The 109,303-nt window shown below is 36.8% G+C and overlaps 4 protein-coding genes across 4 annotated transcripts in view; 2 read left to right on the top strand and 2 right to left on the bottom strand.

Moving 5' to 3' along the window:
• Positions 1 to 4,177: 4,177 nt before the first annotated feature.
• Positions 4,178 to 12,656, bottom strand: LOC129281647 (cytochrome c oxidase assembly protein COX18, mitochondrial-like). Its single transcript, XM_064113358.1, has 5 exons — positions 12,538 to 12,656; positions 10,642 to 11,348; positions 9,681 to 9,831; positions 8,498 to 8,730; positions 4,178 to 5,638 (listed from the first exon to the last, which is right to left on the bottom strand). The coding sequence occupies exons 2-5, from the start codon at positions 11,317 to 11,319 to the stop codon at positions 5,387 to 5,389; spliced, it is 1,314 nt and encodes a 437-aa protein (XP_063969428.1). The 5' UTR covers positions 11,320 to 11,348; positions 12,538 to 12,656; the 3' UTR covers positions 4,178 to 5,386.
• Positions 12,657 to 20,304: 7,648 nt separating this feature from the next.
• On the top strand, positions 20,305 to 24,342 carry LOC129281380 (UPF0728 protein C10orf53 homolog). Its single transcript, XM_054917322.2, has 3 exons — positions 20,305 to 20,537; positions 21,541 to 21,660; positions 22,552 to 24,342. Exons 1-3 carry the CDS (start codon positions 20,444 to 20,446, stop codon positions 22,614 to 22,616), a joined length of 279 nt encoding a protein of 92 aa, XP_054773297.2. The 5' UTR covers positions 20,305 to 20,443; the 3' UTR covers positions 22,617 to 24,342.
• A 2,880-nt stretch (positions 24,343 to 27,222) lies between these two features.
• On the top strand, positions 27,223 to 82,844 carry LOC129281646 (Golgi-specific brefeldin A-resistance guanine nucleotide exchange factor 1-like). Its single transcript, XM_064112888.1, has 37 exons — positions 27,223 to 27,322; positions 34,067 to 34,395; positions 35,038 to 35,104; positions 38,518 to 38,649; positions 39,278 to 39,396; positions 39,937 to 40,045; positions 42,785 to 42,888; positions 43,450 to 43,753; positions 44,646 to 44,821; positions 45,895 to 46,057; positions 46,796 to 46,880; positions 47,499 to 47,634; positions 49,793 to 49,984; positions 50,468 to 50,569; positions 51,537 to 51,731; positions 52,433 to 52,592; positions 53,160 to 53,278; positions 54,041 to 54,243; positions 55,036 to 55,159; positions 55,910 to 56,035; positions 56,729 to 56,811; positions 58,402 to 58,638; positions 59,495 to 59,594; positions 60,399 to 60,640; positions 61,249 to 61,366; positions 62,296 to 62,483; positions 63,412 to 63,565; positions 71,069 to 71,327; positions 71,821 to 71,960; positions 72,102 to 72,318; positions 72,884 to 73,080; positions 73,878 to 74,025; positions 76,159 to 76,385; positions 77,217 to 77,330; positions 77,874 to 78,048; positions 79,108 to 79,218; positions 79,792 to 82,844. The coding sequence occupies exons 2-37, from the start codon at positions 34,279 to 34,281 to the stop codon at positions 80,127 to 80,129; spliced, it is 5,781 nt and encodes a 1,926-aa protein (XP_063968958.1). The 5' UTR covers positions 27,223 to 27,322; positions 34,067 to 34,278; the 3' UTR covers positions 80,130 to 82,844.
• Positions 82,845 to 90,549: 7,705 nt separating this feature from the next.
• LOC129281307 (phosphoinositide 3-kinase adapter protein 1-like) overlaps positions 90,550 to 109,303 on the bottom strand; it is a 99,472-nt gene continuing 80,718 nt past the window's right edge. The window contains exons 23-29 of the mRNA XM_064112889.1: positions 109,202 to 109,245; positions 108,223 to 108,265; positions 106,080 to 106,144; positions 104,326 to 104,403; positions 103,625 to 103,932; positions 96,992 to 97,108; positions 90,550 to 93,224 (exon numbers count right to left, since the gene is read on the bottom strand). Of these exons, the coding sequence (XP_063968959.1) occupies positions 93,059 to 93,224; positions 96,992 to 97,108; positions 103,625 to 103,932; positions 104,326 to 104,403; positions 106,080 to 106,144; positions 108,223 to 108,265; positions 109,202 to 109,245 (821 nt within the window). The 3' untranslated portion in view covers positions 90,550 to 93,058. The remainder of the gene's footprint in view (positions 93,225 to 96,991; positions 97,109 to 103,624; positions 103,933 to 104,325; positions 104,404 to 106,079; positions 106,145 to 108,222; positions 108,266 to 109,201; positions 109,246 to 109,303) is intronic.

Genomic DNA, 109,303 nt, shown 5'->3' with positions numbered 1-109,303 from the left:
TTACATGTATATATATTGTTATGTATTTTTTATGACAGAAATAAAACAAACAAACAAACAAAACTCCATTAAACCATGCCAAAACTATATCTTTTCATAGATGCACTGAAAAGGGGGATTGTGGAGCTCTGACTTCCATTCCTGGGAGAGTAATATTCATCTTCCTTCCTCCCCGATTTCCTAATATAAAACCTAGCTATAGCTGTAATCGCTTCAGTTTGGCGTTTGATTGATTGATTGATTTTATTCGTCAAGAATATCACAGGTGATTTCAATGAAATTGAAGAATACCTTGACAGGATAGCCCATGAAAGCCGAAAGGTTTATTTCCAATGGGGTCCTAAGAAACTGATGACTTCCAGACGTGATAGTTTGCACGTCACAATAGCAACAAGACAATTTATTTATATGCAAAGGTTTCTAACTAATTTGTGAGTGCATAATGTAAACACAAAGCCACAGGCAAAGGACCATGGGAAGAGGGATAAGATAAAGAATTGGATATTAGATTGAAGATATAAGGGGAAAATACGACAATTATATACGATATATACCTACATGTAATATTCTTTATTTTTTCAGACTTGCAATAGACTTGCATTATAAACGATATCAAAACTATTATTTTGTCCATAGATGCCTTGAAAACGAGGATTCCGGAGCTCATCGGTGATGTTAAGGATTAGGGATAACAAACAATGATTTCCACCCGTCGGGGTGTAATATTCATTTTCCTTCCTCCTCGATTTCCCTTTTGACCCTCTAATCTTTTCCGTTTCACGTTTATAAGAAACTGATGACTTCCATGACGTGAAAGTTTGCACGTCACAATAGCAACAAGACAATATGAAATTATAATGCCAAGGTTTGTAAGTGTATAAGATAAACGCAGACAGGCAGGTAATTACGATTAAGGGGAGGCGGATAAGATAAAGAATTTGACATTAGATGGAAGACAATTAAAACGAGATTTACCTATTTTCCTTTACTTTTTTTCAGACCTGCAAAAAAACTTACATTATAAATCATGTAAATCTTTTTTTCTTCTTAGATGCCTTGAAAAAAAATTATGGAGCTCATCGGTGATGTTAAGGGTTAGGGCTAACAAACGATGATCTCCATTCCTCGGAGTGTAATATTCGTCTTCCTTCCTCCTTCCCTCGAATCTTTTCCGCTTGACGTTTGTAAGAAACTCGTGATGGCTTCTCGACGTGATAGTTTGCACGTCACAATAGCAACAAGAACATTTATTTAATATGCAGAGGTTTATAACTAATTTTTGAGTGTATAATGTAAACAAAAATATAAGCTACAGGTAAAGGACTGTGGGAAGGGGGGGGGGGATAACGAATTGGATATTAGATGGAAGATATAAGGGGAAGATATATACCTAATTTTCTTTATTTCTTTTCAGACTTGCAATAGACTTGCATTATAAACCATTATCAAAACTTTTTTTTCCATATAGATGCCTTGAAAAAAAATTCTGGAGCTCATCGTTGATATCGAGGGTTAGAGCTAACAAACAATGATTTCCATTCCTCGGGGTGTAATATTCCTCTTCCTTCCTCCTCGATATCCTACTATAAAACCTGTAATCTCTTCCGTTTGACATTTAGAAGAAACTGATGACTTCCAGACGTGATAGCTGCACGTCACAATAGCAACAACTAAGACAATATAAATACTCGATGCCAAGGTTTATAACTTCTTTGTATGAGCATCAATTAAACCATGGACATGATTAAACTAAACATAGACTGGTAAATGATTATGGGAAGAAGATAAGATAAAGTATTAGAACTTCTGAAGGTTTCCATGGCGAAGAAGAATAGTGTAGTAGGTTTCACGGTACACCATGTATCTTTCTTTGGCAAGCGTTGGCCCTGAAAAGGACCACCCAATCTCGACGTTTTGTGTGTTCTTGTCATCTTCAGGAGAATGAGCAAAGTTTGTAAAAGCAGGCCTTATAAATTTTTTTTCATACTCTGTCAAAGTGCCGTATGCACGGTATCTTGCAGGGTACATGTCTCTGCATACGGCACTTTGACAGAGGATATAAGGCTTTTACAAACTTTGCTCATTCTCCTGAAGACGACAAGAACACACTTGTCGAAACGTCGAGATTGGGTGGTCCTTTTCAGGACCAACACTTGCCCAAGAAAGATACATGGTGTACCGTGAAACCTACTACACTAAAGTATAAGACATTAGATGGAAGATATATGGGGATATTATGAAATCAAATATAATATCTACCGGTACCTAATTTTCTTTACTTTTTTCAAAGAAGTATTGTAATAGGTGCTCTTTTTTTCATTTCAAACCTGTGTATTTCTCTATCTCTCAATTCCACCTTCATTCTCAAATGCATTTCCTTCTCCTTCAACCTTCACACATTTGAATGTCTCTCATTTCATCCGATTTTCTCTCTTCTTTCACCCCCCTCGTCTCTCTCTCTCTCACACACACACACCCACACTCTCTGACCCGTATTCTGAAATCTGGATTAACTTAGACCATGGTCTCTGTGCTAAAATTATGGGAAGCTAACGAATATCAACCTTTTGCTTAGATTGTATGTATCTTATATTTATTATGTTGTTTCATCTTCCGTCCTCCAATTTTGCAGAAAATTATATTAGTTATTTTTCCCAAACAGTTCTGAACGACTTCAGTTTAAAATAGCCGATAAATTAAGCCTGGAATGATATTGATTAGTGTAACATCTGGCTCTCCATAGTTACATAACAACTTTAGACCTGGGCTATGTTTCATAAAACTTGTTCTAATAACAAATTTGCAATTACAGTTACAAGCTACTGAAATCCTTCAATCTGATTGGCTGAGAGGAATTTTGTCATAAAAATTGTGCATTTGTTATTATAACAAGTTTTTATGAAACAGGACCCAGAGTTTAAAGGACAAGTCCACCCTAATAAAAAGTTTGTGAATAAAAAGAGAAAAATCCAGCAAGCATAACAGTGAAAATTTCATGAAAATCGGATGTAAAATAAGAAAGTTATGATAATTTTAAGTTTTGCTTAATTTCACAAAACAGTTATATGCACATCCTGGTCGGTATGCAAATGAGGGGACTGATGACATCACCAACTCACCATTTCTTTTGTATTTTATTATATGAAATATTCTAATTTTCTCCTCATTGTCCTGTGAAACAAAGTTTTATTCCTCCCTGAACATGTGGAATTAACATTATCTTTTTGTTGTTCCGTCCAGTTGGTCAATATTTCATATCTGTAAAAATTGAAATATTTTATAATTCAAACAATAAAAAAAAGAAATAGTAGGTGAGGGGCATCATCAACTATCTCATTCGAATATGACTTGAGTTATGCATATAACTGTTTTGTGAAAAATAAGCGAAATTATAAAATGTCATAACTTTCTTATTTCACATCCGATTTTGATAAAATTTTCAGCATTATGTTTGTCTGATTTTTCTCTATTGATTCAAATCAACATTTTTCTGGGGTGGACTTGACCTTTAACGTTTTATTCCTCCCTGAACATGTGGAATTAACATTGTTTATCATTTTGTGATTCCGTCAAGTTGGTGAATATTTCATATCTGTAAAAATTGAAATATTTTATAATTCAAACATTAAAAAAAAAAGAGAAATAGTGAGTGAGGGGCATCATCAACTCATCTCATTCGCATATGACTTGTGTTATGTATATGACTGTTTTGTGAAAAATAAGCAAAATTATTAAATATCATAACTTTCTTATTTCACATCCGATTTTGATGAAATTTTCAGCATTATGCTTTTCTGATTTTTCTCTATTGAATAAAAAAACAATTTTTTTTCTGGGGTGGATTTGACCTTTAAATTACACGACAGTTAAAAAAAAAAGGGCCTCTGAGTTCGAGTCTCACACAGTCATTCTCTCTCATGCCCCCCCTTCCTCTCTCTCTCTAATCCTCCCTCCCTCTCCCTCTTACATTTCTGTCATTGAATGCACAGTCATACATGCTCCATCGACCTTTTTTTAACTTTTTAAATTACATTTATCCCTCTCTATCAAAATGTTTTGAAAAGTATGCAGTACCAATCAAAATTAAAAGGTCACGACAGTTTTCATACGGGTACCAATGTTAATCATTCAACCACATTCCATTTCCTTTACACAACAGAAAGTAATGGGAATAACGTTTACAATTGAATGTTTTTATTTTCTATCAGGGACATCAATTTATGATGGGGAACATTTAAATTTAAGAGTCATCTTTTGCTGATAGCTGTGTAAGGGAGTGTTATCCTGTAAATTTACCAATAATGCACATTTTATCTAGAATTTTCAAAGTCATTTTGAAGTCACAGTTTTAATGTGACCAGATGATTTATATTCCCTATTTATTGAAACTAATGTCTTGTCAATGCATCTATGTCTACTTAACAAAGATTGCACAAAAAGGACCTTGCACATTTTGGGGGCATAATTGCCCTGTTAGGCTACCCAGACCCCCCCCCCCCTCTTTCACCCTATTAAGCTGAAAGTCATTTTCACATGTTATTAATTGATTCGTTTTTCTCATCAGCAGAAGTCTAGTTTCAATTCCTACCACAGTCCTAGTTCAAACCCGACCTCAGCTAATATTAACCTTAGCCATTCATTTCTGACCAAAATACACTTTTACCTGTGATGTGTAAACTGATAATCATTATATCTATTAATAACTGATTGCTTTCAGTTTGAAAACATTTCTCGGTAAATATGAACAACAGATGCATATCTCTGACAAAAAATGCTTTAAAGAATCCCCCCAGTTTTCCTGAAAGCCAGCAACAGCATCCTGATATCAAATATGGCTTTTTAATTACATACTGGCCGGTAGAGGTGCACTTCTTTCATTTTCACAGTAAAACTTGGGGAAGGATTTAGTTGAAACCACAAGTACTTTACAAAGTACACCTGCATACCAAGAATATGAAAGTACATTGTAGTGATTTCCATTTTTATCTTTCATAAATATTGTCTCTGTACGTTGGCTTGAAAATGAGTAATTTCAAGATCACTTTGATGTGGTGTAGTGGTTCTGACTCTCGCCTTGAACACAGAGGGTCGTGTGATCGAATCCCACCGCGGTCCAGCGTCCTTTGGCAAGGCGTTAATCCACACTTTGCCACTCTCGACCCAGGTGCTAAATGGGTACCCGGTAGGATGCGAAAACCTATGTAGTATGCCTCGCAATTGAGTCTTGGAACTCTTGTTGGAATGCTTCCAAGGGAGTGGAGAAGGTCCCCTTTTTGAGGTCTTTGGTATGACTCGGTCAAAGATCAAACCCACGACTTCCCATTCATGAGACGGGCGCTCTACCACTGAGCCACCATACCTGGTCACGTTCACCATGACAACTTTGTCATAACTTTGTCTTCTTTGATTTCGCTTTCTCTCCGTCCTGTATTTCTTCCAACAGCTCATCCTTTTTGCCCTTCCCTCCTTCCTTTGATAGGTATCTCACCAGGAACTCATCTCTCAAGTCCTTGAAGGGAGTGTCGGTGTCACTCTGCGAAGAGCGCATCCCCAGAGCGCGCCTGGCCGATGGAATCTTCAGGAGGATGTTCTGGCCCAGGCCGTAGAATGCCGATATTGACCAATAGAGGGCCATTGCCTACAGATGAATAAGAAAATTAAACATTTTTGTGTCAAAAGAAGGACTGGCAAATGGTCTAAAGGCAGACTGACCCTAATTGGAATTTTTATTTGCATTGGGTCTGGAGCCTAGTCCAGCACAGTTTCAACTCTATGTCAATTCATCTAATTTTGGAAAAGCTAAAAGTACATAATCCCTATTTGTCTCTTTAAAGGTCAAGTCCACTTCAGAAAAATATTGATTTGAATAAATAGAGAAAAATCAGCTGGCATAATGCTGAAAATTTCATCAAAATCGGATTTAAAATAAGAAAGTTATGACATTTTAAATTTTCCCTTATTTTTTCACATAACAGTGATATGCACAATTCAATGACATGCAAATGAGGCAGTTGATGATGTCCTTCATTCACTCTTTCTTGTTTTTTATTGTTTGAATTATACAATATTTCATTTTTTTATATATTTGACAATAAGGACCAACTTGACTGAACCATATAGCATTAATAAATGCTTATTCCACATGTTCAGGGAGGAATTAATTGTTGTTTCACTTGACAATAAGGAGACAATTAGATTATTTCATATCTCATATAATAAAATATAAAAGAAATAGTGAGTGGACGACATCATCAGTCACCTCATTTGAATACCGACCATGACGTGCATATAACTGTTTTGTGAAATTAAGCAAAACTTTAAAATTTTATAACTTATTTTACATCCGATTTTGATGAAATTTTCAGTGTTATGCTTGTTGGATTTTTCTCTTTTTATTCAAATCAACTTTTTGTTGGGGTGGACTTGTCCTTTAAGTCTGAGAAAAATAACCATGTAGAAGACTATTGCAAGGAGTCCAAGAACAGTTACCGTACTTCAGCAAAAGGAAGCAAGTTACAAAAGTATCATTTGTTGTAAATGAGCAATATGTGTTCATCATTTACATAGGCGTCCATGCAATTTAACAGCATATGTTCTTCAATATCTTTCCATAGCAATAACAATCATTTTCCCCCAAAATTTTGCCTGCACATGCAACATACAAAGGGTGTTTCAGAAACAACAACTCAAATTTGACTGATGTGTCACTTGCTTCCTTTTTCCAAAGTGGGGCAGAGGGCATAAACATGATTTTGTCAGAAGACAGATAGGAACTATTGACTCAATTTTATTGCATTTTTGTTCACTTTCTATAGATACCGTACTGTATAATCAAAGGAAATGAAAATCTTTGAGGTTGATTAGATTTCGTCATAAAATTCATGAAAATAATGCACCTTGCATTTATAACTTGCCTTTTTTTTTTTAATACAGAATTTACCCATGCCTTCCAGGGTATTTAAAAGGCAAACATATATATAGTTTTAAGGTGATCTAGAACTATATGTCCAACCTAGTTCCATAACGGCCATTACAATGTGATTGCCCTCATTAGTTCTAGACGACTCTCTACTTATTTCCTTAAGGGAAGTTTCTGTGTTTCCTGAATGCATTTTAAATCTAATATAATCACTTTTCAAGACGGTTGAAGATTGCAATCAATTTACGTTTGACAGGTGAGCAAGTCAGGGCAATTTTATTCATATCTGCTTTATATTACTACCCTATAGGCATACTTGATTCATTCGTAAATAAAATTCTATCAAAATATAATCCCCCCCGACCACTTCCCATACATTGGTTTTATCAATGAATAAATGAGATCTAGTTTTTACTGTACATCCATATTTTTCCTGTATATAATTTATAATTTCTATTCATTAATATCAATTTTTTTTAATTTTAGTATACATTGCCAAGTAAGTCAATATTTTGCAGAATAATTTTATTTTCATGTACAATATGTAATAATAATAATAACAATGTGCCTTGGAATAGATTATTTCTAGAAAGATGGCGCTGTATAAATGCCTATTTTTTTAAATCATTAATATTAATGTTCCTCTTCATGATTATGCTTTGATACTTCAGAAAATATTTCGGAAGTCAAACTTTCTAAGATCAGACATTTCGGCTGGAAAAGACTGCCATCTAAACTGTCTGTTACTTAGGCCACACATCTTTTGACTGGTCTGCAATCTTGTTCGCATTTTTACTGCCTTATGATGCCTATACTGCTAAGAATATTACAACTAAAATTGTTATTAACTGAAATATTCACGGTTCAGCAAAGGCAAGACTGGTTTTAAATTGTACTGATAATAATGTCTACTATTGAAAGAATTGCCTCATTTCTGATATAATTGTTATTAAAGGTCAAGCGAATAATGCAAATCCCAGAAAAATTTTGATTCGATTCAATAGAGAAAAATCAAACAAGCATAATGATGTAAATTTCATCAAAATCGGATGTAAAATAAGAAAGTTATGACATTTTAAAGTTTCGCTTATTTTTTGCATAACACTTATATATTACAACTCAATGACATGCAAATGGGAAACTTGATGTCCCTCACTCACTATTACTTCTTTTTTTTTAATTGTTTGAATAATACAATATTTCATTTTTTACAGATTTGACAATAAGGACTTGATTGCAGCATAAATTGTTAAAACAATGGTAATTCTTCGTGTTCAGGGAAGAATACAATTTTGTTTCACATGACAATGGGGAGAAAATTAGAATATATCAGATTTCATATAATAAAATACCAAAGAAATAGTGAGTGGATGGCATCATCAGTCTCCTCATTTGCATACCGATCAGGATGTGCATATAACTGTTTTGTGGATTACCAGTAATTAAAATTTAAAAATGTCATAACTTTCTTAATTTACACCTGATTTTGATTAAATTTTCAGTGTTATGCTTGTTGGATTTTTCTAATTTATTCTAATCAACTATTTGATGAGGTAGACTTGTCCTTTAAAAACTCACAGAAGGCATGTAGGCAGCAATGGGGATCATCGCCACGGAAACAGTCCTGAGGGTGTTGTTCACATATCGCTGAACTCTCGTCACTCTGCCCCTATGCAGGGCATGCATCTCGATGTTACTAAGATTGAGTAAACCCACGAGGACTGGCAAGATAAAGGTCGGGTCTGGTGCGACGAGGCTAGGGAACCAAAGAACCCCTCCTGTTGCTAGGTCAGGCACTATGCTTGCTGGGTCTGAAAGACAGAATATAGAATGGCATTGTAATGATTAAGGCCGAGTCAAAGCTAAACAATGACACAGCCTTCTCACATTGGCTTCTGTACAAAACTGAAAATTTAAAGGAGGTAGGAATCGTCCAGCTTCCTTCCCACAGGATTTCACTAATCTTACACACTTAACATATCTCAGTGCTTTTACAGATTCACATCCCGGTAGGATGCGAAAGTTATTGTATGTTTGAATTTGCCAGCGCCATTACCAGGCTGCGATGAAGGCAAGGAATGCTCCCCAGGGAGTGGAAATTGTGCACTTTTCGTGCGGGATTGAAATGAATCCAATGACCGGGGTAATAATATGCTGTAAAGCGTTTTGTGCTGTTCTGGGAAAAGCGCGATATAAAAACTGACTATTATTATTATTATTTTTACTCCATTTATTGGATTCAATCAGTTATTCTTGCACACAATGTATGCACACCCTCCACTTCCTAGGGAGTATTCCAGTCAGCTGTCATGTGAGGCACTCATGATGCTGGGCAATCTACAATAACTTTCACATGCTCACAGGTACCCATTTAGCACCTGGTTGAAGAGTGACACAAAGTACATTGGAACCTTTAGCAGGGTGACAGTTTATTCCTGAAATAGAGTTCGTTGGAGTATCGTCTAACCTGTCAAAATTTACAATTAGAAAGAAAAGTTAGACCTCTAGGATGAATAAAAGCCATTATATCAATGGCTCTGAATAGAGTGATCCATCCATGTTTATATATTTAATCTTAATATTTTGTACAATGTATTTTGTTGTGATTTTTATACGGTAAATAAAACCAAACCAAACCCTTGCCAAAGGAGAAAAGTCCGTGGTGGGATTCAAACACATGACCCTCTTAATATTAGATGGCAAAAGTCAGAACCACTACACCACGGTGCTTCCACCAATACAAAACAACCAGAGGACTTACCAACATACATCCTTTCTGACAAGGCTCCTGTCATGTTGCGTATAGCCAGGGAGAGGAAGATCCACATGGGAAGCTGGACCAAGAACAGTATGGAACCTTTAGCAGGGTGACAGTTGTCCCTGACATAGAGCTCTTTGGAGTATCGTCTAACCTGTAGAAATTAACAATCAGACAAAATAGTCAATAGCAAAATACAATACAATGCTTGGAAACTTAAATGTTAAATATTACTTTCTCACTTTACATCTGATTTCGGATTGGAATTTCCAGCATTATGCTTGTTTGATTTTTCAAATCAAAACATGTCTGGAGACTTAACACTTACAGATTAAAATAGGGCAATAAGATTAACTTTTTCAGTGTCTCTCAGACACAAGATCTTTTCCTTTGAGACTGAGACGAGATGATGAGAAATAAAATAATTGCTTCGCGACGGAGGCATATCTAAAAACACCAAACAACCCATCCAGAAAAATTATTCAACAAACTGAAACATTACACTAATCATTGTCTGAAAATCCCTGTACGCCACATAGTCAAAACCATTATTATGGAATAACATGGTAAATAAAACAAAGACACCACTCTGAAATATGAATTTTAAATTGAAGCATACTGCAATGATAAATGTAGCGCAAAAAGACAAGGAATGCCTTCAAGTGAACATGTAAACGCAAAGACATCTGAAGTTATCTTTTTCAATAACTATTAATTAATGACATTTACCTCATTTCTGAATTCTGAATCACTCTAATTATTTATGTATTATGTCTTTAATTCAATTTTTAAGATTGAGTTTTTTAATGTATTTATTTTGTATTGTGTAATAATTGTGTAATAAATAAAACTGATCCATCAATCAATCAAGCTTAACAAATCTGTTTGATGAAATATACCCCTAGTGCATATTCAAAAAGCTAATTTTCATTCCTTCAAAACCGAAAAAGGATAAGAAACTCACTAGTCCTACAAAGGCACGTTGAGCCCTCTTCTCAGACCACTTCTCGTTCTTCGCCCTGGCTGAAAGTCTCTCCACAAAAGCCCTCTTTGCCAGAGCAATCACCTCTGGCTGCAGGTTCTCAACCCTTACGCGGATGTTCTGGGAGTAGATCGCGAGAGGAAGGGTCAAGGAAAAGCGCAGCGCGAACGTCGTGACGACGATAGTGGCCCACCAAGGTAAACCAGTTAATGAGTGGACGTACTGGAAGACACCCTCTGCAAAATGGACGGGTTGGGAGTTCAGCAGTGCCTCATAGGCAGTTGTGGGCTCTGTTGAAGCGTGACGAACATGCTGCCTTGTTGAAGCAACACCCGAAGGTCGCAGAAACGTTGCTGACGATCCCGGTGAAGATGAGTGGGAAGAAAAATGAACCGCTCGTAAATGATTTAGATGCTGATTGAACGGCTGATTTGTCTTTCTCCCGGGTGCTAGTTCATTGTTTCTTGATACATTTCTTTGAGAGTTCAGAGATGACAATGATGAATGAACATGGATGTGCAGAGATTGACTACTCGTATTACAATATGGTAACGATACATCAAGGTGATGGGAACAGCTGATCCTGGGCTTGAAGACAACCCTGTGGAACCTTCGTTGGAAGCGGGTCAGAGAAAATGGTCTAAATGCAGGATGATACATGTTTCTTCCATTCAAGATTTCAGTCTAGTCTGTATAGATTCGGGGGAAAATCAAGAGACTGATCATATTACATAATTATGGAGACAAACAGGAATAGACTAATGAACAACTAGAAACTTATTGTAATAATCCTTACACCTAATTATCTTACGTGCTGTTGTATTGAAATATTAGCAATTAGTTGTTTTTTTTTTTGGGGGGGGGGGGCGGCTGCGGTCAGAGTTAACTGGCCCACGCCGGTTAACTAAATCTTTGAACTGCCATCTTCCTTCTTTTTATGATGTAGATATTCTTTCTTATTTGACTATCTTCGCATACATTGCACTGTTTTCCAGTTTGATTCCCTCAATCAAAAAACTTATCATTTGCCCACTGCAATCACCCTGCCTGTGGGGAATCTACATGTAGATCTATATGGTATGCCAATGCAATACACAGCAAAAACTTGAATTTTGGGCATATGTTTGTTTACGCCCTCTATTGGTGGAATGTAAAATTGCAAGAAAATTTTCATTTTTCAATCTCTGTTTTTAATGTAGAAAAAATTATTAAAAGAATTCAATTTACGTAAGAGCCAAGTTATTACTTAGCTGTAAATGTAATGGAAACTGATATTAGTGTAAAAAAATCAAGCATTTGTCCCCAAGAACAAGAGAAAATAAGCCAAACATTGCATACTTTATTTCACCGCACAGGGAATAGTAACAGATAACAAGGTTATATAATGAGTGAAACTTATCATATCAGACTTGAAATTGAATCGAGTCAGTGCAATATCTTCTATTTTCCCCAAAAAATTAATTTATTTGTTCTCCAATTTTCCTATTCTGTCGTATTTTACTATCCTCTACATATCATTGGCTATGGCTATTAAATCAAAACATTTGAAATAAAATAACTTTTCCTTTCTTTAAAAAAGTAGAACAAAGTCTTTGCCTTGCCCTTTTTACACAGACTCACACAGTCGGTCTCACAGTCACAGCCTAACTCACACTACAGAGCGACAATGCATGATATACATTAATTACCGTACATAAAAAGTAATATGTGGGACTTATATTATTTTCCCATGAAGATTAAGATACTACTGCCGACGACTTCCTTGTTTATTTATTAGTTCCAATGTGCTTAATAATAACTAGTTTGTATGATTACAAGTTTATTAATATTTAATTGAAATATGCACGGAATATTGGCATAACTGTTACAAAATATTACCTGCCTATTTTTCTTGTCACGAGCAGCCGCTAGCTACAGTAAAGAAGAGTAGTCAAATTCTACAAGAAAATTACTATCATTTATATATTTTTTTCAATCTTGATCGTAAAATGTTCAGTGTGAGACTAAATATTTTAATTGGCTTAGATCAATATGAGAAGACGTGAGCCCTTTTATGTATGTCAATAAAACTTTACATTATTTTTAATCTTCTTTCCGGTCTCTAACTTCCTTCTATTTTCTGTCCAATTTGTTATATATTTCATGCTTCTATAAGGCATGTACTAGATGATTAGCACAAAATTTCAGGTTTTGAATTGAACAAAACGAAGTGTTGATATCGGACTGAAAATTACCAAAAAAGAATGGTAGACCAATACTATATTAAAACGCGAATTAGTGAATTAAGTTTGGAGGAGCTTGCCGTGAGATCTTGACTGACTTTTAAAAATTATAATTCAATTAGGGAAAATAAAGATGGATAGACGTGTCAAATCCATCGGGTGATTGATAAGAGCTTGATAAAGGAGAATTAAAGGCCAATCAGGGCCGCCCTGCAACTATATATATATATATATATATATATATATATATATCATATAACTGATCAAGTAATATATGCCATTTAAAGGGATGCACCGGGCTGAAGAAATTTATATCTAAATATACTAAAATTCTCAGAGCAAAATGTTGAAAATTTGATCAAAATCGGATGAAAGATATTACGAAGTTATTGAATTTCAAAGATTTACATTATTTTGTTTTAGGCAAGTTCGTACGTGAATATTGATGAGGTCACATCCACGCTTTCCTTGTACCTGAAATTATAATTGTTTCCTTTTTTCATAAATGTGTACATGATTTGTCTCCATTATGATGGAATAGGTTGCAGCAAGAAATAACTTATGCACTTATACTTGTTTAAGTTCTTTTTTTTTTGATAAACCTAATTTCATATTAAAACAAGCTAGTGGAACGCCTCTGGCAGTCTCGCCTGCATTACGCGATTTAATATAGCAGCAGTGCTAACTTTGAAAACTACTATAAAATAATCATTCACAAAAACACCATTCATATAATGACATAATACCACGTTCATTGACCATAAATGACATTTGAACGGTGACTTAAAACTTGTCAACTACACTCATGTCCACATTTCATTCACTCTATCTATAAACTTTCAAAGTTATGATGGCAATTCAACAATTACCCCAACATGGCCTAATTTTATTGACCTTAACTGACCTTTGACCTTGGTTTTGTGACCTGAAACTCACAGGGGATGTTCAGTGATACTTGATTACTCTTATATCCCAAGTTTTATGAACTAGATCCATAAACTTTCAGAGTTAGGATGGTAATTCAACAAATACCCCCAACACGGCCAAAGTTCATTGACCTTTAATGACCTTTGACCATGGGTGTCGATCACGGGGGGGATGGGGGGGGATATATCCCCCCCAATATTTCAAGTGGGGGGGATGGCCTGTATTCATGGGCGTCAATCCAAACTTGAGCATGAGGGGGACACAATAGCAACATGCAAGCATGTCACTTTTATAGGTATACTTTCCAGATCCATTACACTTTCGTCATACTCCACCGCTACATGTACCGTATGTCACAGGGGCGGATCCAGCCTTCGCCAATAGGGGGGGGGGGGGCCCGGATTTTTTTTCACCCACATTTTCCCCGATCGGCCGCTCGAAGTTAATTTTTGTTTGTTTCTTTGAAGGGGTAATATATTTATATATATAATATCATAAGCCTTATTTAAAAAGTGCGAGCTTTTTGTTTATTTTATGTATTTTGTTTTAAAATTCAAACATTTTGGGCAATGTTTATGATCCTAAACGAGATGTGTATCTAACTAAATAATTGCTGCGAGCGCGAAGCGCGAGCAGAAATTTTTAATATACGTTTTCATCTGATAAAAAAAGGATTTGTTACCGGCAGCTTGTTAGCCATGAAGACGTTACATATTTCAACTATCAAATTATGCGAAGCGCGAGCTGAAAATTTTGACATTTTTACCGGAAGAATGAAAAAGGTTAAGTATATAGCTAAATAATTAATGCGAGCGCGAAGCGCGAGCTGAAAAATTCGAGATTGAAACCTAAAAATTCGACACTCTTTTCATATTTTGTAAATCATGAAAATGATGAGTAATTGGAAATCGGCTTCCTACATAAATAATGCGAGCGCAGAGCGCGAGGACAAATTGTTTTATTTATTTTTGATATACGCTTTGATCTGATCTGTTAACGGCTGCGTGTTAGCCATGATGACGTTACATATTTTAACTACCAAATAATGCGAGCGCGAAGCGCGAGCTGGAAATTTTGATATTTCTACCTCAATTTTTTATATTGTGATCTGAAACTGGATAATGATTTAAATAGAGAACAAGCTGCGTATCTAAATAAACGCGTGTTTCAGATTTCGACCTAGAACATGTAAAATTAGGGTAATTTAAATACATTTCTTATCATGAAAAATCAATAAAGCGAGCGCAAAGCGCGAGCTAAAAATATATGATATTCCGCTCTGAAAAGGGTCAATTTAAGCTCTGTTTTTCAAGCACTTTGTGGGAAAATTGTGAGGTGGATATGGATCAAAGTTAAAAAGAGCTGATAAGTTTCATTATTACTTTGAGTTTTGACATAGCGGACCGGGACATTATGTCATCATATGAAAATGATGACTATCTTCCTATTTCTCTTCCTAAGCATGAGAGCGCGAAATCTCTTAATTTTATGGCCTGAAAACTGGACATTTAAAGGATTTTTGTAATTATGAATAAGATGCATGAGTTGATATATTTCAACAATCAATGCGAGCGGAAATCGCGAACCGAAATTTCTGATAAACTGCATGTGATCAAATGGGGATTTTAAGTAGTTTGTTTTAGAATTAATATTGAGATAAACATAACTCACCAATCAAAATGCGAGCATGCAGCGCTCGCTGATACGTTTTCACAATCTGACCTGAATAGGGATATTTTGATAACTTTATGGAATACAGAAAATAATAGGTACCTGACAAATCAAATTTTGCGAGCGCGCAGCGCAAGCAGAAAATGTTAATATTCAGACCATAAAACAAAAATTTTACAGAACACTTTTTAAAAATCAAATTTGCAAATCAAACAAAATAATGAAAGTTAAATTTTCGAGCTGAAATATGTTTTGTATATTGACTTCAAGATTTGATATTTAAGCTCCATATTGAGCAAGATATGTAAATCACCTAAAAGGCGATGCGAGCGCGAAGCGCGAGCAAAAATTTTATATCCCGGCATGAAAGATTTGTTATTATTACTTTCCAAGTCTTCCCCTTATCTTATTCACTCGTCTTCCTCCTTTTATGTTTCCCTTTCTTTTTTTCTCCTCTCTTTTCCCTTCTTCTCTTTTTTTCTTTATTTCCCTTTGTTTTTCTTTTTTTTTACTCCGCCAATAGGGGGGGGGGGCGGGCCCCCTGGATCCGCCTATGCTGTCATGCCGTGCATACCCACATGAAAAAAACCCACCACGCACGTGCGGGTCTCCATGTGGGTGCTCGCCTGTACCCCGGCGTCGTACGTACAGGAACGGCTCATAGACGGCTAGCTGCGCTGCTTTTGAATGCGAATTTACCCACCGTTAATTGCATCGAAAAGTTACATGACAGTTGTTTTTTTCTTTATATTTTTTAAGGGAATCAACTCTCATTTCCTTGAGAAGGTATGCACATATCCCCCCCCCCCAGATGGTCACACTTCTTTTGTGACAAAAACATGGGGGGGACATTTGATAATGTGTCCCCCCCTGAAAAAATCATGGGGGGGGGGGACACGTCCCCCCCGTCCCCCACCGATTGACGCCCATGCCTGTATTATCATCCCCCCCCCAATATTTTGGGTAGAAAAATTATAATAATGATGATGAAAAAATGAAAAGTTTGATCATGATGATTATAGTGATGATTATGCCATCAATCAGTTTGTTTCCTTCGCAATTTGTGTATATTGTTATTAAATAAAAACATTCTTTTTCAGGACTATTAAACAGATGGGTGGAGGTTCAAGATGAAAAAGAGTGAAATGTTTTTGTATATGATATTTTTAACACATGACATAAAAGGACCCCAACGAAAAACAACTTTTGTGGATAGGGTGTTCCATCCCACCAGTGGTGAATAAATTGATTTTAATACATCAATGATTAATTCAAAAGGGTGGACAATAAACGGGAGTAAAAGGGTGGCAAGATAAATCGTCTAAGGAATGACCATACAGCTATTACATACAGTAATAGCTCTATGGAATGACGGTAAGCCCGATGGCGCACGAGAAGCCACACAGTTTGTCATTTGTGCTAGTCTTAATAAAATTATTGGTCCGAATCTGCATGTTATCATCATGCATTAAGAAAAAAGATATTGCCAGTCGGGTTAGATTTAAGAGAGAACTTGTATACACAGAGGCGTCGATCCGGGGGGGGGGGGGGCGATCACCCCACCAATGAAAATATTTGGGGGGAACATATCGTTTTGCCCCCTCCCAATAATTCCGCATGTGCTACTAAAAAATAAGATTGTAATGCTACACTGAAACCAGCAGCAAGCGAGATTGAGATTCCAACTCGATTTTGATTTAAAATCGTACTCAAAATGTCTGCTTTTCAGATTGGAATATAAAAATTTTCAGCTCGCGCTTCGCGCTCGCATCATTTCTGTACCAAAACCCCATACTTTTCATGATTAAATAGGTGAATAGAGTGTCCCATTTTCAGTTCTATACCTCAAAAGAACCCCCGCTTCGATTTGTAATAATTTTTTGTTGGATATATAACTTGTTCTTTATTAAAAGCGTCCATTAAACTGTCTTTTTTTCCAGATCGAAATATCAAAATTTTCAGCTGGTGCTTTGCGCTCGCTTCTATTAAACCCATCTTAACCATTGGTACCAAAAATGCTTAGAATATCAAGCTTTCACGTCAGAATATAAAGAAATTTTAGCTCGCTCTCTAGTGAGATACATGTATTTATGCTCCTCATGAGTTACTACAAACAAACCTACACAGGTACATTTTTCCTGTTTTCATGTCATACTAAAAAATTTCAGCTCGCGCTCGCATTGTTGGTGAGGGTGGGGGGTGTAGGGGTGTGTGGGTGAGTTTGTTCGTTTTGTATGATCGAGCGCCTTTGGAACGTTGATTCATGATTTTGCCCCCCCCCCCCAATCTGAAAAATGGATCGACGCCCCTGTGTATACATCATGCTCAATAAACAGATCACTATGCACATGGTCCAGACAATTTTTGTCATTTTTTCTTTCGTATGAGTTTAGAATAGGCTTACTTGTAACACAAATTGGATTTTCAAAAAAAAATTATACAAGTACAGTACATTACAACAATGAAGGAATTTCCAAGAACACCATGCATATCAATTACTCCAAAATGTCCTAACTTGTGATTTTAGTGGGGGTAATGTTGAAAGATCCCCATCCACAAGAACTTTTGTGTCAATCATCCCCCCAACCAAGAATACCGATCGACACCCATGCCTTTGACCATGGTCATGTGACCTGAAACTCGCACATGATGTTTGCTAATACTTGATTAACCTTATGCTCACGTTTCATGAACTAGGTCTATATACTTTCTAAGTTATGATGTCATTTCAAAAACTTAACCTTCGGTTAAGATTTTGAAAATAATTCTCCCAACATGGTCAAAGTTCATTGACCCTAAATGACCTTTGACCTTGGTCATGTGACCTGAAACTCGGGTAGGATGTTCAGTAATACTTGATTAACCTTATGTCCAAGTTCATGAACTAGGTCCATATGCTTTCTAAGTTATGATGTCATTTCAAAAACTTAACCTAATTAGGTTAAGATTTGATGTTGACGCCGCCTCCTCCGCCGTCACCGTCGGAAAAGCGGCTCTGCTATACAGGCGAGACAAAAATGCAAAATAACAAGTGGGGATATGACATCATCAGCCCACCTAATGCATATTCATGAAGACATGCCTAGAATTGTTTCGCGGAAATCTTAAAAAAAAATAATAATTAACTTTGTTATTTGCTATCCGAGAATTTTGATCAAATTTTCAGCATTTTGCTTTGTAAATTTTACTCATTTTATTGAGATATAAATATCTTCAGCCTGGAGCATTTTTTAACAAGAAGTATATGGCTCGTATTTTCATAAAAGTTTGTTTAAGATAAATCTTCGGTCTTAGACCACGCTTTTTATGGATTGCTTGCCGTCAATACATTTCCCATGAATGTTAGTTTGATCGGTGATGAAAAAATATGTATTTCAATTTAATTTTGTATAATTGAGAATTAAATACATTAAACGTACTGAGCACTAGTAGGAAATAAATTACAATTTTTTTTGTGCAATAACTTCGACTTGAATAAGGAAATGAAATCTAAGTGCATGTGCTGCAATCCGTGTTTTTCTTCGAGGGTGTGTCAGGGGGATATCAATACTTAGATATTTTAATTACATTTAAAAGAGGTACTCCAGGCCATTGGAGCACTGGGGCCGATTATACGAAAGGGTCTTTCCAAGGACCGTCTTTCGTGTCGCCCATCGGGGTGTTTCTGAAATTTATGATAAACAAATACAATTCGTAAGCTTGCTTTTAAATCAAATTTTATACAATTTTGTGAGATATCACATCATTTTATAAACAAATATTTTGTTTATTTTAACGGACGAATAAAATATGTTTGCAGATAATTTATTTGAAATGCGTTTCTCATGGCGCATCATAAAAAATGGGCGACACGAAAGACGGTCCTTGCAAAGACCCTTTCGTGCAATCGGCCCCAGGGGTTGATCCGTGATAAAACAGATCACCCCCTTTGAACAATAGATTCACAACACAAATCGACACCCGTGCTCCAGGCTACAATAGTTGACAATAGTTATATACAAGTAAATAAGATTCACAGAGCAAAGTCATATATTGCGTAAAATTTCATCATGAATTCGAGAGCGAATAACAAAATTATTGAATTAAAGTTCAACAATATTTTGTGAAAATAGTTAAATGCTCGTCGTTCAGTTGGGCTGATGATGTCACATCCCAATTTTCATTTTTCCTATGTACTACATTAAATAATAATTATTTCATATTTTCATACAATGTGTCATGTGTGTATTATGTATGATAAAATAATCATTGCAGCAATGGATATCTAATGCATTGTCGATCCAATTTTGATATTAATTAAATACAAAAGAACAAGTTTGGATATGATACATCGGTATGCTCAATGAATATTCATAAATAAATGCATAGAACTGTTTCACCAAAATAATGCAAATCTTTAAAAAGGCCCATTATTCCTTGTCCGATATTGATTACATGTCAGTGTTTTGTTTGTCTGATTTTCTTTATCTGTTAAAATCGCATTATTTTCAGCCTTGCGTACCCCTTGAAGAGAGGGAAAACAAGATTTTGTCATGGGGGGGGGGGGAGCTGCCCCATATAACCTCCCCCATTATAATTATGTGGCGTATGTTTCATGCTTTTGGTTGAAATGATGACATATGATACGAACCACGTACGATTACAATTTCTTAATATTTTGCGTATTTGTGGGTCCATTTTATAAGAATCAAAATTTGAAGCTTATAAAAAGACAAGGAGTAACTAAATAAAATCATAAGCAACATAATTATTTCGCAAAGACCGTCGCAAAAACAATGAGACTTTATTTTGATCTCCACGGCGTATTTTGTTTTCCATTGGATACACTTACGCGCTGGCTATCACAAGATGGCGCTCTAACTTTAAAGCACTGGGTCGTCTCCGTTGACAACAACAACGCCGACATTCGACAAGTTGAGAAATTACTTCAATCAAAAAGGACAATTTTATTCGATGTTGCAAAGATGCCTGAAAATGCTATTGTGACCCTTAGGTATGGACCATATCGATCCTGTGGTGTTGTAGCTCACAGAACACAGCGATTGGAGGGTTTACGAGGTAATATTTTTAAGTTCAGTCCCGTATGTAAGAAATATTGTTAGTAGACTATTAGGATGGGGGTCGGGTGTCCGGACACTTTATATTTTTAAAGCCTTCTTTTTTGTCTTTGGATTACACTAAAAATACGAAATCAATAGTTGTAATCATCTTCTATTTGGTTCTTTATAATAACTCCTGACATTTTGTACTAAAAATTGATAAAACTTCCCTTGTAAATTGTTCCAAATGACTTTCTAAAATTGATCGTCCGGACACACAACCTGTCCGGACACACAACAACTGGGTATACTATTAGGCGTTGCCGTTGTTCATCATGATCAGAACTGAATCATGAGAGATGAGACTTGAGTTGAGACAGATTGACTCAAACACTGCATGTTTTGTGTTGGAACCATCTCTTGACTTAAGTCTTCTTATCTAGATTATATGATGGTGGTGCCGTGGTGGTGGACCCAAGCCCCCATTTGTAAATTGTAAATTTGAAAATTGAAGCACCATTTTTTGTATTCAATAAATTATTGAATAATATATTTTTTTAGAGAGAATTATAGTTATAATAAATAGCTTGCTTTACTTTCACAATATTCTCGTTTATTATCTTGGATTCAATAACTTGCATTTGTTGACTTTATGATTTCCAAGTTTTAGTAAAAACTTTTACATGAATATACCGTAGTCGTGATTTGATTTGTTGGGAAATACAGCTTTAAAATTATGTATACCCAGTGGTTGTGTGTCCGGACGGGTTGGGTGTCCGGACACATGACTTTTACTCTCAATTTTGAAAAGTTTACAAGCAATGTCTTTAATTCTTTTTAGCACAGAATATAAGAAAATATTATAAAGAACAAATATTGATGGTGAAAAAAAACTATTCAACCTATATTTTTGGTTTATTCCTGAGATAAAAACAAGGCTTCATTTCTGTTACGTGTCCGGACACCCAACCCCCTTTTTGTAATTGAGTTAATCCATGATCTTCCTTTTAATCCGTCTTTAGCCCTACTGGAGTCAGATGGACACGCTGTAGAGTTTGAAGAGATTGAGGACTGGGATTTCGTGGAGCTCATTGTTAATGGAGAAAAAATTTACCAGTGTAATATCAAGGATCTGGATTTTGGTAAGTGTCCAACATCCCCACTCCAAATTTCAAATGTCATTGAGGTATATTATTAGTTCTAAAATTTTGAGAAAAATCTAATATCATTTGATTTAATTCTTTAAAAAAATCCGTTTACAAAATATATTAGAAACTTGAACCCATGATAAACAAAGAGAAAGAAAGAGAAATCTATAAAGTGAAAACATAAAAAGGAAAAAGTGTTGCCAGGGCTAGTTAAATCAAAGCTTTGAAGCCCATCTAAAACTTTGGTAAGGGGTCAGTAATGAGAATTAGACTTTAGTGTCATCTAGCATCCCCCCTAAAAAAGTGTAGCAGTCATTGCATGTGTTTTCAGCATTTTTCATCCATTAGAGTTTGAATTGGGCAACAAGCACCCTTTCTCTGCAATGATTTTTTTGTAATTTAAAATAGTTCTTTAGCACTTTACAGATTGAATTGTTGGATATAAATAATAATAAATAAATGAATAAATAAAGGATTTGTATAGCGCACGTATCCACCTTGCTAGGTGCTCAAGGCGCTCCTATATTACCCCGGCGGCTAAGCTAGTGTACCGATTCTGGTGCGCACAGCTTTTTGAGGAATTATTTCCTGCCGGTACCCATTTACCTCACCTGGGTCGAGTGCAGCATAGTGTGGATAATTACTTGCTGAAGTAAAACATGCCATGGCTAGGATTCGAACCTGCGAACCTCTGTTTAAAAGGCGAGAGTCAGAAACAGACCACGATGATGTTTGATATTAGAAAGCTACTGACAAAGATTACATCCTGAAATATTCAACTTAGGCAAAGTTACCTGTTTGTATTGCTTTAGGACTGAAAAATGGAAAATATTTTTTAATATTGATTTATTTTTGTACCTTTTGCTGTATTCTTTCATGTTTCAGGAGGAGATGGAAGGTTGGATGATCTCTGCAAGAATGCCCTGACAGCAGTGAAGGAAGCTTTCTGAACATTTTAGGAAAATAATATAAAACTTGCAAATGGACCTCTTTCTGTTAAGAAAATTGATATGATCTCTATTTTGAGGAGATCACGAGCCTTACATATCTCTCACATATCTTCTTTGATAGACCATCACGGAATTTAAAGCAAATGCAAGTCAACAATGTCATCCAAAGAGCATCTAATGGAAATATATGTATAATATGAAACTTTATCTATGTAAATAAATTTGTGTACATATTTTGCTATAAAATTGCAATATCTTACTTTGTAAATGTCTGTAAAAAAAAAAAAGAAATCAACAGCGAGAATTGAAAACCAGCACTGTGCATGGCATTATGGGTAGAATTGTGCCTTTTCCTTTGTGTATGTAGATTTCAAAAGGGCAGTCTTTAAATTTCATACTCTTGTAAAGAAAAAAAAAAGTATAATTATGTTGATTGAAGTTGAAGCCCATCAAGTGGAGCGTTGTGGCCCAGTGGATTAGTCTCCGGACTTTGAAACAGAGGGTCGTGGGTTCGAATCCCAGCCATGGCGTAATTTCCTTCAGCAAGAAATTTATCCACATTGTGCTGCACTCGACCCAGGTGAGGTGAATGGGTACCCGGTAGGAAGAAATTCCTCGAATGCTCGAGCGCCCGATAGAGGTAGCCGTGCTAAAGCCGGGGTAATAATAGCAGGGCCCGCTGGGAGAACAGTTTTCGGAACTGAAGTGGCTACCCTGGGTAAATATGCCGCTATTATTATTATTATTATCAAAAGAATGTCATGTATTGCATTGTTTAGGGTTGTTTCCTATATTTCACAGTTGTGTGTGTATGTGGGTGTGTGTGTGTGGGAGGGGGTGTTCTTATGACAAGGAACAACCTAAAAAGGTCAACACTCCAAAAGGGTCACTTTTATTATTAAAAAAGAATTGGAAAGTGTAAAAATTTATGGGGAGGGGGTATTCATTTTGAAAAGGGTTTAATTATCAATTTAGCTGCTAAATTTATTATTTTTGTTAATGAATGAACCAAGAGGATGGATGTTCGGGTGTGCTTTTGTGTGTGATGATGACGATGTTTCTTGGTGGGTGTGTCTGTGTGTGAATGTGCATATTTCGATTTTCCCCCTCTTCATCACTGTATTTTTTGGAGGCTTCTTATTTTCAAGTGTAAACTTTTTGTTGCCCTCCTTTTCTTGTAATGATATTTCCATATATGAATGTACAATTTGATGATATTTTAATCATTATCAAGAATAAGTTAAAAAGGGCATTCTTAATGTACTTTTGGTTCAAGGGGGATGGGGTGAGGAGGGCCAGACATTGATTAACATTCGAGTGCAAAAAAAAGAAGGATATTTGCCACAATTGGAATCGTTATTTGAAATATATGTAGTTATTTGTTAACTATTTGGATCACAATTTGCTTCTTTATATATACCTGTGATCCAGTTGTTTATAATGATTATGTGTCAATTTTTTGATAAATTTATAAAAGTACCTACTTTAGGCCCCATTACATAAAAACTGACTAGTAATGGTTTCTATCCTATCAATTTGTCACATTGGTTGAGCATTGTTATTACAAGCATTTTTCACAGACAAATATTTGATTGATATTTATCTGTATATTGTTTTTTTTTGTACTTGTCTTTTTATGTAAGTAAAATTGGCTTGTAAGCAATTTTCTAAGTTACTAAGTTAGTACAATTTATTGAAAAAAAATACAAAGACTGAATTATGTAAATCTATTGTTATAATTCTCTTCTTTGTGTATTTATCAGAGGGAAATTCATCTTTTATAATAACATGATTTATAATAATAATAATGATAATATGCAACATTTATATAGCGCTTCATACAAATGTTTCTAAGCGCTGCATACTATTTTGTGAAAGGAGGTAAATGAGGAATATGATAAAAAATAGTGAGGGAAATTTCAGAACTTTTTCAATAAATAATAGGTTTTTATGGTGCTTTTAAATTAATATTGCTTCTTCCCTTTTCCCCTTTTCATTATTAGAATGGATGTATATGGAGGAATGAAAGTGATATATAACCCAACCTAACTTTGTTCATATATGTATGTAAAGCAAGTGTTTACAGAGAGGGTTAGGGGGAAGGAGAGAGAGAGAGAGGGGGTAAAGCGAGTGATTACAGAGAGTGGGGAAATGGGAAATTGTGAGTGAGAGGGGGAAGGAGAGAGAGGGAGAGGAGAAGAGGAGTGCATTTTGTAAGTGATGTCCTGCATTAAGCTAAAGAAAAGGAAAACCTTGTATTGGATTTTCGCCTATTGCCTTTATTAATTCAGGAAGGGACACGAGGATATGCCCGTATCATACATTTTGTTTTCCAAAGTTTTTTTCTGCATTTTTCCCCTGGAGTTGATTTCCTTTTCTTTGTTATGTAGGCTCTTATGGTAAATTACCAACTGTTTATTGCAAACTCGTCCACTCATCACATATTCTACCTTCATTTAGTCTAATCCATTCCGTCCATAGACATTTCATCTTTTGTCCAATTACCATTTGATACAATCATCACTTTGTCTTAATCAAAAGTTCGTCTATGACCATTTTGTCTCATAACCATTTGGTTTAATACCCATTTTCTTTTCATTTATATCGCCCAAATAACACAGAGTCCAATTAGACCAAATAATATGGACTAAATGGCTATTGGACCAATTGCTTATAATTAGACAAAGTGGCAGTTAGACCATGTGGATAGTTGAGGAACTGATGGTAGACCAAATATTAGTAGACGAGATGGTAATTGGACGAATTGGCATTTGACCCGGGGGGGGGGGGCACTTCCATTGACTAGTGGATACCATGCGCGACCATGGGGTCTCGAAAAGCTCCCTAAACAATTAGTGCTTTCCATATTCTAACAATGCACCCCTTAACAAGTATTGGAAACAAAATGATACCCTTGGCAAGTATTCCCTGAATTGAACCCCTAAACAAGTACAGTGAAATTTTCAAAGAACATGTTATGCCTGAAAGGGCATTATTTGGCCTCTCACCTTATATACAGTGCCCTCGGGAAGGCAAAAAAAAAGACCCCTCGTCATGATGTTTTTCTGTGATAACATTACCCTATATGTATGTTTATCCTCTCATTCAAGCGATAAACAGTGTTTTTCGTGAGGGAATTTTCCAACAAACAAATTAATTTCAAGGGAAAGAATTATCTTTACCTTTTTAATACACTACAAAGAAGCCCAACAAAGTAATAATTATAGCCGGAATATATAGATCACAATTCAAGTTTTAGGACTTATAAATGTCATTTTCCAAATATATAACCAAAAATTGCATGCATATAACTTGTAAATAATGATCTGGGGAGTGTTTCATGAAGGACTTGTCGGAAGTTTTATCCAACAAATCCTGTTTTATATCCCACAAATACCATAGAAACAGTGCTTCTCAGCCAATCAGATTCAAGGAAAGTTGTCTTAATTGTCAGATCTGACAACTTAATTGACAGTCGGACAAAAAAGTGATGAAACACTCCCCAGAAACTCCCTTCAAAAGAGTTTTGCTCAACTTATATAACCCGCGAAACACACAGCTTCTTCATGCAAAAACGTAATATGAAGTTTAAAAGTGCGGTTTGCACAATTCTCCTTTTGACATAAGTGTAATTTTTCGCGGCTTTGCTCGAACGAACCCGCCCCTGCCACGTGTAATAAGTTTCATGAAAGTTGAAAACTATAATATATTATGTTATTTAGAGTGCCAGCTACGCTATTTTTTCTTTTATCGTTTCAAGATGATGTCCTTTTTAAAAGAGGAACCCCACACTTTAACTTCGCTCCGCCGCTCCTGTAACTATAAAAGTTTTACTTATTTTCATAATGTTCTATGCACGGCATCCAGTGGTCGGTAGGCCTATGCAGAGAGCCAATTACACTATTTCTTTTCAAACATGAAATAATTAATATTCCAATTTTAGTAAATTTGACAGTTCCGGCGTGAGGCTGCTGAGGCAGTCATCATGTTCACAGAGGAATCAAACCACAAGATGAAATTTAAGAAATAGTGAGTGGGTGATGGCATCGACACCCCCCTTGCATGCATATATACAACCATATTTTTTTTAAAACCAAACTTTAACTAAATTTTTAAAATCTTACATCTAACACTGATTATTTCAAAGCATTTTAGTCTGATTTCATTAAAAAATTATTTATTCAAATCCATGGTTTGGGTACATTTTAACCCCCCCCCCCTCGTATGAGCAAGCAGGGCAATTAAGCCAGGTGTTCACCTTTTAATGACCCTGCCGCGCACCTTTTGATCGAGCTTTTGATGAAGTTCTTCATGAAAGAAATACTTTTATTAAAGTGTTGGTGCAATCAAGGGGATAATCCCCGGTATAATTTCCCGGATAATCTCCCGTTGGTATCATCGTGAGGATCAGGGGGGTCACAACGGGGTCCATAATCCCGTCCCTCTTACCCCTCATAGACACTCCTGATTCCATTCGCTCGATCACTTCAAAGATCATCCCTGTCAAAAAGAAATTAAACACGTTTTATTGATAGATGAAAACTCTTCTTCGTGGCAAGGAAGAGCTACGCAGCTATTGTATTGTGTTTTGGCACCAGTCTTATCTACGTCACATTGTTATACACATGCGCACCACGTCATTCTGCTGCAGTTTTTGCCGGCGACTATTTTTAATTTCACCATATTTTGCCGTTTTGTGAGAGCTGGTGAGTATATTTTTTAAAGATAAATTGCAGTTATGTTCCTTACACTGTGGTTAATGTAGAATAATTGAAATCTTTCCTTGAATTGGTTTATGCGATGGGTGAAATGACATTTTTTTTATCGGGTTGTGGGTGGGTACTGAATCAATGTTTATTTCATTTGGCTTCTATTTTGTAAGAGAGAGCTATGCATGCTGTATGCATGCACTGTGCGTGTAGTGTGTGTTGAGCTAGCTGTGCTGCTGAAATGTGGATGTGTCAACTCGATGACAATGTGTGTGACTGAGTTTCAATGCAAGTCTGCACACTACACATAGCTTTCATATCATAAATAATGTGTAATAATGTTCTTTCAATTTTCTGTCTTTCTTCGTATAATTAGTCATGGGGAGTTTTTGATTGTAATGCCAATGGGGCCAAATTCGTTACTTATGCCAAGGTGCAAGGTAGGTCACTAGTACTAGTAGACAGGAATGACCGTCGTTTCTGGGGATTTATTCAACAATTTCTGACATTTTACTGTAATCCCCATTTACCGACGGTAGGGTGTACGTGTGTTCTCATTCCCTCCCTTTTGTCAATTCACAGTCCAAAGTTACAATCTAAGGATGTATAACTATAGTATAAACAACAAACTTTTAAAACTTGATATTCCAATATTTAAATACTTTAAACGATATAGATGAAAAAGGCATGAAAAATATACTTTACCGATGTTTAATTAGGTTGAACACGATAAAAATGGTCAAAATGGCAGCCAAACTATAAAATATTTACAAACGAACGTCAACAATCACGAATGTGATATCGATATTGCTTTCGATATTATACGATCTGCTCCATATGCGAACGAAACCGAAGATAAACGATACTAGTTATACTAGTACTAGGACTAGTTATAGTTGCGATATATCGATTCGAGACATTAAGTTAATAACGATAATGACGTCATTCAAGATGGCAACTTGCAAGAAAAACCGTCAGGTCAGGTGAAAATGTCTTAGATGACAGATTTCTCAATCATCCAGAGGATTTTTTTCAATAACTCCGGCCCAAGGTATGCAATTACTTAAGTTATTTATATTTCCCTGATAATGGAAACCATGAAACTTTCAATTTTGCTTAAAAAACAGTTTTAAATCGCGATCTATAAAACGCTAGTTCACTATACGTTGGCTGTAGGTACGGGGCCCCATCCCCTTCAGTCTATGTATGGTGAGTGGAGCCAACGTAGTTCAGCGGAACAACCAAAATACAGAGACTGAAGCTTTTGGTCTAGGTCACTAGGTGGCTGCTAGACCAACATTCGGGGGGAATGGCGGCTGCACGATTGCAAGCCATCTATGTATGAGCAGAAATAAAAAAGATTTAAAAATGTTAAAAAACTCCTCGAAACAGACAGCTGCCAGCTGTCTAGGTGGCTGCCATAATTTCAACTAGATCATGTAGATCTAGACCGTCAAAAAAGGTCAGGACAGGGTTAAAGTTGAATTAAGAAGGGGGTGAGTTTCCATAAATATGGGTTCCACACACAATATATAGTATATATCAGTTGTTCAAACAGATAGCATGTCACAAAAATCCTCTGCCTTCTCAAAATTTTGCTTTGAAAGTCTATGAAATTAGCCACCTGTCAGAGCCCGAGAGACGAGTGTACAGAAAAATCACTCTGAGTGTGACGTCACCGGGGGGAATTTAGTATAAGAGGTGTCCGGATATAATACAGAAGTGCTATGCAGAGAGAGAAAGATGATTTTAGTTTTTGTCTCACCTGCATAGCAGAGTGAGACTATAGGCGCCGCTTTTCCGACGGCGGCGGCGACGGCGACGGCGGCGGCGGCGTCAACACCAAATCTTAACCTGAGGTTAAGTTTTTGAAATGACAGCATAACTTAGAAAGTATATGGACCTAGTTCATGAAACTTGGCCATAAGGTTAATCAAGTATTACTGAACATCCTGCCTGAGTTTCATGTCACATGACCAAGGTCAAAGGTCATTTAGGGTCAATGAACTTAGACCATGTTGGGGGAATCAACATCAAAATCTTAACCTAAGGTTAAGTTTTTGAAATGTCATCATAACTTAGAAAATATATGGACCAAGTTCATGAAACTTATACATAAGGTTAATCAAGTATCACTGAACATCCTGCATGAGTTTCACGTCACATGACCAAGGTCAAAGGTCATTTAGGGTCAATGAACTTTGGCCGAATTGGGGGTATCTGTTGAATTACCATCATAACTTTGAAAGTTTATGGATCTGATTCATGAAACTTGGTCATAATAGTAATCAAGTATTACTGAACATCCTGTGCAAGTTTCAGGTCACATGATCAAGGTCAAAGGTCATTTAGGGTCAATGAACTTTGGCCAAATTGGGGTATTTATTGAATTACAGCCATAAATTTGAAAGTGTGTTGGTCTAGTTCATAAAACTTGGACATAATAGTAATCAAGTATCACTGAACATCCTGTGCGAGTTTCAGGTCACATGATCAAGGTCAAAGGTCATGTAAGGTCAAAGAACTTTGGCCACGTTGGGGGTATTTGTTGAATTGCCATCATATCTCTATAAGTGTATTGGTCTAGTTCATAAAACGTGGAAATAAGAGTAACCAAGTATCACTGAACATCTTGTGCGAGTTATAGTACATGTAGTTTTCAAAATCAGCACTGCTGCTATATTGAATCGCGTGATGCAGGTGAGACGGCCAGAGGCATTCCACTTGTTTTCTCAAAGCAACTCAAATCAAACAAATAGGAATCGTATGTACAAATCTTTACTTTCCCTGTATAAAAAACAGTATGAATAACTATCATGAACTCTTAAATCATGATGTAAGATTGCAAATAGGGAGTTATTGAATGATATTTTCACTATTTCTCATTTATTTTATCACGATGTTCCATCAAGTGAGTAGCTGGAAAGTAATTCCGGCGGCTAGCTCAGCTCTGCGCGCGCTGCACGCCTATACAATACACACAACACCCAGGCATTGAGTGTACTGTACAGTAGTGGTCTGGTACCGGTATGTCGACCCGCAGTTCATGACCATGCAGCGATCCCCTGGCGTCTTTTTCTTCTTTCCTTTTGTCTTTGACTCCATTTTTATATCCTCTGGATCATTTCCACTCATTCCACAGAACAATCTTGAATCAAACGTACTATTCTTCTCGGCCTTCCGAGTTGTTTTCTATATTTAATTACGCTAGAGGTCATCGTCACACATACAAACGCAATTCGCAAGTGAGTTGAAGACAGCAAGAAAGGTATGCGGTATAGTTCGGTAGCTCGACAGCTAGCTGAGCCGGAGCGGGCGGCCGGTCGGCGGGCACAAAGCAATTCCGCAACCAACTGTGTTTTTTGCAAGAGCCGCGTCACACGCGGATAAATATGTCATAATAACACGTCTGCTACGTTATCGACTGGTGAGAAGATCTCGATCAAATTTCATATTATTCGCCTTGAAATTATTCCTTTAGGGTCTATGGTATCATTCTGAGGGAATTTACATATTAGGAATAATAGTATGGCCATAAATATACTTTTAATCATTTCCTCTTTGCAAGTTCTCCGGCTCGCAGATACAACTTCAACTGCAGTTTATTCCATTTATGACTTGTTTCGCCACGGACACAGTCCCGAACGAAAACAAGGCATTAAAATCGTCTAAAATCGCTACAAAGAAGAACAGTTTTAACAATGTAGGGATATATTATTGACTATATGTCTTTGAATAATTATTACTTCCTTTCAGTATCGTTCACATAAAATCAATAGCGATAAAATGAAGTTTTGACACAAAAGTAAATATGAAGGCGTACGTGCATAGTACACAAAACGGCACTGCCTTGTTTACTAACACCGGGGCCGAAAACCCCCCGGTGACGTCACAGTAAAAGAACACCCGTCTCGGTAGGCATTGCAGGAGCGAACTCAGGGAAAATGGGTAGGGATAAATCGTTCAAATTCACTATTTTGAAAAAAGAAAATGGGGGGTCGAATCACCTCTTAGTGTTTGGGGGGTTGTAAGGTTGCTATTAATGTAAATATCTCAATATTTGGAATCGTCTTCTTAATTCAACTTTAAGCTCCGCTGAGACTTCGTCTTGCTCCGCGGCATCCCCTCCGTCAATAGACCGATGACGGCTATTGGGCTCGTAGTGGTGGAGCTCACCGACGCCTTAACTAAAAATTAATGGAGAAAAGGATGCAATTTTGCACCTGCCTGAGCAATTACTCCTAAATTTTTTCTTTTTTCTTTTGACGGGGGGAAAAGGAAGAAACGATGAAGATAAATTTATATCAAATACAATTAGCTTACCACCTTTCAGAAATATATGCTGGAAAATGGCAAATTTTGATGAAAAACACATCAGGATCAGCCATGTTCTTCAATCGCTCAATTGCCGTCAGCTACAACTGCAGCTAAGCGTACAGACGCGCCAACGGATTAGCTGGCACGTTCGTACGCTTCAGACCTTCATTTTTGTGTAGCGCGATCGCGCCGGCGCTCCTACCGCGCTCCTAAAAAAATAAGGATAACAAAAAATCACGCTCCTAAAAAATATAATTAAAATTTTTTTTTTTTAATTGCTAAAATGTCACATTTTACATCATTAAATCCATGAAATGGCCATCTATTTACTCCATAATTCCTTGAAATTATTTTGATTTAGTTGAAAACTATCAGAAAAAGGAAGAATATTCACCTCTTTCCCGACTCTGATTTGAATTTAAACTCAGTAAATATTGTAGTCCCATATCCCATATATATGTAGATTTTCATGGCAACACCATGGAAGTCTACATGTGAGACTACAATATTTACTGAGTATTTTTTTTTTATCAGGAGCGCGATATTTTGTAAACGTATTGACCCAGGCCTAGTTTCACCACAGATTAATTAATAGCTACACAGCTATTGCATATATACATGTACGATGTTAAGAAAAATCTACAATTTATCAAACATGTATTGTATTGAATTGATTTGAGCTCCTCAAGGAGAGCGATTCTGAGGAGCTCAATTGAGCTCCTCAAAAAAATAAGGAGAGCGCTTTATTGAGCTCCACGAAATTATAAATGTGAAGGCCTGACGCTTAGCTGATGATTTAAACTTCCTAATTTATATTTTTAGATCTATTCTTAGATCTGTTGTTGGGTGTTTTTAGGACTGTTATTTTGACATTGAGTTTCATTTAAAGTTCAGTTATTTACTTTAATAATTCAGATCCAGCTCTGGTCATGCTGGTCTTCAGTTCAGCTTTGTTTATGTGATTGATTGAATCCATTTATTTCATTTCGATAAAAAGATATTTACAAAGTATAACATACATGATTATCACATAATATGCCAATATACAAATACATGAAAATATGAAATGAAATAAGAGAACTTAAAGAAAGGCCTTTAAGGCTTTGTGGGTAAATGTTCCCTCAAATACTTATACTACATTGCGTTACAGGCATATAAGAATCTTCAATCTGTTATACCCCACCCCCCTTTAAAAACATTGTTTTTGCAGCTTTGTTTATTTCCTTGAGTATGTTGTCATCATTTCGATAGATTCACAATATGGTGCGCCATCTAGGCTGCAGCGAACAGGCCAAATTTCTAACTTCGTGGTCGACATTGCACGCAGACAGCGCAGAGTGCTAGTGGACTGTAATGTTACTGTGATGCTTTAAGAAATGAGAAAGATTTGGCAAAAAGCGGAGGAAGAATTCACAGAAAACGATCTAAATATGCGACAAAATTTCTCTCCCATCTCCTTGACCCTAGTAAACAGCATATGCAAGCCGGTCGATCCGCGTCGGCCTGCGCTGCATAATCGCACGCATGCTCACACGCAACAGATGTCGACATCTTCCCAATAGATAGATGGAACCAATAGATGGTGCACTGTATTGTGAATCCACCGAAGCCTGAATCCACAAAATTTCTATTTTCGATACAGTCAGATGTCGTCCAAGTCAATTTCCATTTCCCACAACACTATGATTGACATCTAAACAAAATTATTTAAAAGGGTGATTTTTATGGAGTTGAATAAAATGCACATGTACATATATGTACTTTTATAATATCCAGGATGCTATACTAGACTTAAATTGTAGCCAGCCCAATTGCCCACTTTTGCAAATAATTTTTAACTCATTATTTGTCAGTTTATTTTTAGCCAAATAAGCTAACTAATTTTTAGTTCAAATTTTTTTACCGAGATTTACTCTCCAATATCTTATTAAGCAATCACCTGAATTTCATCTATGTTGGGCATCTTTCATATACATTCAACTGCATGCTAGCATAAATTTTCATTGCTTTATTTTAGTCTCATCAAATTACAGCAAAGACAAAATCTGATTGAGAATTTGAACAGTGATGTCGAGTTTTTAGATCAAAGTCAAAATAGAGCTTTTCCTGTGCCTGATATGAGTGAAACTTACGTGGATGACTTGTAGATAATTATAAGTCTGGGTGAAAATAGCTAAAATTGGTCTGCTGGAATGGGAAAAAATGGGCATTTGGGCTGGCTACTAAAGAGAATATAGTATAATGCTCAGACTATGACAAACTGTGTAAAAAAAATAGTAACTCCCATGATGCATTTACAGTTATGGTGTTGTAAATGTATTGTAACCTGATATTTTGAAAAGTCTACATGTATTTTGAATGAAGCTTCTTCAAATAATGACTTTCTAGTAAATTTTGTCCTTTTTTTTCTCTCTTTTGATGCAGATCAACATGATAGCTTCAAGGATGTAATAGGTCATTGCACTGTGTGGTGCTTTCTTTCTCTCTGTCTCTCCTTGCAAATAACCTATTTTGGTTATTTGGGTTACCCTGACTCTAATAATCTCTAAAGGATCAGAAACTTAGTTCCGTACTCTGGTTCCCGTTAGAGGCTTTTATTGCTATTGCTCCTGCTGAAGGGAGGCTTCTTCGTCAGAATGGCGGCATTTAAGATCATTCCACCAAAGAACGGCATCTATGTCGTCCAAGGAGAAATGCAACTGGTTGTCACGGCAATGAGACGGAGTTCCAGATGGACGACCCATCTCCCCCAGGTGAGTGAATGTTGTCAATTGGGCTGTAGAAATAAATTAGTCTTTGTTCTCTTTATTCTCTTTTTTTTTTCAGTAAACATGTATGTTTTGTAAGAAAGCTTTTTATTAATTCTATCTAGAGCAAATTTTTGAAAGTGACCAAATGAGTAGACTTTTTTTTTTTTTTTTTTTTTAATTGCTACATAAATTTATGTGACATTTTCTATATCACATCTAAATGTTCTACCTGTTTATTTAGACAAACTGGCAACGAACAAAAAAAGTAATTTGATGAAATGGATAGTAGGCAATTTGATTACGTACATGTATTTCATACTGAGACTAATATGACATTGCAAGTTCAAATTTTACAAATCAAGCTTAAGTCCCAATATTAAGTTCTAGTTCCTTGATGAAGGAAACAAATGTAGTTGATTTGCATTAGACTACAACACAACCAATTAGCCCTATTATGATTGAATTTGGTACACAGTTACACTTGATTTGCAATTGAATGCTAGTTTCTTGCAATGCTCTGTACATACATGTAACCACAAGACATACACATGTACATGTATGATGTGTTCATGAATATTACCAGAATTGGAAAGGAATTGTATTGTTATGTAATTTTTTTTTTTTTTTTTTTTTTTTACTTGACAGGAAGAAGAGCAAGATCCATTTTTAGTAAGCTTCTCAAGATTGAAAGCCATCCTCAACAGCATTGCAGGTATGTTGAAATGCTTTTGCTTGTACTCGTCCAATTAAAGCAATGTGATGTTAAGGGGATACTCCAGGCTGAAGATATTTATATCTCAATAAATAGAGTAAAATTCACAGAGCCAAATGCTGAAAATTTTATCAAAATTGGATAACAAATAACGAAGATATTGAATTTTAATGATGCATAGCAGAGTGAGACTAAAGGTGCTGCTTTTCTGACAGCCAGATATCTGGATTTTAATTGTAATGATAATAATATGGTATTTATATAGCGCATCATATTCATGTTAGATGCGCTTGTACATTCAACATTCCTTAAAGAAAATGAGGAATAGTATATTCCCTTATTTCTTGACTCTGGGAGATGATAAAATCTAAGGCAGTCTGTGTAGATACATGTATCATAGTCCTACGCCTTGCAAATCCATTAGAGAAGAATTATCGTCATTACCTGGAGGATCCTTAGTCTTGATTCCAGGCTTGTTTATCAATCTCCTATATCAGGGGGGTGTTTCACAAAGATTTAAGTATGACTTAGAGTCGCACTTAAATGCAGATGCGTGCATGATATGCCGCGTGCAGTCTTATTGATCTATATGCAATAGTGTGCGTCCTCCTGACGTGATTAATAATAATAATAATTAACATCATTTATATAGCGCTTATCACAAAGAATGTCTCTAAGCGCTTAAGGTAAATACATAGGAAGACAAGAAATTTCAGCTAAAATCAAATTATACATGTTAACAGTTGAAAGTAGACAGTTGAAGCCGCATATGCTAAGGACGATCTATTTAACGAAAAGATGAAAAGATTTGACCAATGTGGTTTTGCCTTTCATAGCGCACGCAACTAGGCATTTAGAATTAAGTGTGACTCTAAGCCATACATAAATCTCTGTGAAACACCCCCCAGCACTGTCTTTGAAAACAAATCTCTGTATAATCTTTTGCAATGTCTATGGAGCAAGCTAAATTTTGGAATGAAATATGAATATCAATAACAGCAATCATGAAATGAAAATTGTTGCCATGTACATATGATTTCATGGTTTCATCTTACCAGAGAAGAAAAGGAAATTATCCACAGCGAAAAAAAGACCCTTACTGTTTGTTTGATTTGTACCATGTGCCATGGTCCGAACCTAAATTTTACTGGTCCCCCAAAATAAAGAAAAACCTGATAAAAGACTGAGTTTATTTCGCTGCCTTTTAAATTGATTTTATTGCCCCCCCCCCCAATAAAAAAAAACCCATACAAACAAACAGTTCATGCACACAACATAAATTCATGAAAGCCATAAATTTCTCAATTTTGGAGAGCCATTTTTATAATTCAAAAAAGAGGAGAAATTATCATTTTTATCAGTTTGATATATTTTTTACTGTTGGACCAGTAAATCTGACTTTTTCTGAAAAGTTACTGGCTTGACAGCAATTCTTACTGGTCTGGTACTGTCGGACTGGTGCTAGTGTCACACGCTGCAGTATGTGAGAAAGCATTTTTTTTTAAAACATATTATTATTGGTGAAAGTTTAAGGAAAACCCAAAAAGTTATTACAAAGTTATTGAAATTTCAATGTCAAAATCAGGTTGCGCAGAAAAATTGGACGAGATTGGTCCATGATTCGACGACAGTGCTTATTAGCCTTTCTTAGAGTGGATCCAGATTCAAACGTTTCTGCGCAAATCATTTCTGGCATGCCTCAATATTTATTGTTTGTAATCTGCCATGCATGAAGGGTTTGCTAAGCTGTTGGTCTAAAATTAAAGAAGACATACCACCCTTACCATAAACGTCAAATTTATAGTAAAAATATATACAGTGTATGTAATAATTGTGAAATCCATCTCTGAAAAAAGGTTTCTTTTTTTGTGGGGGACACACTGTATTTGGGGTACATTTCATGAGAATAATATAAAAGTATTATTTACAGTAGTGTGCTAAAGTTTACCCTACATAGGAAAATTTCAATAAATGGCAGTATTCACTCATAGTACATGAAATTATGTACAAACTTATACTGTCAAACCTGTCATTTGGGTGTATCACATTTACATTCTAATACAAAATATCTAAGTCAAGATTCAATAAATGTACGTTTATATCCAGTTATATGCCCTGCAGGATCATTTTCATGATAAAAATGTGATTTCCGTATGGGGAGATATATTATTTAATGAATTAAATTTAAAAAAAGACTTGTGCACACCTTAGTGTGTGAAATGTACACAAAAAAGTTGTGTACATACATGTGCTTGATACATGAATCTGCAAATTTATTACTCAAATGAAAATTGAGTAGTGTGCTAGTAAATCAGGATTGAATAATGTGGAACAACTGGATGTATGTGAGTGGTACACGTATTTTGCACACATGCAATATTTGACTGGAGAAGGAATTCTTGTGGGAGATGTTTTTAATTTATATAATCTGCCTTTTTTTTAATACAGATTCATGTTTTTTAATTTTCAGAATTATATCAGTACAGGGGCCCATTTCAAAAAGACTTCTTATAATAACAAACACACAGTTTCTATAGCAAGTTTACTATCAACCAATCAAATTGAAAGATTTCAGTAGCTTGTAACATTTTATTACAAATTTGTTATTATAACAAGTTTTATGAAACAGGCCCCAGGTCTGCTACTACATGTATGCTTGATTGTTTTCTGAAAGCCAATGCAGTTTTGTATGGTGTTTGTATGGTGCGTGATGATCAAGTAATTTTGTATACAGATGCAATGTTAAACATGCTATACACTCCATTCTGTGAACTCAAGTTGGTTTTCTTGATATATTCAAATTTATGCATCCCTTTAAACTTGAAAGGTTTGGATTACACATTGGAAGTAAAGGAGCGGGAGAGAAGACTCAACGTTTCAGACAGGTTGACTGTCCGCAGGTTGACATATACATGTATTATTTGTTACTATGTCAGACAAGCCTCTGACAAGCTTTCAGGTTGTTAAAAACAACCGTTGCTTTAAATATATTCAAATTTTATGCATACCTTTAAAGCTTAGAGGTATGCATTAAAGGTATGCATAAAAATTTGAATGTATTATTAAAACTGAAAGAATTGGAGTCATAACCAGTTGGAAACAGCTTGTGTGATGTCATGGAACTGCCATAGCCAATCCAATATCAATACATTTGAATGTATGCAGAATGCAGTGTTTTGTATAATTTCCTTTTAAATCTGAGGGTGGCCCCAAACTTTTCACCTGTACTGTTTGTAGTCTTGAAAGACTGTTTGTTGAAACAATAAAGATAAACAAACAGTCCTTTTCAGGACTACATACATGTTCATGTACTGTACATGTACATGGTGTTTACCGCAAAACTTCCATAATTCTCTCCACCATGAAAACCTTTAAAGATCATCTTAATGTTTTTTTTCTTCCCCCTTTTGCAGATCTCGGTGCCATAGAGCCTAATGTGTTTCTAGGCCCATTCCTTGATGTGATACGTTCAGATGATACAACAGGACCTATTACCGGGCTGGCCCTTTCCTCCATCAACAAATTCCTCTCTTACGGTCTCTTGGGTAAGGCTCGCTTTGTTTAATGATAAGTGTATTAATAATAATAGAAATCCAGAGATCCAAACTGGTCTTTTTTGTTGTTGCTTATTTGTTCCTTTTCGTGGCTAAGAATAAGGCAATATGTTTTCTGTATCTTTTGTTTATGTTTTTTACATTTTTTTTAAATCATGGAGTACAGGTATGTGCCCTAGTTTTTGTATAATGCAGAATAAAAGTATGCAGAAAATGGACCAGAGTCTTTCAAACAAGTGAAAGGCGTACACATATTGTTTGAGACATGATGAAAATGATGAAAATGAAAATCCATATTTTATTGTTCGAAATAGATATGAAAATGAAATACTCCAAAAATTTTCTTTGCCCAATTGATCGTGGGCCCGGCAGCCGCTGTGCAGCGCCAGATCGACGAGGCTTTATCCCTTTAATCGTTGAACGCCAAAGAGGGTAGCAGCAACTCCCATCTTTTAACGTCTTTTGGTCTGACGCGGCCGGGGTTTGAACCCCCGACCTCCCGGTTGTGAGACGGACGCTCTACCAACTGAGCCAACACACTGGTTAAAAGACATTGCTTTTGCAGGAAATCGGCACATTTAACCTTCTGTATGTATTCTCCCAAACATTTACATTCCAGATGCAAACATAGATGGAGCAGCACAGGGAATCGAGAACATCGCCGATGCTGTCACACACACCCGATTCGTCGGCACCGATCCCAGCTCCGATGAAGTAGTCCTCATGAAGATCCTCCAGGTAAATTCATGGAAGCCAGGGGACCATTTCACGAAGCAGTGGTTTCACCGACGTGTGTTGCAAGCTACTAGAAATCCTTGCATCTGATTGGCCGAGAGCAGATTACTCGGTGAAAATCACTGATTAAAACTCTTCATGAAATGCCCCCCAGAAAGGGGGTGACTCAATCAAAGCCAGGTTCTTAATATCTTTTTGAGGCCCACCACACAGAATCTTAAAAGAGAACAAAAAGTAGATTCTGTGCTAATTATTTGAACCACAATATGTCGCTTTTGGCTACACGTCACTATCCCTAATTTGAACAGAAATTTTGTACTTTAGTATCTATACGTGATCATGTGGCGTTGCTTGTAATACCAAATTGTTAGTTAAATGCCAATTTGATATATGTATTGTGAGATGAAGTTGTGAATCCAAGATGTTCTGTCTTTGAGAACGTTACTGCTAACACTGGTTAGAATCCAAATGTGCGATGAAGCAGTCTGTAAAATCATGCTATTCATTCTCACATTATGCAATCATTTCTCTTACCTTTTCTAGGTTCTGAGAACATTACTCCTGACGCCGGTTGGAATGCTTCTGTCCAATGAAGCCGTCTGTGAGATCATGCCATCGTGTTTCCGCATCTGCTTCGAGCTCAGATTAAGCGGTATGTTCAAATACAGTCTCTCAGATCTTTCCTGCCAATAAAGATCAACTTCTGTAACGTCTAAAAGACCCCGGCCCGAATTCACAAAGGTGGTTTTTAAAACTATCGGTTGAACCCATGGTTTATGCAGATTTCCTGTATAAATTATGCTTATTTACCGCGTATATTAAAACATGTCCAATGCTGATGCGTGCTTTTGTCACAGTGCGCCAAATTGACGCCTGTTGCCGTGGTTATCCACGCTATTTTATTCATGAGTCCACTGTGTTGAATTAATGAGTCCACTCTTCAAACGTTGGACTCGCGAATAAAGTAGCGTATTTAACCATGGCAACAGGCGTCAATTTGGCGCACTGTGACAAAAACTCGCATCAGCATTGGACATCTTGTTAATAAACGCAGTAAATAAGCGTAATTTATACAGGAAATCTGCACAATCCATGAGTTCAACCGATGGTTTTCAAAACCACCTTTGTGAATTCGGGCCCACATGTTCTGTTTCTTCTCAATGTTATTTGTCATTATAAAATGGGGATATGGATTCTAAACAAATTGATGGCTGAAGTGTATCACATTACCTGTCATTACTTTAGCTAACAGAAAAATATTGCTGATGACTTGTACTAATGACTTGTTCTATCCACCAGCTAAACATGTAGTTCTTTGATGAGGATTGTTTACCAAATAAAAATCTATATCACTTATCAGGGTTGGGCTCAATTACTTTCTTCAATTACAATTACAAACTTTTACGTAATTGAAGAAATGTTCAATTACAATTACCAATTACTTTTCTCAATTACAATTTCAATTAGTTTCTAAAAAAAGTCATGAATGAAATCAATTTGTATTCTGTACAATACATAGTACCACCTATTTCAACATAATCCTAAGTTACAGAGATACTGACAAGATGAAGGTTTAGGTTAAAAAACACGGATTCTGCCTGTTACTCTCTTTGATGCTGAAGCATTTGACATGAAAAAGGTCATGAAATTAAATCATAAATTCAGTAAGTTTATTCTAAAGTAATTGAATGTAATTAAAAGTAATTGAAGTCAATTACATTTTTGTCTCGCCTGCATAGCAGAGCGAGACTATAGGCGCCGCTTTTCCGACGGTGACGGCGACGGCGGCGGTGGCGTCAACATCAAATCTTAACCTAAGGTTAAGTTTTTGAAATGACATCATAACTTAGAAAGTATATGGACCTAGTTCATGAAACTTGGACATAAGGTTAATCAAGTATTACTGAACATCCTGCCTGAGGTTCAGGTCACATGACCGAGGTCAAAGGTCATTTAGGGTCAATGAACTTAGACCATGTTGGGAAAATTATTTTCAAAATCTTAACCGAAGGTTAAGTTTTTGAAATGACATCATAACTTAGAAAGTATATAGACCTAGTTCATGAAACTTGGGCATAAGGTTAATCAGGTATTAGTGAACATCCTGCTCGAGTTTCAGGTCACGTGACCAAGGTCAAAGGTCATTTAGGGTCAATGAACTTTGGTCAAGTTGGGGGTATTTGTTGAATTACTATCATAACTTTGAAAAGTTATGGATCTAGTCCATGAAACTTGGACATAAGGTTAATCAAGTATTAGTGAACATCCTGTCTGAGTTTCAGGTCACATGACCAAGGTCAAAGGTCATTTAGGGTCAATGAACTTTGGCCGTATTGGGGGTATTTGTTAAATTACCATCCTAACTCTGAAAGTTTATGGATCTAGTTCATAAAACTTGGACATAAGAGTAATCAAGTATCACTGAACATCCTGTACGAGTTTCAGGTCACATGACCATGGTCAATGGTCATTTAAGGTCAATGAACTTTGGCCGTGTTGGGGGTATTTGTTAAATTACCATCCTAACTCTGAAAGTTTATGGATCTAGTTCATAAAACTTGGACATAAGAGTAATCAAGTATCACTGAACATCCTGTACGAGTTTCAGGTCACATGACCATGGTCAAAGGTCATTAAAGGTCAATGAACTTTGGCCGTGTTGGGGGTATTTGTTGAATTACCATCCTAACTCTGAAAGTTTATGGATCTAGTTCATAAAACTTGGGATATAAGAGTAATCAAGCATCACTGAACATCCCCTGTGAGTTTCAGGTCACAAAACCAAGTCAAAGGTCAGTTAAGGTCAATAAACTTAGGTCATGTTGGGGTAATTGTTGAAGTGCCATCATAACTTTGAAAGTTTATGGATAGAGTGAATGAAATGTCGACATGGGTGTAGTTGACAGTCTTAAGTCTCCGTTCAAATGTCATTTATGGTCAATGAATGTGGTATTATGTCATTATATGAATGATGTTTTTGTGAATGATTATTTTATAGTAGTTTTCAAAGTTAGCACTGCTGCTATTTTAAATTGCGTAATGCAGGCGAGACTGCCAGAGGCGTTCCACTTGTTTTCAATTACAATTACTTTCCCTTTCAGAAATTCAATTACAATCACTCAAAAACATTATTAGCTACGTAATTGATCAATTACCTTGTAATTGAGCCCAACCCTGTCACTATCTTGTAAAACATACAACACGTCATTTTGCTTGTGTAGCAGAATAACTACTAACAATTGTTTGATTGATATTTGTCAGTGATGTTTATTAAATTGAACTGAATTAAATTCAAATTCAATGGATGTGTAAATAAAAATATTATCAGGAGATATCCCCGTGAACACCAAAATACTTTATACAAGATCATTGTTTGTTTCTTTGTTGATAGAACTCTTGCGGAAGTCGGCTGAGCATACGCTGAACGATATGGTTCAATTGCTGTTTTCAAGACTACCTCAATTCAAGGAAGAAAAGCTGTCGGGAATCAGAAAGGTAAATAAGTTCTGACAGTACACCCACAACTATGTTTTCAGAATCATGCATTTGTCTGAATTTATGGACTCTAATTCCCAATGAAAGATGACATTTTGGGCCTCTATCACAAACCTTAGCGATCGACCATGCAAGTGGTTGGTATGACAATGACTGATTGCACATTATGATAATTTTAATCAATTGTAAAATTAGCCCTCTGATTAAGCACTAAGCTCAGTGTTACATGGCCGGAGTCTTCAATAATCGATGATGGAATGTGAATAGCCTTTACTTCCCCCCCCCCCTCAGGTTTATGAAATACATTGAAGAAAAATATGTAAATTTACATTTTACAGTAAGAGGAATTCCATTGAGGTCTATGACGAATATAAGAATTAGAGATATGAAGCCACGTGAAGGATTCCTGCATGAAAGGCTTAACCCAGACTTTTTGCAAGGTGCCTGAGACATGATCCCTCTCACGTTTGGGAAATATTTCTGATAAATGGATGTAAATATCTTGACATTTTATAAGCAAAAGTCTTATCTGAAATTCATCTGTGTTTCCTCCAATTCCAGCTGAAGATGCGAGCTGGTGGCATCGGAGACTCCTCCAGGAGGCGTCGGTCGCGCCAGTCCCCCAAAGTCAGGCAGGGAAAGAACCGCCTCTCTACCACCCCTATCGAGGAAACCGCCCCCTCGCCATCCCTTGCTGCACCCTCCAACGGCCCCGCCCCTACTACTGCTGCTACATCGGGTAATCCTCAGGCAAATGGACCACACTCGGGTCCTGCGTCCCAGGCTCAGGGAGCGGGGGGATCAGAGCAGTCCTTGCAGTCTGTAGGTGTTGCAGAGAGTATACCCGAGGAAGGTCCAGGAAGAGGTATGTTTGGTGCAGGACATTCAGTGTAACCTGTCTATAGTGACCACGCAAGGGGAACATACAATGTGGCCTTGATAGACAGGTGGATGCTATAGACAGGTTCTTTTTCACATAATTTGCCTCTGGGAAAATGGTGACCGCTAACTAGGGTTACTATAGGCAGGTGGGTGCTAACACAGATTTGACTTTGGATGCAAATGGATACTGACAATATCATTACGTTCTTGTATAGAGCTTATCATTACTAGGGTATTAAAGTTTAATGTAGTCGCAGCAAACAATGATTTACATTAGACATTGTCACCCTGTCATCCTAGAGCTAGACCTGGTACATTTACAAAAACCTAAATTTGTGAAATCATGAAATCATGACAGAGTGTCACACTGAAGATTGCCGACACTGATAGGCACATGTAGGACTGAGTAGTAATAATGGTTGGAAAAAGACCCTACACATGGCTGAAATATCAATCTTTTGAAAAATCATTTCTCAATTGACCTTGTGCATATGACGTCAGTGCCCTCGGAGGATAAAGGATTTTGCGTAAATGAGATGTCAGAGATTCTTTAGCTATGACCTCAATGCATAAGGTGTATGGGGAGCGTTGTGGCCCAGTGGATTGGTCTCCGGACTTTGAAACAGAGGGTCGTGGGTTCGAATCCCAGCCATGGCGTGTTTTCCTTCGGCAAGAAATTTACCCACAGGAGTAATTCCTTGCATGCACTGAGCGCCGTTGATGGTAGCTTGCGCTAAAGCCGGGGTAATAATAGCAGCGCTTTGTATCCTCAGGCAATAAGCGCTTTATAAATCCAGCTATTATTATCATTATTATAAAAAAGAGTACATATTTCTCTAATATACAGTATGCATATATCCATGTGTCTGTTACAGATAGTGCAGATGAGTCCCAGTCAGCTCAGGATCCAGACAGACCTTCATCGTTAGCAATACCGGAAACGGGAGATGGTGGAGTGGATGGAAAGGACGCCTCGGTATCGGAATGTGAGACACCTCAGATGGGCGGGGTCATATCGGTGTCTGGTGAACAGCGAATGGACGATGGCAAGGTAGGAACCTCAAATGAAATGATCATAAAAAATATACAGAGCTGCCAAGTAGTACAGATTTTATGTATTTAGCACTGAAAAATGAGAAGAATTCCGTTTGTTTCGTGCAAAATACAGATTTCTAAAGTTTCATTTTTTTGTGTTGTCCTGACGTGGCCGTACGCAGCAGGGGGGAGGCAGTTGCCCCCCAGAAATTTTGAAAACTTACAATTGTTTTATTGAAAATTTTCACAAAATTCACCAAAAGTGCCCCAATGACACTCCCTCGCTTTCGACTTTTTTTTAAAATAAATTTTATGCATGCTGCCCCCCCCCCCAGCGAAAAATGATTGCGTACGGCCATGTGTCCTAAGGTATTTCTTTGAAAATACTGATATCCTCATCAAAATACTGATTTTCAGCTTTAAGAATATTAAAATGTTCTTGATCAGGTTTGCAGCTCTGATCATGGCTACAAAAATTTTGGCATTGATATCTATCTGATACTGAGGTCAGACTTGCAGGTTGCTGCACTCTAAAGGTGCATGCTCACTGGTTCGCCGAACCACGTCCCAAAGTGGATCAAATCACTTGCAGAATGAGTGCATAATAACCGTTCAGATAATCCCTTTGCCTGCCAGACATTGTTAATGATTAGTGAGAAATGTCTCCTTTGAATAGTATAAAGAGACAATTTTATGTCAATTTTCCATGTGCGATACTACCGTACCTTTGCCGGAACTGGATTTGGAATGCAGTGCCAGTAGTGCTAAGAATGCAACCGAGCCCAGTAATGCATACCTGCCAATTGTCTGTATTAAATATGGGCAGTACAGGTTTGGTTAAAGAGAGAGCCATTTTAACCACTGTGCCCATTCTGTCTGAGAAATCTGTCTGTACTTGTGATTAGCAAATTTGCAATATCTCTTCAGGCTCTGTCTTTCTTTTCCACTTTCTTGGTTCCAGGGTTGACAGGTATGTACATATTTCATTGGATAAACATCACTTGAGTATGAGCCCAAGTAAAACCAAAATCTTTCGAAATGCATAATTTCCCCAAACCCATTCTCTACCACTTTTGTTGTTCTCGCTAGGTTGAAGATGGCAAACTTTCTTCTGGTGACCAAGAGAGGGCGGACTCTGGTTTGGAAGGCACGGAGGACACAGAATCCAACACGGACTCTGCATCTTTGCACGAATCGGAGTACGTCAATCCACAGGGGATTCGCTTCACCCCTCAGCAGAAACAAAAAGATGGTAAGGATGAGCATTTTTGTTACAGTGAGACCTGTCTATATTGTCCATTCAACTGAGACAAGAAACAGGATCAGTACTATCTTTAAATAAATTTCTATATATTTGGTTGGAAAATAAACTTAATTTGAAATAAGTCATTAATCCATTTATTGCTGTTTATTTTGTCAGAGCTGTAGCCCGCTGCAGAAAGAATTGCGTTTAAATGCAACTTAGGTAATCAAGCGCAAGTCCCTAATATGTGTGTTTCATTGGTTAAAATAAAGTTGTGTTTGATTATTGAGTAGTGTTTGATCGCAACTCTCTCTGTAAATTCTGTCACTGCAGAATGATGATATTTTGATTTTACCCTCTTTTCTGTTTTGCAAGAATTGATTGAATAATAATAATATAATATGCACAATATGTGTGATAATGCATGGGAAATCCACACGAGTCATATGTCTCTTCTCTAATAGAATATCAAAGATCAGTCTTTCATATTTATTGTAAAATCAAACTTTTGATTAAATATGATGCAACAGCATGAAATTGATTGTTCAACAAATTTTTCATTATCATTAGAGGTCTAACTTTTCTTGCAGGTTGACAACATTTTATTTCTGAGTTTCTTGTAGCATGAGCCAAGAGATGTATGTAAATAAAGAAATATTTAATTGAATGATGAATTTGGTTTGGGGGTATTGCTCGAATAAAGACATTAAAATTTCTAATTGATAAATTTTTTCTTCCATCCCGTAGGAGCAGGACCACCAATCCCGTATGGTCTACCTTGTGTAAGAGAACTTCTCAGGTTTCTTATCTCTCTCATCAACCCTTACGACAGGTGAGTATCCCCCAAGAATTATGTTATTCAAGGGTTTGAAGGCCAACAAGTAGAATCGGCCCAAAATCACTCTGTTGCAGTGTTCTGGGCCCCTTTTCAGGAAAGTTGTGGGCATCAACCTAATTGTCAGCTCTGAGAAATCCTTGGTATTCATTGGATAAAGGTGACTAGCTGACACCTTTCATCAAACTCCCCTGAGGGGAGCATTTCACGACACAAAAATTCAGTGATTTTCAACGACAACTCTGAAAAACTGTTAAAATCTTCACCACAAATAATGCATGATATGGCATCCTCTTCTACTGGAGACATCATAAGCATAGACTTTTTTGGACAAGAAAATTTGACATACCTAATCCTACCTCTGATTTCAAAATATAAAATTCTGTAATCAATGTTGTTCATCCATCCATCCATCTATCAAATTACTGGATGCTGGTCAGTAAAACACTCATAATCTGGCAAGAAATATATCTGACAACCATAGTTTATTAACTCATTTCTCTAATTGACACATTTTTTTCATGGACCCCACTGTGTAAGAGGTTTTAAATTAGAGACTAAGCAGTGAGGCTCTGATCAAAATTTTCTTGTCACTGAAATTGATTTTTTTTGTAGGCACAATACTGATCTGATGATGCATATGGGCCTTAGCCTTCTGACCATCGCCGTGGAAACGGGATGCGATCACATTCCATCCTTCTCCACCCTCATCGCTCTCGTCAGAGATGATCTGTGCAAAAACCTCTTTGCAGTGAGTATAATTATGATGATATCTTTGAAGGACAAGTCCACCCCAACAAAAAGTTGATTTGAATAAAAAGAGAAAAATTCAACAAGCATGACACTGAAAATTTCTTCCAAATCGGATGTAAAATAAGAAAGTTATGACATTTTAAAAGTTTCGCTTCATTTCACAAAACAGTTAAATGCACATCCTGGTCGGTATGCTAATGAGGAGACTGATGATGTCATCCACTTGCTATTTCTTTTGTATTTTATTATATGAAATATAATTTTCTCCTCATTGTCAAGTGAAACAGCGATCAATTTTTCCCTGAACCTGTGGAATTAGCATTGTTTAATATTATATGGCTCAGTCAAGTTGGTCCCTATTGGCAAATCTGTAAAAAATGAAATATTGTATAATATTTGTTTAATATTTGTATTGTATAATATAAAATTTGGAAGCGCATAGAGACATTATTCATAATTGTGATATGCGCTATACAAGAGCTGTTTATTATTATTATTATTATTCAAACAATAAAATACAAAATAAATAGTGAGTGAGGGACATCATCGACTGTCTCGTTTGCATATCACTGTTTTGTGAAAAATAAGTGAAACTTTAAAATGTCATAACTTATTTTACATCCTATTTTGATGAAATTTTCAGCGTTATGCTAGTTTCATTTTTCTCTAAGTGTGTAGGAGATTTTAAATGCATAAATCAGTTATGATTATTTATATCTGGGCTTACGTTAAAGTGATTGGTTAACATTGGTTTGACTTTTAAAAAATCTGAGCTAGAAGGTCACACTTGTCACCTGTGTCTGTGATATGTTACAAAAATGAAACCCAGAAAAAATTGCGTTCTAAAATAATTATTTAGTGCTTCAAAAATTGAAATATAAAGTGACCGGAAAGACCATCTTAATTTCATCCCATACACTTATGTGTACTATTTAGGCGTCTATAAGACGCCTATTTACAAAATCGGGGTTTGCCTTGTAGTTTTAGCTTTTCATTCTCAATAATGGTTGTTTTCAGGGTTTATTAGTTCTAATACATGCACTTGTACACATGTTTCATCTTGGTTTGAGAATTTTTTAAATATGCTGCTCACAAAGTTAAACAATACCTTTAAATGTCATCATCTGAAAGACGTGACCAGGGCTTGAACCTCAATGCTCTGCTTCAATTTGTAATTTCCTCATGTAGCTAGGAATAAAGGTACATGCCACAACACAAATTTGAAAAGAAAAACTTGGTATGGAAATGCCTGAGTTTAAATAGGGTCAAACATTAAATGCAAACGTACTATATTTAATATGTTGAATTGAGTTGAATTGAGTTGAGTTGAATTTATTAACAACATTAACATATTTACATGAATGAATATATGTGTAATACATATTTACAAGAATGTGTTATATAACATGAATCATATAAATGCAATTCATAACATAACATAATCATAGTCTAAATAAAAACACAATATAATACCGCATGTGATATCAGCATATAATACAAAAGAGTAACATCATGTGGTTTGTCTTGATGCAGTTTCACCTGACAAGAAGCAAATCACCATAAAAATTGATTGTATGCATGAACATAAATTATAAATGGTATGGGTGATTTTGTACCAAATGAAATGCTGTTAAAGGGAGAACCAAAAGTTAGCACAAGTGCTAGTCGAGAATGGTTTCCCAAAAGGATCAAAGTTCAATGTATCTACTTCTAAAACAACTTTGTTTTATTTTATTTTTTTCCAAACTCATATCAATCATCAAACTTCATTAATCAAGTAATTTTTCAGATTTTTACGAAATGAAAACCGTGTTCTTTTCTCTCGTATACTCTGGGGCAAACTATTCCAAAACTTTGCTCCAATAAAAGATATAGAAAAAGTGCCATGTATAGTGTTACATTTGGGGATATAATCTCATTGATGACATTTGGGGATATGTAATCTCATTGATGACGTTGTAGTTATATGCAATTCACACTGAACTCGTTTTGAATCCTCTCAAGAAGTCAAAGAAACAAGGAACAGAGTCACGTTTTCAGGATTGTAGCATTTTGCTGACCATAGTTTAACCATGGTTATCAATCTTTGCTTAGTCCATATCATTTTGTTTTTCTTGTATGTCTATCAATACAACATTGTATCCCTTTCACCCCAGCTTCTCCAGACGGAAAGGTTGTCCATCTTTGCGTCATCTCTCCGAGTTTGCTTCTTCCTCTTCGAGTCGATGCGAACCCATCTCAAGCTCCAGCTGGAGATGTTCATCCAGAAGCTGACGGAGATCATCGTCTCCGAGTCCCAGCGGTACCCTTATGAGCAGAAGGAAATGGCCCTGGATTCGCTCGTCCAGGTAGATTCTTGGCATTTGTAAAGGGTTTGTGCAGTTTAATCAGATACATCAAAGCCTTGCAACAGACACATTTTCTTTTTTATTACTGTGTACGTGTCAGTGGAATGTGGAAAGCCCCCCCAAAAAAATTCTGATGAAAAGGTATAGTGAAAACCACTTCGGTTTAGGTAGTGTTTTTTATGGCAATTTCTAATTGGGGACTTAAGACATAAGATTCCAATATCATATAGGTACATTTTCTCTTCATATCCAGACTGCTAGTAAAAGAATATCATTCAAAAGGGAAACATATATTGAAAAAAAGATATTATTTCAAGTCTGAAAAAAAGAAAGACAGTATGAGTTAAGGAAATGCATTGTGAAAAGCATTCAGTCGTCTCACGCATAATGCATGAGACTTGGTATGTCTGGTTAGACCTAATTTTTTTTGGCATGATATTTCTTGTTGTGCTGATAATTACTGAAAATGAATATTTCTTACAGTTGTGGAAGATTCCGTCCCTTGTGTCCGAACTCTACCTGAACTATGACTGCGATCTCTACTGCAGCAATCTCTTTGAGGACCTTACCAAACTGCTTTCAAAGGTAGGATGTCTCCTTATATTCATTCTCCATTAAAACTGTTTTGAATTATTCACATCGATCTACTTTTGCCACTCTCAACCCAGGTGTTGTATATGGGTACCCAGAAGGAAGAAATTCCTTGAATACTCAAATGCCTGATTAGGTAGCTGTGCTAAAGCCATGGTAATGGCATACAGTGCTTAATATAGAAACGTTGTAGCAAGTGCTTTATAAATGTTGGTTATTGTAATCATTATTAAGATTGGCTATCAAGAGTGGTTCCATGGCATTTGCTCCGCCGACAATTGCCCCTCTGTTACTTCCATACACTAATGGAAGGACCAACTTGAACCCTGGCTTTAACATTATGCCCTACCCTGAACCAAACATAACACCCTATTGCAACCCAAACCCTATACTATATCTTAGACGAAATAAAGCCCGGAGCAATTGTCGCCGGAACAAATGTTGTGTCACCATCTAGAGTAGCACGATACATGTATATATTTCATATCATTTGTAAAGAAGTATTGCGCTGGAAGTTGGAACGACAAATTTTGTTTTATACGTTAAATGCAAAACTTCAGTAACAATGATATAAAGAAACAGTTGTCAATTTCCATTTTCGTTAACCACACGTTTATAAATTTATTAAGCTTTGAAACCTGGCGGGAGTGTGGATAATTGAGTTGTTATTATATCTATTGATTTTCAAGTAACTCAACGTTAAGGCCCATTCAAAGCATGTTTAAGCCTTCTGATTGATTTGGAATGGCATCTGGGCTATTCCCCCAAATGATTATTTTTGTGTGCAGACACTATTTTTACTGTTCAATCGATGATCATGGGAGGGGATTACAAGTTTTCATATGAACTCAAATTTCAGGAAGGTCCCCTGTATAGGGGGTTGAAGGTACATGTACTTTATGGAATTGCTCATCTGTACTCTTTATTATCTTTCTTTCGTAATATATCTTATCCAACCCAGAATGCATTTCCAGTCTCGGGTTCATTGTACACCACCCATCTGCTCTCGCTCGATGCCCTACTGGCGGTCGTCGACAGCATCGAAGCAAGCTGCCAGCAGAGGATCCTGTCGACGATGTCCTCTTTGACGTCGGATGCCACGGAGAGGTATGCCACCACTGCCCCGGACTCTGGTGTTACCATACAGGTCCAGGAGGTAAGTCTAGTACTAGTATCTGATTTCCAAGAATCACCTGTTTATTAAATTGGGTATCCAATGCTGAAACAATGTTTATTCATATTTTAAACCACATTTATTTTAGCAGATGTTATAGCAGATGTTATCTGTCCCAAATAATCATGTTATCAAGCAATAAACAGACATCTCTAAGAGTTTTCTTAGACTTCAACACAATTTTCTTTCAAAAATATGAAGTAAAGAAAATATCAGGGCGGCATTACACAAGTGCAGTGGGATGACTTTGATTTTTTTGTAAAGTGTAAAAACAAAGGGATGAAAAATAGAAGAGAGGATGATATAAAGGAAAAAAGAGATGATTATCAAAAAGATAGGTCTGTTTCGTGTATATTACCCCTGTAATTCATTTGAGAAAACAAATAATGTCACCTTAATGGTATATTGCTCCCTATCAAAGTACCATGCCATTGCCCCTGGTATGGATTTAGTCAAAATTGTGATTTTTGGTGTATCCTTGTGCAAGAATTTAATGGAGCACATTCAAACATTTTGCATCTTATCCTTCCGAACAAAGATTGTGTTTTTGCTTCACTTTAGGGATGTATTTTCCCCTTTGCGTAGAAAGCTACAGAAATACATCCTCTTAGTGGGGAGTGGGTTGTTTATGTATTTTCTTGCTACGTTGACAATGCGTGTATTTTTCAATCCTCCCCGTTCAGCCCAACGAAGAGAACGGCTCTGAGAGCCCGTCGCATCATGAAACCTCGGACTCTGAGTCAACCCGTAGTGACCACTACGCCAACGTCGGACCTCCTACCACTGGCTATGCTATGGGACAGATCATGGCACATGCCCTCAAGGAGAAGGATGGCTCACCAGGTAAGTGGTCACTCTTATCTATTGATTTGTTCATTGATTTAAAAGTATTTGATGAAAAATGAAATGAAATTATGAAAATCCACATTTTATTGTTCGAAATAGACATGAAATGAAATACTCTGAAAATTTGCTTTGCCCAATTGATCGTGGGCCCGGCAGCCGCTGTGCAGGGCCAGATCGACGAGGCTCTATCCCTTCAATCGTTGAATGCCAAACAGGGTAGTAGCAACTCCCATCTTTTAACGTCTTTTGGTCTGACGAGGCCGGGGTTTGAACGCCCGACCACCCGGTTGTGGGATGAATGCTCAAATCCAATGATGCTTATGTATGATGATTATTGGATATCACAAATTATATATAATAAAAGTATAACATATAAAGCATTATGTTCTCATGAGGGAAAACATTCTGAATATATCTTTTTGGAAGAAATTATATTTTAGGAAAAATATGAATTTGATGAGGAAATGATAATATTTGAGATACAGAGTGTTTACTTGCCCTTGGAAAGGTTGGTACATCTGCTTATTCTTATATTTTCAATTTTTCCATTTCCCTTGAATAAAGGCAAAGAGCACGCATTGGACAAACCAAAGACGACACCAAGTAGAAAAAGGAGCAGGTTTTCATCCTCAACCAACTTACCGTCCCTAGAAGAACTAGCTCAGCTCAAACACAAAAAGAAGGTACCGTATATTTACTTGATTTGCTTGTTAACCATAAGTAAATGGGGGAGGGGGGTGATAAACCCTGCTAAAAGTTTTTGCGATAAATCTATACCTGAATAGCTTTTGCTGCAACGTTTAATAACTTTTCAAGTCTCTTGCATCATTTTGTGACCAAATTTGTGACATGTGCTTTTTCTGGTAACCACTCTCTAGTATCAATTATCACGTTGATTTAATTGAAAAGCTATTTTGCATTGTAGTTTACTTCAACCCAAGGAGGATTATAACTTCATGGTTGGACAAAATCAAATTTTACATCCAAACAAAGAATTCCTGTGATTATCCAAACGTTCACATGTACCATATTACAATGATATCAAATTATTTTGGAGAAGACACTTGTTCAAGCTCAGTATGTATATGATAATTATGTGTTCATGACATATTTTTTCTATGAATTAATGAGCTTGAGGTGTAAAGTTCTTTCTGACTCACTTGGTAGATGTTAGTTCTACTTTGTTATCGTTTCAACTTGACATACTGTACCTACTTCAAACATATTAGCTAGGAAGAATTCATGCAAACAAACTTTGTTAGAACAACCCCACATTTTTCATTTTTCAAAGTACTCCATCATCTTGATTCTTATTTATTTGACCAATTAGCTCTTGAATGCGGGCTAGGAAGAATTCATGCAAACAAACTTTGTGAGAACAACCCCACATTTTTCATTTTTCAAAGTACTCCATCATCTTGATTCTTATTTATTCGACCAATTAGCTCTTGAATGCCGGTACAGAACTCTTCAACCAGAAACCTTCAAAGGGAATAGCGTTCCTCCAGGAGAACGGCCTCCTGCCGAACCCATCGGATCCTCGGGCCATCGCAGCGTTCATCAAGGACAACCCCCATGTGGATAAGAAGCAAGTCGGTGACTACATCAGCAGCAAGAAGAATGCCAAAATCTTGGAGCCATACCTGGAGTAAGTATTGAAAAGGAGTGATGATGATGTTGGTGGTGGTGGTGTTGATGATGAATATGATGATGATGATGATTGTGATGGTGATGATGATGGTGCTGTTGATGATGATGATGGTGGTATGATGATGATGATGATGATTGTGATGGTAATGATAATAATGATGATGGTGATGATGAGGATGATGATGATTGTGATGGTAATGATAATAATGATGATGGTGATGATGAGGATGATGATGATGATGGAGATGATGATGATTATTGTAATGATTGGAAATAAGAAGATGATGATAATGATGATGAAGATGATTACAATGACTATGATGATGATAATGATGATGATGGTGGTGGAGGAAAGTTTTGTAGGAGTGATGGTAGTTTTTAGACTTTTCCTCTAATACCAGTTGTCCTAAATCATGAAGCATCCAACAACTCTGGTCAAGCTTATTTGACTATCAGTTAGCTTGAATTCATTAACTTATTATTTGTAATCCCACTTTAAATGAATGTCATAGCCATTACAGGATTTCTGGTTACATTGTGGTGTAGTGGTTGGTGCTGCTGCTTATGGTACTGGTACATGTAGTAGTGTTGTCCTGACATTGGAATGTTGGTACAGTCAATACAATTGTTGTTAATAAAAGGTAAGGAATGAAAAGAATATTCTATCATTATGTTGTTTAGTGTCTGTAAATTTAGATCGACATCACGTAGTGTTTTCCCTTGTTCAGCATTTCTTCTGTTACTACCACCTCCCATCACAACTCGTCTTTTATTTTCCCTTTTTTTTCAGCTTGTTTGGTTTTGCAAACACGAGGGTTGACGAAGCCCTGAGGATGTTGTTGGAAGCATTTAGGTTACCAGGGGAAGCACCGGTCATCCAACATCTTCTAGAATGCTTTGCAGAGAAGTGGCATGTAAGTGTTGTAGCACATTGAATCCTAGGCACCCAAGGGTTATGTTGATGGTGTGGGGTGGGGTGGAGGTGGGGGTTACCCAAGATGAGAATGCTCTTGTAAGCATTTACATTTAGGTTACCAGGGGAAGCACTGGTTATTGAACATCTTCTAGAATGCTTTGCAGAGAAGTGGCATGTGAGTCTTTATGCTCTCTCTAAGGCTGATTCAAAATATTAAACTGACGTTCAAATGACCACCAGAAGCATCACTTGTTTGCAATTTTGTCAAACAATTGACTTCATGGGGGGGGGGGGGGGCTTTTTCCTGTCAAGTTGATGAAATTTGCATTTCACATCTTCACATCCTGAAATGTTTCTGTATTGTCCATATTTCCTTTAAATTATTTTGATTTTGGGAAATTTCAGTTGATGTTAACTCAGTTTGTTAACATTGGAGTAATCAACTGGAGAATATTCTTGCAAAGCAAGAAAAAAAAGTTGTCATTCATGTACAGGCCAACATATATCCAAGAATAAGTCACAGACTCATTAATTCTCAACGCATGTATGCCTTTGGGTCCATTTCTAGACTTGAATAAGAGGAGATTGAATCGATTAAAAATTGAGTTGTAGGGCATTGTGGGAAAATTGAACGCTCATTTATCTGTCTCATGTCTCAATTTTGGATCTGATTTTATCCTTCTCATGCAAACTGTGCAGTGTGTTTCAAATTCCCATTCATATTTTACCTCTCAATGATATCTTTCAGACGTGCAATGGCCATCCGTTTGCCAACCATGATGCTGCGTTCACACTTGCCTATGCCATTATCATGCTCAACGTGGACCAGCACAACGACAACGCCAAGAAACAGAACATTCCCATGACAATGGCTGTAAGTACTCTACATCATATAGAGTAGACCAGTTCATAGTTATCCCACGACCAAAATGACTTGTAACACTGATTTAGCAACATGGAGGAGTATTTTTTTTTTTTGCATTTGGATCTGGCACTCACAAAGTAGGTGTCTCTTGAACAGTTTTGAATCCCCCTTTGTAAAGTGAACTACCTCCAGGGAACATGGAATGCACCATGATTTAACCATGAGTTACCGAGTCGACTGATTCTGTATGGCATTCCAATTTATAGATGCACCCGTCAACTTATAGCACAGAGAGATGAGCTATCATATTCACCCGCTTTTTATAGTCAATCCGTTTTGGTGTTTGGAATTCACAGAGTTCGGATGTCTGGCAATCCCCTTCAGGTTTCATATTAGTGGATATTAGATTTTGGTACAAATAACTTTTATGTGAATATGCTCAGATTGTATCTACAAACTGGCTTCTTACAGACACTTCTAGGTATATTTTATAAATGGTTTTGTTTTATTTAGATTTAATCTCAACTATTGTTAACTTTCTTACTGTTTATCTGAATTGATTTAAAACTTGACCTATCTGTTTCTTTGATTTTTCTCTTTCTTTCTCTTTAAACAATTCTCATTTGGTTTGGATTCCCCTTTAAGCTTTCAGCTTACATGAACAGATATCTAATCCCAGCTTTATTTTTGTTCCTTCACCAGCATTTTAAGAAGAATTTAGTCAAAGTGAACGGAGGCCAAGACTTTGATCAGGACATGCTGGGAGAAGTCTTCAATGCTATCAAGTAAGTGAGAAAATATCTGTCGCTCTTGTCTCGTACTTTGTTGAAAAAGCTTTTAGGCATTGTGTTTAGAAAAAAAATACTTCTGTAAGTTAGTTATTTATATTTCCAAATATAAAATAACAATACATACTTTCCTTTATCAATACATTCTTTCCTTTATCAATTACTACAGACCAAGTAAGTTTTTGCGCTCATCCACTTCTGGCTACCTTGTTATTCCAAAGGTTTCAAAAACTGGGGGGAAAGATCATTTGCTTATGCGTGCCCCACTTTGTGGAATAGCCTTCCTGAAGACATAAAAAATGCACCTCTGTTGAGACTTTTCAAAATCTTCTGAAAAATCTTAGCTCTTGATGCGCCTTGAGCACTCTACAGAGTGGATTTGGCGCTTTACAAGTCACATTATTATTAGTAGTAAAATGATATTTTTTATAGCATTTGTAATAATTATGATTATAACAATGTTACATTTATCTCATGCTTAATAATAATACAAGTGTTTCTTAGTGCTGCCTTTTATCACCATGGCTTTTGCTAAGCTGTGAATAAAGCCTAAAACTTTGTCAACTATTTGTTTGTTGAAAGTACAATGATTACCCTTGTGTAGGCAGACCACCCACAATTAATTTCCCCAAATCATGGGTATTCACAAAGCCTCTGTCTATGTTCGATTGTGTAAATAAACTTTTTATCAGTCCTTGGAATCTTGACAGTTTGGTAGCAGCATGAACACTTTCTTAACCTCATTTTCTTTCTTGTTAGAAAGGAAGGGATCGTCATGCCTGCTCTGCTGAAGAGAGCTGTCTTATCAGCTAGCTCTGGTAGTTTCTACTGTAGCATGTTCAGAAGCCTGGCAGTGAATTCCATCACATTTCGCTTTATAAATGACATTTCCTTTCTCTCTTAGAGATGAAGAGATCGTTATGCCTGTGGAACAGAGCTGTCTTATCAGCTAGCTCTGGAAGTTTCTACTGTAGCATGGTCAGAAGCCTGGCAGTGAAGTCCTTCACATTTCATTTTCTAAACCTCATGTTCTTTCTCTCTTAGAAGTGAAGAGATCGTTATGCCTGTGGAACAGAGCTGTCCTATCAGCCAGCTCCAGTAGTTTCTTCTGTAGCATGGTTAGAAGCCTGGAAGTGAAGTGGAGGAGCCGTGGTGTAGTGGTTCTGACTCTCGCCTTGTAAACAGAGGGTCGTGTGTTCGAATCCCACCGTGGTCTGCCGTCCTTTGCCAAGGCGTTAATTCACACTTTGCCACTCTCGACCCAGGTGCTAAATGGGTACCCGGTAGGATGTGAAAGTAATTGTAGCTTGTCCAGTACTGTGTGCACCTCACAGGCGACTGACTGGAATACTCCCCAGGGAGTGGAGGATGTGCATACGTTGTGTGCGGGAATGACTGATTGAATCCGATGACCGGGGTAATAATATATCTGTAAAGCGCTTAGACATGTCGTTCCGATGTATTAAGCGCTATATAAACACGGATTAATATTATTATTGAATATTTCCAATGCTCTTTGTCATGTTAGATTGTGTCAATAATTCTATCACATTTCACTTTATGAATGTCATTTCCTTTCTTTCTTAGAAATGAAGAGATCGTCATGCCTGCGGAACAGAGCGGTCTTGTCAAGGAGAACTACCTCTGGAAGGTGCTACTGAAGCGAGGCCAGAAGCCTGGCAGTGAATTCCTTCATACAGATGACGGTCAATTGGACAAGGACCTCTTCCTTTTAGCCTGGGGACCTACTGTTGCGGCTCTCTCCTTCGTCTTTGATAAGAGTCTGGATGATTCAATTACGCAGAAGGCTCTTGCTGGATTCAGGTAAGAATTCTTTTAACCCTTTGAACCTGAAAAACCGGACAGCCGGCTTCAAGTCATGTGATCCGAAAAGCAAGGGATTATCGTTAGTACAGGAAGCTAAATAACATCAGCCCGTTTAGGCCGGGTACCAGTGGAGTAAGGTGCTGCTGTCATGGCTGGGCTCGAATCATAAGAATAGGAGATCATTTATTTCAAATGTCATGTATTCCTTCATTTTACCGATAATCTCGATATCTGCAAATAATTCAAGGCGATGGTCACGATCGTCCCAATTAATTCAGGGTTCAAAGGGTTAAACGAAGTATTATGTTCTGTGTATTACATCCAATTCTGTGCGAACAGGAATTTCTAAAGCCTTGTTTCATTATTAATAAAGGCACTAATGAGACCAATGACCTAGCAAATAAAGGTATATTCAGGATTCTAATTTATAACCTCCCCCCCTCAAAAAAAAAAGTGACAAGAATATCCATTCCATTGTCCATGGCAGATTATTAATGCAAGTCAAATAAAAAAAAAAATCAGAAGTACTGATTTGTTTGTTCTTATTACATTGTGACTGTGCTGTGAACCAGTGATAGCCTGGTGATTGAGTTGCTGTTCAAATCCCGCTCGTTCTAAGATTTTTATGTTTGATTTTCAGTTCGAATGTGCAAACTTATTTCTGGCTGCAAGTCAGAAATTGTATCTTCAGTACGATTAGAGTGTCGCTGGCCTTTGATGGGTCTCCTTCGAATGAAATTATTGGCCTTCAATCTATCGATTGTTGTGAAAATGAAGCATGATGCAGGACTAAGCATATCGATTAGTCTTGATTGATCACTATTTGTATTTTGATTTATATTGCCCTCTGCAGAAAATGTGCAATGATTTCCGCCCACTATGGACTCACCGATGTCTTTGATAACCTGGTCATATCCCTCTGCAAGTTTACCACACTCCTGAATTCACTGGAGGTAAGAAACTATTCTCTCAGCTTGTATTTTGTATCGTTACCTTCAGTAAATTAGAGATAGATCTACACCTACTTCATATACTTTTCGTCTGGTCTCCTCTCACATATAACCAGTGTTTTTCTTCACCATTTATCATTTTGTCTAATTTCCAGTTGGGGTTATACCATTTGTCTAATAATCCACTTGGTCTAACACCTTATTCTGTATGGTTAGATGAACTGTTTATGAACAAAATTTCCCATTGCAACAAGTTGATTTTAATTCAAGACAACAGACAAGCTTAAAATGTTGTCAAAATCAGATACAAATGAGATAGTTATACCAATGACATTTCAAAGTTTCAGCTTGTTTTGCAAAATAGTTTTTTAAAGGGGGGTATAACAAATTTAAGATTTTGATATGCCTGTTACGCAATGTAGAATGTAGTACATGTATTTGAGGGAACTTTTACCCACAAAGCCTTAAAGGCCTTTCTTTAAGTTTCCTTATTTCATTTCATATTTTCATGTATTTGTATCTTTGCATATTATGTGATAATCGTGTATGTTATACTTTGTAAATATCTTTTTATCTAAATGAAATAAATGGATTCAATCAATCAAAATAGTTATGCTCAATATCTTAGCCACAGTATTAATTTCCTTCAGTAAGAAATTCATCAACATTGTGATACACTCCAGTGACTCCACCCAGGAGGAGCAAATGGATACTGGCAGGAATAAATTCCTCAAGAAGCTGTGATCACTAAAATGTTGGAATATAAACCCTATTTCATTATTATTTATTTTATTTGTTGCTTCATAGACGCCCGAGTCCACAGCCATAGCGTTCGGGGCCAACAGGAAAGCCCAGGTCGCAGCCAAGAACGTCTTCAGCCTGGCTCACCGGCATGGGGATATCCTGGCCGAAGGGTGGAAGAACCTCCTGGACTGCATGCTCCAGCTGTTCCGTGCCAAACTCCTGCCCAGCGAGATGGTGGAGGTGATGGACTTTGTCGATCCGTCCGGGAGGGTGTCGCTGATCAGAGAGGAGATGCCTACTGTCAAGTAAGTGAACCCATTGTCTACCTGCCTCTGTAAAGAGCCAATGGGAAACATAGAATTGAAGAGTTCAAGAGGTTGAGACAAGTGTTTACTTGGGGGGGGGGGGTATCTTGAACTATTTGGTAGTATTACTGGAACTGTTGAGCTCTTATACAAAGCCAATGGGAATGATAAAATTCAGTAGTCAACAACAGGTTATCATAAATTTTGTCTGTGTGTGAAGCACATGGGGATATCTTCATTTATCTGAGATGCCCATTGTCAAGTAAAATGATCTGTTGTATACTGTAACTGGTTGGTCTCTCTACAAAGCCAGTGGGAATTACAGAATTCAGTTGTCAAAAAGTTATGATGCATTTTTTCTGGTTAAGATCAAGTGAAAATATCTGGAAGTAGGGATTTGTTTGTTCTCTTCTCGATTCATTTGTCCTAAATGGTCAAACCACTGAAGAGCGAGAAGCATCTGTTTATCTTTGAAGTCATCATCATCATCATCACCACCACCACCACCATCTTTGTTGTCGTCATCATCATTGCCCTCATCATCATCAACATCACCATCGTCGTCGTCATCATCATTAATATGATGGTTGTTTCTTTTTCTTTTGCAGGTCCGATATGTCTCTCCTTGGTTCCTTCTACTCCTACTTCTCGACTGATTCATCCGTCCCTAAGGGTCCAACCCCTGAAGATCAAGAAGCAATACAAGAAGCCAGTAACTGTGTTGAGGTAAATACATTATCATTCTAGAACCAATCATTTCGTGAAGTGCCCAAGTGATCATTTGTGAGCATCGATATTTTCATAAGAGAAAACAGAGACAGAAAACTTCAGGAAAGTCCTACATATTGTTGGTCACACCTACATATTTTCTTACTTCATTTCCGGAACTGCCCAAGTCATCATTTGAGAGCAAAACAATTTTCAAAAGGACTAGAAAACAGACAAATGATTTGAGGAAGGGCCAGAAATATAGCGGGTTGGACTTACATGTTTTTTGGAATTGCCCCCTCTGATTATATTTGTTTGTATATTGTGTATCATATATGGTATTGTCATCCTAAGCACACGATAAATAAGAGTGACCAAGTTCCTTTGTCTGGAATCCCTCAAGAGCTTCTCAAGGCTTTGGTCTTTGCTTTTCAAGGTCCAGAGGCTGTCGATTGATCCTTAGTAGGATTGTCAGTCTGAACATGTGATGTCGGAGAGTTAGTTCCTTCACCTGGAATTCCTCCAGGAGCTTGTCAAAGCCTAAGTCTTTGCTTCCCTTGGTCCGGATGCAGTTGATCCTTGTATGATTTTTTAAAACCTCTGCGATTATATTCTGGATCCCTTGTAGGATTGTCACCCAGAACACCTGATAACAGGGAGCAAGTTCCTTGGTCTAGAATCTCCCCAGGAGCTTGTCAAAGCCTTGGTCTTCGTCTATCAAAGTCCAGAAGCAGTTGATCCTTGGTAGAGTTTTCTAAACCTCTTTAACTGTATTCTGTATCTTATGTAGGATTGTCATCCAGAACACCTGATAACAGCAAGTTCCTTCCTCTAGATCCCTCCAGGAGCTTGTCAAAGCCTTGGTCTTCGTCTATCAAAGTCCAGAAGCAGTTGATCCTTGGTAGAGTTTTCTAAACCTCTTTAACTGTATTCTGTATCTTATGTAGGATTGTCATCCAGAACACCTGATAACGGAGAGCAAGTTCCTTCGTCTCGAATCGCTCCAGGAGCTCGTCAAAGCCTTGGTCAATGCTTCCCAAGGCCCAGAGGCTGTTGATGCCCTAGGCCTGGTCTTTGACGAGGAGGCAGCCATCTTCAATCTGGAACTCCTTCTCAGGGTCATTTTGGAAAACAGGTGAATACCTTCAAACCTAGGCTTGTATTCTGAACTCTGGTCTTTATGTTGTGGTTTAACTATGGATAGCCAATTGGGACACTAACATTAGAAATTTTATTTTTCAGTACATTTGGTGCCCAATTCATTTTCTGGGAAAAGTAAATGAAATATTTTTCTTTAACATTTAAACATGAAGAAAAATACAATAAAAGTAAGGAATTCTATAGCTTCTATTGTTTTACCTTGGCAACTATGTACTTAACATGTACTCCATTTGCATGAACAGAGCTTAAGTAAACATAAACACGGTTGGTATTGGTAGTGATATGGACAAATGAATTTTGGTTGGATTTAAAAGATATCAGGTTTCCTTTATCATTAACCTGTAGTGAATAATTATTAAAGCCAAAGTTAATGAAATATAGAAACCAATTATGTTCTCTAAGGGCGTGTTTCATAAATGATTTTTTTCCATCAATCGTAAGGTTGTTGAAACAACCCCAGAAGGGATCAAACAAGTAAAAATGTATTTCTTTGACCTGGCAGTATTGATATTCCATTTTAGAATATTTCAAGATTAATGTTATATCCCCCAGAATTGTCTTGCTTTTGAATTATGAATCAATATATAAGAACAACCCAAGTCCAAAAAAGTTCATTTCAAGTTGGTCAAGGAAAAAATAATGAAATTTGTGTTTGTCCACTGAAATTATTTGTTGTTTCTTCCTTTATTTCAGGCATTTCTGGGTGGGATTTCGAGTCGCAAATTACACACAAAATGGGCTTGATGGGTTTGTGTACAATCAATAATTCCCATGTTTAACTCCATTTAATATACCCAGTTGTGTGAACAGTGGCATATTGCTCCTTTGCAGAATTTTTGATAGGGCAATAAATATCTTCTGCTTATATCCTTCCTGATTTCTTATATTTTACCTTTGAACAGAGATCGAGTGAGTGCTTTCTGGACGACCGTAAGGGATCATTTCTACACGTTAGTGGTGACTGTCCCAACCCCTAGCTACCTGGTGGAGCGTGCCATAGTTGGTCTCCTGCGCCTAGCAATACGGCTTCTGAGGAGGGAAGAATTCTCTGGGCAGGTAAGTTGGGAATAGTGATAAAAGCCACATGATGATATTTCCAAAGGAACAACTCGATATCAACTTAAAGACGAATATAAGGAAAAGGACATAACATTTTAATAAACGGAACATGTTTCAAGCTCACACCTGTTTCTGTTTCTGGTTATGGTAACTCCCGTAGGAACTCGGCAGGACAGCTTTTGCTGGTAAACGCCAAGCTGGTATATAACCAATTACCTAGCAAACATTTCATGTCTTGGTTAATCAGTCATAGTGGCTGACATTATATACGACAGATATTACTCTCGGGTCTTTTTATCAAAGTGGAGACAATGGCAGAGTGGGGATTCAAACTCACAACTCTTGTGATTATGAGTCCAATGCTCTAACCACTGGACCACACAACCTCATTGTGGCGTGTGATACGTCGAAACCAAACAAACCCAAGAATCAGACCGAGTCTATAGTGTGTTGATGTGTGCACAATGAGACTGGTTCAATCTGCAATTTAATAACAGAATAAACAATACTTGTTTAAGCTGAAATGACAACAAGTCATGACACATATAAATAATGTACACAGATTTCCAAACAGGCAAATAACGTTGACTTGCATTACAACTTAAATTATTCAATAACCAAGAATGACCTTGACATGTTTCAAGGTCATATCAAGTATAAGCATACTGTAAATATCATGTATTGATTAATGCGCCCTAAATTCACCTTTTCTGTAAAACAGTTTTCATAATAAAAGAAATCAACTACTACTTTAAATGCGTATCTGTTTACTTATTTATGTTTACATAGGTTATGACAATGCAAACCTCACATGCCCGAAGGCGCCAAATTCAAGTTACATACACAACTACGTATACCGCTGCGTACGCTTTCTATTACATAATGCATGCATGTACACGTATACGGCGTTTTCATTAGAACAAATTCACTGAGCCTACATAACTTTGCCATATTAATTCGTAATAACTTAAACCATATTTTAGCATGCCACTCGGCTTATCTGAGAATATAACTATTTAACTTCAAAATGAACAAAATAGAACTTACGTCATTGGGCTCGTATCACGAAATTATAGAAATTAACAACTAAACTGACAAGCGACACGCTTTCCATGACTGTACCAAAAAAACAATGCGCCCTCAGTCGGTGAGTTCGAATCTAAATAAAATCGATTTACAATGTAAAAGAAAACAGTATCAAAGCAAATTAGAAATTACTAAAAACCTTATCCTGTACACGACATCCCGGCCCCCTTAAATGAGAAGCCTTTCTGAACATTTAACAATTCATTCTTTTACGAAATCAAAATTACATAAAAACTCACTATATATTCATCATGAATTCCTATATTAACAACTGTTTTTTTTTTTTTTTTTTTTTTAAACAACTTTCACCTTTGAAATATTCGTTTATATCAAAACCCAAAATTCACAACTTCAGTTGATTAACTAGGCCTTAACCTATAAAAACATCCTCTCATAATGAAGAATACCTTTTAACCAACTGCATTCACTAGCCAATAATTTTCAGCATTCCTAAGAACAGATGGAAAATACCAAATCCAAAATAGCATTAAGTATACTGCAATGAACATTCTTCTAACGTCACCATGACAACAACCAAGTTCAGAGCTTCCAACTTTCCGTGCCTGAAGGAGCATCGTTTTGGTAAAACATTTGACACAAAAAGAAACTGATTTGTAACTACAATTCCATACACCAGGAATGACACTGGAAAATGTTTAATCAAAACGACATCTCCCTTCTGGCTAAGAAAAAGGACATCTGTGACTCTAGGAGAAAATTACTATGTTAAACAAGCAATCATAAAAACTTGCCGTTTCTCAACACGTTCATTTTGCAAAATACAATATATAAACTCTGACTTTAACTTCTCACTAAGAGTTTAACTCTTCCTGTCTGACTCAATACAAACCGCTCTAAGAATGCATTGACAAGATCATATAACATTCAATACATTTTTGAAGTTCTGCTTCAAAATAAATTTGCATATCTTTCATTTATCATATCAAATTGACAGTACTGATGTTTCTAAACCATCATTTGAATACCATATCACCATATAATAACTTTCTAGTATTGTCTTTTGTCTAATCTGCACAAAATTTGCTTAGCATGACATGTCGATTTTCTGTACTAACGAAAACAATCCTGAATTTCTATAAAAAAATTTTTATGATTATTTCTTCTTCCATCACATTCAACTTAAGTATGGTGACCTAAAACAAATACAAAAGTATTCACGTTTTCACTGTAGCTTAAATCCTGTTAAATCAGATTTACAATTCACACTGGAAATCATCAATTTTCTAAATTACATAACACATTGTAAACTTTGTCAAATGTTTTATGTCAACCGAGCAAATGTCTTGAAAATGACAACATGCATTTTTTTTTACATATGCATGAATAAACATGGATATTCTGAGAAATCAGTCCACATGTGTAGATACAATCTTCTTAATCAGTTTACAATTTCAAGTCCATTTTTTGTAAATTATTTATAGCTTCTTAGTTCTTGTCTCATTTCAGTTTTCAGATATCAGTACTGGTAAGACTACTGTTGATACACTGTCCGCGTTAAAGTCACTTGTTAAATCCAGCTTACAAGATTATCAATCACGCTATAAACTTCCCGTGATGATACAAATCAGTTTGACACTTTATGTAATCACTGTCGAGACATCATGATATTAAATTTTCATACATATAGTAATGCTTTCACGAAACAGAATCCACATGATTTCATATTTTGACGATAAATGACTTCAAAATGCTCAAATCGCGATAAGTTCAAAGATCACTGCACATGATTATCTAAATTGATCCTATCCTTGCAAAGACAATTGTTATTCAATTATCATAAATTGCATATATTTCACAAGTTTCTCTTTCTTCTGATAAATAGGTCCTGACTTTAAGTTCTACATCAGCATAATCAATAATGTCTTTTCAGAATAATGTTCAACCCTGAGATAGGTAAAATATAATTATGCTAGTCTTTGTTTGGATTTGCCGCGGTTGACGCCTTTCTTGCCTGGAGAGTCTGGAGAAATCTTCCAAGCAGTCACAAAATAAGTGAAGAGTTTCCATTGGCATCAAGCACAATGCGACTAATTTGTAGATTGCGATGCGAAGGTTTCAACGTTTCGAATTTACACATGAGGTAAGTATTCTCTTGACTAGTATTTAAAGGTGTCTGCTAAAGGTTGTACCTAACTCTGAGTCATCTTCGAGACATCTGGTCTGACTGTTTCTTCTGGAAGTAGCTGTAGCTTCCTGTCTAACAGAAGTAAGAGCTTCGAATTCACATCTTCATCATCATAGACCTTTGGTGATTCTCTTGTTGGTGGCCTGCTGCTGACGATGCCTGTGATCTTGGAGAAAAGCCCTACCAGACATTCATCTTTCTCAGGAGCTGCATCAAGAACCTCTTTAGCATATGATTCTTCCAGCAAAGACTTCATCTCCTCCCTGTAGTTAGCATGTAGACAATCATCCTTATCCAGTCGAGTCTTCAAGGAGCCTTGTCTGCTTGTCACTTGGGGATTATTTGGCAGATCGTGAGTTAGGGTGTGAGATGGAAGTTGCCAATTATTATCATCTCTGTCAACTCTTTCTAGCTTACAAGTTTGATGAGGTTCGACTCCCATCGGTATGTTTCCTGCAGCAGAAACGAAGTTAGATGGAGCTTGATGAATCAGTAGATTACTTTCATTTCCCAGTGGTCCATTTAACGTCCACCCAAGTGCTGTCCTGATGGCATAGACTTCACCTGGAGCACCTGCTCTGATTTCCAGTGGCATCAGAGCTTCGGGCATATCCTGTCCGATAAGTAAAGATACCTCCTTTTCTGTTGTCACTTGGAGATCAATACCAAAAAGATGTTGATATCTGGAGATCTCTTCTTCAGTGGCCATGTTCACTGCATTGATATTCAAGCTTGGACGTGTAAGGAACTCAGCATCTATCTTCTTGCTTGATGTACCAGAAGACCCCTTTACACTCAGTTTCACTTCTTCGCATTCCATGGTGTGGTTAGGAGCTTCTAGTGTAGATACTGATACGATCTTCTTTCGTCCCTTTGTCTGGATCTTCTCTGCTATTTCCTGTAGACAAAATGAGTTTGTGGAACCAGAATCCAACAAGGCAAAGGTCTCAATAGTTCCTCCTACTTCACCTGGGACACTAACATTGACCGGTACTATCGGAAGAGCGATTCTGCTATAAACTCCGGCCCCCATGGCGCCACAGCTGGCATGGGATGATACATCGCTGTCAGTTTGAGTAGACGCGTCACTTGCACTGAGAAGCGTATGGCGCTGTGGAGATGATGTCATCATCCTTCTCCCAGTATGTAGGAACTTTGTGTGTCTTTGATCGCATCCTCTAACAGAGCAGGTTCTTTTGATGTTGCATCTAGAAGAAATGTGGCCAGGTAAGAGGCAATTGAAGCATAATCTGTTCTTGAAGGCAAAATCAAAGCGGTCATCAGGATTCATGTTCTTGAACTCCTGACAGCCAAAAAGATCATGGCTGGCATTACACATAAGGCAGTTCTGAGTTGATGGATTGGCTGAAGTGGTAAATACGCTCACCTGACCTCTACCTGACATGGTTCTCACTTTGTCAGTACTTCCGCTCTTTGATCCTCCAGTAAGAAGTGCACCAAATACAGGATCATTAAGCTCATCTGCTGCATCAGTGATAAAGTCAACTGCATCTTGAATGGTAGGCTGTCTTCCAACATCTCTGATGGATTTCACATGACGTACCCAGCGGCTCTTCAGGTGAAATGGCAAACGGTCAATGATCTTCACCAGTTCACTCCTAGAGCTTAACTCTCGGAGCATTCCTATTGCCATCAATGTTTCTCCACAGGTCTTAAGCTGATCAGCGAAGTCCCTCAGCTGCTTTGGATCATTTTGTATGATAGGTCCTTCTGTGATCTTCTTGATCCAGGCATCACAGATCTTGAAGGCATTTCCAAATCGATCAGTCAGTAGCGTCCTTGCATGTAAGTATCCATCATCTGGATGCATCATTAGACAGCAATGGATGATGTCTTTGGCAGCTCCACTACACAGATGATATAACTTGAGTAGCTTGGTGTTATTGTCCAATGAAGATCTACCAATGACGCTGTCAAACGACCGCATGAATTCATAAAAATTCAGAGGGTTACCATCAAATGACATAATGTTGGCAGTGGAAATGGTGATAGCTTCCAACAGCTGCTGATGTTGTTTCTGTCCTTGCTGTAAGTGATGGAAAATGTCAGAATGCATCTTACCCATCATCTTATCACTTTCACTGGTTGAAGAATTGTCACAAGTTGGTGTCAGTTTTGTCTTAGCCGGCATTGTCGAATTGTCCCTGGAAGGTTCAAGCTTACAAGATTCTTCAGTCTTGTCCTGTTCTAAAGGATCAGTCTTTCCTTTGACCTTGACATCTGACTGTGTACCTTTATAAACAGCTTCTTCTGCCTCTGCTACCTTCAATTTCATTTTAAGAAGAAGTTCAGCTTTCCTTTGTGTCAACTTGATTTCCTCAAGCTCAAGCTCTTGTTGCTCTTGCAGAGCCATAACTTCCGCTTGTAAGGCAGCTCTCCTAGCCCTAGCTCGAAGCCTCCAACTAGCTGACGTGGTACTGCTACTACCCCTCTGACTCACAGAGTCTTCGGGCCTGATGTCATCTCTGTTCATAAAGTCACTCTGCATCTTGGCACTGTCCATCTTTACACAATCCTCCGACTTACTATTGACCTTAAAGGTGACTTCTTCATCTGTGCTGCCTTCCATTGCAGTGACGTACTTAAAGGAGGATGACACTCAAGACACTCAAGCTGACATTGAACTGTAGATGTGGCGTGTGATACGTCGAAACCAAACAAACCCAAGAATCAGACCGAGTCTATAGTGTGTTGATGTGTGCACAATGAGACTGGTTCAATCTGCAATTTAATAACAGAATAAACAATACTTGTTTAAGCTGAAATGACAACAAGTCATGACACATATAAATAATGTACACAGATTTCCAAACAGGCAAATAACGTTGACTTGCATTACAACTTAAATTATTCAATAACCAAGAATGACCTTGACATGTTTCAAGGTCATATCAAGTATAAGCATACTGTAAATATCATGTATTGATTAATGCGCCCTAAATTCACCTTTTCTGTAAAACAGTTTTCATAATAAAAGAAATCAACTACTACTTTAAATGCGTATCTGTTTACTTATTTATGTTTACATAGGTTATGACAATGCAAACCTCACATGCCCGAAGGCGCCAAATTCAAGTTACATACACAACTACGTATACCGCTGCGTACGCTTTCTATTACATAATGCATGCATGTACACGTATACGGCGTTTTCATTAGAACAAATTCACTGAGCCTACATAACTTTGCCATATTAATTCGTAATAACTTAAACCATATTTTAGCATGCCACTCGGCTTATCTGAGAATATAACTATTTAACTTCAAAATGAACAAAATAGAACTTACGTCATTGGGCTCGTATCACGAAATTATAGAAATTAACAACTAAACTGACAAGCGACACGCTTTCCATGACTGTACCAAAAAAACAATGCGCCCTCAGTCGGTGAGTTCGAATCTAAATAAAATCGATTTACAATGTAAAAGAAAACAGTATCAAAGCAAATTAGAAATTACTAAAAACCTTATCCTGTACACGACACTCATCATCATCCTCAAAATCATAGAACAGAGTAACTGGTATTTATACATTTGGGATATCAAGGTAATATCAAGAATGCATAGGTACAAGAATACAACGGTATGTGGAACAGGATGAATTTAAAAAAAAAGGGTGAAAGTAAAAAAATGGCTTGATTAAACAGAAAGCATAATTTGATAATTGTTCACCTGTTGATTGAGTTGGAGCTTTCTCCATTCGATGAAGAGCCTTTTTATTTTGAGTGGAAAGTCTGTTTGGGCAGTATCGAGGGTTTTGAAACAATGAGTGTTGGATTCTGATAGGCTTTGGGGTGACGATTGTAAATGTTTCCAAACATGGGGGTTTTATCCTTCTCCAGGTACTCCATGATGATGTTGAAATATGATATTTTCATCATGAAGCTAAAATGCTTTTGTTCTAGGCCCAACACCAAACTACTCAGTTTGACCCAGTGGTGAACAATTTGAATCTTTTCATGTATATTTGGTTACATTACAAAATATTGATACATGTAGTTGCCATAGGCGTAAATATTCACTATAAAACGGTACACACCCTAAAATTCATAACAACAATGATGTTATCAGTTATCAGTTTTCATCTAAAATTTTGAGATTTCACAAAGATAAGTTTATTTCAATGAACCAGATCTAGATCTATGATAATATTGTGGCAATTAATCTTGATTTTAAAGACTTTCTCATGAAATAATTGCTGCAACTACTGTCTTTTACATTTAAGTGTAATTGTCCTCTTTCATCAGGTTCTGACGTCCCTTCGGATGCTCCTCATGATGAAGCAACATGTCATCTTCGCCAACTGCCGTCAGATCGCCTACGGACTCTTCGACCTCCTCCGGACCAACGCTGCAAACATCCACTCCTCTCAGGATTGGTTCACCCTCTTCACACTACTGGAGTGTGTCGGGGCTGGTGCGGCACCGCGCGCCGTGGTGCAGACCGGACCCATAATGGAGGATAGTGGGTCGGGAGAGATCGATCAGAGGTCAATAGGGGAACCAGGTACTAAGAACTTTATGTAGAATTGTAAGCAGGTTCATTGCCGGCATCTTTGCACCTGGCAAAGTCGGATGATCTCAAATGAAACAAGTTTTGCCAGGTTATGCAAAGTTATATTTCTCCTAACTTTAATTTCATGGTCCCCTAAGATTCAACTGAGGCAAAGTTTTGTATCAGATTTGTAAAAAAGTATTTTTCATTCAGTAATCATTAAAAAAAAATTGTGTCAAAGGAGTAGCTTGTAGGAAAATTTTACTTACTTTGAGGTATTCCAAGGTTTTCCAGAGCTGCCTGTACATTTTCTGGAATAGAAAATGCTGCAATTATTCAGCCGTAATTTTAGTAGCAAATGAAAAGAAGAAGATTTTTGCAAAAATTTGTTTGAGATATATAATTTGTAGGTACGTAAATGATGAAAATGTTTATAGTTATGAAATTAAAATTTGAAATGTGTCAAGACCATATGATGATAATTTGTTTCTTACTATTTTTACAGATGCCCAATCTGACAGTGAGCTGTCGGCCAGCCAAGAGACCCTTGCCTCTGACCATGGTTACACATCGGATAGTGAACTCTATCGAAAGTCAAGACGAAGTGGCAGTGAATCTGAGAGAAGTACGAGTAGCTGGCTTGTCGTAAGTTCACGTCATCTTACATTTTTCTCGCAACAATTGCTTAATTTGTGAAGTGTGTAAAGTGCATAATGAAATGGCCCCTCTCTTAAGCCTCTGCCAGAATAATCTTTTGAAAACCTGTCCACTGCTCCCTTTATCCAGGTCAAGAACTCTAGCGAAGACTTGTCAAACAAGCCACTGGTCAATCAGTTCCAGATTGCCCTGGAGATGGACATCTGTCATCACGACACCAAATCTCTGACCAAGTGCTGCGAATCCCTGGCCTTCTTGGTCCGGGATGCTGCCCATGTCACTCCGGCCAACTTCGAGTCCTGCGTCCATGCCATCAGGATGTTCGTGGAGGCTACAGTCAATGGAGGTGAGGACACACCCACAGTATTGTTAACCCGTTGACTGCTGAATTCTGTCATTCTTATGGCTTTGTACAGCGATCACACAGTGTCAGAAGGCAATGGATTAACACATATGGGGTTGATGTTTTTGTCATGAAAGGAGGGAAGGGATACCTTTGAGAAACCTGATGTGCAAGTAGTGAATGATCTATCTCCTGCAAAAAAGCACTCTTAATTCCTCTCAAACTGGTCTTTACCTGCAAATCATTTAAGGTTTGAGAAATATAAGAGGTCTGCAGGTAATCTGAAATAAACATGTATATCTGAAATTGATTCTATATACTGATGAAGATTACTTAACTTGTGAAAATTAATTCCTGTCCTGCATGCAATGTAGACTTTCTTCTCCTTCGTCAGTGCCTATACTGCCTAAACTTGTTACTGTAGTTAGATCTTTATTTGACATGGTAGCTATTATTTGAGTTTGATGTAATAGAACAATGTTGACCCAAAGGAGAAAGAATTGATTGGATCAAATGTGAACATCAATTACATCTCTCTGTGTTACCCCCCCCCCCCCCGGCCTCATAGGCAAGCTGAGACACGAGCACAGAAAGCACCCCAAAGAGCGGAAGACCGGCAAGAGCCACAGGAGCAGTACTAGGATGAAAGGTCGTGACATGTCAAAGACGAGGTCTGTCCCGGATAAGATGTCTCAGATGATTGGAGAAGGAGACGAGGGCGAGGACGATGGTCCTCCCGGTGGATATCAAGCTCTGTCAATCCAGGTTAGTAACACAATAGGTTAATCCTTATGAATACAGATATAGGTGCAAATCTTCATTCCTTCCTAAAATTGGCAACAATTTCCTTCTCTTCGTCTTACTATTGTATATGGTTTGTTCAATGAATGCTAGTACTCATTTCGTGGTTCGTTGTGATCCGAATTAAAAAAAAATTTAAACAAAATTTGATATGAGCATTCCAACCAAAAAAATCTTAGTGATTGGAGTTCAGAATAGTGGTAGGACTTCTGAAATCAAAATTCAGTCCAGTTCGAGCCTCTCTGTAGGAATAAAAGCAAATTCAATTCCAAATTGTAATGACGTCATCATCGGCTGTGACTTGAAGCTGATTTGGACTTTACTCCGACCACAGGGTTTGCTGCAAAGCAAGATTATTATTTTATTATTCCTAACATTATGTTGAACTTCAAATAAAATAATTAATTTCTTGGAATTCTCACATTTAATGCATGTGCTGGGTTTTAAGGTGAGTAGTGAAGTTTAGCTACTCATACTTAGAAATGGTCAAACATGAATCATTCCTTTTGGTCAATTTCTCTAGCTGGTTTCATGTGAATTATTAATGCAGTGAGACCAAGAAAAATATGGTATATTTTATGACATTTGAACTGGTAAATACTTGACTTGAGGGAATCCCCCAAATGATATTTTTTGGATAAGTTGGCTCGGAGGATCAAATACATGTATGTATTGAAGATCTTATTCCTATCCTATCACAGAGAATAAAAGCTAGTGCATTGATTGTGTGATTTATTTCTTCATTTTTTTTTTTATCCCAGCTTCTTGATCTGATGCACACCCTTCACACAAGGGCAGCCTCCATCTTCAGTTCATGGGCAGAGGAGGAGCAGCGGGAGGGCCAGCAGGTCACCATCGACGCTGGTGCTAGTGCATTGTGGGTGAAGTGTTGGTGCCCTCTCTTACAAGGTATTATTTTACTTCTGTTTGTCCAGTCCAGTAAAACCTGTTTGTAAAAAAAAACCACACTCAAGGCAGACAATAAAAGAGGTCTTTATTTCGCGCCAGTCTGCCTACGCGCCATTTGTTATATTCTTTTGTTGTGTTTGCTTCCATTCATTTGTGCGTCATAACCTAGAGAGTGCACAACGAAAAGCTTTAGCATGGCTCTTCATGCTATATTTAAAGTTTGTACCACTAAACGACTATTTGGTCTTTATGAGGGCAAAAGCTTTCAAGGAAACCAGATACACAGGTTGCTAACGCAGGTTTGACTTAACTGATATTACTACGTTTTAAACCCAGATTGGTCTCCGATTATGGGGCTGGCTGGCCAGATTTTACCTCACGGAAATTGTTCTTTGCCCATCCCTCTCTTTCCATCCGACCCTCGTACTCTCCATCACTTGAAAAAAAGTTTAAAATTCATTTTTCTGCCATCATCCTTGCTTCTTTCGTCGCCCTCTCTTCCTTCGACCGTCCACCTGAATCTCATAATCTATCATGATTAATGACACCAGTATATTTCTGAGATTTTTCAGTGCCTCAAGATCAAGACATATTGCATACCTCTATTAATTTTCCAAGCTATTATATTTACTCAAAGAACTGATAATGCTAACATGCAACATTTGTATTGCACCAGATACAATGTCTCTACGCACTGCATATGATTAGTGATCTACATAATTCACTCCCATCCCATCCCACCCATGTTCCACCACCAGGCATCGCCCGTCTGTGCTGCGACACCAGACGTCAGGTCCGGATGCAGGCACTAACCTACCTACAGATCACCCCCTTCCCGTCTGACCACCCACCTGAATTTATGTATTTCTATTCCTGCTGTTTCCAAGTCCTTGCTGTGATTTTGTTGATACCTGAAGCCCAAAACATGATATATATATAAACTCCTCAAAAAAAGTTTGGAAATCTGACTTTGATTGATAATTTCTCCTCGGTTTTAGTAAATATCAATGTGTAATTGATATCAATAAATAGAACATTTAATTCTCTTTAAAATGATGCCCAACATGATATGATTATGGTTCACATGGAGGTGCAGTGCCTTGAAATGTGGGGCAAGGTCAAAATTCAAAAGCTGCAAAATGACACATTGAAAGTCACTGTTCTTTTTTCCGTGGTGATGAGTGAGTTTCTCAGCGGTTTCTTTTGACTTTGATCGATAATTCCTCATGGGTTTTAGTAACTATCAATGTGTAATTAATATCAATGAATAGAGCATTTAATTTTCTTTAAAATGATACCCTTCATGATTTGATTGTCGTTTATATGGAGGTGCAGTGCCTTGAAATGTGGGGCAAGGTCAAAATTCAAAAGTTGCAAAATGACACAATATTGAAAGTCACTGTTCTTTTTTCAGTGGTGATGAGTGAGTTTCTCAGCGGTTTCTTTTATTTTCATGCACCTTAACATCAACATTAATATGGAATCAAACACACCTCTGCACAAGCAAACACATAACAAACAAACAAACAAACATGCATGGGTATATCAAACCACGACTCAAACCATGTTATCTCACAGAACCATCACTGTACAGAAGCAGGGGCTTGATTTGAATGGATTTTCATCTCTATTGACAGACAAAAGAATCATGTTCTGTATTGACCCTTCATGACTATTTCTGCTCGTTTTGCAGCTTTTCAATTCAGACCTCATCCAACACTTTTGAATCCTGCTCTTCTCGCCATGGCATGATCATAACAAGCATAGTATCATTTTAAAGATAATTAAATGATCCTTTGAATGATGTAAAATGTGCATTGTGTAAAATTGGGAGTTGGGAGAAATTAATGGCCAAACTCAGATTTTCAAATCTTTTTTGCTCGTTTTGCAGCTTTTCAATTCAGACCTCATCCAACACTTTTGAATACTGCTCTTTTTGTGATGGCATGAACGTAATAAGCATAGTATCATTTTAAAGAGAATTAAATGATCTTTTGAATGATGTAAAATATGCATTGTGTAAACTTGGGAGTTGGGAGAAATTAATAGCCAAACACAGATTTCCAAACTTTTTTTGAGGGGTTTATATATACATCTGTTAATCTACAATCCTCAATCCTATTCCACCACCAGGCATCGCCCGTCTGTGCTGCGACACCAGACGTCAGGTCCGGATGCAGGCGCTGACCTACCTTCAGAGGGCGCTGTTGGTCCACGACCTCCAGACCTTGTCCGCGGTGGAGTGGGAATCCTGCTTCAACAAGGTTCTCTTTCCTCTGCTGTCTCTGCTCCTGGAGGACACCCATGATCCCGTGGGCATGGAGGAGACCAGGATGCGGGCGGCCACTCTGCTCTGCAAGGTAAGCTCCTTGGGCAGAACTCGCAAATGTGGCGCAGATTTCGATTCCATGATATTTGCTTTGGCGATAACGTCCCCTTCTGAAAATTGCACATTAAATGAATCATGAACCCTGACTCTTCTATTTATTTTGATCCTCGAAGTATTCAGAGTGGTGAGTCCTACAGCAACACTATCCTTACATTGTTTTGCTTGTTCCTAAATGCTTTTTGGCCAGAACTCTCAGAGGTGGTGTGGAATTTGATTGGGCAGTGATCTCCCTCTCTGAAATTTGCACATTATGTGAAATCTAAGCCCTAGCCATCTTTCTTTTCTTATCCTCAAAAGTTTTGTTAGCCAAGAGTCCTACTGTTCCCAAATCCTTCCAAATTTTTAAAGTTCAAGAAAAATCATTTCATTTTCAAATGATACAAATTATTTCCATGAATTTAATTTCAGTATCATGTATGAAAACTATTTGGAATGATAATAAGCTTTCTTCTTGACCTTTCAGTTTTCATTGCTCATTTGGTTACTGTTTTATGCTAAAATAAACATGGATCATTTCCCCGAATCTGTGTTTTTCTAACATTTATCTTGTAAATTTTGACTATATTCGTCCTTCTGAGTGGTGTAATGCCTCCCTTATGCCTCTGATAATAATTCTTAGTGGTACGATGGTACACACAAATTCTAGAAGTGATATCTTTGATGTATGGATGTCCTCTTAGTCAAGCTCAGCAATTCCTGTGCAACCTAAAAGTTTGCAATTATAACAGTATAAGCTGAAATAGAGATTTTGATTTTGAATCCTGGCCAAGGTTGACTAACTGCCTTTGTACTTCTGTTGTAGGTATTCCTCCAGCACCTGACCCCATTGCTTTCCCTATCTACCTTCACTGCTCTGTGGTTGACCATACTGGATTTCATGGACAAATACATGCATTCTGATAAGAGTGAACTCCTGGTAAGTATACCAATGCATTCATTATCAAGGATCTCTTGCATAGTAATGATAATAACGTAACCCCATTGGAACAATGTCTCTGAACAGCATTACCTCGGTCATTGGATTTTGGCTAGCCCACACACACTGAATGCACTCCTCCACTCCCTGGAGAACATTTCAACAAGAGTTTTCCTACTCATTGCTTGGTACCCTGCTGCTGCATTGGTTTTGTAGAATACAGGTTGCCTAGTCAACATCTGGGTGGAGTTGAGTGGAAAATTGTAGATTGATGCTCTGCAAAGAATACTATATGCTGTGGTGGGATACAGACTGATGACCAGGCTCGAGTCAAAACAGCTACACCATTATCAGTACAGAATTGCATTACAAATTCAGTTTCCATAATTGGTGCAAAGGTGGATTTCCAGAATAGGATCAAGTTATCCCTTTTTAAGAAAATTTACAAGGAATTTTCAAATATTGTGTAGTTTCAGAAATTTTGGATTGGAATTCAGTCTGTTTGATCCTTGAACAATCTCTTCAAATTCTGTTTCCCTGCAGTATGAAGCCATTCCTGAGTCTCTCAAGAATATGTTGCTCGTGATGGACACTGCCGGAGTGTTTGGGTATCCCGAGCCAGGTTCACAAACCCATCAACTGTGGATCAATACTTGGGAGAGGATCGATTGCTTCCTACCGGGCCTCAGGAATCAAGTCTTTACCCCACAAGAAACTGGTAGGTCCCATCAGATAAGACATTCTTTAGATTCGGGTATCGAGAGTAAGGTAGACAATAAATATGGGGCTTTAGTAATCAGGTGTTTACCCCCACAGGAATCCTTACAGAAAAAACAAATTTGTTCACCTTTAGTGAGGTTGTTGTGGATCTTGAATCCTCCCTGGCTTCAGGAATCAGTGCCGGCCGCACAGAAACGTTGTTAGCCTAACAGAGCGCTAACAGTAAGCCCAGTCACATCTTTTGGATTGTGAAGTCTAAACATTTATTTCAGTGTGTAAGTAATGCTCTGTTGTAACATTAGGCATCGCTGCCACATTACCGGTTGTAACAGGGCCTCTGTTAAGTGCTAACAACGTTTCTGTGCGGTCAGTACTGGTCTTTACTACCCCAGAAGAAGCTGGTAAGTTCTGACAGGTCAATCTTTAGGGTCCAGGAGTAAGGTTGTTGGTAGACCAACACCATAACCATACCCCAGGAGCTGGTACATGTACATGCAAGTTCTATCAAATAAACCTTTACAGAAAGGCCATCCGTTGATCCAATCAATCGCAACTGTATGGAAATCCATCCATACCATAATTTTTTCTACAGGAAATTTGCACAATCTCCTAAGTAAACAAAGAGAATCACACTGAATCTTCAAGTGAATGATGAATGTATGAATATACATCGTATCTAGAAAATATTTTGAACAAATTTGCATTTTAGATGTTGGTGTTGCTGGCTTTCCATAGTTGTGGTTGATTGGATCAATCGCAATTCTTTGTAAGACGGGGCCCTGGACCCAGTTTCATGAGTCATTGTAAGGACAGAAATTTGATCATAGATTTTTTTTTTACAAGACATCACCACTGTTTGGATCCTCACATATGGACTGGACTTAGACCAGTACTGTCACTTCTTGATAATTTTTATCATCTGCTATGCTTACCAGGGTTGGCATCTCAAAGTGTTATAGAAATGTTAAATATTGTTATTACAATATGGGTAGATCCACATGTTCTCACACGATCATGCTTATTGATCAATATCTATACATTTCTATTTTTTGTTCAGCTCCTGTTTCCAAGCCCAAATCCGAAGCCAACGTTCCCAAGGCTGATGTGATTCCCAGAGATGGAGCAGTCAGTCCTGTACAGAATGGACCTTCTCAGGCAACCCCAAACAGTAAGAATCACTAGGAAATCCTAGCTGGAACACCGACTTGTGCATGCATTTAAACATATGGACCTTCCAGAAGTTGAATAATCAACAGAATATGCAAAACTTGTCTTTAATTTTGTCCATGTTGAACAGATTTCTGTGGTCGTAAAGGATTTAACTTGCGAAGAAGGAGAGCAATATTAGGTTTTAGGAACTGATTCACTAAGGTACTACATGGGGACAAGTGCAATCATGAAAATTCATATATTCTATGACAGGCATCAATCACATCATTAGGCTTTAAAAAAAGTTTATCTTAACCTCATCAACCCAAGTAAAACCTACCAACTTTTAAAACTTTTTGAAAGTCTTGTTAAGTTGGGATCTGAATTATGCTGCGATGAAGTTCGAGCCATCACCATCACTGATACTATGCCAGCTGTGAAACGAAAATTTAACAGTCACCAGTGTGGGCTTCTAAGCCAATTACAAACCAAGAAGTTTACGTGAAATATTAGTAATTGACAACCTGTGCCTGATCTTATGTACAATTGTGTCAAGGTTTCTCTTTATATCGTTTTCCTCTTCCTCTTTTAGATGCAGAGATGCCAGCCAATGCCAAGCAGCCGTCTCCTCGCTCCGGAACCCCGTCCCCCTCCCCGGTCACCCAGCCAACCGATGCCCCCACGCCTCCACCGGCCACCAGCCCTTCTCCACCACCGGCACCACAGCCAACCTCCACCCCGCCCACTGGCCCAGACACAGTGCAATCCAACATCATCCTGCAGCCGCCCCTTCCGCACTTGATGCCCCCAGGGACGGGAAAGGAGCTCGGAGGGACCATTCCTATATTGCTGGATCCCAGCGTGCTTCAGGGGTCGGCAGTGCCGTTCATCGCGGTGTCACAGTCGCAGACCGCTACCACAGGGAGCTAACCATAGATGGTTACTGAAGCAGCAATGAGATAGGGGCCCTTCTTACAAAGAGTTACGATTGATCCGATCAATCACAACTATGGAATGCAAGCAAAGTCGACATATAAAATGCATGTTTGTTCAAAAAAATTCTAGATATGAATGTATATCCATAAATTTATTGGTTTCTTGACAATTTGGTGTGTCCTCCTTTGTTTACAAAGGACATTTTACAAATTTTCTGTAGAAAAAATTATGACACTGATGGATTTCTATAGAGTTACGATTGATTGGATCAATCGTAACTCTTTGTAAGACAGGGCCCAGAGTAGTTTAGTAACATTCATAGTAGTCATTTCTTGAAGATTCAGGGTGGTGTTTCAACAATTTTAAGTGTGACTGAAAATCAGATTCAAATTTTTCGTGTGCGGTATTGTCAGGTCATGCAGCTAGACTGTTGTCTTTGTTGTCAAGCTAAACACATAGGCCCGAATTCACAAAGGTGGTTTTGAAATTACGCTTATATACCACATATAATAAAGAATGACCAATGCTGATGCTTGCTTTTGTCACAGTGTGCCAAATTGTTGCCTCTTGCCGTGGTTATCCACGCTATTTTATTCATGAGTCCACTGTTTTGAAGAGTGGACTCGTTAATTAAAAACAGTGGACTCATGAATAAAATAGCATGCTTAACCATGGCAACAGGCGTGCATTTGGCGCACTGAGAAAAAAGTGCGCATCAGCATTGGACATTTTTTTAATATACGCGGTAAATGAAGAGTAATTTATAGAGGAAATCTGCATAAACCATGGGTTCAACCGACGTTTTTAAAAACTACTTTTGTGAATTTGGGCCAAATAGTGATACGTCTGGGTCCCGTGACGAGATCGACGACGCTCTATCCCTTTAATCATTGAACGCCAAACGGGGTAGCAGCAACTCCCATCTTGTAACGTCTTTTGGCCTGTTGCAACATGATGGGAGTGACCTTTCTGGTCAGATTCTGAATGACCTACAACCACTCCATTCTTACAACTTCGATGGAAACCTTGATTGTGATTGGCTGCTGAGCCCCGTTACCGTAACGACATCATTGAGAATCTTATCTTTCACAAGAAGGGGTCACCAGTTGTTGATAACTTTACGAAAACACCACCCTTGATATATTGGGTTGGTGAGTTTGACCTACATGTATCATTGTGATGTGGTTAAAGTAATACATCAGGGCCTGTAACACAAAACTTAGGTAATGATTGTAGAACGCTTTTCTACGATTGATTAAATCGACTTCACTGTACAATCATGAAGATCAAGCGTACGCTTAATCGCTGACCTTTGTGTTACGGGACCCAGGCCAGCACACTGATATGAAAAATGCAATAAATTCTACATGATAGTGACAAGATCTATGCTTGTTTCAGACATTAGACCACATGAGTGGAAATGTTTACTTGATTTTGTCTTTAATGCTCCATCAAGCAATTACTGAGTTGTGACTTTGGCACAGGTCAAACCAAGTATATAACATATGTTGGGCAATTACACTGGTAAGTCCGGCCCCCCTCCCACCCACAAGTCTGAAGTTATAATTTTGGGATTGAAAGTTCTACATGCAATGTATCGGGTCTTACGTACCTACTTATGGAATTTGATTTTATGTACACCCGAATATGTCTGTTGTACATTTTACTGTAAAGGGTTTTTCAAGAAAATATGATTAAGAATAAACAGTTTCTTGGAACACCCTGTGCACTGTGATGTAATGTAGAGAAAAATCAATAATGTATATGACAGAGGGAATATTTTTGAATAGTTGAGTATATGTGTATCATAATTATATTTCCACAGTGAGAAGTTATGCACGATGTCCGACTCGGTAGTGGATGTAAAAGGCATTGAAAAAATAAGTTAAAGTACTGTTTACTTTGAGTATTATTGGTCTAATTAGGTCTAATTAATGATGTGGCCTGCCTCCATATCATTATTATAGAAATTTGATGTTAGAAAAGGTCTGCTGTATATGATGAATTCTGGCATTAGTTGTTTTGACTACCTTCATGAAAAAAAGCTTGCTCTCCAAAGTTAAACCAAGTATTGAGAAGGGGGGGAGAAATCACTGTAATTTTCAATATTTCTAACCTTTACAGGGGAACAACTACTGTATTGGAATACGAAGTGTTGTGTTTTTGTGCAATTGTGGAAAGTGATTTATATTAGGACATATTTTGTTTAGCACTTGCCAGCCAGTGTTGAATTTGTATGAAGTAGGCATTATTTTTACAGGGGAGATGGTCTTGTGGTATGATGCAACACGCTCTCATTAAAAAAATATTGCTTGGAAACCTCATGACAGTGTTTGAATTGCTATATTGCACAAATTCCCAGGTACTTATTGAAAGGGTAATTATTCTCTCATTATTACATTTGTATTTTATGTGAAAGATTGTTTTGAATGTGTGTGATTATTATTTGAATTAGACTGACTTGAATAGTACAGATCCATCTTTATAAACCTGGTCAAGAATTTGGAACATCCTGATTAAATAAATTGCTCTAAAAAAAAAAAATTGTGATTACATAATGAGACTCTTCAAGGGTTTACCAAATATTTTTAAATACAGGCTAATCTCCATATTTCTTATAAGTTTATCAGATGTATGTATAAAATTATATATTACATAGTGTATAAATCTGGATATTAAAGAGCAAATATGAATTGTTTAGAGAAGGTATTATTTTGTTTTTGGATTCTTTCTTTAATTGTACATGGGAGAGTGCAGAGGATAACATCCGTTACGTAATATAAATCAGATAGGGGAAAACTTATTGAACATTGGTTATACTGAGCACCTCATTTATTCCGTAAGGGTTGAGGGTAACTGGTATTTTACTGACAAAAAAGACGTCATCATGAAGCATTATATAGGGCAGCTGCTTAGACATATTACATCAAACTAAAAACCTACCTTTATCAGGGTGAACTTCCTCGTCATGCAAAAAAACCACAAAAGTATGAATCATTTACAGTATCGAGCATTTCATATTTATTCATATCTGAGTTCTGCACGTTATCACCCATCCCGCCCTAATTTATATATTTACAAGCAATCATCTTGATTAGTTCAATTATGGATCTTTACAAAATTGAAGTGAAAGACTTGTGTGTGGACAGGAGTCAGATGACACACATAGAAATTTGTACAAGTAAATGAGACATTGATTGAAATGGAAGATCAAATACATCGGCAACTTTGGGCCCCTTCTCACGAAGAGATGAATCCGTTTGATTTCAACTATGGAAAGCTGGTAAATTGTGACAAATCAGTGAGCTCCTATTTGTTACCAAAGGGACAGTGTGTACAATTTATATGGAACAAATTTAAAACATTTATGGCTTTCCATAGTAAGTTGGATCAAACCCATCTATTAGTTGAAACAAGGCTTCTTCATTTAAAGGGGTACTCCAGGCTGAAAATATAATGATTTGAACAGATAAAGAAAAATCAGACAAACACAACAATGAAAAATTTAGCATAATCGGACAAGGAATAACAAAGTTATGGCACTTTAAAGATTTGCATAATTCCAGAGAAACAGTTCTAGGCATGTCTTCATGAATAATGAGCAAAGTGATGTCATATCCCCACTTGCTCTTTTGTATCTTATATGAAATTTTGATTATTCAAATATTTTCTTTCAAGAACCCCCCCCCCCCCCCAAAAAAAAAAAAAAAAAAAAAAAAATGAAACTATTATGATTTCATGTAATAACATAAAAAAAGGAAAGTGGGGATATGCCATCAGCCCACCTAATTAATATGTGCATATAACCATTTTCACAAAATTCAACAACTTCACTATTTGATATCAAATTTTGATGTAATTCCAGCATTTTGCTCTGTAAATTTTACTCTACTTATTTAGATATAAATATTTTCAGCCTGGAGTACCCCTTCATAAAAGGATCAATATATATAATTCCAAATGATTTCATACAGAAAGAATCATGACATTGGTGGATAAATCAAGCATAGATAATATACATGTTTTAGCCTAAGAAAATATTTCTCTTCTTTTCAAAGCTGCTGTTAACTTTGTAGTATATTTCACAGTAACAAAATTGCTTGATCATATTTGATTTTTCACCTTGAAAGCTTTATCAGCACTATATAATCTTTTCATACTTTCATAGAATATCTATTTACGAAATGTACAACACTGACTGTACATTATCAGACAATAAGAAATAATGTTTTTGTTTTAAATTTACAATAATCAGCACAAGCATATACTCCATCAGACTACACAGAGGTCTTTAACTAAAGTCAGCTTGCATGGAATAAAATAACGGACTTAATTTAATACTTTTAGGCTGCATTTGCCTACATGATAAAGTTAATTATGCTTTAAAGTTGAAGCATTTTTTTTACATCTAGTATTTTAAGTCAATAAATCAAATTACGTAATAACTGTTATTTACCCAGGGTAGCCACAGCTCAGCTGTTCCCCGCGCAAATTTTCCGCGCGAAAATTAATCGAACCCCGCGCAAATTTTCCGCGCGAAAATTAATCGAATTAATTAGCCGAATTAATCTCCTTATAGGCGTCAGTCTCCCTTCACGCCTGCACGACCTGACTTAAAACAGTCACTGCATAGTTCAAAAGTGTATTATTGTGTCAATAATGGTACCACCTTGCACCGATTAGTACTTACGATACAAATATTTTCTCGTAATTAACCTAAAGCCTCGATCTTTTCCTTTCTTTTTATGCAAATACACTGTCCCGATATTACTATGAAGAATTTGCTTCGATTCACGCCTCAAACTGTCGCCATTTGGTTAGATAAGTCATTTGTCATTTGTCTACATGATAAAGGAGGGACTCTCTTCCTCCCAAATAACTCAATTAACGCTAAACAGATCAGTGCGTTCACACCATGACCATTATGAACCAGGGCCTTTATGCAGTCAGTATCATTGTTGTATTCACATTATTTTGTATTAACTTTTCTCTCCTTCCACATATTTTGCCATCAGGCTCATACCAATCTGGAATTCATTCTGCTAGAACCAAAATATACACAAATGCTACTTTAATTTCAAGGAGATACATTTTGATTATTTAAATGCATTTTTTTTCCCACTTTATCCATTTACATCTGACCTTAATTAACTTTGTTTTCAAAGTCAGAGTTCTTATTTTTCCATTGTCTTAAGATATGATTAAACACTTTGCTATTGAATGCGTATGATTCATATTAATTCATTTCTGCTCCATACTTATAACAGGGTGTAATTTCAAAAAAGTATATATTTTCGTTTTGTGAAATCGGGTTCTCGCTTGAACATCCCTTATACATGATACGTCATTTTAATTTACCATTATTTTGCTCTCTACTGCCCTCTACAGGTGCCTTCGTGGGCTCAAGCAACAGACAATGCACATGCTCAAAACTGCGGCTTGCTCACCCTTCAATACACAATAAGCGGACTTCCTTTGCCTCTTCTCTCATCACGCTCGTAGGTTCCTTGAACCGCCTTTGTGTATCGTGCTTTGTATGTTGTAAGTTCCCTTTCTGTTCGTTTTTGCTTCAGTACCTCTTCTCATTGTATCTGTTCCTGACCGGGACTTGTATTTCAGATTTCACTGTTCCTGTTATAGACATTTTAATGTCATCTAAACAAAAAAATGCGTTTTCTGATTTTTCTTTAATATGGCAAATTCGGTAGATACACCATTCAATTCAATTAACGATGATGACTTTCTTGACCTGTTTAGACCACCATTAGTAGAAGGTGAATCAAACATAAATCCCTATGTTACTTCCTTTGAAAATCATGTTACAGACAAATTTAATTCATCGTCACAAGAGTTGAATTATGATTTTGACACTGATAACCAATTTCAAAGTCCATGTTCTGAATACGTCACCCACAACCAGTTTAATAATGTTGTTAAGGAATTTGATAACTCCTCTTTTTCTCTTATACACCTTAATATTAGGAGCATTAATAAACACTTTGATGAATTACGGTTACTTTTGAATAATCCCACCATGCAAACATTTTCAGTAGTAGGTTTAACCGAAACATGGCTTTCTCATGATTCAAGCCTTCCATTCGCTCTCGATGGATATGATCTTTTAGTTAACAACAGACAAAATAGGATGGGTGGGGGCGTTGCGTTATATGTTTCACAATCCTATGATTATGTAGTTCGAGACGAACTTAACAGCATGACTGATACAATTGAATCTCTTTTTATTGAAATTACTATCCCTAACAGCAAAAACATTATCATAGGTGTTATATACAGGCCTCCGAGTTCGAATATTAAATCATTTTTAGATCATCTCTCAGACTTAGTTAAAAATCCAATTTTTGATAATAAAAATTGCTTTATAATGGGCGATTTTAATATTGATTTATTAAAACAAAATAATGTCACACAAGATTTTTTGGAAACATTTTTATCCGCTTCTTACTTACCTTTAATATCTAAACCCACACGCATAGTCAATGAATCCGCTTCTCTTATTGATAATATTTTCTGTAACGTTCTTCCCCCACCCGATTCCTTCATATTACTCTCTGATATCACTGATCACTTCCCTGTCTCGACTAATTTCTCTTTAAAAGACAGATTCAATAACATATATAGCCGTCCATTAAAACGAAGAATAACACACGAAAATATAGCTCGTCTGGGTGCTAGTTTAGACGATGTTGATTGGTCTTGTGTCTTTGATAATAATGACGTAAACTTGTCCTTTGAAAATTTTATGAACATTTTTAATTTACACTTTGACACTCATATTCCAAAACTTAGAGATAAGACATCTAACTACAAAAAATCACCGAAGCTCCCATGGATTTCCAAATCGCTCTTGCGTTCGATAAATAGGAAGAATAATTTGTATTATAAACATAAAATGAAACGCTCTGAGCAATCCAAACTTAAATATACTTCTTACAAAAATACATTGACAAAAATTATACGTTTAGAAAAGAAAAGATATTTTACTAACCAGTTACAACTTTACAAGCGTGATATGCAAAATACTTGGAAAGTTTTAAAACAAGCAATGAATATATCAAATAACAAATCTAATATTACAAAAATTAGATCTGGCGATGTTATTTTTGAAGATTCCCTCCAAATTTGTAGTATCCTGAATAATCATTTTTCTTCAATTGGGGAAAATCTTGCAAGTAATATTCCTCCCGCAACAAAACACTTTTCTGAATTTTTAGGCCCACCAAATTCTAGTTCAATGTTTCTCGCTCCAACTTATAATCAGGAGATAATTAATATTGTCTCTGATTTTAGTTCTAAAAAAAGTACAGGACATGATGACATCAATAATTTTCTTCTTAAGGGGGTAATATCGTCAATTGCGGATCCCCTAACTCATATTTTCAATCTGTCACTTCTTAACGGCATTGTCCCCGAGAGCATGAAAATTGCAAAAGTCATTCCCTTGTTTAAAAAGGGTGATAAATTAGATGTTAATAATTATCGCCCTATTTCTTTGTTATCTACATTGTCGAAAATACTTGAAAAGATTATTTATAAAAGAACTGTAAATTTTTTCAAATCAAATAATATTCTTTCAAATTCCCAATTTGGATTTAGGGAAAAGCATAGCACCACACATGCTTTATTGAGTTTCATTGAAAAAGCGGCACATTCAATCGATAAATCTTCTCATTTAATTGGTTTGTTCCTGGACTTCTCCAAGGCCTTCGACACCATTAATCATGATATTTTACTTAACAAATTACATCATTATGGAGTGCGTGGGAAGGCCTTGGAGTGGTTCAGGAGCTACCTCTTGAATAGGAAGCAATATGTCTTTTTAAACGGTTGCAATTCTCAAATGAAAAAAAATAATTGTGGAGTTCCCCAGGGTAGTATCTTAGGCCCGATTTTGTTTATAGTTTATATTAATGATTTTTGTAGATCATCAGACGTTCTTTCTTTCATTCTCTTTGCGGACGACTCTAACTTATTTTTTTCACATAAAAATCCTCTTCACCTTGCTAATATAATCAACTCTGAACTAGAAAATGTTACCGAATGGATAAGAGCAAATAAATTGTCACTAAATCTTCAAAAAACAAAATACATGTTGTTTAGCAACTCCATAAATACACTTCCTGTTGATATTATTTTGGATGGAACTCCCTTGGAAAATGTATCCCATATTAAGTTTCTTGGAATAACAGTCGATAATAAGCTCTCATGGAAATTTCACATAGATAACATATGTAAAACTATTTCACGCAACATTGGTATAATTAACAAGCTTAAATTTTGTTTACCATTATCGTCCCTGCTTACATTATATTCATCCCTTATATTGCCTTATTTAAATTATGGAATTTTAGCGTGGGGTAACACACAACAAACACTCTTAGACAAATTACTCCTATTACAAAAGAAGTCTCTACGTATTATATGTCACACGGCATATTTGTCTCATACTGACCCATTATTTTTTGAACATAGAATATTGAAAATTAAGGACTTATATTTGTTTAATCTCGGTCAATTTATGTATAACTATAACAACAACAACCTCCCAAATGTATTCAATTCAATGTTTCCAAAAAATCAATCCATTCACAACTATCCAACAAGGCGATTGGGTGAATTTCATTTACCACTTTTAAGAACTTTGCGGGCTCAGAACACATTTATATACGATGGACCGAAGTTATGGAACTCACTTCATAATGATATAACAAATGCAAAATCATTGAACTCTTTTAAGACTAAATTCAAATTATCTCTATTAAAACCTTATAATATACTCCCAAATTAATTTTAATTCATCATTTCTGTCAAGTCATCATCATTATTACTTTAAACTAAAATTAAAACATAAAATTATTATCCTTTTTTTATTAAAAAAATCTGACACAAGTCCTTCTCAGATGTGCTCATTATTGTGTCTATCCTCTCCTCTATTTTCTCCTCTCCAGTCCGCTTATCCGCCTTCCTACCGGTTATTTGTTTAACGGCATCAATCACATTTTTCGTGCATTATATTCTTTCCAGGTTATTTTATATATTTTTTCTCCTCTTACACATCATTGAATCCAGTTTGCTTGAGTCCACGACGGCATGTGTTCTATCTACGTACAGCAGCACCCATCCATCTTCTCAGGGCATTCTCCCCCTTTTTCCCTTTTTTTTTTTTTTTTTTTTTTTTTCTTCTCAAGTTTTTCTGGAGGGGGGGGGGGTGGGAAGGGTAGATATTTTTAGGACGGGTTGTTTTGTCCTTCACCAAACTGTATATTTTTTATTACTTTGTATTTATTTTGTGAGTATTTCCCTCTCATTTATTCATTCTTTTCTCATTTGATTATCTGTATTTATACTTTGTCATTTTGTTATTTGTTGTGTTATCTATTTCTTGAGGGGCCCACATTGTACAAGCATTGCTTTTTAGTGGGTCCCTCCATTTCCATCTTAATTTAATTTATATTGAAAAATAGTATATATATTTAAAACCTACAATGTGTTGCCCAAATCGTCTAAGTGTTTTTTTTTTTTTTTTTTCACTACATATGTATAATTAATTTTGTTTGCAACGGATACAAATATTTATGTTTTATATATGGTATACAATTTGTTTTTGTTTGATGGAAGTGAAATAAATGAATTTGAATTTGAATAACATCTTGTCCTGAGGATTCAACTTGGAAAATTTAACTGTCTTTTGACAGATTTCAATTATTTCTTAAATTAAATTTTAAGGCTACACAATTGATTGTTTGAAGTGATTTCCTGATTTGTTTTGCACCAATTAATCAAACATCCTAAAAATGAACGGGATTGATTAGATAACCTAGAAATGATTTCTTGTAAAAACACATACCTTCATAGAAAAAAAAAAGTTTAAAAGGCTATAAAGGTACAGTATTTTTATTTGCTTTGCACCCTTAAAATGAAAGCCCTTAAAGATTTGAAGAAAAAATATAATTTTCATGTAAAATCACATAGTAACCATGAAAAAAAAGTTAAATGTTTTATAGGTAAAAGAGCCATAAGTCAATATGTATCAGTAATATGGACTAGTGGTAGAGTTACTGTACTTATTAAAGCCGTGCATTACAGGTTCAAACCCCCTGGTTCCCACAAAACATGAATTATTTTTCAGTTTAAACGTGATCATTATTACAGAGAGCAAGCCAAAATATCTATGGTCAATATTGTAATTCTTTAAAAACCCAATATCATTTCAATGTTTCAAGCTTGCTGACATATCTCGCTATGAGTATATAAAAAAATATACATACATATTCTTCTTTTAAAAGGCACAATCATTAGCTTTGTCTTGACTCACATTTTGTACCTTCACCACTTGACTTTAATGATGATGAAAGCTTCATCCCCCAGCAAAATAATTTATCATAAATTCATACCATTACTTCAAGACTGCATTTATTAAATAGGCCTGGTATAAAAATATATGCCCTTTAGGCAACATTTCATATTTTGTGCTCCGTGCTTAAATAGAAATTTTATTCTGATTACGAGTCAATATAAATTATTATTGTGAGCATATATATCTGTATAGAATCACTATGAACTGGATGAGTATAAATTTTCAATAATTTTATTAACAATTTAAAAGAGTAGTTGGACAATAGCATCCTCAATTTTGACTTGCGCCAAAGTACAGCATGACTCCTATTAATGAATCCAGATGTCTACGGGCCTTTTCACACATGAATCTTGAATCATCATTGTATTGATGATTGCAATTCATCTATAGAATCATCGGACCTATCACACACTCACTCGAAAACTGTGATTTGAATTCTAATTCCCCAGCGAAGGCGGTATGTGTCCTTGGTGATTTGTCAATCAAAGCACTGCACCGATACGACGAGTGCATGACAACTGTATTATCTACAGAAGTGCTTGAAAGGACATGTAAGCTCCGCCCCCCAAAAGATGTTTTGGAGGTCAAGCATTTCACACGTAAAATTCGTACCGTAATTTGAGTGAAACTTAAATGGAATTCACCTCCAGAGTAAAATTTGAATTTGTGATTGTGATTAGCGTTTGTGATTCTAGTTTGGTTTCACACGTGCTAAAAATCCGTTATTAGCCTTTTTTTTCACTGGAATCATCATTCAAATTACGATTTTTTTACTGTGTGAAAGGGCGGTACAAGGGTTGCATTAAAATCCATTGCAAAACACCTTTTCAATAATTAACATTAGACTTGTTTAATAAACACTTTTTAGTATCAATTCTTAAGTTAATTTCATTGAAATGGGTTTGCAAATATGTTTACTAACTCGTAGGATTATGACACCATTGGCATCTGGGATCATTCATTGCAGGCTGTAGCCATGCATTGCTTTGGCGCAAATCAAATTTTACATCACGGTAAAAAAATACCTCCTGATTATCCAAGCGTTAATACATACCACAGAAATATGGTATCAAATAATTTGGGGAAAGATACTCGTTTAGGTCATATGTAATAATCATGTGTTCATGAAATAATTTTTTGTTAAATTGGGGATTTGTCAGATGTCAATTTCATTTTTTTTACTCACACGATATATTATTTGCACTATAAAATTGGTGCTCCACTTCTAATAATTTCAAACAACCGTATCCTGAGAATTTTGTGTTAAAAAAAATGGCTAAACAGTTTGTCATTGCACTTATAATGAATAATTTGACATCACATGGATAAGTTTTGAAAATGAAAGATTCTTTCTTTCTTCTATTAATTGGAATATAAAGGATCTAAATTCATGTAATTTTTAAAATAAAAACATCAGTTATATGTAAAATCATTATTCACAATGGAATGACATATCTCAAACTTCAAACCAAGGATAAGAAAGAGTTGGGGTTTCCCAATTAAAAGTTACTATGAAATCTCTTATTTCATTGAAAAAAAAAGAATAACAATATAGTAATAATATTATCAAAAGCTACATGTTTAATCAATGGTAAGTATTTGCAATTTTGTCTTTATAATTACAGTGTAACTTGAAAGTCTTTCTCAGTTAATCAGGAAAAAGAACTAGGACGACATACCAAATAACTTTATTTTCATTAATTCTGGAATGATCATTATCAGAGTTGTATCCTCATATATATATATATATAAATCAGATATTGAAATAGAGAATCATACCAAAAATGTTAGCATTCTAAAACAATGAAATATAATTTAAATATATCCTTACTGTCTGCAGAGTATGAACTTGTAATGTACGAACTGACACAAGACATGACGTTAAGAACATTTACCAATTGGAAATTACATTCAATTATAAATCACAAAGTCTTTGTGGCAATAATACAAGGGCAAGAGTCAATTGAAGAATTAAAAAAAAAAACTTTTTGAAATTTAACACTCATCAGTCATTACTTAAAATTTTGAAAAAGCTTTAGCGTGCTTCTGTTATAAAAGCTTTTGAAAGGTTAAAATTTTTCTATTTGAGGTTACATTATCTTATTTCTTGTAAAAAAAATTATATTTTTATTTGTGGATTCATACAGACCAAAGTTGACCTGTATTTAACAGGTTCATCTTTCGACACAGTTTAAAAATACTATATAAAGACAAGAAAATAGGCACTGATTCAGTTAAAAAAATATGGGCTTGATTCACTAACAGCTGTAATCAATTTCAAATGGGATAAAATCAATCTAATAACATTCAAATGGTGTACAGCTTTAAAACAATACTTGAAAAAAGAACAGTGAGTCGGTCTTCAGAAAGATATATTTTTAAGAAAAAAAGAGTGCATATACACAGCATATTAGGAAATATGAAATTCATATAGTTCTGGGATATTGGAAATCTTGTGTTGTACAACACATGCCTCTGCAAATCCCAATTATGATTCATCGCATGGTTTAACTTCAATCGCAAGAAGATGGGAAGAACTGGCACTTGACTATCTTGGCCGAGGGCCTCTGGGCCTTGGTATGGGCCGCTTGGGTTTTCCGGAGGCGTCTCGATCACTGGGGGAAGCGGGTTCCGCTCCGTCTTTGGCAGGCACCGAAGGGTCGCTCTGTCGGCGAGGGATGTCACCCAGGTTGCTGCGGGAGTTGTCATTGCTACTGTAGGGGGAAGAAGACACAAGGAACGTATGAAGAATCAAATTAAGTATCAGTAACGGATCCATGACAGTTGCTCCGAAGGAAAATCTACACGTTAAGCCGAACGTAAAACCTAACCTCCAAAACTAAAGAAACGCTAATCCCAATCTTTACATTCTTCTGAACTAAAAACTATATTACAATCCTAACTCCAACCCTATGCCCTCAGAGATGTTAAGACCGGAGCAAATGTCGTGTTACCTTGGTAACAACCAGGGGGCATTAAATGATTCACTCTTCTAAGCTTTGGGGGGGGGGGCGGGGAGGTCAAAACATCGTTAATGCACAAGCTTTGTTTGGCCAGACCGTTGCGGCACTACTCATAGAGCGATTGTTCTATAATCCAGCCACCCTGATTGAAACCAGGTCAATGTCACTCGGTACCAGGGCAAGTTCTTCCTACCGGGTACTCATTTGCTACACCTGGGTGGTGAGTGGCAAATGTAAACAAACGCCTTGCTAAAGGACGCGAGTGCTGCAGTGGGATTTGAACCTCCGGACCTTGTGGTTCATAGTCAAGAGACTCATCCACTCGTAACGACTACCGGGTACAATGAGATAATATCAGATTAAGAACAACAACACATAATGGTACCTTGGCGTAAAATACTAACATCATTATGAAATCATAATCATTCATAATGATTAATCTTTACTGAAAAATAAATTTAATGCATTTGTTTGTTTATAGAGTAATTGTTTGTTTACAGTTTTTGTTCTGAATAAATTACTGATGAATGAATGCATGAAAAATGAAATTAGGTGTATTTAGATAAAATAATAGTGGCATTGGTTATAATAAAGAAGCATTTCTTTTATCTAGTTAATTAATAATGCAGTTGAGCTTCATTTGGCCATTCTATAAGCTTTGAAGATTTTTATAAAATTAGTATAATCAAAATAATTAAAACATGCATGTGAGTAAGAGATGGGGGAAAAGCAAAATTCTCAGAGGGAGCAAGTTCAAGGCTATTTGAAAGACATAATCTGACCTGTGACTGGCTTGAATCATGACTTAGGTCAACTTAATCATGCGAATTGATCCTAAACGGGGGTAAACAAAGTTTAATGAGGTGGAGCAAATGGAAAATTAGAGAAGAGAAGGGTGCAAAATATCTTAACAATTGTTTGGCTGGAGCTAAATCAAATCATTTCCATGCAGGCGCGTAGCCAGGGGGGCGGTCGCCCCCCCAAAAAAGAAAAAAAAAAGAAGGGGAAAAGGGAGAAAAAGAAAAAGCGAAGGGAGAAAAGGGAAGAAGGGCATAGCTTTATTGGTTTTTTCTTTCTTTTTTGTCAAACATGTCAAAAGAATAAAAACCTACATGAGATGTTCGTTTCTCTCTTCATACAAAATTTTGCTTCCGCGCTTTGCGCGGGAAAAATATCAGGATTGCCTTTCCCCTTTGTTTCCCACACCTTTTTTCTACTCTGTTTTCCCCTTCCCCGGCCATGGGAAACCATTCTTGCCAGAAATTATAAAGCATACATCGATATGAAAAGTATTTTTTTTATTGCACTGACACAAAATTTAGGCTCTTCTGTTCAGAGCGGGTAAACTTTTATAACATCACTCCCCGAGTCCCCAAATGCTATTTTTCCGTTTTTCAGCAAGCAATTTGTTGGCAAAGCTTCTACTCAAAGGGGAAAGCATTAGATTCGTGCCGTGCTATGAGATATGCAAAAGTAGGTACGATGAAACTTTATTTTATATCCCTGCACATCCATCTCCGATCCTGTTTTGGTTTTGCACCATTGATTTAAAATTTCGAATATCACTGAAGTTTCTTAATCATACAAAAGGAAGCGCTTAATATTGAGCAAAATTGCACAATTTTTTTTCCTTCCAAAATAAATCACAGAAGAATCCGTGCTTCGCGTGCATGGGAAAGGAAAAGTCCCTCTTCTAGCTTCTCATCATCCCTTTCACATTTTGAGCTATATTTTTCTTCGTATTATCTAAGAAATATCAAAATTAGAGGAGGTTAAAGTTTCAGAGAAATTTATACAATTCAGAACTTGCCATTCGCGGGAAGAGATCCCTGCATGAATTAGCTTTTTACAGTCTGTTTTGCGAGTTAAATAAATTGAATGTTTTTACAATCAAATCTGATGTGACTAAGGTAGGTATTTTATATCACTTTTGTTCTCATTTTTTTCAATATTAACGTCTTAGCTTTCGCGCCTCGCGCGGTAAGAGGAATTATTTTCAATTCCTAAATCTTTTCCCATTTTGTAGGCGCTGATCTTTTCTTTTGAAATCAGGATTTGTTTTTAATCACAGCAAGTCAATTGAATTCGTGTTGATAAGGTTATTAGGGACGCAAGAGACGTCTTATTTTGATTGAAATTTGATGAGATATCTAAAACTCTGCACCCTCAGTTTTGGCACGATTCGCGTGCACTTACCGCCCCCTCCAAAATTAAATCCTGGCTACGCGGTTGTTTCCACGCACATGAAATAACTGAGGGGTACTTCATACCAAAGGTCTGGGGAAACGTACGATAGAAGAGAAGGAAGGGGGATGGAGCGAATTCTCCAGAACGGAATTAAGAGTGAAAACAAATCATTCATGTCGAAGGATCCTTTATGGAAAAATTCTCAGCATAGCCAAGCAAGGGTCGAGCAAATGCAGGGAGGGAAAGGAGGAGGGTTGCGGTCTGGAGATGGGGGAGGGGGCAAAGAAGGGACCAAAACAAATTCTTCCATGCACAAGTACATCTATGGGGAAGCATCTTGGGGTGAAACGACGAGCTTAAAGGAGAATGAAACTCTTGGGGCAAGTTAGCTTTTGTGAAAGCAGAAAAATCAAAGAATAAGATCAACAAAAGTTTGAGTAAAATAGGACTAGCAATAGAAGAGTTATGAGCATTTGAATGTCGAGATCACTAATGCTATGGAGATCCCCCCCATTGGCAATGAGACCAAGATCTATGATGTCACAGATGAACAACTCTCCCCTTTTGGACACTGAAAATATACCCCAAAACATCTCTTTTTGCTCATTCTAATCATATGACAAACGATTCATCAATGATATAATGTTGTGAAACCTCTGTACTTGTCCTCTCATATAAAGAGAACACCTCACCTTGTGATAGACTCTATAAAAGTGAGAATATAAGTGAAATAAGTACTAAAGTAATGAGGGAGTTGTACGTGTGTGACATCACAGATCTTGGTCGCAATGCCAATGGGAAGATCTACATGGCATTAGTGATCTCATTCATTCAATCTTCCTCAAACTTTCAACAATATGTATCTTTGATTTTTCTCTTTGATATGGATTCAGCTGGTTTCAAGGGTTTCATTCTCCTTTAAACAAATCACTCATGCACATGAACATAGATGGAGAAGCATCTTGTTCAGTGGGTGAATAGGTGATTGAGGAGACAGGATGGAGACATAAAATGGAGAGGGAAGGAGGGGGGGAAGGAGGGAGGGGGGCAACTGCATTTAGCTGGAATAACATTTATGCAAACAGACTGTCTATGGGGATGCGTGCTGATGCACTTAGGGGTGGGGGCAAACAGGGGGAGGGGTATATGGGAGAAGGGTGTAGAAGGGGTGCAAAATAATTGTTTAAAACTTCACGTTGGTAGAATTTAAGCTGAAACAAATCACTCATGCAAAGCCGTCCTTTATGGGGATATCTCCAACAGAACATGGCTGCGGCAAATAGGGGGGGGGGGGTAAACGGGAGATGGGGAGGGGTGCAAAATAACCTAACCTGTCGGAGGAGGAAGAGAATGTGGATGATCTGCCGGCACGCATGGAGGTTACAAACTTGTGTCCCAGCAAAATTGGTCGCAGACTGTGGCGAAGGGGTGATTGTGAACGGGATATGCTTGAAGCAATGAATACGATGAAGGGGGACGTTAATGGTTTTTTTACACGATGGTGGTGTGCCGAAAAAATCATAGCTCAGTGAAAGAAATTATAATTTTTCCACATGTTGCCATAGCAATAAAAATAATAAGGGTTTAATTAAAAACAAAACATGGTCATACTTTCCCAAAGCGAAATCAATTGGAAGAAATATTATTTTCAGTTTTTTAAATACATAATCTGATACTGGTAACTTGAAGTGCGTAACTCTTTTGGGAGACCAGTCTCACCACATATTATAACAAGGTGGCACTTGTTTTTTTTTCTTATTTCACCCTGATTGTTCCAAACTGATGCGCACACTGGCACTTTTGTTTTTCCATTAAAAGAAATATCACAGAACTATTGCTGAGGTTAATTTATCCAAGGTAGTTAGATAGCAGACCTCATAACCCACCCTACAAATATGACATGACACAATATCATAGGATCTTCCAAGTTTAACAAATTACAGTTACTACGGCAGCATGACACAAATTGGGATGGAGATGTACATGTACATTACACAATGTTATGTATGCTATAGACTATTAAAAGGATTTTATATATACAAATGAAAAATCACACGATCTCATATATTTTACTAATTACATTGCAGAAGATTGTTGCTTGAATGATTTACATGATATTCTCTCTTTCTTTATTATGAACTAATTGATGGCAGAATTCAATAGTGTATTAGACCTATCCATATGATACAATGTTGACTAGAAATTTTGGTCAGTCAATAGCAAGCAAATAAATCAAACTTACAACAAATATAAGCTCAAAATACATTTTTAAGAAATAAAATCAAGATAACTGCCACAAAAATTTACAAAATCAAGAAGGTGATTGGGGATTTAGTCACACTTCTTATGATTTCTTCTAATTCAATCTAAATTTTACTCGAATTGGAATTAAAACCAACAAACTTATTTTCTTGAAACATTTATGAATACAGACAAGAAATAAATGGATTTTTTTTTCTGAAGCAAGTTTCCTTTATATATAGGCTCTGTGTCGTTTAAAAAAATGAAAAATCATTAATAAAATATAAGCATCTTTTCAAAACTCTTTGTTACATGTATGTTAGGTAGGATGAAAGGATTGAAGCAGTTTAAGCAAATGCATGGCAAGTTTTCAAGTTATATTTCTCAGTTTTTATTGCACAATAATGTAATTGAACATGCAGAAGCTGAAATTTTGCAGGGGTATTAATTCTGAGTGTCCATTATTTCAAGAAAATAAACAACTTCTGTATATGGCCACTCCCAGAAAACTTCTTAAATCCAACTGATATGGATGTTAAATCAGATTTCAAAGTGAAAATTGACAAGAATATCTTGGTCCACACAAATGAAATAGAATTAGCATTTTGCATGCATGAAAAAAGCAAGATGAAATAACATGCTACGTTATTCAGGAATGCACGTTAGCAATGATTGTTAGCTTTGCATATAATTTAGTGACAATATGTTGAATGTCTTAGACCCCCCATCCACACACAAAAAAATTAAATAAAAATAAGAAGAGAAATGATAAAGAAATAAAAATTAGAAATTGAACAGGAGAATCATATTGCAGTACTTATTAAGACAACTTTTAAGTGAAAGAAAGAAGGAAAAAAAAAAAAACAGATCTGTAGATGCACACTTGGTAATTATAAACCCTGCATTAATTTACTCAATTTATTGGCATAAGGTAGCTCAAATGATAAATACAAATGTTTAAAATAAAGGTTCATAATGCCAAATTTGTCTTGAAAAAAATTCATTGCAACACACATTTATATCTAAATGGTTATGTCTTATGATGAAGGTTTTGTAAATATTTACAGTTTTCAAGAACCATTATTTCAGCTAAATTGCAGTTATTTTACATTTTCATTTACAACGTAAAAAGCACACTTTAAAAAAAATTTCAATTGTGGCTACGTCCTTAAATGCGAATATTAATGTTCATAGTTTTCATGATCTATGAGTTATATCATTCGAGAAGCACTTGGGGACATTATTGATGTATTAATGGGCATCTTAATCCCCTACTGCAATTCGGTGGAATCACAATATGGTGCGCCATCTATCGGTGCAGCAGACGGGCCAAATTTCTAACGTTGGGGTCGACATCGCATGCAAGCGCAGGCAGCACAGTGCTAACAGTGCTAGTGCTTCAAAATGAAAACCATATGGCAAGAATTCACAAAAAACCGTCTGAAGTTCGCAAAGAAATATGCGGGCAAATTTCTCTCCTATATGTTCCTCCTGGACCCTAGAAAACAGCATATCCTGTCGAGCCGCGTCGGCCAATGCTGAATAATCGCATGCATGCACGCATTTTAGTACTAGCGCGCGCAACAGATGCCGACTTTTTCCCCATGAGGCATTGCAAATTTCGGCCTGTCTGCTATAACCAATAGATGGTGCACCGTATTGGGAATCTACCAAATTGCCAGGACCCCACACATTCTTTTTAATGCAAAATAGGATGATTATATAATAATTTGTCTTGATGAAGTCCTCTCTTTCCAATATTGTTCTTTTCACTTATTCAGTTTTCCCCTCCTTTTCTCGTTTGTAACATTTTATTGGGGGGGTCATTTAAAAATCATGGAAATGTTTAACAATCCCTGATTACACTAGCTGCACCAGGACTATCCTACATGTATATAATAGATTAAATGAGGATATGAATGGGATACCTATTCACCCTGCTAAAACCTGGGAATATATTACATGTACTAATCGATTAAAATACAATGAATGTAGCACAAATCTAAATGCAACATTACAATGACAACAACAAAAGCATTGATCGCTATTGTACATATACACATGTTCTTTAAAACTACTCTGTTGAGTGCTACAATTATCTAAATGAGATCAACACATTAAAAGTGCACTAATGCATTACTTGTGCTCCATTCTTTTTCGCATTGCCAATTTGATAAAAGGCTTGGATGCAGGGATTGCTTTCAAATAGTTTACCTGGGTTGGTAAATTGGCAACTTTTGGGGACACTGTAAAAGCTCTTAATGCCGGCCATCATTTTTTACCCTAAATAAAGAGAGAGATCATAAGCGTAATACGTAGTCATTCACATTCTCTCCAAGTTATTTAGTTGAACTTACAATCATCCGACAAAAAACCGAATAAAATGGAAACGAAAAAAAAAAAAAACTCTTCTACAGATATGTGGTACAGTGTATCTCAAAAAAATAATAATAATGCTCTCAAATATCTGATACATCTAACAAATAATACAAAAGATCCAGCCCTAAACACAAACTAAGAGAAGTAAAGTCACTACATATGTTATTTAAATTTGGAGGGGAGGGGGTTAACCATTTAAAAAGAAATAAAATGAGCTTAAACTATTTTTTCTATGTTATAATATGTTTAGGTTTGCTTGAACTGTGTAAGTTTGACAAAATGGTCATCATTTAACTTGTAAGATTACTTCACACCAGTGGCAGATCCGGGGTGGGGAGGGGGGGGGGGGGTGCACATCCGGCCCGTGCCCCCCACCCCCTGTTTTGAGAGCCATAATCAAAATCAATAATGTGAATATGCTGTTCTTACACAAGTGTGCCCCCTCCCCCTTTGAAAGTCACAGTATATATTTTTAATGGGAATATCTTGACAATACACAAGTGAGGACCTTTTTTTTTTGCCTGTCAAATTTTATGTGGACGAAATGACCTTCATTTTTGGGTGAAAGCCTTTTTTTTTGCTTGTCAAATGTGCCCCCCCCCCTTTGAAAAATCCTGGATCCGCCCCTCCTTCACACTATGATTAATTCAGTATTCTGTGTCATTTATATCACATATTATCCCTACTAGATATGAAGAGAAAAGATATCAAATGAATGGGGGTAAACGCATAAATGTAACAGTCATGTTAAAACAAAAGTACTGTAGGCTCAATCTTTAAATATAAAGGAGACATGATTTCAAATGTAATATATATATGTCGGAAATTAATGAACTTGTGAGGCAACAAATAGTAAGGATAAGTAACATTTCATGCACATAAAATAATACACTGTATGACTGGATTTGGTATTTGCCATGGAAAGATTAAAACATCTTTAACAGCCAACATGAGTTTGATTCATTATCCATAATACTTGAAAAAATATCAGTCGGTTTATCAAAAAGGGGTAATAAAAATCATTTTAATTTTTTGATAGCAATAACATCAGACAGAATATAGTCATGTTTTTATAAATCATATTCATGTCAGGAAAAGGGAAAGAAAAACCCCTGAATTAGTAGAAGATGATTTCATTAGTCAGCATTAATTCATGGGCCCAATTTCACATCGCTGAGCGATTGGTTGTACAATTGGGAAATTGCCAATTCGTCTATTGCCATCTCATCCACTGATCACATTGTCTAACTTCATTTGATCCAACAAACATTTGGTCCAATAACCATTTGGTCCAAGCATGTCCAATCATCAGTTTGTCTGATCACCAGTTCATCTCACAACCAGTTGATCTACTATTTGTTTTATTTTCATTTACCCAAATAACACTTAATCCAATTAGACCAAATGATATATGGACTAAATGGCTATTGGACCAAATGGTTATCAGACGAAATGGTGAGTGGACGAAATGGCAATTAGACCATGTGGATAGTGGACGAACTGATGGTAGACCATATGATAGTAGACAAGTTGGTAATTGGACGAATTGGCATCAGACCAATTGATAATAACCGTACAATTGATTTGTATGAACAATTGCACATAATGATCAATGCAATCAATTGGAAAGATCTGCCCTATTATCAATCGCTAAGATTTGTGAAACATGGCCCAGCTCAAGTAAAAGGCCAAGCCAGTCCAAGAACAGAAATGAAAATTAATTACAAATTTCATGCACATTTCCAACAACACAGTTCACGTGACAAGGTTGAGAAAATGCCTAGGGGAACACTGATTCAATCATGATTAATATTTCATATCAAAATGGAAGTTTTAATACAATAAGCCAGTTCACGGTTAGCTCATGATCAACTTTTCTCAAATGACCTTTGTGATTTTTCATTAGGATAAGCACTATCATTTTCAAATGTAGATGTTGCGTAAGCTTTACCGGTAGAGTATTCAAATTCTAAGAACAAAAGGCATTGTATAGACCAGGTGACTAGAATAGTACATCAGGGATAAAGTTTGGAAATCTGTTTTATTGTCTGCCTTTGGCACATTTGACTATTGTTTAGGCTACTGTCAAATACCAGTGATTATGAAGGCTCTATTTATTACTCTTCAGCTTGGATGTGATAAATATTTTGAAAGGAATACATGAATAATCATCAAATCACAAATGCCTATGTCAGTGAATTTGAAAGCCACCTTCATGGTTGTCTCCAATAACCTTTTTCTGCTCATGCGCAGTTTACAACCGTGAACAGGCTTATAGGGAAATATTACTTTTAGGGACAGTGAATTTCCGTTTTACCGGTAAATAAAACAGAAATTCCGTTTGGTTCTTACACTTTTCATGTAACAATTCATGGAATTCACCTTTGCCAAACGGAATTCAGATTTTTGCTGTGTACATTTTCTAGTGACAAAACGGAATTTCCATTTTTTAGATCGAGTTGAAACGGAATTACAGATTTTTAGAAACGAAAAGACCATTTTTTGAAACAGAAAATCACAGTCTCTATACTTTATAAGCTGGGTTTTAAGACATGGGGAAAAATTACTAAATAAGCTGGGTTTCAGCTAAGATGTCTCCAAATTAAAGTGTTAAAATGATGTAAAGACAGGATAATGAAAAAGAGGAAATTTTGTTAGGCACTTTTAATACCAAAAGTCAAGCTTTTCCCTGTTTCTGGTTTACATACAATCCTTTCAAGGACTACCCTCATTTCCCAAAGAGGCTCTACTTTCTAACTTCCCTTTCTTGCCTCTCCATTTCACTTATACCTCGATCCATTTTTCTTAGTCCTTTCTAGGGACCTGTCTTACAAAGAGTTACAATTGATCCAATCGATTGTAACTCTATGGAAATCCATCAGTGTCATAATTTCTTCTACAGGAAATTTGTAAAATGTCCTTTACAAAGGAGAACACACCAAATTGTCAAGAAATCAATGAATTTATGAATATACATTCATATCGAGAAATTTTTTGGAACAAACAACATTTTATATTTTGACGTTGCTGGCCGTCCATAGTTGGGATTGATCGGATCAATCCCAACTCTTTGTAAGACGGGGCCCTGGACTATACACATGGTGTACCGTAAACCACTTCCGCGATTATACATACCAACATGCACACCTTCATATCACCAAATGGAATGTATTCCAATTGCCAATTTGAAGAAAAGCTTATCAAAAGAGATTTTTGATAATTGCTTGCCTGACCCTGGTTATCTTATACCTTACCTTACAGAAATGCACTATAAGTTTTGTCCATCTAAATTGCCAATTTGAAGCAGAAAAGTTATTGATTTAAAGAAATTTCGAATGTTTTACCTTCTGCGTGGCGGGGGTGGTGCTGCCCTATCTGGTAGTCCTTCAGGTGTCTGCGGAACAGAATGTTCCGAGTGCTCCGGGATGGCGTCATTATCGACACCAGCTCCCCCTCCTCCTCGTGGTGCCACGTCAGGCAAGGGACTCCTTCCTCTGTGGTCAGGGGGGAACATGAGGACGGGGCGGGCTCCGGGAAGGCGCGAGTAGTTGCTGGGTGCGGCCGAGCTGTTCCGGGGCGGGATGGGCGGGATCGGACGGTTAATGTACTCGTCGCTGAAGGGGGCCTGGTTTCGCCAGGAGATACGCTTCGCCTGAAGGAATGGGGTTGAAACGAGTGAAGAAAAGATGGGTCAGATTTCTTAATTCCGTCAAATCTTAAGCAAAAGTACTGTTTATAAATGTGACAATTATAATATGCAATTCTACTTCACAGATACATGCATATTCTCAAAATATTAGACACTTATTAGGTACTACTATGCAGTTCTACTTCACACATATATTCTCAAAATATTAGATTTGAAAAAATAATGATGAATATGTTTTTTAATGGGAGAAGGGTGATGATGATGATCAAGATGATAGAGTTGTTGATGGTGGTGATGATGATGGTTGTGGTGGTTATGATGATGACCCTGAAGGTGGTGATGCTGATAATGGTGATGAAGATCATGACAACGATGATGAATATATCATGAACTCACGGGATCTTTTGCTGAAGTTTGTCTCGATGACCTTGGTGGAGGCGGTTCCATAGGATTTGAGTCAGAGCCGTTCTCATTCTGTTATAAAAACCAAATACAGACAATGAAACCAAGAAACCCTGGAGCCAATTAGTTTGGACATAGACAATTGGATGACCATTCCATGTTTTGAATCCATTTCATTTTCATTATAGATCTAATGAATTGAAATAAAAGACAATGGCCCATATTCTGAAGTTGGGTTTAACTTAAACTCAGGTTTAAAGTTGTGGTTTAAGTATGGCGAGCCAATTGTTACATAAATCACTAACAGTAGAGATATCATACTTCAGCTCATTTGGCTCTCAAATCATTCATAATTGTCTAGGAAGTATAAAAAGATTATTGGCTTCACCATCGATGAATCAGGAAAGAGCACAGTAAACATAAGAAACATACAACTTAATAACAAATGTGATACTTTTGGCTTCCCATACTTGAACCACAACTTTAAACCTGAGTTTAACTTAACCCGACTTCAGAATATGGGCCAATATCAAAACATTAAAATGTACAACAAAATAAACCAATAGATGTAAAGATGGTTGAGAGCCCTGGGCACTGGCTTACAAAAAGAAGTAATACATTCAAATGAAACTATAAATGAGATTGATGTGAATGTCCAATCTCCGCACAAATTAACACCAATCACAATCCGGTGGATTCACAATATGGTGCGCCATCTATCGGTTGCAGCGAATAGGCCAAATTTTTAACTTTGGGGTTGACAGCGCATAGTGCCAGTGTACTGTAAGGTGACTGTGATGCTTCAAAAAATGAAAACGATTTGGCAAAAGCGGAGGACGAATTCACTGAAACGGTATAAATTTTGCAAAGATATATGCCACAGATTTCTCTCCCACCTCCTGGACCCTAGTACACAGCAAATGCAAGCCAGTCAAGTCCTGTCGGCCAATCGCATGCATGCATGCAACAAATGTCGACCTTTTTCCCGTAAGGCATTAATAAAAAAATATAGGATTTGTATAGTGCATGTATCCACCTTGCTAGGTGCTCAAGGCGCTCCTACATTACCCCGGCTAAGCTAGTCTACCGATTCTGGTGCGCACAGCTTTTTGAGGAATTACTTCCTGCCGGTGCCCATTTACCTCACCTGGGTCGAGTGCAGCAGTGTGGATAAATTTCTTGCTGAAGGAAAACACACCATGGATAGGATTCAAAACCACGACCCTCTGTTTGAAAGGCGAGAGTCAGAACCACGAGACCACGACGCATTGCGAATTTCGGCCTGTCCACTGAAACCGATAGATGGCGCACCGTATTGTGAATCCACCGAATTAGAGTTCAATTTTTATCTGTCATAATTCTTTGTAATATGGGCCACAGGTGTAGAATGAGATACATGTAGTAAGTATACCGAGTACCCTACAAGTAAACAGGTAAGTTCACCATCTTGCAGGCAAAAAATAAATTATCAATTTTCATGGGCTACTTTTCATTACACAAAATTATGCCTAAATCAGATTCTGCAAAATCAGATAAAGCTTTAACAATGGACTGGAAGGGGATTTTCCAGGGCTCCCTTTAAAAATAAAATGAGGGGGGGGGGGGGACTCTTATTTAATTTTCTAGGGCACTTTTGAGCATTTCGGGGGTGACATACATAGCCACCCTCTTGAGAGGCAAAGATGACAAAAGCAGATTTGGAAAAATAACTGCTTTAAAACTACAATAATTAATCGGCCGGCACATACCCTAATTGCATCAGGTCCGTTTGAGTTCTCTGAGGTGCCATTGGTAGCATTTAGCCTGGAGGAAACTGGAATGAAAAGAAAAAGGTAAATTGCCAATTCGTCCACTGCCACCTCGTCCACTCACCACATGGTCTACCTTCATTTAGTCTAATGCCATTCCGTCCATCAACATTTCGTCTTAACAACCATTTGGTCTAATCATCACTTTGTCTTATTAGCAGTTCATCTATGACAATTTCGTCTCATAACCAGTTGGTGTAATATTAGTTTTATTCTCATTCATTTTGCCAAATCAACACTTAGTCTAACTGGACCAAATGGTATATGGACGAAATGGCCATTGGACCAAACGGATATTAGACGAAATGGTGAGTGGCAAAATGGCAATTAGAACATGTGGATAAACTGATGGTAGATCAAATTATAGTAGACAAGTTGGCATTGGATGAAATGAATAAACCAAGAAATATTCATGTTAAACTTAAAGCTAAGGTAGTAGCTAACAACAATTTCATGAGAAAAGCTTTCAAATCAAGATTATTTACATGTATCACCATATGACATCATACACGTAGCCTACATGTAGGTCTAGATCCGATAAATTTACAGAAACCTAACCTTGGGAAACCATGAAATCTAAGCTGAACGAGTAGAACACCTCCGTCCAAGTCTTCTAAAATAGGTCTGTAGACTCAAAGTTTTATGATGGTATTCCAAAAACTTAAATTTGCAAATGAAAGAAAACCCTGATCAAAACATAATGCAAGAACACCTATCTCAACGCAAGCCTACCTGTCTCAACCAAGTAGCATAACTACCAATAAAGCCTACCTATCTCAACCAATGCAATGTACACTTGAATCTTTGCTTCCAATCTAATTTGCATAAAATGCTTTTGAGTCGAAAACGCAGCCCACTAGCATACTATCACCTATTCATGCCAGCCGAAAAAAGGGCCGACATAAATAGATAATAAACAAGGCCAGCATACAGCATAAAGGTTAGCTGTGGGTTATGGTGTGTTGTAAAAGTCTTGTGTTGTGCATGTTTATTGTTATGTTGATGTGATGACATCATCATCACATGACTAGTCACATGTTCTGTTATATGTGTCTCTGTACACTGGCCTTGCTTGCTCACTGCCTCCATCCGATTCACAAGCAAGGCCTTTCTTATATACCCCAGCACTTGATAAGCAAACTTTTTGATGGTTAGTGAAGAAACCACCACGCCATGGTTTAACTTCCAAATCTTATGCATAAACATGATGTTTGACAATAGAATTTAGTGCTATCGTCCAATAGGCAGAGAGGAGGTGAGAATCTTTTATCATGAATACATGAATACAAATTAGGAATTCACGAGGAATTCAAGATGACCAGTTTACAAAAGATACTCAAATGTTAAGCCTACAATGGCTAATATATAAGGAGCCACTCAGGCTCAGGTTTTTGAATTTCAAAGGTATTCTTCCATATACATGTAGGCCTGTCTACCAAAAGTATTCAAAGCAAAATAATGAATAAGTTCATCCCCTTCAGGATTTGTCTAACAATGGTGGGACGCTAATCCTCAATGAAAGCATGATTCATGATTGTTGCTAGGTCAGAAAAGGACCTGTAAGCCAGACAATACCACATGTCATGCATGCCTTTGCGACAAATATGACTGCATGGCACAAGGCTGTTGCTAGGTCAGAAAAGGACCTGTAAGCCAGACAATACCACATGTCATGCATGCCTTTGAGACAAATATGAATGCATGGCACATGGCTGTTGCTAGGTCAGAAAAGGACCTGTAAGCCAGACAATACCACATGTCATGCATGCCTTTGAGACAAAGATGAATGCATGGCACATGGTTGTTGCTAGATCAGGCAGATGTACATACCAGGTTTGGTGAAGATATTTACAGATTAGCCATTAACTCATTGGGCCCAATGCCAAAGAAACCTTTCTATAGTTTGTAGAAATTGTGATCATTCTAAACGAGGCTGCGCTACAAGGGCAGCAGGAGGGGGGGGGGTGCCTCCCCCATGTTGGATATTCCTGAAATATTTTCTACCAGGGCACACATTATCAATCCAAAGCCACAGAAGGCCATGGATTCCCTGTTGACTGTTCTACATTTCTACTATATTTACCACTCATTCCACCTGGATTTGTTGGATTTCTTTCTGGTCTCTCCTGATACAAAAAAAAAAAAAAAAAAAAAATATAAGAACATTAATTTCAAAGCATAAAAAATCAAATAAAAATAAAAGTAAAGATGTAATAATAATAGGCATTTATATAGCGCCATCTATCTAGAAATATTATATTCCGAGGTGCATTGTTATTATTAATATTACCCCCGGCTTTAGCTCGAGCTGCCTTTCAGCGCTCATGCATTCAAGGAATTAATCCTGCTGGGTACCCATTCACCTCACCTGGGTCGAGTGCAGCACAATGTGGATGAATTTCTTGCTGAAGGAAATTACGCTATGGCTAGGATGTAAAATAATAAAATCTGTTTTCATCTTTGGAATATCATCCATGTCTATTTTATGTTAGATGATTCCATTAACATATTTGACGTAATATCTTTGAATCTAATTTTTTTCTCATTATCATTGCAATTAGTATCATTATCAATCATCATTATCATTACAAAGTCCAATTAAAAGAGATTAATAAAATATGGATACCAAAATTACTTGCTAACAAACTTGCATCAAATGGGCAATTCCAAACTTTTGTGATTTTCATTTCATTGAGGCTTGTTTTGTGCATGGGTGTGTGTGTATTCCTTACAACATGGTACTATTTTTCATTTCAATGAAAGAGGATGTGTAATCAAGTCAAAGTAAACAATTTGGATTTTTGTCCTATTTCTACTTGAGGATCACAATTGATCAAGAAAATATTCTTCTATTTTCACCTCAAAGTGATGTATTAAAGTGAAATGTTGTCAAAGTGTCCCCTGCGACACAGCATGGAAGCACCCCTAATCAGGTATCAACAAATAAAATGTTTTGTTGAGCCCTTACTAACATACTTTGTAAACACAGAACCTAAAAATGGAAAGAAAACTGTCAAGAAATACAGAGAAGGAACAAAATACAAAATATAACAGTAGCTTACAGCTATATCTCCAACTCGACCTCTGGCGGCTTGAGGTGGAATTCCTGCGAAAAAAAGAGAAAAATAATAGAAGACTATCACAATATCTGAAAGACGGATGAA

Source organism: Lytechinus pictus, chromosome 18 (genome assembly GCF_037042905.1).
Source record: "Lytechinus pictus isolate F3 Inbred chromosome 18, Lp3.0, whole genome shotgun sequence".
Lineage (NCBI taxonomy): Eukaryota > Metazoa > Echinodermata > Echinoidea > Temnopleuroida > Toxopneustidae > Lytechinus > Lytechinus pictus.
The sequence above is the reverse complement of the archived record's forward strand: the minus strand, read 5'-3'. Positions and strand labels throughout refer to the sequence as shown.

What these genes read in the sequence shown, in the direction of transcription:
- LOC129281647 (XM_064113358.1), bottom strand. Translation starts at nt 11,319, where the DNA reads ATGTATCATCCTGCATTTAGACCATTTTCTCTGACCCGCTTCCAACGA. An exon ending in AACGTGCCTTTGTAGGACTA is followed by an intron (nt 9,832 to 10,641) that starts GTGAGTTTCTTA and finishes TAATTTCTACAG; the next exon opens with GTTAGACGATACTCCAAAGA. An exon ending in TTGCTGCCTACATGCCTTCT is followed by an intron (nt 5,639 to 8,497) that starts GTGAGTTTTTAA and finishes ATTCATCTGTAG; the next exon opens with GCAATGGCCCTCTATTGGTC.
- LOC129281380 (XM_054917322.2), top strand. Translation starts at nt 20,444, where the DNA reads ATGCCTGAAAATGCTATTGTGACCCTTAGGTATGGACCATATCGATCC. An exon ending in GCGATTGGAGGGTTTACGAG is followed by an intron (nt 20,538 to 21,540) that starts GTAATATTTTTA and finishes ATCCGTCTTTAG; the next exon opens with CCCTACTGGAGTCAGATGGA. An exon ending in TATCAAGGATCTGGATTTTG is followed by an intron (nt 21,661 to 22,551) that starts GTAAGTGTCCAA and finishes TTCATGTTTCAG; the next exon opens with GAGGAGATGGAAGGTTGGAT.
- LOC129281646 (XM_064112888.1), top strand. Translation starts at nt 34,279, where the DNA reads ATGGCGGCATTTAAGATCATTCCACCAAAGAACGGCATCTATGTCGTC. An exon ending in CTCATCAACCCTTACGACAG is followed by an intron (nt 46,881 to 47,498) that starts GTGAGTATCCCC and finishes TTTTTTTTGTAG; the next exon opens with GCACAATACTGATCTGATGA. An exon ending in GAGGAGATGCCTACTGTCAA is followed by an intron (nt 60,641 to 61,248) that starts GTAAGTGAACCC and finishes TTTCTTTTGCAG; the next exon opens with GTCCGATATGTCTCTCCTTG.